The following is a 115,079-nucleotide window of genomic DNA, read 5'->3' on the forward strand; positions in this document are numbered from 1 at the left end:
TTCAAGTGACAATCCTAAAAACATACATCATACAATAATAGAATCATAAAAAAAAGAAAAGAAATGGGATAAAAATAGGCAGATACTGTTTGCACTCGTGAAAATAACAATGTATTCATCATTGACAAGACATTGGGTTGCCTAATGCCAACTAATCAGTTTGTCTACATGATTTAATGCAATATAATGATAGCTAAATGTACTACACGGTTAAATAACATGACTGTTGATTTTAATTACACCAGAATTCACACATCATCAGGATTTTGAAGCATGTGGAGAGAAAAGTGTACAAAAAATATCAGATGCTTCACATCCTGTAGGTGGAGCATCCAAGTCAGAGACTAAATAACAAAAAGTCTCTATGAAATGGCTTAAATTATGACTAGATTCTGTATGTTGACATATTTCCTTCTGAAACAGTAAGTCGGTGTGATTTACTTAAAAGTCAACAGCACTCGAGATACAAATAAATAAATAAATAATAAAATAAAATAAATAAGTCTGAGAGTAGCTTAGCAAGCAGCCTAAATACAAACAACAGCAGAGAGCCTAAGGAGAATGTTTCACTTATTATTACTGATGAAGTATCCCTGGCAGTGTGTTAGGATGAAATTGTATTCTTAATCAGTCTCAGGAAGTGACAAATTCCATCATTGTAGAGCACCAAAGCAAGATAGTTATAGATAGTTATATATTTTGGTTTTAGTGGCATATACCCAATAACCCGATATTACATACACTATGTTGCCAAAAGTTTTGGGACATCAGATTGTCCAAAATGTCTTGGTATGCTGAAGCATTAAGAGTTCCTTTCACTGGAACTAAAAGGCCAAACCCAATCCCTGAAAAAAAAACAACTGAATTCAATGATTTGGAGGGGTGTCCCAAAACATTTGGCAATATAGTGTATCTAACATTAGCAAGATTGATAGCAAACTTGGCTGCTGCTTTTAATTTAGCATAAAAACGTAGCTCTGTGTTAGCTGTCTTGTAGCTTTTCAGACTGAGGTGGATTTTTTTTTACAGAGATCTATTAAGTCAACTTGCATGCTAGTTAAATTTAGGTCCAGAGACTAGCTAAGCTATTGTTGCCAGACAATACTGTCCTTATGTGATTAGATTTAACTAAGCAAATGTGTGTATGTGCATTTGTGTTTAAGCAAATAACTTAAACCCTATTTTGCACATAACTGTACTGAGTGGGTATGTCATTCTTACCCGAGTGCAATAAATCTTAACTCTATTTTTTTCTTTACATTTTGAAGCGCTATGAAACCTTGAAACTGGTTGCTAAACAGATTCATTAGGCCTGGGTGTGGTTGTAGTTGCTACGCTCCAAAACACATCCACCTTCCTGAGAGCGCTGATCAAAGGTTATGCATCAGATGACACAAAGTGCACTTGCTGCCTTTTGCGCTGCTCTAATTAAAGCCTAAGGCCTGATCCTAGCACTGCTATTAAACAGCTTGCGGGTAATTAAGCCCACGGTTTCTTTCTCTCTCTCTCTCTCTCTCTCTCTCTCTCTCTCTCTGAGTGTTTATGTGGCATTCACCAGAGATGCCTGTGTCTCTTTTGTCTCTAGTTTCTGAATGTTTAACAGCTTCAGGTTTCATAATGATTAATGCTGACATCACACATTCTGTCTCACTTACCTCGACAAAAATATATTTTTAACACTGGATTAATGCCAGCTAGGGTTAATACACTATAGTCTAAGGTTAAAAAAAAAAATGTTTAGAGAAGAAGAAAATTCTATAATACAGGATTAAGATGCAGTAAAGGAAGTGTGACACCTTCATTTTGAAAATTATGAACAAGAGATGTGCGATGCTATGAAGAGGAAACTGGAGTCAGTGAGTAAATGTGGACTGATATGAACCTAGTTATCAGACACACTTACACACAAATCAGCTGTAGACTTTGGAAGACTTAGAGCTGAATACAAGAATTAAAAAAAATAATTTTATTTATATATGGCTCGAAAAAATATACATGGAAGCTGATAGTGTAAGCTAGCAAACTGTCAGTTTTATCTTTTTGGATTATTATTATTAGCATTGTTTAGTTGAACAATCCCTTAGAGATGATACTAATCTGTGGTTAAGCTTATAGGAACTAAGAGAACTGGTGCCACCTATCTCCAGTTACGTTCAGGGATATGTTACACAAAAACGATTAGGCCTACAGGTACTTAACTAGTACGACTAGCTCAAGAATTGAAGAAGTGTTGAGGATTGTCCAGAGGAAAAAGGTCATATGTGACCTACAGTGTTTTCCACCTAAAATACATCCTGACTCTGGAACCACACAGCATTACAGCTCTTGAACTAAAAGTCCAAATCAACACTATTGATCGCTATTTCCTGCCAGCGATGCATTAACTCAGCGGAAGTCTGTCCATCCCGCAACTGCTCCATTGTTCAGCTCGGTCAGGACTAATGGGAAAGAGACAGCATGCAGAATACTTCCCATGAACCATCAGCGTTCTCTTTTCTGTAATACAGTTACAGATGCACCAACGCCCCGAGACAGGGACCATGTTGATTCAAGAGCCTGGAGAGACAACAGAATAAACATAGCCAACCACAATGATGTCTTAGCAGCCAAGAAGTTCCTCCGAACTCCAAATCCTAATTTCTGTTTGTTGTTTTTGGCATCTTGAGGCCTTTAATAAACAAGAATTGTCAAAATAACTATCAACCCACTGTTGTACAGTTTTCAAAATAAAGGTGCCAGAAAAGGTTCTTTAGTGCAAAGCCATAGAATAACAACTTTTATGGTTTAAAAAGCGCCTTTTACTGCATGGGGTTGGTACCACAATGAACTGGGCAAACATTTCCCACCAGAAAAAAAACAACCTTCCATATGGTGTAAACACTTATGGTATGAAACAAGTCAACTATTCAATGTGAAACCATCAGTAATGGTTCTCTGTCAGTAAACTTTCTTCTACTAAATCAATTTTCAGGCACTTTTATTTTTAAGGGTGTAGGCTTAATACTTTTTTCACCACAATGCGCCCACAATCCCAGTACAATTTACTATAAGGCCAGTCTTTTTTGATTATTTTGATTATTAATAGCTTTTCGGAAACCATTATACATTCATTTCTTGTTCATATGTTTAATCTTTTATTGTTTTTAGACCATTTTCTTTCAAGGCTTTGTTATACTTTATTATCTATCACGAAGTCGCCCGCTGAGCTGGAAAAAGGTCATCTCGCTTTGATGTTAGCAACGTTTCATGATGATGAGGAACAAAACAAGGTTGCTGTGGTTGTGATCGTTGCAAATAACTCGGGCGATGTCTGTAGTGTAACAAGCCCAAGATGAAACGTAAGACAAAACTGCCACTGGAATGTAAAGTCAGGAAGATCATGGAAGGAAGAAATAGAAAAGCTTTCGCTTTTTCAGGATCTCTACCTCCATTTGTGTTCTATCTGAATAAAAGCAGCATGTTGATGACAGGACATATGATACTCCACTAATACCAAAACAAATGCATCCTAATCCAATGAGGAACTGTAACCGTGTACGTTATTCTTTGAGAAACTGAAAATATCCCCTTTGTAATCAGAGCCAGAGATCATTCTGGGGTACAGTTCTCCATCAGTAGCGTTTCCTGTTATAGCTGCGGCATGTGCAGGCACAGGAGTGGCTTCTCTGCTGAAACTCACTTCAGCAACAATGCTTTCTGCCCCGAGTCGCCATGGAAACAAGAGCTGGGCTGTCTGTTTACTTTGGCTAATTCAGTGTGCCATCATGATCAACAGATGGATTGATGTTCAGCAGAGGATGACAGGATTAATATTTTAGTCGAGACCAGTCAGCAGCTATTGGAATGATAATGAGAGTGAATTCATTTCTGAATGGATTTTTTCCAATATTTCAATTTGTACAGCGAATGCTTCGTAGGAATTATTAGTAATATAATATCGTCTCTTGATAAGAATAGCCATACTATACATAATATTCCACACGTTTCCAAATAGGCAATAGCTTATAAGTGGAATCAATCCAGTGATTAGTTTGCAGTATATACAATCACACTGTAATCACAGTCACAAAAGTAAACCACTACACCATGGAAGCTAGAAAGCATAATAAAGACATGGATGTTCTTGGCAGTTTGCACTAAAGCATTAGTCATGAAATGGCACTGAGCCAGAATCCTGTGTGCAATGGCTTGTGAAAAGCTAAATGGTCCCCCACTGGCTTTGCTTGAGACAGGGCAGAAAGATCAGTGGACAAATAACAGTTGAACTAGCTTTTAACTTCTATCCACTCTATATCTCAATCCTCATGGACCTCAGATTGGTCATTTACGGAGGTTTTTAGCTTAAATAAAACTCTCAGTTGTTTGAGATTAAGATGGAGGTCAGCAAGCAGCAAGACAGATACAATACACATTACTGACAATATTGCAACACACATTAATATCAGTGTAAATGTGAAATGATTGTTGCTCAATTATTAATCTGTGGAAAGCATACATTTATTTTAGAAGTGAATTTTTTTGCACCATTATAACACCACTATTGAATTCTCAAATCTGAAGATTTATTTATTACGACAGTTGCAGTTCCAGCTATAATAATCTATAGGTTTTATTATATGTTAATCACTTGTAAGGTGCATACTCCATATTAGTTATTGCTAATAATAAGAAAACATAGTATTTACCAAAGAAACATCTAATCGCTGATGTGATCTGGTGAAGATTTCTGTAAGGAGACACTTTACGACATTTTTTAGAACATTAAGGAAGGAGTCTCCAGTGTCAGCACTTTGTAACCTGAAAAATTATGAAAACATGGAAATTTTTTTTTCTTTTCTCAAAGACTGCTTTTTAGCTGGATTTTCTATCTTAATTATGTTTATTTACTTCAAGAGAAAGAAACAAAGAGAGTCTGATGAGGTACTATTGGTAGCTTCTATAATATAGATATGAACTGGTTTTCCATAACAATAAATTTAATCATAAACGGTTAAAAAGCATGAAGTATTGTTCATTAATGATCCTAAGAAATGCCATCATGTATTTGGCATCAGGTCGGATCACACTACTCCAGCTTGGATTATTTTATTAGGTTTATTAGGTATTTATTGTTATTATTTTATTAGAGTATTTTATTAGGCACGTATACCTCTGTTTTAGTAGGGTGCCAATTTGTATGGATTTTAAAAGAACTTTAGTGCACCAGGCGTGTTTAATAAGCGTAGCTTTTATTTTTATAAATTTAAGCAAAGTAAGTTTTGTTAATGGGGATTCCACCAAATGCATGAGGTCAAGTTGTACATTCCTGATTTCTAGTAGTAGTTTGTAAAGCTGTGAAAGGTTGTAAAGTTACATGTAGGCTCAGAGGGATTCTATACGTTCTGCTCGACCGTTTCTATAGCTTTTGCTACATTCCTAAGGCGTGTCTGGTTCTGTTTACCTTTGGGCTAGAAGCATCTTAACTACTTCTTGTCTGCATGTCCACAACACATCTGTGAAGGGTGTGTAATATACTATTATAGGTGATTTTTACATTCAAGAAACCCCCGCAGGCAAGGAATCTTTAATTAACATTCTTCTTCTTCTTTGTAAGGAGGAGGTGTGGAAAGTAGCAAGAGAGAAAACAGAGAGCTGCTGACTTGAAGAGGCGGAAGGTGTTTGTAAAGTTTTTAATTTTTTTGTTGTGAAGTCGCTGTTGTGTGTGAGGAATAAATACACGTTCAAGAACATTCGTCCATGCAGCACAGCTCCACTCGTGCAACAGATTAATACAGCATTTGGAGTAACTGACTTAAGACCAATCCACTTACACTGGCATATGAGATTATCTGTGTGCTAAGTGTGTCAGATTGTGTTACAGAGCAGAAAAAAAAGCTTATTACGTCATGGTCCAGTAAATTGAACAGACCACCAAGTAAAGTGCATGAATAAATTATTACTGGTCAATATGTAGACTCAGTTATAGACTTAGCTGAATTAGAAATCTGATGCTTTATAGTCAAAATTCACACATAGATCTAAATTACATTTTCTTTTCAGTAGTTGGATAACCCTAGGCAAGGAGGCCCTAGGCCTGTGGGGTTGATAGCACCTTAACATGGTGTGTGGAAGCTTTATTGTTCACTTACAAATTAGTCAATTAGTTGTACTAATTAGGTCATGTAGGGAAATGGTGCAAGCTGCTGGAAAGGGTGACTAAAAAAGACAAATTGAACCAGATTGAGTGCTACAGATATTTATCTCCATGCACAATGCTGTTCATAGTTTAGTCAGTTCAGTTGTTGTTCTTTCAGCTGATCCATAGGTGTGTAAGGGGTCACCACAGTGGACCAACTGGGCCGCACAACTACTTGGCAGAGGTTTTACACCGGATGCCCTTCCTGACGCAACCCTCCCATTTTTATCTGGGCTTGGGACCAGCACTGCATCCAGTGGCTGGGGTTTGGGCACCGGCAGGGACTCAAACCTGGGGCTTCCGCATGGTAGGTGAGAAACCTACCACTGAGCCACCAGTGCCCAGTTTAGTAATTAATCAAAACAAGTCATAAATTCTAGAAATAACATTGTGATATCAGCACTGGTCATTTCATTATCAAGCTAGACGAGTGCAGTACCAGTCCAGGCCTGCAATACGACACGACACAACATTCAACATGTCATGAATCAGCAATAAGGCTGAAGCTTGGAATAGAATTTAAATTGAATTAGGATGATGTGAACCTTCTCGTAGGCTATTTATTTCATAATGTAATTAGAGAACTCAGGTAATGCTATAGGGCTTTGCAGGTAAACACTAATCTTAGGTAAAGGAAGCAGGCTTTGAACCTCAGCATGAAGAGCAGAGTTGCACGCTAATTGGATGGTCCGAGTGCCAAGTCACCACCTGCGAGTCAGGAAGCCTCACTGCCAACTTCTCGGATTTGCGTTCACACACACGCAGGAGACACACTCCATAAATTTCCACTGAATTGACGCAAATTGATTTGAAGCTTTTGACATGAGTATATTAAGTACGAGGTTTCGGATAGCCTGTTCAGTTAGCAGATCACTTTTATATGCATGAACTTTAAATGCTGACTAGGACTAGTAGATTACACACGTGATGCAATATAAATTCCTGGAAAATACTCAAGTGAAAGTAAACAATGGGTCAGAAAACCATTTTGATAACAAAGGCTTTATTACAACACGTTCCTTGTTCCATTTGAGAATGGGTTTGTGGCAAATTAACATGGATCGCTGAATTTTACAAAAACCCAAGAGAAAAGTAAATTGTCAACACTTGAAAGCAACATGGAATTTCTCATTTTCCCCCAGAATTGACAGTTTCCATACAACAGGACAATCGAGATTGGGTGCAACACAAAAAAAAGCAACCCCAAAAAAACCCACACGTACAAAAAAGGGTACAATCAGTTTTAAAAAACCCTCTTGTGCCTTAGGAATGTCTCCCCATCTAGGTGGCTTCCATCATTTCCTCTTCCTCTTTTTTGTGTCAATCAAAAAAAGCATTTGCAGCTTGAAGCAGTGCTAACAAGAAGGTATTTAATCATTGATGACATACAAAAACCAAATTTTGTGCATTTTACTGTAAAACTCAATTTCATAATAAAAAGAAAGAAGGAAAGAAAAAGAAATGCAACGCCACAAATTGGTGAGCTGGTCACACGTTGACATAAAGCCATACCCCGATTGGTTAATGAAAATTTTGGGAATGTCCACATTCCGAAGCCACGCCCCCTTCGTCCTTTGCCCCTTCTTCTGTTTCTACACCAGTAGCCGAAGCCACGGAAGCCAGATGGATCCGAGCTTACATGCGCCAAGAGGGTTTGAAGCGCTCTTCTTCACCGCTAGTTTGGAAAAGGGGGGTGGGTGGATGGTTTTTCGTCTTCTGGCTGTTGGTGGAGGATGATTTCAGGTCCACCCAACGTCGATGGCAGCTTTAGGTTTTTCGTCTTAGCATTTTTTTCCTTTTGTTTTGTGTGGTTTTTTTTTTGACATTTTGGTTACAGAGTTATACAGCTAAAAGAAGTGAACAAAAAGAAGGCAATGTGTGGGAAAGGGGGTGTGCACAGTGCATGATGGCAGCTTGGGGTCTTCACGATGACGCCTGCTTCTCCTGTTCGATGGCTGCACAAGAAGGAGAGGAAAAAAAAAAAAAAAAAGGAACAATTAGATGCCATTGTGGCTTTTTAACCCACACCCCGTTTTGCTTTTCTCTTCTTAACAGGTTCTTGGTGCAACGTGCAACTTAAGGTCTTGCACAATAATGCTGGAAATCACTTCCTCTCTTTCAGAACCATCATTCAAGGCCCATTATAACCGTTTCAAAAAAAGAGGAAAAGGCAAAAAAAAAGAGAGACTTCCTTACTTTCTTTAGATGGGAGCGGGTTCTTCTCCTGAGTCTCGGTCTTCTTCAGCTTGCTCTTGTCGAAGCTGGTGACCTCATCGAGATTGGGTTTGTCAGACATGGTTGCTGAGTGTCTGTCAGGAGAAAAAAAAAATGACCAAAAAAAAAAAAAAATTTAAATTGATTTTATTTTTCCTTTTTGAGAAATCATTTAAACCTCCTACAAATGATCTTTCCATTAAGCCATCTTTGTGTGTAGTTCACATGGTGAGCTTTTGTCCAGTCAGAGTGACTGCACTGACCACACTAGAGAACAAAACCGCACCCTTTTTGAATGGCGTCTGAAAAACCCCCGGAAAAAAAAAAAAAAAAAATCCAGAACATTTACACACTACGCATAATAAGAGCAAGAAAGGGAATGCATGCAAAAAAACACACAAATACAACAAGTGAGGATTTTAACTTGCTATTTAGTTTTTTTTTTTTTTTTTTTTTTTTAAATGATCAGACATTTTTTGCGCACCCCCCACGTGCGGGCACAAAGATTTGCGAATTCAACGCTCGCGCACAGACAGCCTGGCAAGAACCACCGCCCATTTCAGCTTAATCTCTAAAATAGAAGAATCTAACGTTTTAGTCACACCCCAACCCTACTGTCTCATGCATACACATCCGTTATGTTATCTTATTCATGCATTTATAGGGATAAAGCGCCTGAGTGACTAATCAACGAGAATTAACAGCCTGCAGCACAAAGGCGCATGTGCAACAAAAGCAAAATTTGTCCGCGGATCCAATTTCCTCATTTTCACACACACACACACACACACACACACACACACACACACACACACCAACCATAAAAAAACACAACAAATCCGTCATTCTTCAATGATACAGTCTTGCACTCTTGGCATAGCATGCATCAGATGTCATGATGCGACAAATCGAACAAAATCCAATCACATCAATCTGCGGCACCATCAGCAACCATGAAGACAAGAATGAAGATTAAACAAAATAATAAATCAGAATGCATACCTATAAAGACCGGTAAGCGTTTGAGATCTCGAATAAGTCTGGGTTGCAGCAATGTGTCGCGCCACTGCGCAGGGTCCTATATATATGTGCAGAGGGCTATGCAAATGATCCTGTGACGTCACTCCCAAGCCCCGCCTTTTGTAACAGGATCAACCGACTTCATGTGATGACCGCTCAACACCACGAATCTCTTTCTTAATTTATCCACACACAAATATATATATACACACACACATTGACGCGAGTGTAAACGCACAGTTTGTGCATTAAGTATTACAAAATATCCGTCGGTTGTTTAGTGTCTTGATTTTGAACAGGCTTTTTTAAAAAAATAAATAAAAAGTTTCTCGGCGCCACCTGGTGGCCGATGTTGATATTACTGACAGCCATTTTAGACTTCCTATAAACTCATTTGCTATTTCCTGAGGTCCTGAGGTATTTTTTTATCATTATGCTGTGCACAACTCAAAAATTAGTCAGCTCTCATGTTTATCACTGATGACCCCAGCCAGATTTGGTTAGTCAGACTGAGTAATTGTCCCTGGGAAAGTGTAAAAGTCACCGTCATCTGCAGCAGCTGCTTTATCCTAGTCAGCTCAGGTTCATGGTGGATCTGGATTATATTTAAGGTTCACTGAGTGTAAGGGTGGCCTGTCTATCACCAGTCCTATCGCATGGCACCATATACACTCTTTGCACTTATTCACACCTACAGGCAATCGAGTTGTGTCTCCAGTCACATACTGGACACTCTTCCACACGGACACACAACAGAGAGTTACTTGGATACTGTGATTTCAGCTCCACCATACAACCACCTTACTGCACTGTATTGCCAAAAGTTTTGGGACACCCCTCCAAATCAGTTCACATTAATTCAGGTGTTGTTTTTCTTTCACAAGCATTAAGAGTGAAAGGAACTCTCAATGCTTAATGCTTTAGCATACCAACATATTTTGGACAATATCATGCTTCCAACTTTGTGGGAACAGTTTAGGGATGACCCCTTCCTGTTCCAACATGACTGCACACCAGTGCACAAAGCAAGGTCCATAAAGACATGGATGAGTGAGTTTGGTGTGGAGGAACATTACAGAGGCCTGACATCAAGCTGATAGAACACCTTTGGGATGAATTAGAGTGGAGGCTGTGAGCCAGGCCTTCTCATCCAACATCAGTGCCTGACCTCACAAATGCACAAGTGGTCAAAAATTCCCATAAACACACTCCTAATCCTTGTGGAAAGCATTCCCAGAAGAGTTTTGGCAATATAGTGTACCTAAACCTGTGCCTCACCACCTCTCTCCCTCTCTCTCTCTCCCTCTCTCCCTCTCTCCCTCTCTCTCTCTCTCTCTCTCTCTCTCTCTCTCTCTCCCCCCCCTCTCTGCATGTGTGTGGTTTCTGCACTGGTGTGAGTCATTGATTTGTAAAAGAAAAAAAGCCTTGGTATTAAATTACTTTTTTTTTAACATTACATTCTTTTAACATAACTCACGAATGCATCATTTCTGTACTTTCTTTCTCATACTTATTAACACAAAGAGAAAAGACATGATGTGTAACAATCTGAAGTCGATATAATGTATGCATTTTATCAAAATATTTATGAAAATAGTCTTTTCTTTCACTTCATATAAAGTGGCTACATATCCTACAGCATTACCGAGCTGAGACATTTACACCGGGACGCTTTATCATTCATTTTAATCTCCGACCCTTATTTTGTATTATAATGTCATTTTATTTTGTAAAAAATTTTGAAGTCTGACCCGGAAGTACTCCTCGACAACATACCCATACAGATACCCACGTGTTTCTGGTGGAAGGCTCCTGGCTCCTGTATACACCGGGCTTTCTGCTTTAAGTCCACAGATGAATGATGTAAATATTTGATCGCCGTTTGAGACCAAGATGAAGTTTGCATATAAGGTATGTTTGGACACATAACGTCTTTAACACTATGATAGTGAATCTTTTATTATCCAGGAGAGAAGAGAAGATAGGGAGAGCTAATTAAGCTAGCTAGCTAACATACGGTTAGTTGCAGTTTGGGGATGACCACTTCTTGTTCACAGAGTCCTAACCTCAACCCAATAGAACACCTTTGGGATGAATTAGAGCGGAGGAAGACCAAAACTGGGATGTCTGCCTTTACATGCACATGAATGCAATATGGAGTTGACCCAACTTTTGCAGCTATACCAGTTTCCACTAGGTTAAGGAGTGTGTTTATGGGGATTTTTGACCATTCCACTAGAAGATAATGGATGAGAAGGTCTGGCTCACAGTCTCCGCTCTAATTCATCCCAAATGTGTTCTATCAGGTCGAGGTCAGGACTTTGTACGGGCCAGTCAAGTTCCTCCAAACCAAATTCACTCATCCATGTCTTTATAGACCTTGCTTTGTGTACAGGTGTGCAGTCATGTTGGAACAGGAAGGGGTCATCCCCAAACTGTTCCCACAAAATTAGGAGAATGAAATTGTCCAAAATGTCTTGGTATTCTGAAGCATTAAGAGTTCCTTTCACTGGAACTAAGGGGTCAAGCCCAACCCCTGAAAAACAACACCTGAATTCAATGATTTGAAGGGGTGTTCCAAACCTTTTGCCAATACAGTGAATGTTTATACAAATTGAAGGAATTTGATTTGGTGACAGGAGCTCCAGTGCAGAAGTAGAGGCAAAGTCATTATGAAGTCTTTTCAGATGCTTCCAGAACAACCAGAATTGCAGGAAGTTATACAAAACAGATAATTATATAAAACCAACTGCTGTAAATCTCTTCAGCATATTTTAAATCTGTATCTAGAATACTGAGCTTAGGCTTTGGCTGATCTCAGCTCAGACCACATTGTACCACTGGTCATCTTTATTGGATCATTAAAATATAAGTTAAAAAAAAAAAAAGGGAAGAAAGTTTAATTTTTACAAGAAATCTGACTGTTTATTTACTTCCTGCTTGCAGTTTTCCAACTTACTGGGGGCTGTTTATCGCCAAGGGAATCTGACCTTCACCAAAGATGGCAATTCAGTCATCAGTCCAGTCGGAAATCGTGTCTCTGTGTTTGACCTGAAGAAGTGAGTGATACATTTAATGGTTTCTGACGTTCACATTGTGAAATGTCTCGGTTCAACACAGTCAGCTTTAATCAGAGGATATTTTAAAAGTAGAAGAAGAGAAATGAAATTCTGTCTTATTCCACATCGCCACAGGAAAAAAGAATTCTTGGTTTGTTTACTTTAAGATCATTTTCTGGCTAAAACCCAACTCAGCGATGTAGACAAGGATCTAAGCATTATTAAAAGTGTGTTGTTTTGAGCGTGCATATTTGATTATTATCCAAACTGTTAACACTACCAGTGTCCTTGTTGTTATAGTAACAAGTCCGAGACGTTACCAGTGAGCACCAATAAGAACATCACCTGTGTGGGGCTCTCACCTGACGGAAACACAGCCATACTTGTCGATGAAGGTATCGGTGCTTCTTGTTTGTCGTTTTCTGATTTTTGTGATGAATGAAGTGGTCACTTGTGCTCAATGATGCGTTGCAGACGGAGCAGCCGTATTAGTCAGCTTGTTGACTCGAGCTGTACTTCACCATCATCACTTTCACAAGCCAGTGAACAGCATCCACTTCTCTCCCGATGGCAAGTAAGTCGCTCTAAACACACACGCGTGCTAACCTCACACGTTTGGCAGGATGTACACCAATCAGCCATAACATTATGACCACTGACAGGTGAAGTGAATAACACTGATTATTCCATCTCCTCATCATGGCACCTGTTAGTGGGTGGGATATATTAGGCAGCAGGTGAACATTTTGTCCTCAAAGTTGATGTTAGAAGCAGGAAAAATGGGCAAGTGTAAGGATTTGAGCGAGTTTAATGAAGGGCCAAATTGTGATGGCTAGATGACTGGATCAGAGCATCTCCAAAACTGCAGCTCTTGTGGGGTGTTCCCGGTCTGCAGTGGTCAGTATCTATCAAAAGGAAGGAACAGTGGTGAACCGGCGACAGGGTCATGGGCGGCCAAGGCTCATTGATGCACGTGGGGAGCGAAGGCTGACCTGTGTGGTCCGATCCAACAGACGCGCTACTGTTGCTCAAATTGCTGAAGAAGTTAATGCTGGTTCTGATAGAAAGGTGTCAGGATACACAGTGCATGACAGGTCAGGGTTTTTTTGGTAGCAAAAGGGGGACCAACACAATATTAGGCAGGTGGTCATAATGTTATGCCAGATCGGTGCATAAGTGAACTCTACAGCCTTAAGTACCATTAATTGCATGTTGTTGTGTCTGCTTTTTCTAGAAAATTTGTGGTTACTAAAGAAAACGTCGCTCTGATGTATCATGCCCCTGGAAAGAACCGAGCCTTTAACGCGTTCGTTCTGGATAAGAGTTATTACGGACCTTTCGATGAGACGACCTGCATCGACTGGACCGATGACTCCAAGTACATCACTGCATACAAAACACCTCACTCCTCCTGTCTGATGATTTTAATAATTACGGTCATCAAAACGCACTGAGAAGTTGTATACAAAAGAAGTAATTAAGTAGCGTATGAACTTCAGCAGCATATGATATTGTCCTATAAAGCTCCAGAGAGCATGGCGTTAAAGATTAGGCAAATCAGTGCAGATGGTCCGCACCACCAAGTCTAGTTCTTCTTATTAATAATTTGTATTCCTTAAATATCATTAAAAATATACATCATACTGGCTCCTGAGTGACGCAGCAGGAAATAATATGGCGACTGCAGTCTGAATCCTGATGCTGCTACAGTCATCCATGCTTTATGAGTATGAGGGTATTCTGTCAAGCCTGCTCTCTCTCTCACACAGCGACTCGAGCCAGAAAAACAAAACTTAAATCTTGAATTCAATTTAGTTAAACGTAGTAGAGTGTAGTTTTGATGAAAGTGTGGAGACGAGTGCATTTAGATTTATAATGAATTCAGAAATGATACTGATGATTATATTTATAAGTTGCTCAGCAGCTCCAGGTTACACAATTTTACTTGACTATATACACTTGTAGAAAGGACATTATTTATATAAATTTGGTGACACACAAATAAGCCTGGTTCCTCTTCTTCCTCATATCATCTCAGGGAGTTGTTCCTCACCACCGTTGCCTCGCCTCTGGCTTTCTCATTATGGATAAATTTACATTTTGTAACTTTTATATTGCTGTAAAGCAGCTTTCATACAATTTCCTTTGTTAAAGCTATGCAAATGAAATTGAATTCAATTAGCCTCGTGACTAAAGAGAGTAAAGCCCCACTGGATGTCCTGTACACAGTGGAAACCGTACATTTATTAATTTTAACGTTTTCCTTTGAGCACACGATCACGTTAACCCTATTCAAATCACGTTCACTTTTATGAGGCGAGTTTGTGAACTGGTCTTTGTTGTCCCAGGTGCTTCGCAGTGGGGAGTAAAGACATGACCACGTGGATATTCGGTGCGGAACGATGGGCGAATCTGATCTATTACTCCATAGGCGGCCACAAGGACGTCATCGTGGGGTGCTTCTTCGAGAGGGACAGTCTGGACGTAAGTTTATTAGTGTCTCCTGTTTGCTCATCTGATTTTGGTAAACATCCTGCATCATTTCGTGTGTACTGTTAAGAAGTAAAAAAATATTCATTGATATTTTAGTAACTGTGGGTCAATGACCTTAATAAACATGAGAATAAATATGAGAAATTGTGATGTTTTTTGTTGTGATGCTTTAATCACTCTTTTTAGTGTATCGATGATGCTGATGAGATTTCAGCTCAGGCTTGTGTGTGTTGTTGTGCAGTTGTACACCGTGAGTCAGGACGGCGCTCTGTGTGTGTGGGAGAGCGACACCGAGCTCGACGGTTTACGCAAAGGACCCAAACACTCTGAGAGGAAGAAGATGAAGGTGGAAAGAAAGAGAAAGCAGGAGGAAGAATCCAAAGAGGATGAGGACGATGAGATCGAGGAACTGATGGGAGAAGACGGGCAGCCCCGGGGAGAGGTGATCAAAGGGAGCGTGGACCTGCCAAAAGAAGAGGAGGGCATCAAAAACGTCCGTTACAAGCAGAAAAGCAAGTACGTGCTGGGTGTTAGAGTTTGTGCTCTGTTGTTTTTTGGTTTTTAGAATATTTCAGGAGAGTGTTTTGTGTGCTGAGGTGTAAAATGTTAAGCTGTAGTGTTGATGTCTTGGTGCTTTGGTGTTTTCTTAACCTTGGATGATTTTTTTTATTTTTTTTATGATACCACAGACACTTTTTCAACAAAGAAGGTGACTATAACAACCTGACCGCAGCAGCTTTCCACAAGGACACACACATCCTGGTGACGGGTTTTGCCTCGGGAGCTTTCCACCTCCATGAGCTGCCTGACTTCGACCTCATTCACTCACTCAGGTTTGACCAAACACCATGATGGCAGACCTCCTAACCTCAGCAACCTATATTAGTGTGTGTGTGTGCTTGTCTATGTGTGTTTGCCAGTCCCTCTATGTGTGTGTGTGTGTGTGTGTTTGTCTGTGTGTGTGGATATTTCTGTCTGTGTGTGTCCTTGTGCGTGTGTTTTTCTTTCGCGGTCCCTGTGTGTGTGTGTGTCCCTGTGCGTGTGTGTGTCCCTGTGCATGTGTGTGTTTTTCTTTCGGTGTCCCTCTATGTGTGTTTGTGTCCCTCTTTGTGTGTTTGTGTCCCTCTTTGTGTGTTTGTGTCCCTCTTTGTGTGTGTGTGTCCCTCTTTGTGTGTGTGTCCCTCTGTGTGTGTGTGTGTCCCTCTGTGTGTGTGTGTCCCTCTGTGTGTGTGTGTCCCTCTGTGTGTGTGTCCCTCTGTGTGTGTGTGTGTCCCTCTGTGTGTGTGTGTGTCCCTCTGTGTGTGTCCCTCTGTGTGTGTGTGTGTGTTCCTCTGTGTGTGTGTGTGTGTGTCCCTCTGTGTGTGTGTGTGTGTCCCTCTGTGTGTGTGTGTGTGTGTCCCTCTGTATATGTGTGTGTGTATGTGTGTCTCTGTGTGCGTGTGTGTGTGTGTCCCTCTGTGTGTGTGTCCCTGTCCATATGTGCATGCTCTCTGCCACTATCAGGACTGTCTCATGTTCTATCATTGAATTAAAGTGCTAGTTTTAAACAGTGCGTGTTTGTATATATTGTGAAGAAATTTATTGGTTGTTTTTTTTCTTTTGCTTCAAACCATCAGTATTTCAGATCAGAGGATTTCTGCTATAGCCATGAACCCCACTGGAGACTGGATTAGCTTTGGCTGTTCAGGTACAGACTCTATGGCACTTAAAGTTACCTAACATTCAGGAATTTTTATTTGTCATGTACACACTGTGAATACAGGATACAACCTGCAGTGAAATGAAAACCTGGGCTCTCCTCTGAGTCTGTGTATATAAATAAACTATAATTTAGAAACTAAGTTTAAAAAAGAGATTGAATAGAAATAAGAAGAGGTAATAGAATATGATGTGTGATTATGTTATATGTAGTAACTGTATAAAATATGCAAGCGTTACAGGATGGACAGTAATAGATCATAGCAGTGTTTAATGTTATAGCTTAAGTTTTCAGTGTGCAGTGTTATTGTAAGTCTGAACAGTGATGCATGATTAGGACTAGATTTCAAGATCCGGCAAAGTCCCTCCAGCTAATCCAGCTAGAATAAAGCCATGCTCACATTAGGAATATTGGAGGGAAATGGTGTCCTGTGTGTGGAAATCTTTACCGTGTTTCCTGCTGGTTTTAAAGGTCTTGGGCAGCTGCTGGTTTGGGAGTGGCAGAGTGAATCCTACGTGTTTAAGCAGCAAGGTCACTTCAACAACATGGCCTCTCTGGCGTACTCTCCTGACGGACAGTATCTGGTCACCGGAGGAGATGATGGCAAGGCAAGTGTGTTTCCAGTACTGTAGATGTAAAATGACTGAGTAGATCAAGTGGGTTAAGGCTTTGGGTCGTTGATCAGGGTTCAAGCCCCAGCACCGCCAAGCTGCCACCATTGGGCTCTTGAGTAAGACCTTCAGCCTCACCCCCTGCTCCAGGGGCACTGCATCATGACTGACCCTGCGCTCTGACCCCAAATCTCCAAGGATATGTGAAAAAGAATTTCACTATGCTTTAATACATATGTGATAAATAAAGGCTATCTAATTTTTCCATCACTTTCAGGTGAAAGTCTGGAACACCACAAGTGGCCTATGTTTCGTCACGTTCACTGAGCACACCAGCAGCGTAACCAGCGTCATCTTTACATCCAGTGGCTTCGTGGTGGTTAGTGCCTCTCTGGATGGCACTGTTCGAGCTTTCGATCTGCACAGGTAACAAAAAAAATATCTTCCAAAGATCATGGCAGCGATGTTAGGAATATTGTTTGATATTTTGCATATGTAGTCTTCGATTCTAATACCTTTTTTCTCATCTTCTTTTCTCTTGACCATTTTGGTGTGAAGGTCTGGTGTGAACTTTATAAAAGTATACACCTAAAAGTCAACTTTTTGTCTCTTTTTAGGTACCGTAACTTCAGAACACTAACCTCTCCCCGACCAAAGCAGTTCTCGTCACTGGCGGTGGATGTGAGCGGGGAACTTGTGTGTGCTGGAGCTCAGGACTCCTTTGAAATCTTCCTGTGGTCCATGCAGACCGGACGTCTTCTGGAGGTCAGCCTTGAATCCATTTATCAACTGTCTAATCATGGCTAAAAGCTTCTGGGAGCTAGTTCATTAAGCCAGCACTTCATTTCTAGATTAAATATTAATGTAAAACTGTAACATGTAGAATGGTTGTATATAATTGTATTAAGATGGATTGTAACCCCATTTAAGTGTTAAAGGAGTGAAGTGTGTGTGTGTGACAGGTCCTGAGTGGTCATGAGGGGCCAGTGAGCAGCCTGTGTTTTAGTCCCGTACAGTCAGTGTTGGCCAGCGTGTCCTGGGACAAAACGGTTCGACTGTGGGACATGAGGGACAGCTGGCAAACCAGAGAAATCCTGCGGCTCACTTCTGATGGTAAACTATAGTAATAGGGCATGTCAGCATGTCTGTAGAACCTGATGTGTGAGTGCTCCATACAGACTGTACACTGGTCAGCTCTATGTTATGTATCTGTCCTGTAGCATATTATAATGGCTCTCTGCACTGCTTGAACTTGTTTGCACACTATGCACTTTACTTGGCTAGGATAACTTACTTTTATAGTCCTTAGCTCTGTGTTTTATGCAGCACAGTGGTCTTGGAGAAGCAGCGTTTCATTTCACTATGTACTGTGTCAGCTATATATAGTTCAAATAACAATAAAAGCTTTTTGACTTGACTTGAGCAGGCAGGAAGGATTATAGCAGAGCTCTGGGCTTGCATTTATTCACTCTGTGCTTCTAAGAGCACTTTCAAAAGCTCAAATCCATCACATATTAGTGGCTTTCACTCTGTGGCTGTGTGTGCGGTCAGGCCTTGCAAGCTCTGCCAGCTGTGCCACTCTGTCTCCTTCGCCAGTTCCAGAAGTTACTGGAAGCACAAAGAGACACAAATAAGTAAACTGGTGCTAATGATAATAATATACATGTAAGAATCTTATGTAACCTGCTGGTTCCACCCACCTCCTCTCTGTCCACACCATACTCCACCCCTGCTGCAGGAGTGTCTTAAATATTGCAGAATACCGACTTGCCAGAAGCACGGGTTTAAAAATTCCATAATTATTACTTGTATTGCATGAACTTTTAAAAGTAGAAGCTCAAAGAATGGTTAAATATTTTTACCCAATATCTCAACCATTTTTTTGTTCTGCCCAGGTCTGGCAGTGACGTATCGCCCGGACGGGCAGGAGTTGGCCGTGGCCTCTCTGGATGGTGAGGTTACGTTCTGGAATCCTCAGGCAGCGACTCAGACGGGCTCCATCGCCGGCCGCCACGACCTGCAGATGGGTCGCAAAGAGACGGACAAGATCACAGCAAAGCAATCGGCAAAGGGCAAGTGAGTATTTCAGAGGCTAAAATGAGCAGCAGGGCAGAGACCGGTTCCTTGCCAAGACACTAAAGGCCTTCATTAAAAAGATCACTGCCAGACATAAAGTCTGCAAGCCAGATGATTCCCAGGAGCATGACTGAACAGCCATACAGTAGATCAGGGGTGTAGAATTTCAGCTCTGGGGAACAGTTTAGTGATTACGTTGATCTGGTCTGGTTTGATCAGTGTTCTGTAATGAGCTGAAATTCTTCACTAGATCTGTAGTCCACAGTCTATAGTCATGGACGTCTTTATTCTCAGCAGTTGGCTTTTGCATTTTGCATTTTTCCTATTTCTGAATATTCAAAGTACAAAAACACATGGTATTATATTAAAGTACATTTTAATTATTGTCTTATGTAAGCATTATGGAACTCTATTGGCTCTTGTGTTTTATGATAATAATTAATATTATCATAATTATTTAATTGATTTAATTAATTACTGGTAATAATTAATTAATTGATTTTTGTCAGCCATTGATGTGCAAGTGTAAATAAATAGGAATTAATAAGAAATACGTCTTAAAATGTGTTTTTATTTGTGTTTGTTTTTAACCAGGGAGCCTCAGAAAGGCTGTGTTTATTTTAATAATGATTAGTAACCTGAATGTCTGAATGAAGCAACGCCTTATCTGTGCTTAGAGTGCCAAAAGTTTTCCCAAGATCTGTTAACATGAGAGCAAATTCGATTTACTTTAATTCCTTCAGGGCCTTCACTTCGCTGTGTTACTCAGCCGATGGCGAGTCCATGTTGGCCGGTGGTCACTCGAAGTTCGTTTGCATTTACAACATCAAGGAGCAGATCCTCATGAAGAAGTTCGAAATCTCCTGCAATATGTCTCTAGATGCCATGGAGGTACAGTCTCATCTGCTCCTAATGAATCCTATATGCTCTTATGTCCTGCAATTCTGACTGTTGTAAAGACTGCGAATCTCAGCTCTTTCTGATATTTTAACTCTCATGTCACTGTGCACTGTTAGGAGTTCCTGGACAGGCGTAAGATGACTGAGTTCGGTAGCTTGGCGCTAGTGGACGAAGGCACAGGGGATGGGGACGGAGTTCAGCTCAGCCTGCCTGGGGTCAGAAGAGGTGAGAGAATTTCTGCTGCCATGATATTGAGCTGTATAAAGAGCCATTCAGCGTGATGGTGATTTATTTTTGTGTGTGTTTAGGTCCTAATGTAGAACAGATTAGAATTAGAATAGAATGAATAGCTTTATTAATCCATGGAGGGAAATTAAGTTGTTATAGCAGCTCAGTGCAAATGTGTATGGAATAATTCTATTAAGATTTATACTGTATGTGTGTTATGTTTTTTAACCACAGAAATGTCCTAAAATTCATAGAATCTGTGGCTAGAAAGTATTGATTACGTTCTATAGCAGCAGCTGACTTCATGGCATATCTCACGTTTCTATTGATATTCATTCACTGTTTCTGTAGTAAACCTAATGAGCAAGGACTTCTAGTGGACACTTATCATAATCTAAGACTAATAATAACCAGATAAATGTATAATGGTTGATGTGGTGAAGCTTTCTGTATTGAATATGTATGGAATGTCCACACAAGTCTTCAGGACAGAGGACTTTTTGTGTTTAACATGGACATACTTATGAATGATCTCAGGCCAGTTTATCAAAGAATGAAGCAATGTTATTAAAGGATGGTGTACAGGAATGGTGTAATGTGATGTAATACAAGATACAAAGACAATTATTCTACAGTAACCTGAACATTTTTATTAAAAAGGTGACATGAGCTCACGACACTTCAAACCAGAGATTCGGGTCACATCTCTCCGCTTTTCCCCCACTGGTAAGTAAAGGTTATATTCTTATATATTTACATATACATACAAAAACGTCTAACTTTGGAGGAAATATGACTGCTATCTATATTTGCAGTGTTTTATAGGAACTATGGTACTTAAAAAGGTATACATAATTCTTACAAGGGCATGATTTATATTGTATTAATATTGTAGCTGTTTTTCTTCATTTTAATGCTTTGAACCCTTTATTCAGTCTTTCTCACACGTGGCAAAAATGAATGGGAAATTTACCTCTGGAACGGAAGCCAACACATGGTCAGAGATCAGCTCCTAAAAGTGTCAGTTTTGTTTAGTCTGATCACCTCAGGAAAAAACAACACTAGCATTCATGACATTTCGGGTTCTTCAATCAGGACACAGCTTTGTTATATGAACACTCAAAAAAACAAAAATCATATCTTAAGGTCACTGTCTGTCCTTTAAACAGGACGCAGCTGGGCGGCAGCCTCCACGGAAGGGTTGCTTATTTACTCTCTCGACGCCTCGCTGGTTTTCGACCCCTATGACCTGGACATGGACGTCACACCGACCAGCATCCGACGTCAGCTGAGGAAGAAGGAATGGACGTCAGCAATCGTGCTCGCTTTCCGCCTGAACGAGACCCCTCTCATTAGAGAAGTGCTGGAAACTGTGCCTTATAACCAAAGTATGTACAGATGATGATCTTTATATATTTGATTTCATGTCTTAACATTTCCTGTTGAGCAGTCAGGAGATTGGAAGAATGTTTTTTAGAGAAGAATTGTGCGTTAAAATGACCTCTAATCTTTCTCTGCTGGATGGCAAACATACTTCACTTACTTCACAAATTAACAACCCCAGAGGTGTAATTTTCCCATGATTGATTGATAGATAGACGGACAGACAGACAGACTTTATTGATCCCATGAGGGAAATTCTTCCCCTAAGGTGTTTTATTTATCCTGTACCACAGCAGTTTACCAATCGTTATATTCATTTTACTAATTCATTAAGTAATGTTATACTTGAGGGGCACAGTGGCTCGGTGGTTAGCACATTTATGTCACACCTCCAGGGCTGGAGTTTGATTCCTGCCTCCAAAGATGTGAATTGTGGGCTAATTGCCATCTCTAAAGTAGTGTGTGAATAGGTGTGTGTGCTTGTGCCCCAAGTCTCCTGGGATAGACTCCAGGTTCCCCATAACCGAGTAGGATAAGTCATATAGAGGATGGATGGATGTTACCAGTTTATTAGTTACCTTTAATGGTGATGTTGAGGTCTGTGAGACCAGTTAACTCTCACTTGTGGTATAAAGTGTTTATTTCCTCACCAGTTAAAAAACTGCAGCTTGTCGTGTTATTGAGAAACTGTGAGAAACAGCTTCCTCTTTCCTGAAGACTTTTCTGTGCTGGATAACCAACTGAAGTTTACTTTGAACGTCTTAACCATATCAAACATGAGATTGTTAAGCCAAATTTTTTATCTGCACATTGCTAGTTCCTCTACATTACATGTTGCTATACAATTCACTAATGTATTAGAGACAGCACATTAAAATCATGTGATTCACAAGTAGAATGAAGTAAAGTGTCATGCAATCTTAACTTGGCCGTTGTCTTACTCATTTACACATCTGGTTGTGCCAGAGCCTCGTAGGAGCAGGAAGCAGGAGCAGTCCGATGATTGAGGGTCTTGCTCAAGAGCAGCTGTTAAAACAGGACAGGCTGAGTAAATTGATTTTGCATCTTTTAATTGTGTGTTTTTCTTTTGCTCATTAAGTTGAAGTGGTGTCCAGCTCCCTGCCAGATGTGTACGTGGAAAAGCTGCTGGACTTCGTGGCCTCGTCTCTGGAGAAGTCCCGGCACCTGCATTTCTACCTCACGTGGGTCCAGAACCTCCTCGTCTTACACGGGCAGAAGCTCAAAAACAGGTAAAGAGCACTGACGGATCATTTTTATGTAGTATTTGTTGGTTAGAAAAATCAGAGATTTCTTTTCCAAACACACAAGGTATACACTGGTCAGCCATAACATTATGAGCAGTGAGAGGTGAAGTGAATAACACTGATGATCTCCTCATCATGGCCCCTGTTAGTGGGTGGGATATATTAGGCAGCAAGTGAACATTTTGTCCTCAAAGTTGATGTGTTAGAAGCAGAAAAAAATGGACAAGCGTAAGGATTTCAGAAGGACCAAATTGTGATGGCTAGATGACTGGATCAGAGCATCTCCAAAACTGCAGCTCTTGTGGGGTGTTCCTGGTTTGCAGTGGTCAGTATCTATCAAAAGTGGTCCAAGGATGGAACAGTGGTGAACCAGTGACAGGGTCATGGGCGGGCAAGGCTCACTGATGCACGTGGGGAGTGAAGGCTGACCCGTGTGGTCCGATCCAACAGTCAAGCTACTGTTGCTGAAGAAGTTAATGCCGGTCCACCTTCAGGGATCTAGTGGAGTCCATGCATTGATGGGTCAGGGCTGTTTTGGAAGCAAAAGGGGGACCAATATTAGGTCATAATGTTATGCCTGATAGGAGTACAATTATTACTTGCCAAACTAGCCAGGGTTAGGGTTAGTGGATGGATTATTAACACTTTGATATGGAAAAACATCTGCCTTATTTTGGTCTTGTTTGATTGACAGGTCATCAGCAATACTGCCCACTATACAGCAGCTGATGAAGAGCAGCCAGAAACACCACACTGACCTCTCTAAACTGTGAGTCCAGACCCTCCACTGACACACAAACATATAATTTATACTGTACCTCTCTAAAATTAGAGTATCAAGGCTTTTAGCATTACTTGGAAAATAAAGTCCAGTATTTAACCTCTTTAACCACTGGCATTTTTCCCCCAGATGTGACTGGAACATTTACACTATTCGCTATGGCATGGCTCTGTCCAAACAGAGAGGGATGAAGAGGACGGCAACCGATTCGCTTCATGAGGAAGACGAGGCTTCTTCAGAAATCATGGGTTCAGAGGATGAAGAGGAGGATATGATGACTGAGTCACTCCTAGTGGAGAACTGACTGGAATAATAGACTCCTATTTGAAAATAATTTGAACCAAGAACTGTAAAAAGAACACGCATACACAGTCTGAATCTGTTTATTATCTTTTATACATGTTGATTACAGTTATTAAACACCGTCTGATTCACCATCAGGTATTTTATACAGTACATGTTTGTATGATTTTTTCTAAAAACAACAAATATCTTATTACCTGTATGTCTGATAGCATTTCCCTTGTTGTCTGTACAGTATTTTGGGTGTAGATTGGTTGGCTAGACCCCTTATTTTTAGTTTCTCATCAGCTGGGGGCAGAATTTGACTGATAGAAGAATCAGTCTGTCCTCCAAGGAGCTCTGAAATGTTCATACTATCAATATATACAAATCTGATTTCATATGTTCAGCTCTTTTTGAAGGTTTACAGGCTAAATTAGACAAAAATTGTAATGAGAGATGTATTTCTGGCACAATAGACAGCATTTTTTTCCTCACTATTTGGTATTTTTCCTCCATCTTGTTTTATATTTCATTTATAAAGCGCTTTAAACAACATACATTGGACCTTGTTTGTCAAATCGTGTGGAAATACTTTTGTAGGCCAAACCAAACTAAAGCATTCTCTCACATCTGTCATTATCATTATCGCTGTTGATTTTGTACTTATAAGCGCATGTTAATTAATCACCTGTAAAGTGCAAAGTGCATACATTTACTGACACCCACAAAAGTCTAAGCTGAAAGCTGAAAGTACAAAATGAGGACAAGAAAAGGCATGAATCAGAATAAAATTATTTTATTTGTGATTATGCCATTAACAATATTATTTTCTAGTGTATTGGCACTTTAAAGGTTAAAATCTGGAGACAAATTACAGAAAATATGCAGGTCTGAATTAAGTAAGGTGAAAAGAAAATGGTGTTATGTAGATGGTATGTCTATTCTCTGTGTTTTATTTAGTTTAAATATAAAAGTAGACCAATAAAAATCAATTAATAAGCAAAGACATTTCACTGGCCATGTACATGAAGATGAAACATACACTGATCAGGCATAACATTATGACTCAAGACTGTGTTGGTCCCCCTTTTGCTGCCTAAACAGCCCTGACCTGTTGAAGGATGGACTCCATTAGATCTCTGAAGGTTTGCTGTTTTATCTGACACCAAGGTGTTAGCAGCAAATCCTTTAAGTTGGCCCATGGAGGCCCTACCTCGCAAATTACAGGACTTAATGATACTTTCAACAGATACTGACCACTGCAGACCAGGAACACCCCACAAGAGCTGCAGTTTTGGAGATGCTTTTCTGTGTTTTGCAGCAAGCAGGTAAGCTGTATAAGATAGCAGTTAATCCACTAGGTGGCGATCTAACCCTAGTCTGCCCTGCTTTATATACTATATTGCCAAAAAATATAGGAACTCTTAACTCTCACAAAACTGTTCCCACAAAGTTGGGAGCATGAAATTGCCCAAAATGTCTTGGTATGCTGAAGCATTAAGAGTTCCTTTCACTGGAACTAAGAGGCCGAGCCCAACCCCTGAAAAACAACACCTGAATTTGATGATTTGGAGAGGGGTGTCCCAAAACTTTTGGCATCTCGTGTGTCTTTTTTTCTGGGCTAAAAGTGTTAAGCATCAACATATTAATTTCAATTCAGTTCAATTCAATTTATTTGTATAGAGCTTTTAACAATGGATATTGTCTCAAAGCAGCTTTACAGAGGAACAGAAACAAAGAAGGAAAACATTATTTAAAAAATTATGAAGTTTAATTACTATTTTAATTACGTTTTAAGTAAGTTAAATTACTATTTTATCCCTATTTTATACCTAATGAGCAAGCCTGAGATGACGGTGGTGAGGAAAAACTCCCTGAGATGATATGAGGAAGGAACCTTGAGAGTATCATTAATTTTAATGCACTTTTGGGATTTGCAATCTACTTTCAAAACAGCATATCACCAGTTAGCCTTTTGTCTTCAGAGCAACAAGAACGAAGAAAGCTTCAAAATCAGAAACTTTGTTCGTCTCCTGATCTTGTGCTGAAAAAATGTTGAATTCCTGCACAGTGAAGCCTAGCTTGCTGACAACATCTTCGATATTTTCTTTGCTCAGCCGGAGGCAGGAAAAGTGGATTTCATCAACACGGTAAAAGGTCTCTCCTAAAACCCCAACCATCACCAGAACTCCACCTGGACGAAGCAGCTTTGTAACTCCACAGAGCGCATCTGTGTACAATTGCATGTCTTTACATGCCGCCTCAAGACACAGAGACGTTATAACACAATCTGCAGGCTCAATGCTCTCCGGATGGAAAGGGTTTTCTAGGAGGACATTACATTTCAGCACTTGTTTTATCTTCTGTCTCAGTTTCACTTCCACATCAGATGAGCTGGAGGAACAGAGTAGAAATGGTTAAATCTGTGGCCAGCATAATCTTTCTCTTATTTTATTATTATTAGGATACACTCACAAAGCATTTTATTAGGAACACTTAGGTACTTATATTTATTCGCCTGCTTTCCGAATGTTGGTTTAATTTTTTGGGGGAAAAAGTCCTTAAAAATCTTGTGGTTTATAGAAGCTGATGAAGACCAAACAAATGTTATTTAGAGCCTTATAAATAAAATCCTAGACTTGAAGGAGGGTGTATTTCCTTTTACCCATGACATTAGGAGGGCCTTCCCAAAACTGTTGACCAATTGAACAGGATATCTCTTTATGCTGTAGCAATACAATTTCCCTTCACTGGAACTAAAAAGCCTGTTCCAGCACGACAGAGCCCCTGTGCGTGAAGACATTCATGAAAGTTTGGCAGGTCAGGAGTAGAAGATCTCGAGTAACCTGCACAGAGCCCTGTTCTCAACCTCACTGAACACATTTAGGATGAACTTGAACATGGATAGCTCCTCTTCACCTAACATTACTCTGTATCTGGAATGGGATGAGTGCATATGGAAGTGACCTTTGGTCATAGAGTGTAAAATAATGCCAGAAACTTATGTAAAACATTTGAACTAATATATGCACTGTGATATATAATCAGTGCATTATTACTTTTTGTTCATTTAGTTTCACGTTCATTTTTCTCACCTTTTCCCATCCAGTTCACACACATATTCAATGATGGGCTTCCAGTCAAAGCACCCTTCCTCGTTGTTTATCCATTTCTTGATTTCTTCTCGATTCCCGTCTACAAAATCCGACAGCACGAGCTCGTGGTAGTGCTGGCACGCGCTGATGACGGTGTGAATGGTCGGTCCGCTTCCCACTTCGATCAGCTTACGTCCTTTATACTCGCCTGAGCGATGTGTGCGCGAGACACAAGTCCAAGTGATAAAAACAGGAGAACTTGTGATATTAGATGTAATGCATGACGCGACTGATGACATGAGTCTCAAATGTAATAAAACTCTATGTGCAAATACTCTCTTAAATACTGTAAATATTTAATATGATATGTGTTATAATATTCTCTTGTTAAAAATCACAATATATTTTCTTTTTGGAAACGTTATGACTCATGGCTGCAGTTTCTCAACTTACTTACCAGTCGAAAAAATCCTGCTTAAGCAACCTAAAACAAAAGAAAGATAATTGTTCTCGTCTGAGTGTCCTTCTGGACGAGAATAAAAATTATTCATGTAGGCTCTCGAGTCAAAACACTTCTGATAATATTCCGCCTCGGTGAAATGAGAGCTCTCGGCCATCTTTATTTAGTAAATGTTCCGGTAAGTAGTAAAGGAGAAGAAAAAAATCGACGATGAATCGTTCGTTTTCAAATGACTCTTTAGAATGATTCAGATTCACTGAATCGCAAGCACGTGCGAAACTCGAGTGTTTCCCCTTTATATCTTTTTGATGTACATTGACTGTAGAGAGTGTATTGTGAATTGTACAAAAAGTGACCAAAATTAATTTATTAATAATACACATTATGACCACCTGCCTAATATTGTGTTGGTCCCCCTTTTGCTGCCAAAACAGCCCTGACCCATCATGCACTGTGTATTCTGACACCTTTCTATCAGAACCAGCATTAACTTCTTCAGCAATTTGAGCAAGAGTAGCTCGTCTGTTGGATCGGATCACACGGGCCAGCCTTCACTTCCTATGTGCATCAGTGAACCTTGACTGCCCATGACCCTGTCGCCCATTCAGCACTGTTCCTTCCTTGGACCACTTTTGATGGATACTGACCACTGCAGACCGGGAACACCCCACAAGAGCTGCAGTTTTGGAGATGCTCTGATCCAGTGGTCTAGCCATCACAATTTGGTCCTTGTCAAACTCGCTCAAATCCTTACACTTACACTTGCCCATTTTTCCTGCTTCTAACACATCAACTTTGAGGAAGAAATGTTCACTTGCTGCCTAATATATCCCACCCACTAACAGGTGCCATAGTGAAGAGATAATCAGTCTTATTCACTTCATATTATGTTATGCCTGATCAGTGTATCTATTATTATGTGGTTCTGATACCCAGTACTATACCACATTCCCCAGTTCAATCCTGAGGTTGTGTTACTGTCTGTGTTTGAGCTCCCTCCTGGTTTACTTCCACCTCCGATCAACATGTCAGCATCTTCACTTAAAAATCTGCAGGAGTTGTGTGATACCTTTATGTCAACATGGACCAGAATCTCAAAGAAATGTTTCTAATATCATGTGGAATCCATGCCTTTGAGCTGGTTGAAGCTGGTATAAGAGCTGGTTTAAGATGATCTATCTTTCAGGTTAAAAATAGAAATAATTAGCTAGTAAGTTATTTGCTGTTAATCAGATTGTGTCTAAAGTTAGCTAGCTAAATTTACCAGAAATCTCGATATTTGATCTAACATTAAAGCTAAAACACAATTAAGGGGTTCATTTTGCCAAATGATTTTATTTACAGTCTCCATGTTGACAATACAGTATATTATAACCAGCTAGCTTTTTGTCACATCTCTAAATTGTCGTTAGACGTTAGACTTCAGAGCAACAAGAATGAAGAAAGCATCATAATTGGAAACTTTGTTCTCCTGCTCTTCTGCCGGAGAGATGGCGAGTTCCTGCACAGTGAAGCCTAGCTTGCTGACAACATCTTCAATATTTTCTTCGCTCAAATTGAGGCAGGAAAAGTGGATTTCATCAACGAAGTAGAAGGACTCTCCTAAAACCCCAATCATCACCAGAACTCCACCTGGACGAAGCAGCTTTGTAACTCCACAGAGCGCATCTGTGTACGATTGCATGTCTTTACACGCCGCCTCAAGACACAGAGACGTTATAACACAATCTGCAGGCTCAATGCTCTTCAGATGGAAAGGGTTTTCTAGGAGGACATTACATTTCAGCACTTGTTTTATCTTCTGTCTCAGTTTCACTTCCACATCAGATGAGCTGGAGGAACAGAGTAGAAATGGTTAAATCTGTGGCCAGCATAATCTTTCTCTTATTTTATTATTATTAAGCATTTTATTAGGAACACATTATTATGTACTTATATTTATTCTCTTGCTTTTTTTTGGGGGGGGGGCAACATATAACACATATGTTGTGGTTTATAGAAGCGGATGAAGACCACACAATTGTAATTTAGGCCCTGATAAATTAAAACCTAGAATTGAAGGAGGTTCTACTTCCTTTTACTGATGACGTTAGGAGGGCCTTCCTTTAACTGTTGACACAATATAGCGATACAATTTCCCTTCACTGGAACTAAAAAGCCTGTTCCAGCACGACAGAGCCCCTATGCGTGAAGACATTCATGAAAGTTTGGCAGGTCAGGAGTAGAAGATCTCGAGTAACCTGCACAGAGCCCTGTTCTCAACCTCACTGAACACATTTAGGATGAACTTGAACATGGATAGCTCCTCTTCACCTAACATTACTCTGTATCTGGAATGGGATGAGTGCATATGGAGATGACCTTTTGTCAAAGAGTGTAAAATCATCTATGATCTTGGCACACCAATACAATTGTGACCTTTTTTTCAAGTAATACATTTTGAATGATATGTTCCTGTGCTTTTGAGAAACATTTGAACTAATATATGCACTGTGATATATAATCAGTGCATTATTACTTTTTGTTCATTTAGTTTCACGTTCATTTTTCTCACCTTTTCCCATCCAGTTCACACACATATTCAATGATGGGCTTCCAGTCAAAGCACCCTTCCTCGTTGTTTATCCATTTCTTCTCGATTCCCGTCTACAAAATCCGACAGCACGAGCTCGTCGTAATGCTGGCACGCGCTGATGACGGTGTGAACGGTCGGTCCGCTTCCCACTTCGATCAGCTTACGTCCTTTATACTCGCCTTAAAGGACGTACAGGAAAACTTGTAAATACTAGACGTAAACATGACACCAGTCACTAATGCAATGAAACTCTATGTCTAAATACTCTTTTAAATATTGTGCATGTTATTAATATTCTCTTGTTTAGAAATACTCAAAATAGTTTAGTGACTCATGGCTGCAGTTTCTCAACTTACTTACCAGTCGAAAAAGTCTTGCTTAAGCATCCTAAAACAAAAGTAAGATAGTCCTTCTCATCTGAGTGTCCTTCTGGACAAGAATAAAAATCATTCATGTAGGCTTAATGTTCCGCCTCGGTGAAAAGACAGCTCTCCACCATCTTTATTTAGTAAAAGTGCCGGTAACTAGTAATAAAGGAGAAGAAATAAATCGTTGGTTCAGATTGACCGATCCGCAAGCACGTGCGATACCCAAGTGTTTCCCCTTTGATATCTTTATGATGTACAGTGACCGGACAGTGCCGGGGATGAAACGACGCGTCAAAGTAATCGATTACGTCCGTTACGTAAATACGTCGACGGGGCGTGGTGTGCGTAGGTGCGTCGCGTTTGTTGACTTTCATCACCGATTATTTAATAGCGGCGCGTGCGGAAAACAATGCTGTGTTCCCAAAATCATCTAAAGTGTTTTTTCTTTTTAAAACAGAGACCTAATGGTTCTGTGCACAAAAAGTGAAAGAAACATCTTAATAGAAAGCACAAGACAGTGTACAAAAGAATAGGATGTTGATGTGAGGCTGGTGCTGATTTCGGTGTAGCCCAGACTGGAGATTCATGCATACTAGTCATGTGACAGTTCTGTCATGTGATTATATTACACCTGCATTTGGGGAGATATTTTTCAGCATGCCTGACTCCAAATGCTCCTCCAAAGCACATGCAAAGGCAGTCCACCAGGGTAATGAATGTGAACAAGGTTTATTTTCTCTTTCATCCGTTTTTGCCATTGGAGTATAAAGTTAAAGTTAAACAGAATAAACACACACTGCTCAGTCAAAGTACAAAGTTCAAAAAGGACAGATGACAGATCTGTAGTTTGCTTTTGTTTTTTTGTCACTGACTTACTATTTAACGTGTTCGGTATTCAGTTGAATTTTAGGATGAAGCCAGTGCAGCTCCATACAGTATCAAGGCATTAGAAATCATGAATGCAGCTTCATTATATTACCAAAAAAACGTTTTGGGACACCCCTCCAAATCATTGAACTCAGATGTTGTTTTTCAGGGGTTGGGCTTGGCCCATTAGTTCCAGTGAAAGGAACTCTTAATGCTTCAGCATACCAAGACATTTTGGACAATTTCATGCTCCCAACTTTGTGGGAACAGTTTGGGGACGACCCCTTCCTGTTCCAGCATGACTGTACACCAGTGCACAAAGCAAGGTCCATAAAGACATGGATGAGTGAGTTTGGTGTGGAGGAACTTGACTGGCCTGCACAGAGTCCTGACCTCAACCTGATAGAACATCTTTGGAATGAATTAGAGCAGAGACTGTGAGCCAGACCTTCTTATCCAACATCAACTCACAAATGCACTTCTAGAGGAATGGTCAAAAATTCCCAAAAACACACTCCTAAATCTTGTGGAAAGCCTTCCCAGAAGAGTTGAAGCTGTTATAGCGGCAAAGGACAGGCCAACTCTATATTATATTCATGTGCATGTAAAGGCAGATATACCAAAACGTTTGGCAACATAATGTATGTCTGTCTTTAAATGTGTGTGTGTGTGTGTGTAATAGTTTGTCCCACATCATTCTTATTATACCATCATTGAGACCCTTTGATATAAAATGTTGTTCAAACCTCATTGTCAGGTTTCATAGTCTATGTATTGATAGATTTTAAGCATCTGATATATTCAATCTAAGCTTGGCTTTTTGGCATGTGTGCATAAAGTGCCCTGTGTTGGCATTGTGTGTTCACACCTCATGCCCTGGATCTGTCACAACCCTGACAAGGATAAAGTGGTTACTAAAAATGAATGAATTAACTGATGATATCTTTTTTCAGTCATTGTCAACAAAGCTACAAGTTAAAATGTTTGCTTGCACAAGTAATCACTAAGCAGCAATTTCAACAAAACCTGCATGTGAAACACCATAACATCATTAAGTATCATTACTTTTAATGCACTTTTGGGATTTGCAATCTACTTTCAATATAGCATATCACCAGTTAGCCTTTTGTCTTCAAAGCAACAAGAACGAAGAAAGCTTCAGAATCAGAAACTTTCTTCGTCTCCTGATCTTGTGCTGAAAAAATGTTGAATTCCTGCACAGTGAAGCCTAGCTTGCTGACAACATCTTTGATATTTTCTTTGCTCAGCCGGAGGCAGGAAAAGCGGATTTCATCAACACAGTAAAAGGTCTCTCCTAAAACCCCAACCATCACCAGAACTCCACCTGGACGAAGCAGCTTTGTAACTCCACAGAGCGCATCTGTGTACAATTGCATGTCTTTACACGCCACCTCAAGACAGAGAGACGTTATAACACAATCTGCAGGCTCCATGCTCTCCGGATGGAAAGGGTTTTCTAGGAGGACATTACATTTCAGCACTTGTTTTATCCTCTGTCTCAGTTTCACTTCCACATCAGATGAGCTGGAGGAACAGAGTAGAAGTGGTTAAATCTGTGGCCAGCATAATCTTTCTCTTATTTTATTATTATTAGAATACACTCACAAAGCATTTTATTGTTATTTAGGGCCTTATAAATAAAATCCTAGACTTGATCCTTTTACCCATGACATTAGGAGGGCCTTCCCAAAACTGTTGACCTACAATTGAATAGGATATCTCTGTATGCTGTAGCAATACAATTTCCCATCACTGGAACTAAAAAGCCTGTTCCAGCATGACAGAACCCCTGTGCATGAAGACATTCATGAAGTCTTTGAATCTCGAGTAACCTGCACAGAGCCCTGTCCTCAAACTCACTGAACACCTTTGGGATGAAAGGCTTCATGCTTCTTCACCTAACATTACTCTGTATCTGGAATGGGATGAGTGCATATGGAGGTGACCTTTGGTCATAGAGTGTAAAATAATCTAAGATCTTGGCACACCAATGCCAAAAACTCATGTAAAACATCTGAACTAATATATGCACTGTGATATATAATCATTAATCATCATTATTACTTCTTTGTTCATTTAGTTTCATTTTTCTCACCTTTTCCCATCCAGTTCACACACATATTCAATGATGGGCTTCCAGTCAAAGCACCCTTCCTCGTTGTTTATCCATTTCTTGATTTCTTCTCGATTCCCGTCTACAAAATCCGACAGCACGAGCTCGTGGTAGTGCTGGCACGCGCTGATGACGGTGTGAATGGCCGGTCCGCTTCCCACTTCGATCAGCTTACGTCCTTTATACTCGCCTGAGCGATGTGTGCGCGAGACACAAGTCCAAGTGATAAAAACAGGAGAACTTGTGATATTAGATGTAATGCATGACGCGACTGATGACATCTCAAATGTAATAAAACTCTATGTGCAAATACTCTCTTAAATACTGTAAATATTTAATATGATATGTGTTATAATATTCTCTTGTTAAAAATCACAATATATTTTCTTTTTGGAAACGTTATGACTCATGGCTGCAGTTTCTCAACTTACTTACCAGTCGAAAAAATCCTGCTTAAGCAACCTAAAATAAAAGAAACATAATTGTTCTCGTCTGAGTGTCCTTCTGGACGAGAATAAAAATTCTCTCGAGAGAATAAATTGGCTCTCGAGTCAAAACTCTTCTGATAATATTCCGCCTCGGTGAAATGAGAGCTCTCGGCCATCTTTATTTAGTAAATGTTCCGGTAAGTAGTAAAGGAGAAGAAATAAATCGAGGATGAATCGTTCGTTTTCAAATGACTCTTTAGAATGATTCAGATTCACTGAATCGCAAGCACGTGCGGAACCCCTTTGATATCTTTATGATATATGATGTGGGAGGTAGACCTCATTTAACCCGATCACTCCCTAGAGCTTGTGATAACAGCTGGTCTGGTAACGCCCAGTTTTAGTTCAGTTAATTTATATATCATAATAAAACAACAACTGACCACTGTGCTGTACAAAAATGATAAGATGAAATTAATAAAACACTTTTATTTTTATTTTTACTTTAACATTTGCAGCTGTAAGGCATAACCCGGTGAAGTGCACATGTACATAATAACACGATAAGAAAATAAATATGACCACGTAGCCTACTACCTCTTGTTGTTGTTTTTTTCTGTAAAGGACACTTTTAACGGCAATTTTTAAAAAAAAAATCGCATTGAACATAGAAAATCTATTTATTTTATACTAAGTCTTGGACTTAGCTGCTACTACTAGCATCAACTAGAGCTAAATGCGGAAGTGATATCTCCATGGTTACGTTGCCACGTGACTGTCATTTAACTACTCAGGTTCCTCCGTCTTAATCAGCAGCACCTTACAAATTAGCAAGCACTTAAATAACTTCACGAGGTTCTCTGTTTAAAGATGTGCTGTTATTGGTCGAGAGACTGACCTCAGTGACAACCTGCAAATATAAAGTGATTGGAAAGCAGTGGCTATTGTGAGAAGAGTGTTTTAATCGTCTGTTTGGTTTGCACCTGAGCTAGGAATCTCAGGTTTGTTTACTGTGGGTTAGAATCGGTTTAGTGATATATTGCCTGCTATATGCTCTACTCTTTTGTCTTTAAAGGTCTAATTAAAACAAAGTGGCTTCTTGACTTGGTATTTGTACAGATTTTTATTTTGGGAAAATGAGCTCCAGTGGCCATGCTCCAATCTCTAGCCAGGGGAACATCTCTGCTCAGGGAAGGGTGGATGGTCCTCGCCTAAAGCCTGGCCAAAGAGTTGTGTTGGGTGTTTTGACAGAAAATGATCACCATAGCAGAAGTAACCAGGTAAAAAACAGCTCTGCTTTTCCTCATCCATACCTTTTTAATGTTCTGGAATAAGTGGGTTTAGTTCTGTCCTGTTCCTCTTAAGGGCATTCCAGCTAAACATGGATCAGCACTGCCCAATGTGCCTGCCCATGAAAATGATGCCGTGTCTCACTGGTCCTCTTCTGCCTTTGGTGCCTGGATGGAACACCCAGATGTGGGGCAAGCTGCTAAACCCACTGGAAACCAGATGGGTGTTTCTCTTCATCCTTCAGAGATTCAGGTTTTGTCTGCTGTTAATGACTTTACATCAGGTAAGTTCTGGTTTCTCTGCAAAAATGAGGCAGATTCAATGTAGAGCATGCACATTCAACTGCATGTCTATTGCAGGATCAAGTTTGGATTCATCTATGCAGTCTCTGCCAGAGGAAGAACCTGTCACCTCTGAGGAGATCTCGTCTGTTGCCGAGTATGCAGATGACATCCATCAACACCTGAGAGAGAGTGAGGTCAGTAACTCCTGTTCATATTTGCTATTAAGCTCTAGAGGTTTTCTCCTCTCTGCTTTCTTGACTTGGAAAGTTTTTCAGTTGAGATATAGGCCAAAGCCTGGTTACATGAACAAGCAGCCAGACATCACCAACAGCATGAGGGTCATCCTTGTTGACTGGTTGGTTGATGTTTCTGAGGAATACAGGCTATGTTCAGAAACTGTCTATCTTGCTGTGAATTACCTGGACCGCTTCCTCTCCTGCATGTCCGTTCTCAGAGGGAAACTGCAACTTGTTGGGACCGCTGCAATTCTTTTGGCTGCGTAAGTAGCAGTGTGGGAGTTGTGGAAAGGAATTTATTTCAAATAATAAAGCATGAAATGTTAAATTTGTTTCTGTTCTGTAGGAAATATGAAGAGCTCGATCCTCCAGATGTGGATGAATTTATCTACGTCACTGATGACACCTATACTAAAAAGCAGCTCCTGCGTATGGAGCACCTTATGCTCAGAGTGCTGTCCTTTGACATGACTGCACCAACAAGTCACCAGTTTTTGACGCTGTATATTTTGGAGGAAGCCATCTGTGCTAAAACTGCAAATCTTGCTTTGGTAAAACCATTAAAGTACCTTTTTAGTAACACGTTAAGTTTAGCCCTTGGTTCGTTCCTCACCTCCTTCTGGTTTAGTTTGTTTCAGAACTGAGCTTACTTGAAGTGGACCCCTTTCTGCATTATCTTCCGTCAATGATTGCTGCTTCAGCTTACTGTTTGGCAAACTACACAGTTAACAGAACCCTATGGGTGAGGTTTTGTTCCCACTTGTCTTTCTATTCTTAACTGCAATTGCTGATAAATTGCTGTCTGGGTTACTGCAGAGATTGATTTATGAAGCCTAAACTGATGTGTTGTGGGGGATTGTCTCATGGATCTGTGCCCTTGTCTGATTTATTCCCTAATATTGCTTCTCTGGCAGCCTGATTCTCTGTATGCCTTTACTGGCTACACTCTAGCAGAGATCACACCGTGTCTGATTCAGTTCCATCAGCTCCACTTGACTGCAAACAGTCGGCTCCAACAGGCCATCTGTGAGAAGTACAGGAGCACGAAGTGAGTAAAGACTGTCCTTAAGCAACTCTGACTAATTTCGTCATGATGCAAATCTCGCCTTGTTCTGATGCTTGTTTTGCACCTGTGATGAATCTTTTTACCTGGAGCATTCTAGCAATATGAAGTATGCCTTTTTAATCTTCAGGTACTGCAGCGTATCCCTGATTGAACCAGTTGAGACTTTGCCACTGCACTGATGTCCGGTGAAGACCATGAAACTGCAGCGCTTATTTATCCACTTGTACATACTTCATGAGCTGTTAAGCTTCTTTTTAAACTTATTGATTTTAATGTTTTTTTTTTTTGTTTTGTTTTTTTATCACAGTCCATAAAGTGACTTAAGTCAGTAATTAAATGCTGCAACTTGTTGCCTCTAGTTAAGGTGTGTAGCTGGTCATGGGCCTAGATTCCTGGATTTGGGTATTATTTGTCTGTATCCTTTACCACTGGTCATGCAGAATCACAGGCTGCTTTTTTTTTATTCAATAAATGAAACAAGTTGCCATACCTGTGTTTTTATAGATCTCTTTTTTTTTTTTTTTTTTTTTTTTTTGGTTGCACTTGAGGGTTTTAGTCTAATTCTATAAATGACTTGTATGAATTCCTAATGGGATGAGAGGTGATGAATGTGACTTCTATTTAAGAAGGCTTGGTTGGGCTTTGACACAATACACTAAGTCGGTCTTGTTCAGTTGCTTGCTTGCTTTAAACCTGATACTTGCATGCTAAGTGGCTATTATTTGACCTTTTAAGCCATTGATGTCGGGTAACCCAAGTCATTTTGTGTGTGTGTGTGTGACAGCGTGACAGCGTGACAGCTTTAACTCTTCTGGGAAGGCTTTCCACAAGGTTTAGGAGTGTGTTCTATGGGGAATTTTTGACCATTCCTCTAGAAGTGCATTTGTGAGGTCAGGCACTGATGTTGGATGAGAAGGTCTGGCTCTCAGTCTCTGCTCTTATTCATTCTAAAGATGTTCTATCGGGTTGAGGTGCAGGCCAGTCAAGTTCATCCACACCAAACTCACTCATCCATGTCTTTATGGAGGGTATATTCAAATATATCAATGCCCCTTTAGGTCCTAATGGGATCTGTGTACAGGTCCCATATACTAAAAAGCATAAAAGACAGTCTCACTGCTCACTGGGCCATCCCACAGCCCCAACTTCACTCAACAGTCACCCTTAAGGCCGTGCATGCCTGTGGGCCAGAGGGTGGTCCTGTCCTATTTGTGTATATAAAAATGTGAGATGAGGCCTCCTAAGGGCTGCTTGATTGCAGAGTTTTCTCCTTTCTCTGAAGAACCTGGTTAAGGTTAGGAGTGATGATTTTTACTAGTACAGGATGACCTGGGAGAAAAACAGTAGTCAGCTGCTCTATGAGTAGAGGGAGAGAGGCAGAGACATTATCATGCATAATGTTCAATTTTTCAGTTAGTGCTTGAGTGTAACATGTCATTCTACTATACCTGAATGTTAGCTCTAGCACAAATCTAACACGCATTAGGTAGCAATTTGGCATTTTTAGTGCTATTTAGAAAACAAAATTGTATGTTGATATTCATCAACCCTCGCACAAGATATGGCAAAAACAGAGCAGGGGAGTGTATTGCAGCCTTAAGGACAGCGAATCAGTCCGTCCTTGTCTGAAGGTAAACAGGGTAAGATCAAAACAAAAAACTTCCTGTTTCAAAGCCTGTGTTTAGGGAAAATGTATATCCAGTGGAGTTAAAATGTGTGTAAACAGAAAATACTGTGGTTGTTTTGTGCACAAAAGGTGAGGACATGCCCTCTTTGGCTGCCCATTTTGCTACTTCATCAGCTGGAGAGTTAGCTAATAGCTACTACCTGATATTTATACAGACTACATCTCCTTGCTAAAGCAAGAAGCTTGAGCTGAGAAAAAAGAAATAGAGTGAGCTTCACATTAGGCAAAGAACAAACTGAGTATCCACATAAGGTGGTATTATCATATTATAAACACGAAACATCTACAAATATGTGTGCCCCACCCTCCAACAGATCTATGTGCAGAGGAGATGATTCTGAAATCTGTGTCAGACAATTGTGCTCCAAACAGCCATCAGGTAATAGGATAGCTGGGCTATTTTGGGCCAGGTTCGACAGTGAAATTTTGTGTGGCATAGAGGATGTTTCATCGCCTAGACGATGCTGTGCAGTCATGTATTGTGTCTAAATGTCATCAGCAATAGCGACTACCTGATGAGGTGCATGTAGTGTAAGTGGGTGTCAAAGGAGAACTCTTTCAGCATCTGAGACCAGTAGAGCAGGGATAGCAGCTAAATGCAAACATGCAGGCATACCTTGGACCAGGACTGAGACATTTAGACAGATATGCTACAGGACCATAAACACCACCATGCTCTTGGGCCAAGACTCCCACAGCCGTGCCCTTGTCCTCGGTGGCATAGAGATGAAATGGAGTGTTGTAGTCAGGTTTCAGTTTCATTGAAACAACATTATTTGGTCATAATAAAAAAAACATCCTAACAGTGAAGGATGCTGGTGGAAATGTGAAATGTGCTTTTCTGCCTCCGGGCCCGGATGACTCCATATTATCCAGAGAAACTTGAATTCTCAGGTCTATCAACAAATTTTTGATGAGCCATCAGTCAGGCAGCAGAAGCTGGGCTGAAAATGGGCGATTCAACAAGACAAGGGACCCAAAGCATTCCAGCAAACCCTCCAAGAAATGGCTTTAAAAAAAAAGATTTGTACTCTAGTCAAAGTCAAAGTCTGGACCTCAATCCAATCGAAATGTTGTGGCTTGACCTGAAGTGGGCGGTACATGCCAGATGTCCCTCTAATCTCTGTCTACTGGCTGAGTTCTGCAAGAAGGAGTGGGCAAAAATCCCCAAAGGAAGATGCGAGACTGGTCAGTGGTTTCAGAAGAAGTCTGGGTGAAGTAATGGCAACAAAAGGAGGTGCCACCAGCTACTAAATAAAAAGGTTCACATACTTCTACACAAGTCAAACTTTCAGTTTTTGTTGAATAAATAATGACAACATCTTTTATATCTCTTATGTTTGTTTGCATCCATCAAGTCTGCTTACACAAAAACAATGACCATGTCTAGGGTTAGGGCTCACAAACTTTCAAGCAGCACTGTATATACACATGAGCAAATACTATGTATGTCTATTTATTTCCTACCCCCTCACAACATACTCCATATAAAATCTGCCTATGAAATAACACCATTCCTAAACAACTGCTACTAAATAATGGTATTTCTCCTGGAATATAAAAGCTGGAAATAAAGACTCCAAAACACCTGAATATTAACCAAGTCTACCGTTTTAATGTGCAGCAAAAGCTAATGCTTACATTTGAGGGAATTTCAAGCAAAATGTACAAAATGTACATTTGTACCAACATGAACAATATAATTCTTGAAAAAAAAGAAGAAAAAAAAAAAAATCAATAAACCCACAAAAACAAACAAAAGAAATCCTTAAAAAGTCTCTCAAATCCTGCACTATGCACTTCTACGTAGCACATTTTTGAAAGCTAACATCATACTATCACTATCATTATTTCTAACCCTCTTTTCTTTTGCATTTTATTCTGTGGTGTTGTATTATTCTCGCTCAGTGGATCATTAATTGAAAGATTTCTAAACTGCCTTACCTCCATCCACTGTGTAAAACAGGGTGTAAAAGCCAGTACATCAAGTATTAATAGTACACTTTTACAGTTTAATATCAGAGGGCTTGCTCTAGAAGCGTGCAAAGTGCATGATTTGAGGCAAAACACATCAGTAACACTGGCTACCAGTATGTGCTATAACAGTATATGGGTCAAGTACATTAAAAAAAACAAAGAATAAATAAAAATTCACATGAATATATTAGAAATTCTTTTTAAACACACAAATGTCTAAAAAGTCCCTTTTACAAAGCTACAAAAAAAAAAAAAAAATAGAAAAATTTACATGACACTATGGTGACACTAACTAATAGGTTCTGTATAAAACATGTGCAAAGCAATAAAGTTCATTGGCTTTTGACCTCGGAAAAAACAAATAATTCTTCAAGGACCTTCATCGTCAGAATAAATAACTAGGAGTGATCCCGAAAAAAATAGATTTAATGGCACGATCGATACCATCGCCATAATTACTAAAACACATACACAAAAGAAAAAAACCCAAAATGATGTTAACACTACTTAAGAACAGTTCTCAAAGAATTAAATGACACCTACTGTATATAAGCACTTTATGACAACTGACAAACCATATTTATTGAAAAAAACCTGCTTTTATCAATTTGACACAACAAACTCGCACAAAAAACAGATTGAAAAAAGATGGTGTTATTTCACTGTTTCTGGACACAGTAGTTTCTCTCCCAATCATACACCAGCTACCAGAAAGAGAGGATGAAGGTGCTTTCTCTGAGATGAGTGATGGCAGCAATCCTTTTTAAACTGCTGCTCATGTCGCTATACACACTCGGAGAAAAATGCCGTCTAGCTCTTTCCGCATACATGACTTCAGACACACACACACGATTTCCTAGTGCTGCTGTGATTGACAGATGACAGAGCATCATCTCTTCCCTTCTTCACATAGTGCATCCTGGTGCCAGGTCTTCCCCCGGTAAGTTACGTACACACACACACACACAGCTGTTCACATGATGTAAAAAAAAAAAAAAGAGATTCATCAGACCTGGCCAGCTTCTTCCAGTGCTCCATGGTCCAGTTCTGATGCTCACATGACCATTCAGTGGTCAGGAGTCAACATGGCTACTCTGACCAGTCTGCAGCTACACTGCCTCATACACAGCAAGCAGAGATGCACTTTTCAGCAATTTGTGCTACAGTAGCTCTTCTGTGGGATCGGACAAGATGGGCTACTCTTTGTTCCTCACACCCATAAGCCTTGAACGTGTTGCTGGATCACCGCTTGTCCATTCTTGGGTCACTTTAGTTTGACACTAATCACTGTTTACCAGGAACACCCCCACAAGACCTGCTGTTTCGGAGAAGGTCGTCTAACCATCACAATCTGGCTTGTCATAGTCACTCAGATCATTACACTTGCCCATTTTTCCTGCTTCCAACACATCAACTTCAATCTGTTCACTTGCTGCCTAATATATCCCACCATTTTAGAGGTCCCACTGTAACTAGCTAATCAAATGTCAATCAAAATTGCCAATCCGTTACACTATTCTGTTACTTTTAGCAAAAACATGTCAAAATCCAATGTCATGTGAGATCATGAGAGAAAACTAACGAGCGCTGCCTTTACACCAGGATCCTTTATAAAAGTCAATGTAGGTTTCTATCAGTTTTCACAAAGCGCTTATGTAATCTTATGAACATAGATAACTGAATTTAGCAGAGGCACAAATGGCATCAGTTTTGGAAGGAGCTTGACACATACCTCATCACAAAGAAGATAACATCATGGTTTATTTATTCTATGGAAGCCTAGTTCATAGTAAGCCAACGATAATTGGTTATTTAAAAAAAAGAGTTAGCCAGGAACAAAAACCTGACCTCTAACTATATGGTTCAGATGACATAACTAACGTTTTATCATCATTATTTTAATACACATCGACTCGAATGTTATTTCATGCTGTTTCGAGGACTAAAAAGTGATGTATGTGCACAGTGCATTCTGGGAAAGCACAGTCTCTAGGTCAGAGACATCACTGTTTAACAAAAAAAATGTAAATACTGTATAAGACTATCAGGAAGTGTTTTTTTTTTCCTTCCCTGTATTTCTGTATTATAGTGTTTTTGACGTCAGAGCAGGAACTTGAAAAGATATGTTTGGATCGAGTCTCAGTTCCCCCCCCCCAACCTCCAGATTGTATTTTGGGTTTCACAGTAACAGAAAAGTAATGCACAGTTTTGTTCAAAAACCAACAGGAACCCCATGACGGTAAAATCGTCTGATACAGTAACTACTGATACAGTGCGTGTCTTAATTTGTACCCAAGTGCTCTCATATCTTGCACCGTTTCTCAGAGATATTACAGAAAACAACTATTGGCACCTTCTAAAGCGTGTGATATGATTAAATATGGACTGAACCCAAGTTGATAAATACGACATGGAGCGATTAAAAGTTGTTCGAATTTACAACACATTCCAACAAACGCACATGGAGGTACACGTGGTAAATGTAATCATCTCCGTAAAGAAGATCAACGAGCTATAAGCCAACCGCTCTGGTCAGATGAAGGTGTTTTCTCGGCCAGCTTTACAGCTTCAGAAAAGTTTTCTTCGTAGAAATTGTTTCAGGTCACCAATTTTGCGACTCACCAGCTACAGCAACCGGGTACCAAAAGTTAAAAACAAATCTTCCTTCATTGTTTTTCGAGGTCAGGTAGAGATTAAATCAGTTGTCTGACATTCCCTGGAGAGTGAAGTTGTAAGCTTAGCAGCTACAGCCGGAATGTCCAGTTTGGAACAGCATGAGAGTGACTGGACACTTTACCTTGAATCCTACTTTTCTTCTCTCGTTATTGAACATCGAAGAGGAGTCGTGAAGTCTACTTGAATCCTGTTAATAATGAAAAAATATTATTTGTTCCAAAAGTGAATATAAGACAATTTGTATGCAGGATTTTTAAATAAGAACAATAATAGCTTTCCAAGAGGAAGCCAAACAGTCAGGTCGAAGAATGAGACAGCAGTGCTTTAGAGGAACAATGTGCAATGTAAAGCAGTCAAGAGGTGAAGGGGAAAAAAAAAGCAGGATTTATATTTTTAACCAAATATTGGGAGAATTTTCATGCTTGTGTATTTTTATATATAAGAGCAGTACTATGTAGGATTCAAGGCCACAGAGTGACAGATTTTCCAACTCGAGGCATAGATAATGTCGTTAATACAGTTGTTTTATTGGACCATGGTGACAAATCCAGTGGATTTGGGATTCTGAAATACAATTGGTAAAAGATTTTGCATCAAAACATTTCCATAAGAATGGGGTTCATAAGGGCTACACGACATTTACGCCGTTCATGACAGCTGAAAATATAAAGCATGGCTTCTGTAGCAGATCCTCTGTTCTGGTTAAATCGATCACATGCACAAGTAAATTATTTAGGTGAATGTAGCTCATCAGAACAGAGACTCAGCTACAGGGCTAAAGAAATGAGAAAGAGGACTTTTCCCCAGATTTTTTTGCATCACTACATACCAGATATCTGACACATTAGGTGCAAACACTTAGAAGGTCTAATATGCAGTGAGTAAAAATTTAATAAAAGGTATGTACGACAGATTATAAATTGACATAAGCGAGGCTTTTTCCGATAGCAGACGCCTTTAGAAATAAGCCGCTCTGCCAGCACTCATGAAGGGCTTGAGTCGTTCTCATGTAGCCTTATGCAGTTCATGCCAGAGTTTGTTACACAAAGGTTTGTAACAGTAAACCTCTGTCCGAATTGTAAATTCTGTCCTCTGAAACTGATCCAACATTTAACATAGTACACATATTAATGCTGCGTTGACTCAAGTCGGAAGTGGGACATCAGAACTCAGAATTACGTCATTATCCAACCTCCGTCTGCTCGAGATACGTAGTGAATTACTGATGTGTCAGTGTTCATCTCTGATTATCGACAAGCTAGCTAGCTAGCTTACAGCGTTATGTGAACACATCAGCCATAACATTAAAACCACCAGCCTAATAACAGCTCAGACCTGAACTCCACAAGACCTCAGATGGTATGCTGTGGTGTCTAGCAACAAGAATTTGTCAGTCCTGTATGTCCTGAGGTGGAGACTCCATGTATTGGGTTTGTTTGTCCAGCACATCCAACAGATGATTGATTGGACTGAGATGTGGGGAAGTTGGAGGCCGGGTCAACTCTTCATTATCTTGCTGAAAGATGTCTCTGCCTTTAGGGAATACTATTAGCATGAAGGAAGACACTAGGAAAGGGTCTGCAACAATGCTGAGGTAGGTGTCAACCACTGCATACAGGCACCATCCCACGTTTTAGAGATGCTCTGATGCTCAGTCGTCTAGTCCTCACTGTACTGGGTCCTTGTCACTCAGATCCTTACACTTGCCCATTTTTCCTGCTCCCAACACATCAACTTCGAGAAAGCGATTGTTCAATTCCTACATTAGATACTCTACCACTTGACAGGTGGCTATGCTGGTGGTTTTAATGTTACGGCTGTAAATTGCTGCATATACACAAACTCATTTAAAATACTGTTGTGTTGACACCATGTGATAAAAATCAGAATTAAGGAGACCTTCCTGACTTTTGGTGCATCGTTCCTAGTCGTTTGAGGTTTGGGAATTCCGAGTTACGGCTCCAGTCAAGCGCAGCGTAAGCACACACACATGCATGCACAAAGGATCGTTCACTCTCAGTGTCAAACACACACTGACCTGTGATGTATTTTGCTCCAACTAACATAAACATACTACCCAGAATGTAAAAGCCCAGGGGAACACAACTGAAGATACTAGATTCCTCTGGAGATTGTCCAAACCCCAGGTCCATTTCATGCAATATCAGAGAGAGAGAGAGAGAGAGAGAGAGAAAGGAGACATGTGAGCAGCTACTGATTTGATCGGACCAGGCAACATCCACGATGTTCCTGCACGCCAGGGTCTGGCTGGAATTTTCTAAAGGATGTTCAATGATTCAAAAATTGAAATTTCTCCGAAACTCGGGTGGTGTTTCGAAAATATAGGGTTGAACTACTCAAGATAATAATAAATGTTTAATAGTAAATTGATATGTTTTACCGGAAACTTTTTACCAGGTTACTTGATTATTAGAATTAATTAAAATGACAGACACATGACTTTAATGGATTGTAACTTCTCATGCAGGTTATCTAAAGTCAGTCCCTCCAGGATTTAGTGATTTTCCAAACGCAAAAATGAAGCAAAATGAGGAAAACTCTGTGATATTCGGAGGAGCTTGCAATTTTTCCAAAATGACTGCAGATTTGGGACGAGACACATCGTGTGATATCACAACACACAGCTATTATAGAAAGATAAAGAAGTTATTATATTAAAGAAATTATAGGAGTTTAAAAGAAGATTCCTGTGCTTACAATTCAATCAATTCATGTAGTTTTCCCTTAAAAAAAAAGAAAATGCAAATTGTCTCACAAATTTTGGAAAATAAAAGAAAGAAAAAGAAAATCAGGCTGAATCTACCACAAATAAACCTTGGAGAAATCCTGGAGAGACTGTATAGTGTGTGTTACTGTTTAGTTTACCCCATAACATTTTTTTTTTTACACCATGATTTGCTGGATTTTTAATAAAATGGAGCACAAACCGTTTCCGTTGTTGATTGGCTCTGTCGTCTCCCAGTTCATGGCTCTCTGGACGGCTTTCTTCCAGCGAGCATAACGGAACTCGCTCTCTATGTAGAAAAAGAGGGGGAAAAAAATCCACAGACTTTTAATCTTTCTCCGTTTCAAAGGTTTTTTTTTTTTGATTACGGAAAGACATTATTACACTTTAACAGTCCTTAATAAACACTAAAGCTACTAGTTATAACTAACTGTAGGAATACTCAAAGATCTAATGCAAAAAGTGGATTTGTTCAGATCCAGGAAAGCCAAAGAATACTAAATAATTCCTTGATTGAAGGCTTTCGACTGATCGAATGATCAAATATTCTTGTGCTGTTATCATGGCTGAAGCGGTTTTACCCTCTGGATTGATCTGGGGTTCGAATTTCTCAGAAGTGACATCAGTGAGATCCTCGGGATTCAAACTCCACACACTGACGCCCTCTGCTGCTCCTGCTGCCATGGCTGCTCCGAGTGCGGTCGTCTCCGGCATGGACGGCTTCACTGAGAGCACACGAACAGATAGAAAGTTCGATTAAATCTCTATACATGAAGGGGAAATGATCATGGATTATGTGACTTGTCTTTTTAAATACCAAAATATCACACAAAGGCAACAGATGATGAGTCAATGGGATGGCCATTGCTTAAAAAAGGGGATATATATATATTGATCAGGCATAACATTATGACCACCTGCCTAATATTGTGTTGGTCCCCCTTTTGTTCCCGAAACAGCCCTGACACGTCGAGGCATGGACTACACTAGATCTCTGAAGGTGTGCTGTGATATCTGGCACCAAGATGTTAGCAGCAGATCCTTTAAAGTTGCAAGGTGGGGCCTACATGGGTTACTGACCACTGCAGACCGGGAACACCCCACATGAGCTGCAGTTTTGGAGATGCTCTGATCCAGTGGTCTAGCCATCACAATTTGGTCCTTGTCAAACTCACTCAAATCCTTACACTTGCCCATTTTTCCTGCTTCTAACACATCAACTTTGAGGGAAAATGTTCATTTGCTGCCAAATATATCCTACCCACTAACAGGTGCCATGATGAGGAGATAATCAGTGTTATTCACTTCACCTCTCAGTGGTCATAATGTTATGGGTGATCGACGTATATTACTCATTTAACAATGAATAAGTGATGTAGAAAAGATTTTCTTACAGGAACAATAGTTCACATTATGAAGTGACCTCAATGATGTTCAAATGGCAAATTTAATATGAGACACAGACTAACTAAAAAACTTCACAGGCTGCAATTTGATAAAAAGGATAAATATATCAGGGAAAATTCCAGTCAATGTTTTATAATATGCAGCAGGGATCATTTTTCATGAAATCAGCATAAAAAAGGTAGCTTATCTCTCACTATTTAGACCGGTTTAGGCCTTTCACTATTATTAAGGCTTAGTAATAATCACACTCATCTGGAATTTCCCCCCCTGACAAAGAGGATTTTATACGGCCTCAAAGCCGACCCTGAAACACAAATCACGAAGGAGGCTTCGGTTACACGACTTACCTACTGGAATGCAGAGAATATCAGCCTGGAGCTGCATGAGGAGTCTGTTCGAGGTCATGCCTCCGTCCACCTGCAGCTGAGTCAGAGGAATCCCACTGTCCTGATTCATCGCATCCAGGATCTGAATCACGGATATGAATCACGAGTCATTTTAGTGATTCGTATCGCAGCGTTTCTCTGATTAGCGTTATTTGTGACTGAATGGCTCATGACTACAAAGACAAAAGGATGTTTTTGTATACTGATGGACGATACCTCTCGTGTCTGAAAGCAGACTGCTTCAAGAGCAGCGAAGGCCAAGTGACTCTTGTTGGTGAACTGAGTTAAACCGCAGATGATTCTGTTTGGAGAAAGAAAACAGTCAGCATTTATTTTAATATAAATTAAACAAGCTCTAATGTTGTTTCATGCTTAAAACGTCCAGGTTTATCTATATTATTTAGTATTATTTTTGATATGATTAGCACATAATTCTGTGTTAAAGACTCTTTAAAACCACAAAAAATAAAAAAACAGCTCGAACTTGCCCTCTGGCGCTGGGTTCCCAGTAGGGGGCGTAAAGACCCGAAAACGCAGGGACAAAGTAGCAGCCGTACGAGGTGCCGACCCCAGCGGCCAGGTTCTCTGTGGAGAAGGGAACATTGTTTTGTCATGGACAACAGTACTAGGTATAAACCTGTGCACAAATCTTTTATAAGGTGTATATTGTGTTTAACTCTGGATGGATTTTGTGCCTTTTTTGGTGTGTAAATATTCAGTACTGAATTTCTTTGTCATGTCACACTCCACAGTAGTGGTTAATGCTTCAAATGAAAGTGTGACACCTGAGGATTTAAGGATTTGCAGTTGTTCATAAGTACGTCTGTTTTTCTCTAGCTCTACTAAGGGTAATATATTCATAAAGAAGTTCCCAAAAAAACCAAACTTGATCTTCATCCACTAAAATCCAACAGAGGGAACACACCACACACAGAGTCCTGACTCATTTTTAATCAGACTTGCGGTGAGAAAATAATTCATCTGTTTAATACTGATTGAAAATATCTTATAAGCCGAAATCCATTTCTCCGGCAGACTGGAACACCAGTGTACTGGTAAAAATTGTGAATAAACTTTACTGGACATTTTCTATCCATCTATTATGCTTTCACCTGTTGATGGACTCACCGAGCTCTGTGGAACTCTCGATAATCCCGAGGTTATCTTTCAACCAGCGCACCACCGCCCCTGCTATAGCCACTGAACCCTGAGGAGAAATGAATGATTACATTTATCTCATTTTTTATACAACTGAGGAATTGAGAGTTAGAGGCCTTGCTCAAACCCAACAGCACCATAACCACTGAGTTACCACTTCCACACAGTTCAGCAATCATGTAATGAATACTGGATGGATACTGTTTCATTCACCCACTCAAAGTGTTTTTTTTTTTTTTAGAGCAAAGATGCATTAAAAATGAAATAAGAGACGTGCATCAATAAAAAAAAAAAAAAAAAGAATGTTACCTCTAATGCATAGCAGGCTGGCTTGTCTCGCCCCAGTTTATACGCTACTGTTGTTAAGAGGCCGTGATCGGACATCACCGGCTGCAGAAAAAAGTAAGAAAGAGCTTAGACAGAAAAACAAAAACAGATTAATCATCTACAGATAGCAATGAATGAGGAATACCTTTGTTCCCGTGTTTCTGAGTAGGAAGCAGCCAGTCCCGTAACTGAAAGAAAAGAGAGATATGAGTCAGGGGTGGAGGATAAATATGATAAAGCAAAATGTTACTGTTGGTCTTAGGCTCACGATAATTTGTTGTATCCCTCCATGGTTTGGGAAAAATACACATTCATGACAGGCTCTTAGAAATCAAGCAATGAAAAATAAGTACAAAGTTTAGTTCTCATTTTATCCCTAATTTAGTCTTTTTGTCCATTTCAGCTACCAACTGTGGAGGGTGAAAACTGACACGTGCTTCCTCAAAAAGACAGTCACTGCATGTATTCAAACTGCTGCTCATGCTGTGGTGTAACACAGTTGGAAGAAACACCATCTCCCCTTTTCCACATATATAATCACGCTGTGATTGACGGGAGAGATTAGGACATTCGTTCCACTCAGAGAGCAAGGACAAGTTTGGCCTCTTGGCTCCTGGCCACAGCTTGCTTTTGCATCGGCGACATTCAAACTCTTTGTGCTCTTTATGTTGCACCAATCAGGAGCCAGAGCCCTATACTTGCCTCATGGATGTTCCACAGGATTAAAAGTAACTGTAAATGAAAATGGCTGTGGTATAAGAGAAAGAAAACGCACTAGGACCTGCTGTTTTAAGAAAATAATAAATTCTGGGGTTGTACTAAGATAACTCCACCCCCTTGTTGAACATTTCCCTATAACAGCATGTGCTGAAGATATACTCAGGTTTCCTAAACCTCCTATCAGCACCTATGATGCACTTAGAAAGCACATGATTTGATAATGTCTCCTGATTGTCACACAGTCTACCGCTAATACGAGGGACTATGCTCTGGACCATTTATGGTTTTTTTTTACATTTATGCCATTTCGACTGCCATTTCGAGCACCATACATTTCATCTCATTTATACATCTGAGCAGTTGATAATTAAGGGTTTAACCTTAACCACAGAGCTACCACTTCCTCAATCAGCAATGTGTTAAAGATAAATAATAACGTACGTGTTTTTGGCCTGGCCGTCCTGAAAGCACATCTGTCCCACAAGAGCGGCAGATTGGTCCCCTAAACACTTCAGTGAGAGGAAACAAGCACTTCAGTAATGTAAAAGCACTACAGTAATATCTACAGTATACAGTTATTCATATAAAATATACAATATTGTATTATAAGCATTATAATTAAAAAAAAAATGCAAGTTACCCCTGATATTGGAATACCAGTCAGTGGACCAGATTTCTGTGAAAGCAAAATAAATAAATAAATAAATAAATAAATAAGACAATAGACAGACTTTCCCACTCATCTCAGAGTGATTCGACTGTCAATCATTTATTAAAAGCCTCCACCAACAGTAAACATCTGTGAAGAACTAGGTGAGTACTCAGTGATTAAAGCATGCCTTATCAACCAGCTCCTTATCCACTTTCTAACATAATTTTTTCTGTAAATGAAGGGAGCATGCAAAAACATGAAGGAGAGATCCACAGCACGGCCACCGGGTCAGAAAGTGCCCTTGAAGAAGCAACACAAAATCCTCAAGTGCTGTTTGGAAAGACGGCTCTCGATCTAGTGGCTAACAGCAGGTGAAGTCAGCTCATGGCATTCAGCCAATGTGCCGTGTAACGAAGAAATTTCAACCCAGTACATTTCCAACAACCGGTCAATAGAGAAAAATTACCTGAGCCTACCAATTGAACTGGTACAGTTTTTGTACACCTTGCAGAATCTGCAAAATCTTAATATTTGAAGAAATTTTGAAAAGGATTTTATTCAAGAACTTATTTTCTCATAAATACTGACTTTCAGAAGACACTGAAATGTTTTCCTAGAAGTTACACCAAATATCCTGTGCCTCAAATACCCCCCCATAATTGAAAGGGGTCAATTATGTAGGTTTTTCTGTAATATGAAGGATTTTTCCGAAGAACAGTGGTCAGGACAAACATGAAGAATGATCACAAAACACTAAAACAGTCAATCATCCAGGTAACAACACACTATAATAATAATAATAATAATAATAATAATAATAATAATAATAATATCATCATCATCGTCGTGTCTTGTGGACAAGATGTAATCATCTGGTATGTCAAATAGTTCAATTCAGGACAAAACTAAATAAATAAAAAACAAAATGCATTATTATTTCATTAATTATTATTTATTATTAATTTATTTATTAATTATTATTATTATCATTTTGCGCATTCTGCAAGGTGTATGTAAACTTATCATCTCAAGAGAATACATACAGTTCTGGTCAATATTACTGTCCGGTAGATCATAAAATATGTTAAATTCTTTGGGTCAGAATCTTCTAATAGGATGTTACATTAAATAAACAGCCTTCAAAATATTTTGTATTGATCAGCTTGGTTGAAGGAGGTTTTGATTAGTTTTCTGTAACTGAACCTCAAGTACTAATTCTTTTATAAAAAGCAGAACATTTTCCTTGAAGGATGGACACAGTAAATTTGGATTTGAAGACTTGCTTGGTCAATTTTCTCATGCTCCTTTCTCTGCCTCCTCAGGTCAGCTCCATAAATGCAATGAGATGAGGGGATGCCTTAGAAGATTTTATTATTGTTTGTATTTGACATTACAGGAAATGGAATAAAAGTGACTTTTGGAAGCTTTAAGACCATTATGTTATGTCACATATGGAAATTTCTTACAGGTTAGCAATTTCATGGCAACTGGGAAAAGATCTGTTCATCACTGATGTGAATTTTTTATTATTATTTTTTGTAATCATACAAAATAAATGTACACAGGTCCAAACATTTAGGTAGTTTTCAGAAAATATTTCAGCATCTTGACCAGAACTGTACCAGTACAACTAAGTGCTGTGTTTAAAACACTCTCAGATTACTAGGACCCTCCTGCAGCAGAGTTTTGCTCAGAGACTAATGTTGGAAATGCACCACTAGATGGAATGGGATAAAAAGGGAAGTCAAAGCGAACCAGGGGAAGGGAAAAGAGACTCGTTTTCCCCAGAAACGACAATGTCAATAATATCAGTCAAGACCTACTCACCAGACTAGAACTGATTTTCTATCAGAAAGCCCAAAGAAATGATAAGACACAAAGGTTGACAAATTGTGATAAAAAAAAAAGGATCTTTCACAAGGCTTGCAAATCCAATCAGGGACAAAAATGAATAATTAAAGCCCCTTTTTCCAGATTTCTCCTTAATTACAATTTTTAATGTTAAATAATTATATACAGTTGGATGAGTATTCACCCTCGTTGATCTACAACCTCAAATGAAATGGACTTAACTGGGATTTGAGGTCATGAATCTACTCCCCAGAACTAATTCAGAGCTTTCACAGGAGTGAGGGTGAATACGTACGAAATGATTTCACATAAAACATCACCAAGCTGTCTCACTGAGCTTACCATTAAACCGTAGATCTCTGAAGAACTCCTGACTTTTGGCAGAATTTCCATCGGTATGCCAAAATAGCTGGAACAAAAGACATTCCAGTTTAATGAACAATTCAGCTGTGCAAATACTTCACATTGTTTTGTGGCATCTAAACACAATAGTGCCTGTGAGAAGCAGAACTACAAGCTGTGTTTGATTTTCTGTGTGTGTGTGTCTTACGTGCAGAGGTCAGGATCCCAGTCCATAGTGTGTATATTGAAGAGCATGGTCCTGCTTGCATTGGTCACGTCTGTAACATGGACACCTCCCTTCTTTCCACCAGTTAGGCACTGAAACATAGCGAGCGTGTGTACTGTGATGGACACCTTTCCGATATAATGAAAGTCTACTAACAAACATTACAGACCCGAAGGTATGCATTAGTCATGTTTTTGGCATCTGTTTTTCTGTTTGTTTATAATGTGAGTGACATTTAAGTGAGAATCACAAAACAGACTTATGCTTCATATGTTCACACTGCACAATTTTAGCCTTGATTTTCACTGAAATCGCCAACAAATGCCCAAAATCGATTGGCGCTCGTTCACGAGTGACATTATCAAAGACACGATCTGAGAGAATCGCCAATGCATCGCTGATGCCTGTGAAATATTTGGCATGCTAAATAATCTGGACCTGTCAGCGACTTAAAATCCCGCAGTGTGAAATGAGTTGTGACTGAAAAATACATCGGTAATGAGAGAGCAAGATACAGGGCAGCGGGAAGTTCGGGAAGGAGTTATGCGTTTGGTTGTGAAACGCAGTTTGCGGACCAGACCGAATGTCTTCCTACTGTGAAGTCATCCTGTGTAACCTCCTGTCACTTAGCCATCATGAATTGTGAACACAGCAATTCCCAAACTGTGCCGCAATTCCCGTGAATGTGAACGCAACTCATACTTGGGTCTGCAATTTTTCAGGAAGTAAAGTGACCTACACTTGCATTTCAGCCAATGATAATCATTAGTTTCCATAACACACATGAAGCATGAGTGGAACATTAAGGGATACAGAAGAGGTGAGATGCAAAATAGCAGCAAAATAAAAAAAACAACAAAAATAAATACATACTAATGTATTTATACTATATACTATATTATATTAAAGTTATCTGGGGTTCTTCATGTGCATTTATGATGATAAACACAGATGGACTGGGGTTCGACAGAATCAAGGCAGTCTGAATTCAGGGCATTCCAGCAAACGAGCCCAGTGTGAAAACCACCCCAGAACTAAAAAGCCTGAAATCTTTAAATGTAATTAAAGCATGCTAGAATTTTAAGACAATGTTAATTGGTTTTAGTAACCTTCAACGTCTAGAGGACTCACCCATATGAGCCAGGAGTCAACGGTCCCGAACATGGCTGTGTGTGAAAGCACGGCCTTGCGCACCTCCTCTACGTTGTCCATTAACCAGCGTAGCTTCACCGCACTGAAGTAGGTGCTGATGGGAAGACCAGTCTTGTGCTGGAGAAGAGTGAAGATGAGGTGCACTTTTCTGTGCTTCAGCTATGAGTTATAGTGTACGGTACTGTGCAAAAGTCTTAGGCACGTGTAAAGTAATTGCTGGAAAAACAATGATACTTCAAAAATAATCAGGTGTAGATATTACTAATAAAATAATCTACTAGAAGAAGCAGGAAATTTAAACATGGGGAAAAAACAGTGTCTTTTTAAGATTTAAGTAAATCTTTATGACACAATGGTACTTTCATGTGACTGAGAAACTCGAACGTGAAAATGTGAGAGTCTTTCCACGTTAGAAAACTCCTAAACACTGGAGACTCCTTCCATTCAAAATGAGATATTAATGTATATAATAAAACCAGTGCATTACTGTAAACCTGTAAACCTGCGATGTGTGAAATTAAACGTCAACCTGACCAGAATCGAGAATATGCAAGTATATAATACATAAAGAAGAAAAAATGTAAAAACTAATTAAACCTGTTGGATGCCGAACTTGTATTTGTGTATTCAGGTGTGATCCTTCCAGCTTAACTGGTCACATAGTTGTTAACAACAGACGATGTCTCTTATTAAACCCGTAGTTTAAGAAAATGCTATTTCAGTGTATTCCTAGTCTTTCCCTTTATGCTTATATGTATTACATAGTTTATTAAATAGTTTATTGAGATCCTGTATTTTCATTTCTCTAAATGAGCCAGTTTTGATTTCCTGCTTGCATTTAACTCATTCGAGATCAGACGAATGGTTTGTTTGGTACACGCTGAAAAGTTAAGCAAAGAAACCACACCCGTTTAACACATTCCACAAAGCGTGACAAAACAGAAAGGCCAAAAAAAAAATATTACTGCTATTTCGTTAAATTTCATTCTGCTAGTCTTGAACTGCGTCTAAAGGGCTGCTACAGAATCAGTCAGCAGAGTCACATGATGACAAATAAATAAATAAATAAATAAATAAATAACAGTAATTTTTGGCGCTTCCTCAAAGATTTCACTGATTTTATCTTTATAAGACAAGATAAACTTTTATTCGTCCCACATTGGGGAAATTTCCAAAGGGTTTCCTAGATTAGACGGTCTGATCCAGCAGTGTGCAGATGTGCAGCTGAGTAAAATCAACAGCATCTAATAGAAATTATCCTTGCAAGTTTATTAGAGCAAACATCCCACCTGAACGACTTGTGTATCAATGTTCATAATTATTATTCAGTTTTCTGATTTAAACTAATTTCAGTAACATTCTGGTCTATTTTACCAAGTACTACATTACCCACAATGCCTAACTGCTGATAGTGAGAGTTCTTGAGAGACTTCATCTCTACTTAAAAGAACAGTGCTTTAATCCTTACATCTGTCTAATCTATAAACTCAGCCCAAAGTGACGAGGGTCCGGGTGTCACACTGACCTCTCCGTCACCCTTGAGCTGTTCTTACCTTCAGGTGATTTTTGTTCCTTCCTGGCGTGTTTTTGATGAGTCTCTCCACAGTGGACTGTGTGCGCAGATCCAGCCACACTACACAAATACAACATCGGGATTTAATCAGTGCACACTGTACAGCTCCAAATCAGATACTGATATATGGTTTAAGCGCACTTACCGATCGCATTGTAAAGTGGCTCGCCTGTTTCTTTATCCCAGACCAGTGTGGTTTCTCGCTGATTGGTTACACCGACAGCTAAAGGAAGGAAAAATGATAAAAGATTGTTAATGAATTGAAATAAGAACAAGAGGATAAGAAGAGAGGGGAACAATCTGGACGGTTGGAACAGAGTGGTATAAAAAGTGGTATCAAGTAACACTGTTACAGAAGACTTAACTAACTAGCTGGTCACTAATACAGCAATACCTCGCAGATCGGCGTCTCACGATTCGCGGCTTCACTGATCTGCAAATTTTTCATTGGAACCTAACTAATTTGCATCTGCGGATTTTTTGCAGACCCTCAAAATCCTGCAAAAGTGTTTCCGGCTAATTTCGTGGCCGTTTATACATTTTCACGCTTTTTAATGCGAAATTATTAAGAGAAATATAGTTTATTAATTTAGTAATATAAACATAAAAGTAAAATGGACAAAATATCAATATAAATAAAATCTAAATGTTATTTTAATGATATCGAACGTTGCCGATATCACGTACGTACAGTACAGCCATTATGACACGCTATTGGCTGGAAGGGTTGGAAGTAGCAAATCACAGAGCATTAACAGTTTTACCTAGCTGCTGATTGGCTGGTAGCTACGATGTGCGTATATTTCGTGAATAAGTGCTCTCAGTGATTTTTCCCCTTGGTTTTTATACAGGCGATACTGTAGTCCAGTGGTTTTCAACCTGTGGGCCACAACGGTGTTGCAGGGGGGCCGCTATTATCAATAGAAATAATATTGCTAACATATGAAAAATGTGTAGTGTGTAAAGAAACTGGACATTTGGGCGGGCGAATTTGCAAATCAAAATCCGAATCGTTTGAGAATTTGTCACATTTTTTGTCAGAAGAAGCCACGAGCCTGCCCACCTCATTTAAAAAGCTGATTGAAGAGCATCTCCAAGGACTGAAGAGCCAGCTGCATGACTACTTTCCATCTCCAGATGTTCAGGTTACCTGGATTGAAAATCCTTTTGCAAACTTGTGTGAGGGAGCCGTCACAAGTTTAAGTGCAAAAGACCACGACAGCCTCATTGACTTATCTCGTGACAGTGCTTTAAAATTTACGTTTTCTCACAAAACTTTGACGGATTTTTGGATTGATATTCTCTCAGAGTATCCAGATCTTTCTGACAAAGCTCTGAGGTTTTGATGCAATTTCCAACAACATATTTATGCAAAACAGGATTTTCTGTATTGGTGGCACTCAAGACAAAATACCGGAATAAGCTTAACGTCGAGCTTGATCTTCGCTTGCAACTTTCTTCACTTCAGCCCGACATACAGCGCTTAGTCAATGCTAAACAGCACCAACCTTCGCATTAGGTGAGTGACAGATTGTTGTTTATCGTTTATGATGTCTAATTGTCATGTGAACAAGTGAAGAAGTTTTTTTTTTTTTTTGCACGTTATCCGTTTTATTAAATTTGTACTTTAACACATTTAAAAATAAAAGCGTCAGGAAACGGGTTTGATCGCGGTCTCAGCTTCCCTTGTGTCTTTGTTTTTCTCTTTAACGTGCCAGCTGCACGCAGCTCAGCCGCTCTGTGGTTTCTCTCTCTTAAATTGTTCAATCTATATATGCTCTCGATTTGCGCTTCTCACTCGAGCCTGACTCTAGTCTTGCTTTGTCCAGTGTTGGAGTTCTCTGCCTGAATGGATTTGTTTTCCCGTTTACTTAAGAATTGTCAACCTGGGTGTCTCGGGGCTTGGTGACCTGTTATGTACATTTTCTGTTTATTCAACATTACCAGTTTATTCAATAAAGACAGTTAACAGTCTTGCTTCTGAGTACTCAGTTACTAACCCGACACAAATAGCGGGTTCATTTAAATTTTTTGCAGTGGGCCGCGGAAACATGTGTGTTTGGTTGTGTGGGCCGCGAGTTAAAAAAGGTTGGGAACCACTGCTGTAGTCTATTTTTATGTCAAACATTTATTTCTTTTTTAAGGGTAATGTATTAAGCTAACTTTTAAATGAAATTCAAGTGTTTAGGGAGCATGATTGGGGTTTAAACAGTATTAGCATTTTTAGTAACTCCACCGAACATTCGCGAAACCTCGTCATTCGCGATGGGTCCTGGAACGTAACCTCGCGGATGTGTGAGGTATTACTGTAATAATAATACCATGTTACTGAGAATCTTATTCACAGCATGAGAATCTTATCAAGTGCTTGTTTTGACCAAATTTTTAAAAATTCTAGCCAACACAGGACACACTATTTCTTATTGTCTTCTTGTTAACTGACCAAAAGGCTACAATAGGTCAAAGAATCACTGTTTACAACTGTGCTGAGCAGAACAGCATCTCAGACCACACAAAACCTCAGACTTTCAACTGGACCCAAGCCCCAAGAGCAGGTCAACTAAATGTAAAGCTCAAGACTTAAGAAATAAAAGCTCAGGACATTATAAATAAAATCCGACTGAAAATGAATTACAAAAAAAAAACAAAAGAAAAACAATCCTATGATGGAACTGGGTAGAACCACACATCTGTCACACAGCTGGATAACCTGATAGAATAGGATGCTTTTTATTTGCGCTTTCTGTTGCGTCACTGTAGAAATAGGTACGTTTTAAATCAATATCGTACAAAGAACGTAACTATTTCTAATTTTCTAATAAACGTATATCGACATCAGTGACTACTGTATTGTTTTCTTATGCTGTATTTCTTTAAATGTTGTCTATTTATTTCTAATTGTTGTTTTAAAATTCCTGTTTTGACTCTGTTCTTATATTCACTCTACTTTCTATCATAAACAGTATTTTGTACTGTATATTTGTACTGTGTTTGATTGTGTATGTGACCAACAGAATAGGGAACAACTAATCATACACATCCACAGAGGATCCACATTCAGACAATTGTGGTTACAGCAACCAGACGGACTGTAATACCTTTGATGTTGGAGATATCGATGTTAAGGTGCGTCAGTTTCTCGCAGGTTCGGTCCATGCACTCGTACACAGACTGCAGAATCTCTTTGGGGTCCTCTTCCACCCAGCTGCAGAGAGGAAATCAATGTGTGCGTTATTGAACAAGCATTTTTACTGATGTAACTGAGGCTTCTGTGATGAACTGTGATTTCTTTCAAACAGCAGTGGATTATTCATTTAAAAATACAATATTAATAGCCCAGGAGGAGGAGGAGCAGAAGGAGCAGGAGGAAGAGGAGGAGGAGGACGAGAAGGAGGAGAAGAAGAAAGAGGAGAAGGAGGAGAAGGTGGAGGAGAAAGAAGAGGAGGAGGAGAAAGAGGAGAAGGAGGAGGAGAATAAAGAAGAGGTGTAGGTGAAGGAAGAGGAGGAAAAGAAGGAAGAGGAGGAGAAAGAGGAGCAGGGGAGGAGAAGGAGGAGGAGGACAAAGAAGAGGAGGAGGAGGACAAAGAAGAGGAGGAGAAGGACAAAGAAGAGGAGGAGGAGGACAAAGAAGAGGAGGAGGAGGACAAAGAAGAGGAGGAGGAGGACAAAGAAGAGGAGGAGGAGGACAAAGAAGAGGAGGAGGAGGACAAAGAAGAGGAGAAGGACAAAGAAGAGGAGGAGGAGAAAGAAGAGGAGGAGGAGAAGGACAAAGAAGAGGAGGAGGAGAAAGAAGAGGAGGGAAAGAAGGAGGAGGAGGAGAAAGAAGAGGAGGAGGAGAAAGAAGAGGAGGAGGAGAAAGAAGAGGAGGAGGAGAAGGACAAAGAAGAGGAGGAGGAGAAAGAAGAGGAGGAAAAGAAGGAGGAGGAGGAGAAAGAGGAGAAGGAGGAGGAGAATAAAGAAGAGGTGTAGGTGAAGGAAGAGGAGGAAAAGAAGGAAGAGGAGGAGAAAGAGGAGCAGGGGAGGAGAAGGAGGAGGAGGACAAAGAAGAGGAGGAGGAGGACAAAGAAGAGGAGAAGGACAAAGAAGAGGAGGACAAAGAAGAGGAGGAGGAGGACAAAGAAGAGGAGGAGGAGGACAAAGAAGAGGAGGAGGAGGACAAAGAAGAGGAGAAGGACAAAGAAGAGGAGGGAAAGAAGGAGGAGGAGGAGAAAGAAGAGGAGGAGGAGAAAGAAGAGGAGGAGGAGAAGGACAAAGAAGAGGAGGAGGAGAAAGAAGAGGAGGAGGAGAAGGACAAAGAAGAGGAGGAGGAGAAAGAAGAGGAGGAAAAGAAGGAGGAGGAGGAGAAAGAGGAGGAGGAGAAAGAGGAGAAGGAGGAGGAGAATAAAGAAGAGGAGTAGGTGAAGGAGGAGGAGGAAAAGAAGGAAGAGGAGGAGAAAGAGGAGGAGGAAGAGAAGGAAGAGGAGGAGAATGAGGAGCAGGGGGAAAGGGGGAGGAGGACAAAGAAGAGGAGGAGGAGAAGGACAAAGAAGAGGAGGAGGACAAAAAAGAAGAGGAGGAGGAGGAGAAAGATAAGAAGGAGGAGGAGCTGGCATCAATAGGCAGGATTAGATCTGCATGGTGATAAATACATTATTAGCTGTATCTGTAGCTGATAGATTTCCTGTATCAGGTTATTTCCAGCTGTGTTTTCCAGCTGCTGTGGCTGTCTTCGCAGTGAGCGTATGTGTGTGAGTACTCACCCCTCTTTAGGGAAACTTTGCTGAATCTCGACTTGATGGTGACTAAGCAGCTCTGCAGTTTTTGCGTTAAACACCTGCATTAAAAATAAAAGAGAAGTCAGTTTTACTTCATGTCTTCATGCAAAATAAACAATGCAGATTCTAAATAAAAAAATACATACACCATACACAAGTTTCACTTTCATAGCATGTCTATAAAAAAACACTTTATCCAAATGGGTTGTTTTGTAGCCAATGAGATGGAACACTATAAATATTAAGGCAGAAGTGTCTGGTTCATCTGACATGGAATCACCCAGCAACATTTCATGCAAAATCTGCCCTCAGAATTCGACATTTATAATATTATATTTGTAAAATAGACGAACGAAACCTAAGAGGAGATTGTGGCTTTCTCTGAAGACCTCATTTGTTAATCATGCTAACCCACATGGGGTCACGACCTCTAGTTGGGAGTTTCTGCTTTACATATGGCTAAGAGAGACGAAAGTTTATATAACGGACGGTGTGAAAACTTCTCACCATGTAAATGGTTTTCCCAGCAAATATTTTTTTGCACATATTACAGTGCTTTTAGAAATATTTTCACACATCATGTGTCTATACATGTACACACAGATCTGCCATAACATTATGACCACCTGTCTTAAATTTAACAGTAAATGCTAGGACAAAAAGGTTTCCCAGCAGAATCCTGTCCAGAGCATCACACTACCTCTAACAGCTTGCCTACTTTACATAGTGTACCCTGGTGCCATCTGTTCTCTAGGTAAGCAACACACACACTTATAATGTATTAAAAAATGTGATTCATCAACCCAGGCCACCTTCTTCCATGGTCCAGTTCTGATGCTCAAATGTTCATTGTAGGCGTTTTCAAATGGCGTACAAGGGTCAGCATGGTTACTCTGACTGGTCTTCGGCTACGCGGCTCCACACACAGCAGGCTGTGATGACCTGACACCTTTCTAGCAAAGCCAGAATGAGCTTTTTCAGCAGTTTGTGCTACAGTAGCTCTTCAGTGGGATCAGACCAGGAGGGATAGCCTTCACTTCCACACTCGCACCTTGTCGCCGGGTCACCGCTTGTCCTTCTTTGGGTCACTTTTGGTAGTTACTTAACCACTGTATACTAGGAACACACCACTGCTGTTTTGGAGACGCTCCGACTCTAACCATCACAGTTTGGCTCTCAGATCTTTACTCTTGCCCGTTTTTCCCCTGCTTCCAACACATCGATGTTCACTTGCTGCCTAATTATCTCACAGGTGCCATTTGTGACAGTGTTAATCAGTGACTTTAATATAGGGACAGTCTCTCCATCACCCTAACTTTAACTGCCCTTGTGTACTATTTATACAACAACACAGACCACTTTTCCAGTCCTAAAGCTGCAGACATGGTGAGGAAGCTCAGACTTGGCAGTGTGTGAGGTGTTTAAAGGAGCTCAGGAGCAGTGGGAGGGTGCGAGTGCTCTGTTCAGTATGAATGCCCTCATTGACATGTAAAGCGCGTCCTGATGCCCATGTGTCATTGCGTAACTGAATATATTCACCATATTTACATGCACAGCACTAGCTCACAGACAGAAACGCATTTGTGCTGCTGTGTATAACATTTTAAAACAATCTTCTTATAATATCTCACTATATTATAACCTGAGAAAGGGTCTGTGCTGGGCAATAAAAAAAAAATCAGCACTTTGTGTGCGTCCTAATCAGCACACAAAGTGCACTTAAGAGTGTCAATGGATCAAGTCTAACCCTAAACAGGAAAAATACAAATTAATAAATAAATGAATGAAAAAAGGTTAGTATGGAGAGCTGGTCATACATTAATATCTGTACACTATTTGGCTGCATAATGTACTTACTTTACTCTTGAGCAGATATACTCTATATGGTTTGAGACGTAGAGCCAATATGACGTTAATCGCGTTATAAGGGATTATAAATGCCTGTGTGAGATCATGAGATCTTGAATTATCTAGTCTCTTATCTAGTTTATTTCCGAGCCACAATTACACACACATGGGCTGTGTGACACTCTGAGCTGGACTTGAGCTAACACTCGGTATCTGAACAGATCCTGTATGCTAACAAGGACACGCAGGACTCTCGGTTCAAAAGAGAAAACAGAGCTTCATTCCAACAAGCCACAACGATATCGGATTGTAACTTACCAAGAACCGAGTAGAGCTAGTGCCCTGGTCGATTGCTGCTACAAGAGGGCCGAGCATGATCCGGTTAGATGAAGCGGCCATCGCGCCATTCATTGGCGAATGCTGGCAGGGAACACGCGCTTCAGATCCGGCACGGGGGTTGACAGGCAGAGCTGCGCATGCGTGGCAGGCATCCGCGGCCTGGATGACGCAAGTGGGGCGGAAAAAAATGGGGGAGGCGCTATGCAAATAAGCTGGGGCCGTTTTCGCTATATGAACGCAGCGCTGTGGAATTCTCGAATGTGATTGGTCAGATGGTGTCGCCTCCAGATGGCAGCTGTAAAAGGTAAAGGACGGGTATATGGCCAAAAGTTTTGGGACACCCCTCTCCAAATCATTGAGTTCAGGTGTTGGACTCGGTCCCTTAGTTCCAGTGAAAGGAACTCTTAATGCTTCAGCATACCAAGACATTTTGGACAATTTCATGCTCCCGACTTGGTGGGAACAGTTTGGGGATGACCCCTTCCTGTTCCAACATGACAAAGCAAGGTCCATTAAGACATGGATGAGTGAGTTTGGTGTGGAGGAACTTCATAGGGTCCTGACCTCAACCTGATAGAACACCTTCCCCACAGGGAAGTGGTGGCTCACACAGTTAAGGCTCTGGGTTATCCTTTGGAAGGTTGGGGGTTTGAGCCCCAGCACTGCCAAGCTACCGCTCTTGGGTCCTGGAGGAAGGCCCTTAACCGTCCCTGCTACAGGGACACTGTATCATGTCTGACCTCCAAGGATGGGATGTGCGAAGAAAGAATTTCACTGTGCTGTAATGTATATGTGACAAATAAAGGCTATGAATTAGAGCAGAGGCTGCTCCTTGCACTGGAATGAAACCTAACACCTGAATCCAATGAGTTGGAGGGGTGTCCCAAAACTTTTGGCAATATAGTGTAATATTAAGGCACTTGTTTCTTAATCAGTAAATACTTTTCTAAATTGTCCATATGGTGAAACTTTGTGTTAAAGCTGATGTAAAGCTTATTCTTTTAAAATTTTCACCAGGGTTGTTTGTCAAAATGTTAACAGAAAGTGAGATGATGATGTGGTAACGTGTTGCACAAACATTCCACAAAACTACTATAAACCATTAAGATGTATTGTTCTTTAATAAATATCTATTTTAAATCCAGCATTGTGGAAGCATTAAAAGGAATAAATCACTTCAGGATGTGATTTTACAGAAAAACCACCAGCTTTGATGTGAAGATTTCTGCTTCACATCATCACAAAGATACCCTCCTGTCATTGATTATTTTCCTGTAATAGTTTGCCCCATCTTGTCTATGTAACTACATCATTTTTCTTTAGATTCAAATGTACCAAATATTATGCTAAAAATAATAGAATTAATTTCAATATTGTGATGTAGAGAATGTGTGTAAATCGCAAAATAATGCAAGTTTAAAATCTTATTTATAAACCTGTGAAATACAAATCAGGCATAACATTATGAGACAAGTGAAGTGAATAAGACTGATCATCTCCTCATCATGTCACCTGTTAGTTGGTGGGATATATTAGGATATATTTTGTCCTCAAAGTTGATGTGTTAGAAGCAGGAAAAATGGAGAAGCGTAAGGATTTGAGCGAGTTTGACAAGGGCCAAATTGTGATGACTAGACGACTGGATCAGAGCATCTCCAAAACTGCAGCTCTTGTGGGGTGTTCCCGGTCTGCAGTGGTCAGTATCTATCAAAGGTGGTCCAAGGAAGGAACAGTGGTGAACTGGTGACAGGGTCATGGGCGGCCAAGGCTCATTGACTCACATGGGGAGTGAAGGCTGGCCCGTGTGATCCGATCCAAAAGATGAGCTACTGTTGCTCAAATTGCTGAAGAAGTTAATGCTGGTTCTGATAGAAAGGTGTCAGAATACACAGTGCATGATGGGTCAGGGCTGTTTTGGCAGCAAAAAGGGGGACCAACACAATATTAGGCAGGTGGTCATAATATTATCCCTGATCTGTGTATGTCTGTAAAATGAAACGCATAAACCCATGCAAGACTGAATTTGTCCTCGTGGTGGTGCTGTAAGTCTGTGTTTGTATTTATCCACATGTTGAACTTGGAGCCTCAGCTGCTGTCACATCTTGTTTCCAGAAGGGACCGAGGCATGTGACGAGCTCGCAGCACCATATTACACACAGACACACACACTCTCTACTATGACAATCATTGAGTTTCGAGCTTCTCTGGTCTACTTGTTAACAAATCCGAGTCAAACAATTAAAAACGTCAGATGTAGTCCAACAACTCTTTGATTACGGTCATTTTTTAGATTCTCACAGGCTTTTTGAGTCTCATGCCCCAAAGTCACCCCAGAAAACTTAAAACTATATATTTTACAATGATGAGAAGATAAAGATTCACTTGGTTTACAGAGCAACAATCTGAACAGTGTGGAATTCAACACATGACGGTGAAAGTAAACTGTAACTCCTGTTCAAAATATTCAGCACATGATGCGTTATGTGGTTTGTTTGTCTGTGAACAACCGGTATAGCTTTAAGCTGAAATTCTGTAAATATATCTCCCATCAGATAAGCCAGTGCTCTTCAATTGTAAGTATATTGTTATCTATAATCAGATCTGTTAAGACTCCTCAGTCAATTCTTCGTTCCTTGGTTGACTAAGGAGCTCTTCGATCCGCTGAAGGTCACCTTCTGTGTCTTGGTCCCGGCCATTAAATTCACCAATTATCTGGTCAGTAAGCTGCAGACGTGCATTCCTACAAAAAAACAAGGCTTGCAGTTATGTTTTGATATAATAAAAAAATAAATAAGTAACGTTTTTGATACAACAGTATTAGAACATACCATTCAGCCACCCTGAGCTCATACAGTTCTCTTCGTTCCCGTCGTCGTTTTTCCCGCATGGTCTCTCCTCCCAGCTTCTGTAGCCCAACAATTAACGCCCCAGCAGGCACACTGCAATAACACGAGTCTATCTGCTTAAACTCCGTCAAATCAGCGTTAGAACAATGGATTGTTTAATATCTTTAATGAACTGTCATTTTTCACCGTCACTATGCTTCATATAAAAGTGTAGTGATTCAGTAACTAGCTAGTTTATGTTTGGCGTACTTTTTCTTGTTGCCTAGCAACAGTGTCCTCGAGAATTTTAAATGATCGGTGTATCATGTTTCATTTATAAATCACAGGAATATCATAAAATTTTGAGTGTATATACCAGTGTACTGATATAAAGAATAAGTTCACAACTTCAGGCTATTCGGAAACAAGTCTATTATATGGCTATGGTGTATCTGAGTGTAGATGTCTTAAGTAAGCTGAGAAGCTTTAAGAAAACAGGAAGTGATTTAAGTCAGGTTTTTTCTGCAAAATGCAGGTTGATGAAATGATACAAATTTTTCTAATACGATATTGTTGCAAACCATGTCATAAAATTTTGGAATATCATGATATAAATATGAAGCCATACTAATTCCGTAGTCACATGTCGAACCATCTTAACTATCACTTGTTCAGGTCCACCCCCCCTTATATCTCCTAGCTTGGTGCTATTTAGAGCGTGATGTGCCGATTTGATTAGCTGCCTGGTTTGATTTTGAGCCCCGCCTCGCTGCACCTTGCCGGGCACTGGGGATGTTTACATACACAGCGAGCGGCGCTCCAGGTGCCAGTCAGCACGCCAAAGTCAGCTCTGCCAGCATACTGAGTGAGAGAGAGAGAGAGAGAGAGAGAGAGAGAGAGAGAGAGGCGAGTGCCGTCTGAGGTGCTAATCCTGATAGTGCTGCTGGATGGAAAGGACGACTGGAAAGGTCTCAGCACAAAATATGAAAAACAGAGCCAAATGAACGGGAGGATGATGGAGCTTGTCCTCAGGACCAACCCAGAGATGAGATGGACGGTGCCAGAAGGAGGAGATGTGGAGATCAAGGGATGGATGGGATTGGAATACAAAGCTGACAGGGAAATTTAAAAAAAGCAGTGCAGCTGTTGGATTAGGCACTCAAGCCGTTCTGCCCTAAAGATCTGGGCCTTCTGCATGGCACATGGGTTCCTCTGGCAGTGTGTGTGTGTGTGTCTGTGTGTGAGAGAGTGAGAGTTGCTAGGAGGGAGCAGCTGGCCAACAGAAACCCCAAAGAAAGGGGGGTGAGGGGAGGACGTGTCACTGTGTCAAGAGTGTGAGAGAGAGAGAGAGAGAGAGAGAGAGAGATGAAGAAGAAACATCCTTATAGAATGATTGGCAACTCTCACCAATCACTATTTCAGTCCTGAGAAGTCGAAACTATTTGTTCTTATACGGCTCCTTGGACAGACCAGATCAGATCCTACAACTGGAACTACGAGATGTTCAGACATGAGTTATTAGCCTCCAGAAGGACAAAAAGTCCTCGTCTCCGGAAGAGAGATAAAGGCTCTGGCTTGCTCGAGACAGCACGGAGATAGTCATGAAGGATGAAGCCCCCTGGTGTGAGATCAACCAGGTGGAATAGAGTGTTCAGGGAGACGTCGGCGCGTGTCGGTCCGCTCGGACAACATCGTGACAGATGTATCAATCATCACGAGGGCACGAGGTTAGAGCTGCCAAGGTCAGGTGGGCCCAGCCATGGTTTGCCTCTCCGAGAGCCAATCTACAGGAGCCGTACAATGGTACGAAGGACAAGCTGTCAAAACAGTGTGTACGTCAGGGAAAGTGGCACGATATGATACAGTTAGACCCTTTTCTTAGTTGATGCCAAGAAAACAAACCACTGATTGTACAGCTCATTGGTGGAGCCAGAAAGCCTGCTGGGACACGATGCACTGGTGACTGCCATGACTGGCTGCACCACCCACTACACACCTTTCTACACCTTTCTACCACTGATTGTTCCCATAAATCACTAAGAATATGATGACAGAAATCAGTTGGATACCAAATGTGGCTTGTTTACTGGCGAAGTCCACTTTGCTAAATTAGTATTATTTAGGTATTGCACAATGCTGCTATTTTTAACCCTTTTTACCAGTACACTGGTGTTCTATTACTCCACTATTTTCAATCAGTAAAAACAAATGGAAAAAATCTATGAAAATCTTGACCCTAGTAGGCTAGGTAAAAAACAGAAATACTTATAAAGAACTAAAAGTTCTAACATCTGTGAGTGTCAACTTTCAAATGCGTCATTAAACACCACTGTGGAATGTGACATGACAAAGAAATTCGATGCTGAACATGAGCACAACAAAACAGGTACAAATTCCACTGTTTGGCCTCGGTAGATAAGGCATAGCTGTAGAGACTAAAAGCTAAAACAGAAGCAGATTTGAAAATGTACGTTATTATCTCCTTACCTCAAACATTCATTTAGCCAAAACATGTCTAAAGTTTCCTTTTCCATTATATATATTAGGCAAGTAATCCTAAATATGAAACTCTTCTACTCGTCTCCTTAAGAAAGAATTATAATAGAATTCTTCACAATAGGAAGTTCTTGAAAAACGCAGACACCACAACACTGCCTTCCTCAGCTTGTTAGATTTGACATCAGATTTGTAGATTTTGTGCATAACAAAAGAAGCCACTTTTAGACACAGAACACAATTTGGCTGATCGACTCTATTAATCCCGAGCGTTCGGGATAGTTTCTATTCGACTCACCCTAATGCAGCGCCAATAGCCGATCCTGCCACCAATCCCCTGAGGCCCAGATTCATCCGGAACACACCTCCGGTCACAGCTACACACAGAACAGGGCTACACATCAACAAAATTTCTAACACAGTGTTTCTTTAATATGGGGATATACACTAATCAGCCATAACATTATGAGCAGTGACAGGTGAAGTGAATAAGACTGATTATCATCATGGCACCTGTTCGTGGTACAAAAATGAGTTTGAGGTGTTGACTTGTCCTTCAAATTCCCCAGATCTCAATCCAATTGAGCATCTGTGGGATGTGCTGGACAAACAAGTGCTATCCTTGGAGGCCCCACCTTGCAACTTACAGGACTTAAAGGATCTGCTGCTAACATCTTGGTGCCAGATACCACAGCACACTTTTGGCAGCAAAAGAGGGACCAACACAGGTGGTCATAATGTTATGGCTGATCGGTGTATGTGCCCCTTGGGTAACTTGCAAGTACTACACAGGATAAAATATAGAATCAGCCACAAACAACAACAAGCCAAATTTAGAAAATCAACCTAAATCTGTAGTAGTAAATAATCTACATTTGTCTGACAAAAGTAATGCATGGACCCTAACCCTTGAAAAGAAAAGTAGAAGAACCACAGATGTTTCATTGTGCCTGATGTTAGGGATATGTTACTTACCCCCCGCCACAGCAAAATGGCTCAAGGCGTTACTGTCTTTGTACACAGAAATGCCTGTACTGACAGTGCTGTTAGAAACACACACACACACACACAGACAGCAGGTCAGGTTTGCTTCATAACTGTAAAGCTACCAGCTCTACATTTTCTTCTTGTGTGTGTTTACTTAAAGGACTTACTTAAAAAGGGTCACAAAAGCGCCGACTCTCCAGCTCCACCTCCAGCCATATCTCACAAAGCCTCGGATAGCTGCATTATGAGCCGAACGCTAAAAACACACAACAAGAAAAGGTTCTCGGTTTCTAAAGGAGCTCCGTTACCAGATTTGGTTTAGGGGCAGATTTATAATTGTATACATTTTCTTAACTTGTATTACTGAAATGATTTTCCCCAGCTCCATATCTGATCACATGCATGCAACTGTGCCTCACATGGTGGGAAAACTAAATATTCAATATTTCTAAGAGCTAAATACTTCTTAGTGAGTGCTTTCGGATAGAAATTTTTTTGCCCTACGTCCATTTTTCCTCATTTTGTTCAGATCAGAGATGCGCCACAGAGATCACATCCTTCACCAAGCGTATCTACTTTTTATATATACACATGCAAGGGTGGTGCCACTTTTACTGCAGGTTAAAATAGTATGCTAATCAATATGAATTATGTTCAATATTTATCTTACCACTGCCTCAACTCTGCTACGGTAGATCTCAGCTTGGCTCAGCTGGATGAATCTCTCACGGGCATGTCGGGCTCCAGGCAGGCCTCCGTACAACAGTCCCACCAAGGCGGCCGTCAGAGCACTCTTACCCACGTTCCTCACCTCTTCTGAGTACGTCTGTCCGTCTCTAGAGGGAAAATGGAGATATATATCATATTAGGACAAAGTTTTTCTAAATTGTAGGCGATAAAATAACTATAAAAGAATTTCTACGGCTTCCTCTGTAGGGTTTTATAATCATGATTCACATACATATTTCATATATAAATGTAAAAAACTCATTTCAAAGTGTTCAATATTATTTGTGCTGGAAATTTCCATCAACAGAACACATTAGCTCTAAGTTGGTATTTATTCTGAAGGTTCAGAAAAAAATAATCAGCCAAACAGGCTAATATCTATATTAAATCTGTACTTTCAGACACTCTTGCAATGCTTCACAGACCCCACATTAAGAACCAATGCCTGATGACATCACGTGGTAGCTTAGTGGTGAAAATGCTGGACTAATGATTGGAAGGTTGTGAGTTTTGAATCACAAGTCCACCAAAGCTGCCACTTGAGCAAGGCCCTTAATCCTCAATTGCTCAGTTGTATAAAATGAGATCAGTTGTAAGTCACTCTGGATAAGGGCGTCTGCCAAATGCCCAGAAATGTAAATGTGTTTATTTGTTTTCACTGCATAGCAAGCTAGTGCTGTTAAGTAATATTAGCTAGTAAATTTATCCCTGGTGAAGTGGTAAGCTATGAATATGGCTAAAGTAATTGAGTAATAAGTTGAAACCTGGACATATGCTGCCTAAAATCCACTGTCCTGGGAGCACAGGGGGTGAGGTGGCAATACACCCCTATGCTAATGCCTCAGATTTCCCTTTATACACTCCAAGCCCAAGAAATATACATCAAACCAAAGAGAAACAAACCGTCGCTCGAATAGGTCTTTAATGCGATCCCATCCTGTGTCTGGGAACTCCGGCTTGCCCACATGTTTCGGTAAAGAATGAAGACTGGCCTCTGGATCGACGATGTCAGCTGCATGCACTCGAGGAAGGGCGAACATATAAACTGCCCTCAGCAGTCCTGTATGCCAGGCTCCGGGGCTGTCTGTATCTGCGTCTTTCTCTCCACACGTGAATGTGTGTGTACACAGACCCACAGGGCACATCACGCATCAGCAAGCTGTTCGATTACTGCGGGGAAACACATGGCCAGGAGTTAGGACATGTTTCATGCACAGCCTTTAGGGATGAGATAATATGGAAAATGCTAAATACAACAGTAACTGTTTATACTTATTAAGCTCATAAGTAAAATGAAGGACGTTCAGCATTCTTGGTCCCACTCACAGGCTTTCTTTTGCCGGTCATTAATTTTACACATTATTGCCCTTTATCTAATGCCTGTCGAAGGTTTTTTCTGGTTTCCTTCATGACCGTAGGAAACAAGGAGAGTTTATATGCACACAATTCATATTTATTTATACCTCAGGAAAGCAGGACAGGGTTAAAGGAAACTCTTAATGACTCAAAAGAAAAGGAAAAGTAGTGAATTATTTATTTATTGTTGATATTATTATGATCATTATGATTATTCTCAATGAGTTCTTATAGGATTTCCATCAGAAAAACAAAGTTAAATAGATCCTAGTGCTGGAAAGGAAATTTGGATTAGTTTTTAATGTTAAGTATAATATAAAGGCTGCACAGATTTCTGAAAGGACCTTGGTTTTGCTGTAGGTATGATTGTTTAATTAATTTACATGAGAATTAATCTTAGAAACACATTTATTACAGATGCAGTGCTTCAGTGGTGAGTCTCTAAGGTCAGCCCTGCAGTAGTTTTGTGCGCGTGCTCTCTCAGCCCTCACGCGCTCTCTCACTACAACGGTTTCGAAACTCTAAACACCGTGTTTACATCACGGGAAAGATCTCAAAGCCTTCATGTTCATGTAACGCTGGATATTAAACGACATGCTTTGCTTACCTGCTGTTTGAGATTCCTCCTGTAGCCGGTTCAATGTCAGCGCGTTTATTTACTAAAGCACAAACATCACGAGGACACCTAGCGTCCGGATGACCTCGAGCTTTTTCTACTAGTACAGTCCAGTGCTCAGGACTCGAGTCACACCTGCTTCATCAGGACTCGATATAATCCGAGAAGACTTTATTCGACTTCAACACCAATAATTTCCTTTGTCTATATACTATTGTTTTTCCTAAAATACAGTTCATTTGCAGCAAATCAGCATCAGTCTTCATTTCCCAGGCTAATGTTCATCCATTCATGCTCCCAAAGATTATAACCTATGCATAAAAAAGATTCAAAACATGTATTTGCATTCATATTCTACTGATTTTATAGTCCTAGTTATGCTCCTTTCAAATACTCATACACTGACTAACATTATGACCACCTGCCTAATATTGTGTTGGTTCCCCTATTGCTGCCCAAACAGCCCTGACCCATCATGCACTGTGTATTCTGACACCTTTCTATCAGAACCAGCATTAACTTCTTCAGCAATTTGAGCAACAGTAGCTCGTCTGTTGGATTGGATCACACGGGTCAGCCTTCGCTCCCCACGTGCATCAATGAGCCTTGACCACCCATGACCCTGTCGCCGGTTCACCACTGTTCCTTCCTTGGACTGCTTTTGATAGATACTGACCACTGCAGACCGGGAACACCCCACAAGAGCTGCAGTTTTGGAGATGCTCTGATCCAGTCATCTAGCCATCACAATTTGGCCCTTCATCAAACTCGCTCAAATCCTTACGCTTGTTCATTTTTCCTGCTTCTAACACATCAACTTTGAGGACAAAATGTTCACTTGCTGCCTAATATATCCCACCCACTAACAGGTGCCATGATGAGATCATCAGTGTTATTCACTTCACCTGTCCCTGCTCATAATGTTATGCCTGCTCGATGTACATTTCCATTAAGTTTAGTGGTTAGAACATTTGCCCCGCCTCTGCATTGTGCACCTGGAGTTTGTATTTTCTCCCTGTGCTTTGGGGTTTCTTCTGGACTCTCCCCTATCCTCACTCAGTCCAATGACTTCTGTGGTTATATTCTTTCAAAGAATAAACACACCTCTTGAAAAATATCATTTATTTGGTCTCATAATCAAACAAATGAACATTCAGATGAATGAATGTAAAACATTAGACTGTAAAAAAAAAAAAAAAAAAACCCTCTTTGAATTACGAGGTAACTACGTATCCTGTGTCATGTCATCGTTTACAGTCAAGTCAGATACAGAACAAACTGGAACACAACCTAAACCCTACATATTGCTGATGTACTTGGAGAATACTAGAACATATTCAACACTGTAGTGCCAATGTGGCTCTAGATCATACCATCTAAATGAAAGAATGTAGATATGAATTTTCAGATGTCATGAATGGCAAAATGATGTTCCCATTTACATAATAGTGGCACTTTCATGTTGATTGTAGATATTTATATGTCCCAGGTGATTAATACACTATATTGCCAAAAGTTTTGGGACACCCCTATAAAGGCATTGAATTCAGGTGTTATTGTGGGTTTTTTTTGTTTTGTTTTTTTCAGGGGTTGGACTCGGCCCCTTAGTTCAAGTGAAAGGAAGTCTTAATGCTTCAGCATACCAAGACATTTTGGACAATTTCATACTCCCAACTTGATGAATTAGAGCGGAGACTGTGAGCCAGGCTTTCTCATCCAACATCAGTGCCTGACCTCACAAATGCACTTCTAGGGGAATGGTCAAAAATTCCCATAAACACACTCCAACTCTTCTGGGAAGGCTTTCCACAAGCTGTTATAGCTGCAAATGGCGGGCCAACTCCATATTACATTTGTGTGTATGTAAAGGAAGACGTCCCAGTTTTGCCCTGGCTCGCTGTCTCCGCTCTAATTCATCCCAAAGATGTTCTATCAGGTTGAGGTCAGGACTCTGTGAAGTTCCTCCACACCAAACTCGTTCATCCATGTCTATATGGACCTTGCTTTGTGCACTGGTGTACAGTCATGTTGGAACAGGAAGGGGCCATCCCCAAACTGTTCCCACAATGTTGGGAGCATGAAATTGTCCAAAGTTTCTTGTTATGATGAAGCATTAAGAGTTCCTTTCACTGGAACTAAGGGGCCGAGCCCAACCCCTGAATTAAATGATTTGGAGGGGTGTTCCAAAACCTTTGGCAATATAGTGTACCTATGGCAGCTCTACTACCTGCATGACACATATAATGAGAAGTAATCCATTTTGGCTAAGATGAGATGGTTAAGATGAAGTTTTGTATGGTTCCTGCTCTATAACAACTAAACCTGATGAGCCAGGTGTGTTTAAGCTGTGAGAGAAGTACAAAGAGAATTAACAGTCAGTGCATGTGTGAGTGTTGGTTCATCACCCAGAAGGGGGCAGTATGTGTCTTCAGTGGGGGAGGAAAGTAAAAAAATCGAATTGCAGTCATGAACACCTGATCTGTTTCAAATCAGAAGCTGAGCAACTCATTTTCTCGGACATTCCTGTCACATGCCAGTGCAGGTCAGAGTTCAGACCGGTCGGGTTTGCGGGTGATCTGGTTGTAGCTGGATTTGCGTTTGGGTTTGTACTTGAGCAGCTTGCTGTAATCAGTGAGGAGTTTCTCCCAGTAGCAGGACACGTCCTCCATACGGAGGTGATCCTCGATAAACTTCTGGCCCCTGAAGACACACAGTGCAGTGACAGTGTTCATGATAAACAGAAGACTTTAATTGATCTGGGGTTAACAGGAATAATGAATACCTTAGCGCAATGGCCTCTGCGGTTTTGTCGTTTTCCTGCACAAACTGCAGCAGCTCCCTGTAGAAATATCAACGATCTGTAACATTCACTAACAAAATTTCATGCAATTTCCAGCCAAAAAAAATCACCTACCATTTCACATCACCGGTAGACCACACAATAATTCTTTCTGAACTGCATGCATTTAAAGCGATTGATTGTTTTCTTATAACCACCTGGGATTTCCCTTACAGCCATAACAACTCCTGATAGCTACTGTTATAGAAACAGAGCTGCTGTTGTAGAAAATGAATCAATACCTTTTGACGAATCAAATTTGAAGATTCAACAAAGCTGTGGTGTAAAATCAAATGAATCACTGCATGTGGTTTTCCCACCTTGCCTCCCCATATCCCCTCTATAATAGCAGCTATAATTGCAAATCGTTCCACATTTAAAAGTCCTATTGATTTGTTTTTGTTTCACACTGCTAATCAGTGTGCAGGAAGTTTATGGGACTGAAGGGTTCACCTGAGGTCAGAGAGGTCCTGTTTCACCGGGATGTAGTGAACCCAGGGCTTGAGCTGAGGATAGAAAAACTCGAGCCACTCCTCTCCTACATGGAAGACCAGAGAGCCACAGAGAAACAGGTGCTTGAGGCGAAAGCTGGCCGCCACGCCTCGGAAATTAAAGAGGTACCTATCGTGGAGAAAGAGATGGAGGAAAACTACACACTTATAACTTATAAAGTTATAAGTGTGTAGTTACTATTTCAGCCTTCTTCCATATGTAGTAAACGCTTCTCTAGGCTCTTACTTATATTCGCAGTGATCAACCAGGGGAATTTCCGTAGCTGGGGGTCTACCCAGAGTGTCCTGAAGCAGGAAATAAAAATTAGAAGAGTGAAAATTAGATTTCAACATCTGTGAACACCGTATATTAAACAGACCTTTTCAGATTTCCACGCCTGATTCTTAGTGTATTCGGCATCCACCAGACTCGGATCCTCTCTGGAGAGCAGAATTAACGGGTCTCTCTCTGGACTGGTCCTGCAGAAGAAGCACAAAAATAAAATGTACTTATAAAAACATCTCCATACACCGGTGAGGAGCTTCCTTCAGCCCTGGCAGGACTTTGCCTGTCTCACCTAGAGCCTCTGAAGAAACCTTTGGAGCTTTTCTTTTTCCATGGCCATCGAGCTGCTGATCTGCAAGAGAAAGAGAGGAAAAAAGAGAAAGAGAATTTTGAATAAAATGGGATTACTAATTAATGCTTTAGTGTAACAAAACTACATTAACTTCTTGTTTTTTTTTCCCTTCAAATTATTGTGAGCAGCTGCCATTTTCATGGTTTTATTATCCATATACCCATCCATCCATCTTTATTCTTATCCATTCAACTCTATGCCCATTTACAATTATGCTTGCCAATCCATCTCTCTATCCATCCACAACTATTCCTGCAAATCCATCCATCCATCCACCCATCCATCCACAACTGTGCCTGGCAATCCATCCATCTATTTACATCTATGCCTGCCAATCCATTCATCCATCCATCTACAACTATCCCTCCCAATCCATCCATCCATCCATCCATCTGCAACTATCCCTGCCAATCCATCCATCTATCCATCTCCAACTATCAGTGCCAATCCATCCATCCACATTTATGCCCATTTATTCATACGTCCAAATGTATGTCCATCCATCCATCCACTATGTGACCATCTTTCTCCATATCTTTCCTCACCCAACTGCCATACTTGCTTTTATCCATGCATTCATCTACCCACATTAGTTCCTCCTTACTAATCCTCACTAATCCATATCTATGCATATTCATCTGTTCACCATGCATCATCATCTCCCTATCAGCCATATCTATCATCATCCCCCTATATCCACCTCCATTTATTTATATCGGTCTCCATCAACCTGCCTTTGGGTGGTGTAAGTTTCCTGTCATACTCCAAATCAACTTACTTTTTCAGATCTTCTCTCATCAGGTCCCAGCGACCCAGTCCAGTCGGGTAAATGGGCCAAACTGCAGGTCCACCTTCCCAAAACGTCCAGGCAGGATACATGATGTCCTGATAATCCGGAGTCTGAAATTGTACAACGATATGTTTAAACACATTTCATTTATTTCACTGTAATGTTGTCTGTTCAGTGATGGTTGACTCTGGAGTCTGTTCTAGGGAGGAAGGAGGTCACTGATGGACTTTAGATAATTTCTAGCTTTTTCCCCATTGTCAAATATTGTATCTGTGCTTACTATATGCCCTTAAAAAGCATCCTCTTATAGGTAAAAGAAATCACAATATAAATATATTAATCTGTATACAAGTGATTCAGAAAAGCTATGCAACATGACGTACCTTGCTAAAGGAGAGAACAGGAAGTATGGCCTGAACCCATGATGGCACCTGAGGATAGTCACGCACATTGATTATCATCTCCATATCTGGCAACCTGTCAATCACTTCCAGGATAAAATGCTCGACTCCACTGCACCTGCATACAAAAGACCAGGACTCTAGGCATTTTTTTAAGAACAACATACAAAATGAAAAAGAAAAATGTATTTGTACTTTCTTAATCACATTTAAAAAACATAAATAAAAATAGATGCACACATGCAGTCCATCTTCATCATCATCATCACCATGGCTGAAGGCAAGCACTATTCCACTGACCTTGCTGGAAACATGCACTCCGGTTCCCTGTATAGTTTGTGTTTGATGATCTGGTAATGTGTGCCCACGCCACGCCGCACTGTGTCCATCATGAGCTCCTTGGTGATGCCGCTGCTGAACGGCTTCAGGTCCTTCTTCAGGACGCTGGAACATAGCAGAAGAAATGTGAAGTCTAGGCACATCTATACTTAATTCAATTCAAAGTTATTTGTATAGCAGATTTAGAAATAGATTTAGGTCTTTAATGAGGAAGCCAGACGAGGCCAAGTGTCAAGAAAAAACTACCCGAGACATCATCCTCTTTAAGGTGGCACCTGATAGTGGGATTATAAATCATAAATCATCAGAATAAGGTATATAAGAGTCCTGGAATGAGCACAGGACCGTTTTTATGATTATACCAACAGGTCTTAGCTACAAAGTTACTGTAAGGGTGGTGGTAGCTCAAGTGGTTAAGGCTCTGCTCCGAAGATCAGGGATTCAAGTCCCATCACCTCCAAGCTGCCACAGTTGGGTCCTCTGCTCCAGAGGCACTGGATCATGGCTGACCCTAACCCTCCAAGGATGGTATATGCGAAGAAAGAACTTCCCTGTGCAGTAATGTATATGTGACAACTTAAGTTAACTTAACCAGGTGTAATTATCCATTGAGAAATGATGAGACAGTTAAGGCTAACTGTTTTTTAAAGTGTGAATCTTCAGCATAAGTGTAGAAGTACAGAATCAGGATGGATCCGGAAGATGCACATAGCGAGATGAGCCTCAGCAAAAGAAGTGTGTCTGGATCATGTGACAGATGCACACTGTGAATATTCATGTAATAACTTAACTTTTACCACAGTTCAGGATACCGCTACATGATGTGGTCAAAAGTATACGGACACCTAACCTTCACAACCAGATGTGGTTCTTCCCCAACCTGTTGCCACAAATTTTGAAGCAGAGAACGGTCTAGGAAATCTTTGTATGCTGAAGTGTTACAGGTCCAAACCCTGCTCCAGCACGACAATGCCACAGTGCACAAAGCTACATCCATGAAGACATAGTGTGCCACAGTTTTGAGCAGAAGAACTCGAGTGTCCTGCACACTTCTCTGACCTCAACCCCACTGAACATCTTTGGGATGAACTGGAACACTGATTGCACCTCAGATGTCCTCACCCAACATCTAATGGAAAGCATTTCCCTGAAGAGTGGGGCATATTATAACAGCAAAAGGGAACTACACCTGGCTTGGCTGTTGAACATTCGGGCATGTAGTGTATGTTACTAAAAATAAATTCTTTATTCCGAAAGACTGTCATGAACCTTTAGTACAGTGAGCAGAATTATAGGATTGCTTTTACTAAGGATGGATAGGAGTGCAGCACATTATCTGAGTACTACTCACAACTTGTCTGGGGGAAAAAGTGTACACTTTCAGGTACTTAGTCAAAGTTATCCAACACTCTGATGCAAGAATTATACACTATATTGGTTTTGGGACACCCCTCCAAATCATTGAATTCAGGTGGTTGTTTTTCAGGGGTTGGGCTTGGTCCCTTAGTTCCAGTGAAACGAATTCTTAATACTTTTCAACAATTTCATGCTCCCAACTTTGTGGGAACAGTTTGGGGATGACCCCTTCCTGTTCGAACATGACTGCACACCAGTGCACAAAGCAAGGTCCATGGATGAGTGAGTTTGGTGTGAAGGAACTTCATAGAGTCCTGACCTCAACCCAATAGAACACCTTTGGGATGAATTAGAGTAGAGACTGTGAGCCAGACCTTCTCATCCAACATCAGTGCCTGACATCACAAATACGCTTCTAGAGGAATGGTCATAAACACTCTTTTAAACCTTGTGGAAAGCCTTCTCAGAAGAATTGAAGCTGTTATAGCTGCAAAAGGTGGGCCAACTCCATATTACATTCATGTGCATGTAAAGACAGACGTCCCAGTTTTGGTCTGGCTCGCAGTCTCCACTCTAATTCATCCCAAAGGTGTTCTATCAGGTTGAGGGTCAGGACAGTCAAGTTCCTCCACACCAGACTCACTCATCCATGCCTTTATGGACCTTGCTTTGTGCACTGGTGTGCAATCATGTTGGAACAGGAAGGGGTCATCCCAAAACTGTTCCCACAAAGTTGGGAGCATGAAATTGTCCAAAATGCCTTGGCATGCTGAAGCATTAAAAGTTCCTTTCACTAGAACTAAGAGGCCAATCCCAATCCCTGAAAAACAACACCTGAATTCAATGATTTGTAGGAGTGTCCCAAAACATTTCCGAATATAGTGTATCAGAGCAGAACATGGATCTCTGCGTCAACTGGCATTAAGAAAAAGAAGACAAAAATCTGAAAAGGAAGCCAGGGTGTTATTGTACCTGATGTGGCAACTGCACTTGTCCTGACTGCATGGCTGGTAGTGTTTGGTGTCCTCAGAAATCTGGGTGAGATATTTCTGCCATCGTGCTCCTGTGAGAAAGGTTGTTATCTCTTTGCACCTTTGTAACAGCACAGACTTCATTCAGTGTAAATCACATCAGGGTCTGCTACTGTTTATATATAATACAGTGTTTGTATATATATAACTACAACTCTTAACTAATGCTCCTGTTCACACGCTCATTAATTATTCACACAAACAAATTAGCACAGTTCACAGGACAAAAAGTCCTATTGTTAGCTAATCATTGAAGAAGAAAAAAAAAGACTACAGAGACTGAATCCCAAACATCATCTTATTCCACACAGAGTGTACTACAGGACATGTAGAAGACCTTATTATTATACTCCATCTAGGTCATTTACATAGGAAGCATAAGGACATTTGCTATTCCACCCGTTTACAGCCTATGAATGGATACTTGGCTTTAAATAGCAGATCGGTTTGAAATTTCCACCCTAAATGATATCTATAAAAGTTACGAGATATTAAAAAATGTTTACCTTTATCAGCCAGGCTAGTCTCGGCTTCATTCAAGAGGAAAAGAAAAAGCGGTATGTACAAACAGAGAAGCTCCATGTTTTTTGTATAGATTAGTTGTGACTGAGAAACTTGATCGCGCGCTCGGTGATCTGCTAGTCTGGTCTGACCGCGTTTAAAGCGTAATGGTTGGTATTAAAGTCATACACTACTGTACCAAATATCTGTACTAAATATCTGTACTAAATATCACATACTACTGTAATAAACACTACATACTACTGTTCTAAATATCTGTACTAAATATCTGTACTAAATATCTGTACTAAATATCTGTACTTAATATCTGTACTAAATATCTGTACTAAATATTACAATACTAAACTTTAAATACTACTGTTCTAAATATCTGTACAAAATATCTGTACTAATATCTCTACTAATTATCTGTACTAAATATCTGTACTTAATATCTGTACTAAATATTACAATACTAAACTTTAAATACTACTGTTCTAAATATCTGTACAAAATATCTGTACTAAATATCTCTACTAATTATCTGTACTAAATATCTGTACTTAATATCTGTACTAAATATCACATACTACTGTAATAAACACTACATACTACTGTTCTAAATATCTGTACTAAATATCTGTACTAAATATCACATACTACTGTAATAAACACTACATACTACTGTTCTAAATATCTGTACTAAATATCTGTACTAAATATCTGTACTAAATATCTGTACTAAATATCTGTACTTAATATCTGTACTAAATATCACATACTACTGTAATAAACACTACATACTACTGTTCTAAATATCTGTACTAAATATCTGTACTAAATATCACATACTACTGTAATAAACACTACATACTACTGTTCTAAATATCTGTACAAAATATCTGTACAAAATATCTGTACTAAATATCTGTACTAAATATCTGTACTTAATATCTGTACTAAATATCTGTACTAAATATTACAATACTAAACTTTAAATACTACTGTTCTAAATATCTGTACAAAATATCTGTACTAAATATCTCTACTAATTATCTGTACTAAATATCTGTACTTAATATCTGTACTAAATATCTGTACTAAATATTACAATACTAAACTTTAAATACTACTGTTCTAAATATCACTTAATATTTTATAAATAAACATAAATCATAATTCTAGTAAGCTACTGACTAGTTTTATTTTTAATAAAATATATTTCATTTTATTATTTTTTTAAAAAATGTTATTAAAGTTGTTTATGTGTTGTTTATATGATCATGTGAAACATGATCCTTTACCTACATTAAAAAGGCATTTTTCAGACATATTTGGAAATATAGAACACTAATGGGCCAGCAATCCTGGAATGACACATGACCTATATAATTCTGCAGATAAGAAATAAAAAGGCGCCTTAAGACAAAGACTGCATTATTCAAAAGGAAAAAGTGACAATATGTTCCAAATTTATTGCCTAATTGTTAGTGATGCGTTTCAAACTAAAATATCAATTCAACATTACTGTTTCTATTTATCACAAACTTTGCTGCTTGACTATGAGGTCGATTTTGCACTAATTTATTATTATCTATTCTTCTAGGTATATTAATTGTAGTTAAATCATAATCACAATTCTAAAAAATAAATAAATAAAAATAATTCTACATACACTGTATTACCAAAGGTTTGGGGACACCTCTCCTATCCTCATTGAATTCAGGTGTTGTTTTTCAGAGGTTTGGGCTTGGCCCCTTAGTTCCAGTGAAAATTCCAGTGCAGACTCCTGTCCTCAACCCGATAGAACATCTTTGGGATGAATTGGAGTGGAGACTGTGAGGCAGGCCAAAACTGGGATGTCTGCTTTTACATGCACATGAATGTAATATAGAGTTGGATTGCCCTTTGCAGCTGTAACAGCTTCAACTCTTCTTGGAAGGCTTTCCACAAGGTTTACACAGAGTGTGTTTATGGGAATTTTTTGACCATTCCACTTGAAGTGCATTTGTGAGGTCAGGCACTGATGTTGGACGAGAAGGTCTGGCTAATAGCTTCCGCTCTAATTCATCCCAAAGGTGTTCTATCAGGTTGAGGTCAGGACTCTGTGCAGGCCAGTCAATTTCCTCATCCATGTCTTTATGCTTTATGCTTTGTGCACTGGTGTGCAGTCATGTTGGAACAGGAAGGGGCCATCCCCTTTCACTGGAACTAAGGGACCAAGCCCAGCCTCTGAAAAACAACACCTGAATTCAATGAGTTGGAGGGGTGTCCAAAAACTTCTGGCAATGTAGTGTATTAGTGTATAGTGTAAAAAATCGTATGAATTATAAACAAGATAAATAAAGCTACACTAGACAAGGACGATAATGTTAAACCTATGTTATGCAAACCTGACCATTCAATTTTATTTGACTTTAGGATTTGTTATATTTGGTGGTTGCCACAATATAAGCAACTGCCTTGTGTAAGTAAAAAGCCATGATAAACTCTGTATGAGATCCAAGTTTCGGATAAGTGGAACTATTCATGGGACAACCAGAGCCTGACCGCTCCACCAAAGGAAAAATGGCGAGCCAAATGAAATCCTATTTGTGTCCGATTTGTTGACACTCGAACTCAGAAACTCAGGAATAAATATGGCTACTCTGGTCGAATGAGACATAACTGGCCCCTGCACAAAGCCCTGCACTGTCCATAAACATTGAAGCATGGTGGTGGAAGCATTATTTTGAGTGTTAATCCTTAGCCTCTTGGTTGCTTCTCTGTCTAACATCCCACTTACAAACAAACAACACAAAAACTGGTCTTTTAAATTTCCAATGCAATGTATTTAAATTGCATCAGGATATCAGAGCAGCTGCAGGTTCTAATATCCTGTGTGTTAATGCTAATGAAGAGCACCTGACTCCTGCTCTCCAATTCTTGCTTTAAGCTTTAATTTCTTCTCATATCTGAAGTGTCAGTGATTCCCAGCGGTGCTCCCAACTGTCCTCATTTTCATCAGCACATCATCTATATTTATCCTTGAAACAAGGGGCTGGCTAAAATGGCTTTGAATCCCAGGAGAATGTGTAGGATCTGTCTAGTTATCTGTTAAAGTGGAGACATCTCCAGATTCTTATTTTACTCTAGGTGAAAGTTTAGATCAGATTCAATGTTAATGCTTCCCCACAGCTGTTTGTGTCTGTTTAATCTCTCTCTTTTTTTTCCATTAGGTTAAGGATTTGACCTCTCTCAGCCTTAACTGTCCCTCAAGGATTTGCGAATCTAATTCCATTCCTTCTTCTTCTCCTCCTGAGTGGACCCTCTGTTTTTTGGATCATGTTGTCTCTCTGGCTTCTTCTACTCTCCTGCTTATCTCTTCTCTCCAGAATTTCTACAGAAGAAGGCCTGGAATTCCCGAGCTTCGATGGAAAGGACCGAGTGTTGAACATCAACGAGAGGAACTACAAGAAGGCGCTGAAGAAGTTCGACATGCTGTGCCTGCTTTACCATGAACCACTGCCTTCGGACAGGGAGCTGCAGCAGCAGTTCCATATGAGGGAAATGGTGCTGGAGGTAAGAAGTGATGGCGTGATCGAGAAAGACACAGGAAAGATGAATGTGGGAGGAGATTTGGGTGAATTAGGTTGTTGCATCACAATTTGTTGGTTTTGCTTCTATTTTTTTTTAAATAATATACTGAGATTTCTTTCTTTATGGGATACTGCATTATATGAAAATTGGTATGTTATAGTGCTGGAATGAACACCCAAACTGACCAGAGATCAGCATAATATTAGCCTCTTCTCTATCTATACAGCTTCTCTGAATATTCTTGTTCTTCTGTAACAGTTGGACTAAAAATGCGAACACACAGCATCCTTCTAGGTCTTGGCTAATTGGTGTGTAACTTTGAGGTACTGACCTGATTCTGAGGCTGAAAAAGAAAAGAGTCAAAACCTCTCTAAGGGTCTGATTTTGGTCTCCTCTCATATCATATCTAAGCCACATAATTCAGTAAAGCATCACTGATCCGGTAAGTGATTCCACTTGGAGTCAATCTGGTGATATGACACAGGACTGACACTCTACTAATCCCGAGGCTTATAAATAACCTTCTGTTGGCTATAACATATGGCGTGTGTTTCCAAGTGTAGTACTTTGCATAGTGTAAAGGTTTCCTGTTTGCCATCTCTCTTGTTGCCTCGGGTTATAGCTGGCTGCCCAAATCTTGGAAGACCGAGACATAGGGTTCGGATTGGTAGATTCTCATAAGGATGCCAAAGTGGCCAAGAAGCTTGGTAAGTTGGAATCCTTTGACTCATATGTTAGGATTAAAACATTTTCTGTATACAGTACATGTCTTTTGTTCTTCTTGATAGGACTGGAGGAAGAGGGCAGCGTTTACGTCTTTAAGGATGAACGTGTGATTGAGTTCGATGGAGAGCTCTCTGCAGACACACTAGTCGAGTTCCTGTTAGATGTGAGTATAACAAATGCAATAAGCTTGTTTATATCATGGCTTCACCATTAGGGGGTGGAAGTAGACACAGTTTCATCAGACGGTATCAGTGATTCATTAGTGCCCAGTATATTTTAGATACTCTTAAACATAGAGCAGCAGTGAAGCATGAATTTTAGAATTAGATCTGCAGTAAAATGGATTTCTGAACCAACAGATCTAAAACTATAACTTAGTGGACTTACACTGACCATGCATAACATCATGACCACCTGCCTAATATTGTGTTGGTTCTCCTTTTGCTGACAAAACAGCCCTGACCCGTCATGCACTGTGTATTCTTACACCTTTCTATCAGAACCAGTATTGACTTCTTCAGCAATTTGAGTAACAGTAGCTCGTCTGTTGGATAGGACCACAAGGGCCAGCCTTCGCTCCCCACGTGCATCAATGAGCCTTGGACGCCCATGACCCTGTCGCCGGTTCACCACTGTTCCTTCCTTGGTCCACTTTTGATAGCTACTGACCACTGCAGACCGGGAACACCCCACAAGAGCTGCAGTTTTGGAGATGCTCTGATCCAGTGGTCTAGCCATCACAATTTGGCCCTTCGTCAAACTCACTCAAATCCTTACACTTGTCCATTTTTCCTGCTTCTAACACATCAACTTTGAGGACAAAATGTTCCCTTGCTGCCTAATATATCCCACCCACTAACAGGTGCCATGATGAGGAGATAATCAGTGTTATTCACGTCACCTCTCACTGGTCATAATGTTATGGCTGATCGGTGTAAGTCATAATTTAATTGATCATGAAATGCAAAAGTATTTTAAAATACCTGACAATATCTGTCACTAGTTAATTATTTTTTGCCATTGAATATTTCTGGAGATGTCTAACTCATGTATTCATTTTTGGCCACAGCTTATTTAAAAATATGCGACTGCTGGGGCTCTCTAAAAACACATGTCCTTATAATGGACAATTGCAAACTGCTGAGTCAGATTTTCTACTGTTTGAATCTCAGTGCCATGTTCTCTAAACAGATAAAATTTTGTGAAAAACAATGCCAGCTCACGTTTAAGCTTCTCACAGATGTTTTACTAAGTAAGTAGTTCCTCCCAGTTGTATTCAAAATTTGATTGGGTGATTATACGAGTCCTGAAATCCTAGAAAGCAAGAACATTAGAGGTTAGAGGACCGAGCTGTTGGCTGTATCTACATAGACTCTGAATTTCTGAATTCATCTGAATTTCTTATTTATGTTAAAAGATTTTCTGAAGGCTGTAACGTGCAAACAAACTATGTCCAGGCCTGAGATAAACCAAATCTCTCTCTCTCTCTCTATCTAATCTATGTGTTTGTATGCGTGTGTGTGTGAACTTTAGCTTCTGGAGGATGCAGTGGAGCTCATCAGTAACCCTATGGAGCAGAGGGCTTTTGAGAGGATGGACGAAGAAATCCGTCTCATTGGCTACTTCAAGGGCAAAGATTCAGAACGTGAGCCTTAGAAATCCTACTCGCTCTTATTAGTGTGTGTAATAAAGACTACTCTAAAAATCACCCATTTGAAGAGGCAGTCAGTTTGTCTTGTACCATACAGCACACAATATACAGTATTTTTCCTATTGGTTTGATTGTAGTTACTAAATAGTTGCTTATTACGGAGTAAAATGCTTAATGGTTTTAGAACAGTAATAACCCCAGGGTGTTTAAAGGGTTATTCATTATGAATTCATGTACAAATCACCAGATTAACAGTTAAATATTAATACATCTAGACAAGCAGTGATAACTACAGCTCACTGCAGTGTGTGTTATGAAAAATGGGTTAATGGAATAATGGGAAGAACACTGGAGGCTTTGTCTTCATTTTTCTTGGAACATGGAGCCACAGAAGTGCAGGCATTCTGTTAATCCTATTGTTACGGCCATTCTAGCTATTCATTTTGGTTCGAATGGCTTGAGATTAGAAAAGGGTGACAGGCAGGGAACAAGAAAAGCCGAGTTCAGAAGCTGTCAGTAAAATATCTGCTGAGGGAAAAAAACTGCTTTCAGTGACACCCCAGGCTCTGTAAATGGGAGAAAAAACAAAGAGGATCACAACCTGCCTGTCTTTCTCTCTGTCTCTGCCTGTCCATCTATCTATCTATCTATCTATCTATCTATCTATCTATCTATCTATCTATCTATCTATCTATCTATCTGTCTGTCTGTCTGTCTGTCTGTCTGTCTGTCATCTATCTATCTATCTATCTATCTATCTATCTATCTATCTATCTATCTATCTATCTATCTATCTATCTATCTGTCTGTCTGTCTGTCTGTCTGTCTGTCTGTCTGTCTATCTATCTGTCTGTCTGTCTGTCTGTCTGTCTGTCTGTTATCTATCTATCTATCTATCTATCTATCTATCTATCTATCTATCTATCTATCTATCTATCTATCTGTCTGTCATCTATCTATCTATCTATCTATCTGTCTGTCTGTCTGTCTGCCTGTCATCTATCTATCTATCTATCTATCTATCTATCTATCTATCTATCTATCTATCTATCTGTCTGTCTGTCTGTCTGTCTGTCTGTCTATCTATCTATCTGTCTGTCTGTCTGTCTGTCTATCTATCTATCTGTCTGTCTGTCTGTCTGTCTGTCTGTCTGTCTGTCTATCTATCTATCTGTCTGTCTGTCTGTCTGTCTGTCTGTCATCTATCTGTCTATCTGTCTGTCTGTCATCTATCTATCTATCTATCTATCTATCTATCTATCTATCTATCTATCTATCTATCTATCTATCTGTCTGTCTGTCTGTCTGTCTGTCTGTCTGTCTGTCTGTCTGTCTGTCATCTATCTATCTATCTATCTATCTATCTATCTATCTATCTATCTATCTATCTATCTATCTATCTGTCTGTCTGTCATCTATCTATCTATCTATCTATCTATCTATCTATCTATCTATCTATCTATCTGTCTGTCTGTCTGTCTGTCTGTCTGTCTGTCTGTCTGTCTGTCTGTCTGTCTGTCATCTATCTATCTATCTATCTATCTATCTATCTATCTATCTATCTATCTATCTATCTATCTATCTGTCTGTCATCTATCTATCTATCTATCTATCTATCTATCTATCTATCTATCTATCTATCTATCTATCTATCTATCTGTCTGTCTGTCTGTCTGTCTGTCTGTCTGTCTGTCATCTATCTATCTATCTATCTATCTATCTATCTATCTATCTATCTATCTATCTATCTATCTATCTATCTGTCTGTCTGTCTGTCTGTCTGTCATCTATCTATCTATCTATCTATCTATCTATCTATCTATCTATCTATCTATCTGTCTGTCTGTCTGTCTGTCTGTCTGTCTGTCTGTCATCTATCTATCTATCTATCTATCTATCTATCTATCTATCTATCTATCTATCTATCTATCTATCTATCTATCTATCTATCTATCTATCGGTCTGTCTCACTTTCACTTCACCATATAGTTTAGGAGCAATTACAGGGCTTTCCCGCTATAAGGCGTGAGGGGAAAGTAATCTTCTCGTACTGTATATGACTGCTCCCCAGCCTTTATTAAAAATCCCATTTCAAGAGGAGGAGATTGAAGAGGCCTCTGCTGTGACCTTCAGCTGTATTGTTATGGCAGTCTTACACACGTGGACTTGTGGTGCCATTTTACTGCTCACAATTTTCCACATTATCACTTTCTGATGGATTGGAAAATGAGGGTGCATTGACCTCTCTTGTTCGCCAGCTGTCACGTTTTTTTTTTTTTCCCCTGCCTTTCTCATTCAAAGCTTCCTTCTTTTTTCAGACTACAAGGCTTTTCAGGGGGCTGCGGAACGGTTTCAGCCTTATGTGAAGTTTTTCGCCACGTTTGACAAAGGGGTGAGTGCCACCTCTTTCTGAAGCGCTAATAAAACAGATGGATATTCATTTTCTCCAAGGCAAGATCTCTTTTTGTGTGTGTCCTGAAATCAAGCCCATACAACTCATGAGGTGAGCTCATCTCCAGAATTGAATTGAACTGATTCATTTGAAGAGAATTGACTCGGACCCTGCCGAGAGCACTTCATTAAGGATAAAGGCTGCAGTGTGTGTGGAAGTGCTGAGTGATGATCTTCTGCTACAGGTGGCCAAGCAGCTGACTCTTAAGATAAATGAAGTGGATTTCTATGAGCCGTTCATGGACGAACCAGTCACCATCCCGGGAAAACCCAACTCGGAGAACGAGATAGTGGATTTCGTCAATCGACACAGGAGGTGGGAATCTTTTTGGAACATTTTTAATATAATATAACAGATTATAACAGATATTGTTTTCTTCACTTTGGGCTCAGACCGACTCTAAGGAAGCTTCGTGCAGAGGATATGTTTGAAACCTGGGTGAGAAGAATATTAATATTAACATTGTTGTCTTAAAGGTCTCATTGCAAATTCATATCACTGTTAAAATGACTTTGTAAAGGTTCACATTCCACCTGACTGTTTTACAGGAGGATGATATGGATGGGATTCACATTGTGGCTTTTGCTGAGGAAGAGGATCCAGGTTTGTTTTCACTGGTTCCATGTTTATCTTCATTGAATATTATATCTAATCACAGAGGTAATAAACAATATCATTAGATAAATCAGACAAACTACAATTCATATTCTATCAGGAAATGATTTTTTTTAACCCTATGATTTAGTATTTGTGGTAAAACCTGAACTATAATCAATCATTAAAGTTTGGCTGTCAGTGTATCTGAAAATGTTTAAATATTCCTTTATTTCAGATGGGTATGAATTCTTGGAGATACTGAAAGAGGTGGCCAGAGACAACACCAAGAACCCAGAACTGAGCATCCTGTGGATTGACCCTGATGACTTCCCCCTGGTGAGATGTCTAAAAGTGTTGGCATTTATCAGATCCAGAAGCAGTCCAAGTTCTTTTGTGTTCAGAGTTTTACTGCTTCCTTTCTTCACACAGCTGACCGCCTACTGGGAAAAGACCTTTAAAGTGGACCTGTTCAGACCTCAGATCGGTGTGGTCAACGTGACAGATGTGAGTTGGCTTCAGAACTGCTTACACATCGCTTATCAGGATCAGAACACAAATGTGGCTGATGTTCCTCAAGAAGGAGGAGCTTTTCCACAGGAAATCATGGCTACCATCCACCTGAACATCTAATCAGTTCATCCTTTAGACCTCCCTAGATACACCAAGAGCTGGACTTGGGTGTCTTAGTGACTTTTTGATTGGTAATATGTTGTAGTACCTGCTATTAAATAGTAGAGTCATTACTAATTCTGTCCACAAGCCATGATATTCATCCCTGTTCATCAAATATCACAGAAATCCACAGAAATATATGAACATTCTCAACTATTCAGTATTCAATTCAGCTTATTTACCACAAAAATATAGTTTTAGCACGTATCCCTGGACATAAAAGATCAGAAAACCTAAAAGACTTGTAGTGGAAGTCTATGGAAAGTTAAAGTCTGTTGATGAATATTTCAAATATGTGACAGATGTTTCATGGTATTAAAGCTTCCAATGCTAGAGGAGTATCCATCCATCCATCCATCCCTCCATTTTCTTCCACTGGGTCATGGAGAACCTCGAGTCTATCCCAGGGGACTCAGGACACATGGCAGGGGACATCTTGGACAGGGTCCAATGCATCACACACACCCAATCACACACTATAGACAATTCTGAGATGCTACAAAACATAGATAAAATGCAGATAAAATTCAACAGAGAAATACACTGATCAGCCATAACATTATGACCAGTGAGAGGTGAAGTGAATAAGACTGATGATCTCCTCATCATGGCACCTGTTAGTGGGTGGGATATATTAGGCAGCAAGTGAACATTTTGTCCTCAAGGTTGATGTGTTAGAAGCAGGAAAAATGGGCAAGCGTAAGGATTTGAGCGAGCTTGACAAAGGGACAAAATTGTGATGGCTAGATGACTGGACAATCTCCAAAACTGTAGCTTTTGTGGGGTGTTCCCAGTCTGCAGTGGTCACTATCTATGAAAAGTATCTTAAAGGATCTGCTGCTAGGTGTGTGCCAGATACCACAGCACACCTTTAGGGATCTAGTGGAGTCCATTCCTCTATGGGTCAGGGCTGTTTTGGCAGCAAAAAGGGGAACCAATCCAATATTAGGCATGTGGTCATAATGTTATGCCTGATTACGATTAACCCACGATTGTCCCATTGGTCCAGGTCTTGTAGTAGCACAAGATATAAATATGATATTATTTTAAATTACCCATTATGTGTATGTGTGTGTGTGTGTGTGTGGTTGTGACGTTGGACAGGCAGACAGTGTGTGGCTGACGATAACCAACGATGAGGCTCTGCCCACAGCCGAGGAGCTGGAGGACTGGATCGAGGACGTCCTCTCAGGGAAGGTCAACACAGAAGATGATGACCTCGATGAGGACGATTTGGATGATGACGACGACAACGAGATCCATGGCGATGACTTCAGCGACGATGACGATGACGACGACGATGATGATGATGATGATGATGATTGATTGACGGATATGTCACTAATGATTACTCCATTTTATACGTCTGCTGTAGTGTTTATAGAATCCAAGTAGAATAAAATTACCGGTTGAAGGCAATAATAATAATAATAATAATAATAATAATAATAATAATAATAATAATAATAATAATACAGTTCCACTGGTGCTGATAGGAGTTATGAAGAGAAAATCAGTATTTGTAGATGGGTTTCTAAGATTAATAAGTTCATAAACGTGTTATGTAAGGCATGTAGTATGTTTCAGTAGAACTGCACAGATTTCTGTATGAAACTGTTCACTTAGACTCTAAAGAGCAAGATACATCAAATCTACTTCTTCTTAAAAAATGCTTCATACAATCAGGAATTAAACTCAATTATGTGGTGAAAAAAGATCTTTTTTTGTTAGTTCCTGTGAAGAACTTCCATTGCCACATTTCACTTTACATTCCTATTTATTTATTTATTTATTTATTTATTTATTTATTAATTTATTATTATTATTATTATTATTATTATTATTATTATTATTATTATTATTATTATTATTATTAATAATAATCATTTATTCATTCATTTTATTTTATTTTATTTTATTTTATTTTATTTTATTTACTTACTTACTTACTTACTTACTTACTTACTTACTTATTTATTTATTTATTTATTTATTTATTTATTTATTTATTTATTTAAAATGGGCAGCAGCCGAAAGATCCTTGTGAGGACATTGGTTATAAAAACATATTCTCTCTCTCTCTTTCTCTCTCTCTCTCTCTCTCTCTCTCTCTCTCTCTCTCACACGCAAGCACGCACGCACGCACACACACACACACACACACACACACACACACACACACACACACACACACACACACTTCCAGTAAGTCTCAGAAACTGGAAATAGAAGAGACCTGATGACCCAATAAGCACCATAGTCTAATATACAGTGTGTGTAGTGTGTTTGTGTTTGTGTGTGTATGTGTATGTGTATGTGTGTATGTGTGTGTGTGTTCTTGCCTTTTAACATTTCTACAAGGCATTTAAGCATAATTAGGTATCTGTTAGTGATTAGATGCTTCACACACTCTCCTCTAAAGCCTCATGCTAATATGATATTAAAGCAGTGAGCTGAACGCTGATCTCTGTAATGAGAAGCACATCACATCCTCCAAAGCTACTTCAGTGGAAACCTTTAAACTGTGGCTAAGTAAAAGGGGGATAAAGATGATTCATACAAGTTTGTACTGGATTATTCACCATTACCTCCTCATAAAAATCCTCCCATCTCTAATTTATGGCATGGAGGTTGAAAGCCAAACATGTGACTAATCAGAAGTCATCATGTTTGGTGAGTGCTGATCCCACGCTAAGGCTAAAGCGTTAATCTTGTTAGTGTGTTGTCTTCAAAAAGAGTATCAAAAAGAGTGCTGTATCTAAGACCTAATGCTATCGTTATCTTCCATGTAGCTGAATTTTTTAAAAAGGTATTAAAGGAACTGTCATTTCGGTAAGAAATAAAGCATTCACAATCGCCAACACGATCGTCATGATATCGAGAAACTCCTGAGAAAGTCCTCTGTCATGAACACTTACTGACTGTTAAAAAGCGTTAGCTCATGAGACCCCTTCTGTAAATGTTATATAGACATCTACCTTACACAAAGCTTTATATCAGAAACTAGAAACATGTTATTAAATCAATAAATCTCAGATGCTGCAGTGTAACTTGTGCTTGCTATGTGAACACAACTCAGAAACAACAAAGCAAGCTAGCATGCTAATGTTAGCTAAAAAATGAATGAGAAAGGCTTGCTAGTTAGCCAGCTAAAGTTTATTCCTGATCCTACCATCTCTCAGGGTACAAGGCTCTGCTTTGGCACTCAGGTTGTGGAATAAACGTCCTCTAGACTTCCTTCCAGCTGACAGTCTTTAAACAATATACTTCGTCCTGAAATATATAAACTAGCACAAAAACTTATATAGCCATATAAGCCTCCTAACAGATTTTTAGACTGATAATATTCTTATTCCCTGACCTGGTGAACCAGTATCGATGTATTTATTGATAGAGACTTCAAGAAGTCACTCTGGATAAAGACATCTTGGCAAACGCCATAAATGTAAATGTAAAACTCATGATTCCTGAGTGTGTCTGCTTCAGGAATTTTCTCACCTTTGGTCTGCATTTCAGCTAAATAAATAGCAGTTAGCTGCTCAGGCTTCTTGTAAGGGTGTAAAACCTCAGGCTTCCACATGCTATAATGTGATTTTGAGTCATAAGGAATCAATTTGATCATCACATTACTGTAAGAGTGATGTAAGAGTTTTTAAAGCTTAGTGTTAATTTGCAAAAGATGATGATTATGATTCTGACTATTTTAAGAATAGGACTTTTAAGTAATTTAATCATGAGATACAGGTACTTACCTGAAAAATATGAATTATTATTTATTACCAGTTGTCTGTCATTTTTTCATAAATAATCCATTTATTATTGAGTGTAATTGCTAATATGTTGTACACTGTATTGACAAAAGTTTTGGGACATCTGCCTTTACATGCACATGAATGTAATATGGAGTTGACCTGCCCTTTATAACAGCTATAACAGCTTCAACTCTTCTGGGAAGGCTTTCCACAAGGTTTAGGAGTGTGTTTATGGGAATTTTTGACCATTCCACTAGAGGCACTGATGCTGGACGAGAAGGCCTGGCTCACACCAAACTCATGGACCTTGCTTTGTGCACTGGTGTACAGTCATGTTGGAAAAGGTAGGGGTCATCCCCAAACTGTTTCCACTAAGTTGGGAGCATAACATTGTCCAAAATGTCTTGGTATCCTGAAGCATTAAGAGTTCCTTTCACTGGAATTGAGGGGCCGAGACCAACCCCTGAAAAACAACACCTGAATTCATTGATTTGTGAATGAGAGGTGTCCCAAAACCTTTGGCAATATAGTGTAGAAACCCAGGTCCACCAAGCTGCCACTGCTGGGCCCTTGAGAAAAGCTCTTAACCCTCACTTGCTCAGTTGTATAAATGTGATAAATGTTAGTTGCTCGGGGTAAGGGAGTCTGCCAAATGCCAGAAATGTAAATGAAATTTTATGATCATTGCCTCAATTCATTTGTATCACTGCCTGTTAAATTGTCACGTCTATGTAAATCATAAAGGCTGAACAGCGATGACGAATGTATGGTTCCACAGATTCCACATCTCCAGTTGTGTTCTGCTTCATAAAGATTTCGGACCTTCAGTGAGAAGAAGCTAACCCTGTGAGTATCCTGAGGCATTCAGAGATGGACCATCTCCAGTTGTGTACTGCTTCATGAAGATTTCAGACATTCGAAGAGAAGATGCCAACTCCATGTGGACTTTGAGGACAACAACCTCCTAATCAATACACGAAATAACATTCTAGAAATGCTGTATCTCCATCACACAACTCCAACTGGCTGTTTATGACTGGGACATTATTCCTAATCACACTCTCCGGTGTTTATAATAATTTATAATCACACTCTCTGGTGTCACCTAAATGAGGATGAGGTTCCTTTTTGGAGTCTGGTTCCTCTCAAGGTTTCTTCCTCTTACCATCTAAGGGAGTTTTCCCTTGCCACAGTCGCCTCAGGCTTGATCACTAGGGATGATTCTGTCTAACATTAATCTTGGACTTTTGTACTATGTTTCTTATGTCCTGTAAAGCTGCTTCGAGACAATGTCCATTGTTAAAAGCGCTACACAATTGTATCTCTGACTGCAAGTAGATATTACAGAATCACCAGAACGTGCTGAGAAAGAAAAAATACTAAAGCCCCACTGTTCATACAAATGTTTATTTCATACAAATGCGTGTTGTGAGCTTGGAAACATTTATTACAACATAGCATCAGGTATATAAATGTTGGCTTTTTCAGAGCAACAGGTGAAGAGAGTCAGGTGTAACTGCAGTGTTTTGGAGTAGGAATGAATTCATTATGCACATATACAGTATAAATACAAGCACACTGTGTAAAAACAGAGGCACAGTCACATTGTGAGAGAGGATCAAAGTACAAGGTACACCAGTGATCACTGATATCATTATATACATATATATATATTATATATGTGTATGTGTATATATATATATATATATATATATATATATATATATATATAAGCCTGTTTTGTTACAAGGAGGATCTTCTGCAGCTCAGGAGAAGTACAAAAATAACATTTGGACAGTTTCTTGTAGTGGCAGAAAAATACTATACAAAACTTAAGTGGAACGAGAGACAAATCAATATCATATTAGAAGATATAATTAATAATTAAGCAGGCCAGCTGGAGGCTGATGCTTTTAGTGATCTTTCCTAAGGAGTGGTCTGAAAGTGTCGGTCCGTTTCTCATTATTTGAAGGCAGATTATGAAATAAATGATGCTTCAAGGCTCCATGGGGGTAAAAGTGCATGCATAAGAATCCCAAAACATTATTCCTATAAGTTTTCTATCAAACTTGAGTGTTGTTTTCATGCTTCTTCCTCGGTTGTCATCGAAAGGAAATCTACAACATACAAAGATATTCTAGGCAACTGTATGCTTCCAGATTTGTGGCAACAGTTTAAGAAGTCTGAGGAAGAGGAAGATGTGGATGTATTTGGTATCAGGTGTCCACAAACCTGTGTGGTTCAGTTAATGTTCACATCCAACATGATGTTGAGGAAAATTATGTGATCTGTGACTGTCAGATGGGCTGGTTTGACTGTTTGATGAGTAACTGCTGATAATTTCTTTACACAGAAATGATACAAGGCTGCTGGGAGATACATTTACAGCATTTGGCAGACTTATCCAGAGCAGCTTACATTTTTATGCCATTCTTTACAACTGAGCAATTGGGGATTAAGGGTCTTGCTCAGGGGCAACTTGGTGGACCTGGGACTCAAACTAACAACTTTCCAATCAGAAGTCCAACACCTTAACCACTAAGCTACCACATCCCAGCTGGTCCAAGCTGACAGGAAGTCTATAGTAACTCAAATACCCACTTTTTACAGTCACATGAGAAGAAAAGCATCTCGGAACACACAACGGTGGATGAGCTACAAGAGTGGAAGATCACATCAGCTTCCACTCCTGTCAGGAAAGAACAGAAATCTGAGGTAATCATGGGTCATCCAAACTGAAAAGGAGAGATGAAGATTTGGAAAAGAGCAGGTTGGGTGAGTCTTCGCCCATGATAGAATCAGATTCCTGTTCTTGGCTTGCTGTTGTAGCCCATCCACCTAAAGGTTTGGTGTTCTGTGCATGATGAGATGCTTTTCAGCTCACCGTGGCTGTAAAGAGTGATTATATGACTTACAGCATCCCTATTGGCAGCAATTTTCCTCTGATCTCTGTTATCAACAAGGCATTTTCACCTCAGAACCATCTCTCACTCAATGTTTTTTGGTTTTGCACCATTCTGTGTAAAATCTAGAGACTGCTGTGTGTGAAAATCCCAGGAGATCCACAGTTCCGGAAATACTCCAACCAGCCCAACATTCATACCATGACTAAAGTCATTCATGATCAGTCTGATGTTTGATGTAAACATTACCTGAAGCTCTTGTCCTGTATCTACATGATTTAATGCATTGTGCATCTGCCACACGACGGGCTGCTTAGAACATGCAGGCGTGCTGGATCTCGTTCCTCATAAAGTGAACGGTCAGTGTATATGACATGACGTGTGCAGTGCGTCATTAGACTACACAGTGCTCCAATTACAGTACAGAAAACCTGCTAACAATCTGTTAAAGCATCCTTGCCAGTAATCAGATCATCAGTTTACAGTAAGGTTCCTTAATAACCCAGTAACACCTGCAGGAGCAAGTCATTAACTCCTACAGCAATTATTAAAATATACAAAATGGGTTAGGCTTCATTAATAACTAACGATGGATAGTTTACCACATTATGTACACGTGCTGAAGCTTCATTAGTCAGCCCCTTTTCCCCCAGGATAATTGCTCATGTATTCTGTGTGAAGTGAAGGACCGAGACTCATACATCTTCAGATTAAATCCACAAGACTAAATCATTTCCACCCAGGAGCCCTTTGAGTATTTGCCAGATGTTTTCAGCGTTAGTGTTTGTCCGGTTTTTATTACAGGCTGCATTCACGTAGCTCTTCCTGCTTCCTAATTGCTCTATCAGTTCAATTCATAAATTTGCTTCATCTGATATTATACCCCAGCACTGGTAAATTCTTCTATCTGCACAGTCTACACGGTTCTATAACAGCTCTGACCACAGCTTTATATTAATGTACTCGTCCTAATACGATATTGTTTCCATAGTAACAACAGTATAGTGGAGGCTCGACATTGCCCGATTACAAAATGTCTATTTTTTTGCAAGAGGAAACAAAAGCCCTTATTATTTGTCACATATACATCACAGTGAAATTGTTTTTCTTTACATATCCCAGCTTGTTAGGAAGTTGTGGTCAGAGCACAGGGTCAGTCATGATACAGCACCCAGGAGCAGAGAGGGTTAAGGGCTCTCCTCATGAGCCTGACAGAGCCAGTGCTAGGGCTTAAACCCTGACCTTTTGATATACAATCAAAAGGTTTGAGCCACCATTTCTTTTTGTCTCCAGTGTCAGAGCCTGATAACAGTCAGTGGTATCACTATACATTTTTAAGCACAGATGATTTTCTGGTGTCATGACAATCTGTAGTATCTATGGCTGTGGAACAATTGTATTCATATACAATATTTTTAAAAATATTTTTTAAATATATTTCCCCTCTTTTTCTACCTTTATAGTTAAATTAAATATTTTAGTAATTCTATTTTAGTCAATTTTGATTTCACTGTGTATGGTTGTGTATATGACCAATATCCTAGCATTTGTCCCACGCAATGGCAGGGTCCGCTGTTTGTAGCGAATCATTTAACCCACATGATTTGGCACAGGTTTTACGCCAGATGCCCTTCCTGTCGCAACCCCCCCCCATTTTTATCTGGGCTTGGGGGACCGGCACTGAGAGTTAACTGGGGTGGCGCCCTGCCTGGGAATCGAACCCGGGCTACTGCAATGACAGCATGGGATCCTGCTGCTGGACCACCAGGAGGCCTGTGTATATGACCAATATAATGACCAAAATTTGACTGTTTATAACCGATATGATAAAGTTATAATAGGAACAATGCTGTTTCATGGCCACTGTAACAAATATATATATAAACTGATTACAAATACAGTTCAAACATTTATAATTGCTGGCAAATCACCGTGGTATAAGAGGAATAAAATAGGGATGTTTATCTGTTTATCAAATGCTATAACATAAGCTACTGGGTTACAAAGGAACCGTATTGTAGACAGTGCTTTATGATTATTATTATCATCTAATTCATTTTGCATATTGTTCCACTCTGAAATGTGACCTATTAAGAAATTCAAGATTTTGCATCACAAAAAAAATCTTCTACCTATTTTGTATTCAATTCCATTCTCAACATTTCCCCCAATGTATAACTGACCAGCTGATCATGGTGATTACTGATTAGTCCGAATCTCTACAATCATTTTAAGTGCTGTCCATAACCAATAACCATATGATACTTTTTTTTTTTATTAAACACCATATAGAGAATCAGTTAATGTCTATCTTTGGCCATATTTTTAACAACAACAAGTAAAGAGTTAAGAGAGCAGGACACGGTCATATCTGCTGCTAAAATGTACCTCAGGTCAGTCAGAATGACCCCCAAAAGTCCGTGCTTCGGACTGTTAGTGGTATAGTTCTACCAAAAAAAAAAGGCAAATAAAAGCAACATTAAAACTGAGTAGCATAACTACTAGCATGACATGCTAGTTTCATTAGCCACATTAGTGTTTTTGGTCAAACTATTCTCTTAGTTAATAAATATGTTTGTTCTTTAAATCGGAACTCTTTATTAATGCTGAAAGACACTAATATGATTAAATCAGTGTCTAAACAAATGGTCCATAATCTGACAAGGAGTCGAACCCGCTCATTTATCAGCTCCTTACTCAAACATTTACAAGAACTGACCGTTTTAGCGCAACGTCGTTGGAAATTGGAAATTTGCAGCTTTGACCTTTTTTAGTGACTTGTTTTTTGGCCTTTGGATTAAATTCAGTGACTCTAAATGCTAAAAGAACAAAACCACCACTTTCATCACATGACCTTTCATCGTATTTTGCGACCAGCTGAACACGAAACTTGTCTCCAATAGATACACACCAACACCTCACACCTCTGTACATTGTGCATATGTGGATAAAATAATAAAGAAAGAGTGGAATAGATGATCGGGATCATGGTGTGTATCATCAGCAGAAATACAAATGTACGAATGTGTTTTAAAGAGCACCAAGAGTTAGTTTGCACTTACAGTAGAAAAAAAAAAAAAAAAAAGGTTTGCTATATGAACCTCCAAAAATCTGCACCAGAAAGTGGAGCATTCTGGGAGTTCTGTTATGCCCACACCTGGATATCCGGAGGGATCCGGTCCGGAGGAGTTTGCTCTGATTTACAGTGATGTGCCTGAATAGGTCCGTCAGAGCTACAGAGTAACAGCAGAAAGGACGCTTTGTACTGGGGCCGTCCACCGTCATGACCGGTCCACTGAGTTTATTTCTCCTTCTTCTTTTTTTCTGTATTCTCTCTCTCTTTTTTTTTTTATAGAAAAAGAATGTTGACTCTTGTGTCATGTTATCCCTCATCAACATGTCCATTTATGTCACCAATCAACAAAGCAAAGAAAAAAAAAAGGAAATATATTCAAATATGTGGTATACAGATTTATATGTATATATTATATATATAAAAAAATGACAACATAATACAACTGCAAACCCCCCCCAAATAACAGAATAATTTTGAAGGAAAAAAAAAGGGTTGTGTGTAAATAAGGACGATACCACAAGCTGCTGGTCTACACCGAGGTCTCCGACTGTAGCCGCAGGACGAACTTGTGTGATTTGGGGTCGATGAACTCCTCAGACAGCCTGATGTAGGGGATCTTTTTGGCAGTGACCACCAGGCTAAAGTCTACAGACTTGAGCAGGAAGACTGTGCCGTCCTTGAGGCCGCTGTTTACAGATGCCTCGCTGATGAGCGTCCACTGACGGCCGAACCAGCGCTCGCGTCCGTACTGCAGCGTCGGGCCTGGGGTCAGGTAGCTCTCCAAAAAAGCCTGAACAGAATAAATAAATAAATAGAATAAAACAGAATAGAATAAAAATGTATTCTGTGCTGTTCAATAAATAGCTGAAAATGTTTTGTATACATTTTGAAATGTACTTAATATATATTTTTTCGTTGTTTGTACCGCTTATCCGATCTATCATCTCAGGCGTCATTAGACATCAAGGCAGGATACACCCTAGATGGAGTGCCCACCCATCGCAGGGCACACACACACATTCAATCACACACTACGGGCAAATCAGCCTTGAAGCATGTTTTTCGACTGTGGGAGGAAACCGGAGCACCCGGAGGAAACCCACCAAGCACGGGGAGAACATGCAAACTCCACACACAGTGAGCAGGAGCAAGACTCTGACCCAGGACCCGGACAAATTCCTTATTATTTAAAGCTCTGTGAACTGATAAGCTTTGCTCTGATAACCTTGAAGATTATACTGCAGTTTCTTCTATGGTGTAGGATTTTACAAATGTCAGTTTCAGTAATAAACCCATCAAATGTTCCTAGGAATTTGTGTCATTTCGCTGTGTGTTCCGAGTGCTGACGGAACGAGTCCTAAAACCCAAAAATGCGTTCGCATTTTCGCTTTGTTGCTTCCATCTTCCAGAATTCAATGGGTTTTGATTAAATATCTTTTTCATGTCCTGAAAAAGACTGTTGCTAATAAGTGGATAAAAAGGGACTTTAGAGGTTTTCAGGGAAGTTAAACTTCATCACGGCAAACAGGAAAACTCATCTACTTCAGCCTTGTGGTGTTTTGGATAGTAAGCGTGTTTATAGCCTAACTTTAGTCTTTTACTTCTGCTCAATGTATTTAGACCACAAAACTTGAAAAATATGTAATATAAATTATAAACAATTTGTTGGTCAAACAGCTTATTTTCGTCAACAATCCAAAAACCAATAAAAAAGGGAGGGAATCAGAGTGATGATCACTTCTGGGTCAGCCGACAAACCTCATCCCTGCGGTTCTCTATAGACCCCTTTTGTATTAGTAGAAAATTGTGACGTTTTTATGTGGGCGGAGTTTAGGTGGAGGCAGAAAGATTTCCCTGACCGCTTTATAAGCGGTAGTTATAAACAATGACTGGTCATAATCCGAATTTATCTGACTATATTAGGTCACTCACTGTCCAGGAGTGCAAATGTTATTTGAAAATCGTGATTACTGTGACGTCTATATTTAACTTAATCTCTGACCAACCAAAATATGCAAGGTTCATTTAGCAATTTTTCTTCATTTTGAAGGTTTCTAACCCGATTATAATCTGCACTAAACAACTAACTAAGTTAACAAAGCTTCAACACTAAGGTTTCATTCATTCAACATTAGGAACCACTTCATCCTGGTCCGGGTCACATCACAGACACAATACTCCGTGGATGAGAAACTCCAGACCTTCACAGGACATCATGCTCACATTAGTCACTAACTAATGTGCTAGCTAAAGAATTCAGATATGCTCTACAATGTAAAGCTCAGTAAGGAGCTTGCCAAGTTTTAATCATTTCAAGAAGATTTTCTGAACAGAACATAATGGCTGCTTTATTCAACACTTTATAATGTAGCGCTCGACGTGGAAAAACAATCCTCACTGTCAAGAATTTCAGTCTCCATGTGAAAGTGTTGTATCACTATGTCATATAACTTTACATGCAGCTGTATCAGCTTTTACTATATACACTATATGAGAGTGTGTGTGTGTGTGGGTACCTTCGGTGTCATGTTGTGTGTGATACAGAAGGCCAGGTGCTGCTGGATGCTCTCCATGCTGTGGCAGTGCTGCTGCCGTGTTGTACGCAGGTATTTCTGCAGCGCTCTGGCCATGGATGGGAAGATTGCCTGTGCTGCTTCGCGAGGGTCCATCACGTCTCCTGGAGACTTCTTCTGTTCCTCTTCCTGCACACGCCGGATGTGTGTGAACGCCTCTTCCACGGCCACCACCAGTCTGGAGGAGGAAAAACGAGCAGTGTGTTTGTAAATGTCTAGTCTGATGCTGAAATTATAGTACGATAATAATTTGGAATTAAGGTAAGCAGAGAGGATTTGTTTCTGTGTATCATGTGCTAATACAGGAAAGCATCAAGATCTGCCCTGTCATTGATTATTCCTCTGTTACATCCTTCTATCCATCCATCCATCCATCCATCCATTTTCTGTAGTGTTATCCTACACAGGGTCTCAAGGAGCCTGGAGTCTATCCCAGGGGACTAGTGGGACAAGGTGAACAGGGTGCCAACCCATTACAGGGCACAATCCTTCACACACCCATTTATTCACATTACAGATGATTTACAGATGCCAATCAGCCTACAATGTATGTCTTTGGATTAGGGAATAAACCGGAGTTCTCAGAGGAAACCCCAAAAGCACAGGGGGAACATGTAGAGTCAGATAATCTAACCCCAAAACCGAAGAACTGAAGGTGTGCAGCAAACATACTAATCACTTCCCCCACATAATATCCAACAACATCTAATTTCTTAGTTTTGGCCACAAACATAGCAGCTGATTAATTAATTGAGGAAAGAAAATATTATGATCATGAGTTTGGATTTCTCACCTGGCCTTGCGTTTACGGACACGCCTCTCGTGCTCGGCCTCCTCATAGTACAGCTCGTTGTGGCTGGAGTCTCGCCTGCGGGCGGCAGCAGCGATCATGGCACGAGACTGGGACTGAGAGATTCCAGCAGCGGCGGCGTTGTTGCCTCCTGGACCTGAACACACAGTGTTAGTGTTAGTGTTAGTAACAAGCCACAGCTCAAGAACTTGTGACCTGGGCTGAGACTGAGTGAATGATCTTGTTTAAATGTTTGTGACTGTGAGGTTTTATTCAACGGAATAAATTATAAAATGGATCAAATAATAATACATTAAATGGACTTTAGAGAGCCATTACACTGGCTTTGTCATTATTTAAAGAAACAAAATAAAAGCTTCTTGTCAGGTGGGAAGTGGTGGTTCAAGTGGTTAAGACTCTGGGTTGTTGATCAAAAGGTTGGGGTTCAAGCCCTAGCACCACCAAGCTCCACTGTTGGGCAATTGAGCAAGGCCCAGGGGTGCTGTATCATAGCTGACCCTGTGCTCTGACCCCAACTTCCTCAGCTATGCAAAGAAAGGAATTCCACTCTGCTGTAATGTATGTTTGGTGATAATAAAGGCTTCTTGCCATCAGTTCTTGTTTTATCTGAAATTTGCGCATAACAAAATGCTGGATATTGGGATAAAACCTTAAAGTATAGAGAAATAAAAGAAGAACCTCTCAACCTCTCAAAAAAATGGTAGTGGCAGGACAGACTCTTTATCTAAACAGTGGACTGAAAGTGTGTTATCAGCTTCTAGTCTCTGACATAATGAACCAGATCTACTGAAAAACCAAAAAAAACAAAAAAGGGCTGAAGCGTCCAGCAACACAGCAACTTTTTCCATGAAGGAGAACCGTGCTCACGTTCCATAAACTCAAACCTCTATGATGAATCAGCCTCCTAATCTAAAAGTCTAATCTACATTCCCCAAATTCTGTTTCTGCACCCAGGGTTCATTAATATTCAGTTATTCTGCTTTTCCATGCTACTCCGTGTCTCAGGGTGGTGCTGAATGTCCGTCTTCATAAACTTCTTCCCCAACATCAAAGATACTGTTGGGCGAATGCTAATTAAAGCACTGTTACAGCAACAGGGAATGGGGCTTCCTGGTGATAATGTTAATGTAGGTTAAAAGAGGGTGGGGTGTGATGAATAAGTGATGGCAGGGATGACTCGGGATGTGTTTTATTACTCGACTGGAGGAGACATCCTGGCTGGGTGAAAACAGAATGTGCAAATGGTGACTAATAAGTAATGTGGGATTAATACGGTTCAGATTTAACGTTCTTCACGATTAGGTTTGTTGTGTTGGAGCAGGGAAAAGGAGCAGGAGGTTTTCGGCATTGAACTAGAAACCAGCAGAAGCAGTAGATACTGATGGTTTCAGTGGTGATCAATCTGATACTTTGGGATTTTGAGAATATGAGACATAAGATGAGATTTATAAATTTATATTAAAGTTGACTTTTTGAGACAGTGAGACAGTGCATGATATACAAAAATTAATATAATTTAATCAAAAGTTCCTTCTTTCTTATCTAATATTAGTCCAAACTACCGTTAATGCTAATTAAGCTAAGCATTGATTAAGCTGGTCATTTGAATGCAGAATATTCAGGTAATGAATATTTTTTATTCCAAGATTTTTTTTACTCTCAGCCCTCAGATTTTGCACGTGCTGCTAGAATAACAAGTCGGAGCAGCGAGTGCTTGAGAAAAGGAGGAAAAAAAAGGGAGGGAGGGATGGATGGAGAGATTGAGAGAGTCAGAGCACGACACACTTCCTCAGGCAGCAGCGAGTAGTTCAGGGATTTCGACTTCCCCAGAGCCTGGAGCTGAGGCATATGAGAAGTATTGATTCAACACAACTGCGGTCTTGCTCAAACAGAAAGAAGAGGAAAGACAGAAAGAAGGAGAGATTCAGAAAGATTAAAAAAGGAAAGGAAAGACAGTTAAAAAAAAAATGTCAGGTGGAGCATCAAAGAAGCGGGGGAAAGCTTGTCCAATTTGGCATTCTGCTTCTGTTCCAAAATCTGTCAGGAATCAGTGATGTTTATTTTTTCCTCAGCGGGCCATTTTACAAGATGAGGAATGCAACGCATAAGGTCAATGACTTGTTTAAACATAGAAAGCAGCGAAAATTAAAGGGTTCTCGAAATGTTTTTAGAGACAGAATTCCTCCAGGGAGTCGCTGAAACAGCATGAGAAGCAACATGATCTCAGCACAGATCACAGCACGAGGCGCTGAAACCCGTGTAGGACTCGAAGGCTAAATTATGTAGTGCAAATATTTGATTGCTGTACAAGCCCCAACTCACACATGCAGTGGGGTTGCTAGAAGATGTTACGTTTCATTTACTTACGTCTCAGAAAATTAACTAAGTCCAAACCTTCATTATACCATAAAAAATTAAGTAAATAAAAACAACTAAATAAAGCCAAATAACATGAATACAGACGCCAGCAACATTAGCTCATGATTAAATATTAAAAATGGCTTAGTGTAATAAGACTATCTGCTTTCAGGTGACCTTAATGCTGTCCATTAGAAAGAAAAAGATACGTTCACGTCTATTCTGTGTCTTAGAAGGGTTCCCTTTCCTAGGAAAGGAATTCATGCAAGTTGTGGACATATCAGGACGGTGAACATTTTGCAAAAAAGCAAGCACGGGACGATCTTCAACAGAACGGTCAGGTTTCCCAAAAACGATTATTATTAGCATATAGTTTACTCAAAGTTGTGAGAGCGTGAGCCTTGTATAGCTGAACAACAGATCAGAACAATAGCTTTTGGGAAATCCAGCCAGTCACATGGCATGCTTAAACAGCACTTTGAATCGATCATGCACTTGTGCTAGGTGGTGGGTGTGTCGGTCCTGACAGACTCACAAAGAGCAATGTGTTTGGTGCGCATAAATGTGCCGACTTAGTTTAAAGTTTCACTTACTATCCAAAAGGTACGCTTTCAGCTTAGATTTAAAGCTCTCTTTTTGACACAGGGGCACAGTAAAACCAGAGAAGAGTGTGTAAGCAGTATGAATAGCAGCATTGAGTGACTATGTACTGGAAAAAAACACTATACATGTACATCAAGTTGTCAAACATCTGCTTCCAGTTGTAAGCCTTGTGCGTTATGATATGGGTTGCCGGCAGAGAGACCTCAGTGAGCCAGGGAGGGTTACCAATATGTGAGTACCTGCCAAATCTAATTTAGGAAAATAGGTAACTAGCACAAAATTTAGCCACGTGAGCTCCCATATTCGGTTCTATTCAGTACATCTTAACGACTAACAGTATTTAGATCTGCAATTACATGTGAGCACATCACTGAGGAATCTAGCAGTCGGATCTTGTATAAATAATACACAATGACTTGATTATATAATTACGTATAATATACATAAAAGGCTTACTGATGTAATTTTAAGATCCACAAGCTCTATATGAATTTTAAGGAGAAGGTCTCTGCCCAGAAAACATCTTAAAAAGGGCCTCTTTGGATAAATTAGTTAGCCACGAGAAAGGCTATAAACTCACCGTCCACGTTGTAGACCTTGAGGCCAGCCAGGTGTTTGGCAGCACGTGATTTGGAGGCTGTGAGCAGTGCTGGGTTATGTACAGGGAAATCTCTGTAATAGTTCTCCAAGACAGCCACAGCTGCTCTTTGGATGCTGGAATGAGAATAGGACAATAAATAAAGAGTAGGATTAAAAAAGAATAGCTCGCCTTACCAAAGCTAATACAGATAATGATGAGCGAACACAAGTAAGGATAATGCTAACTGGCTCTTATGGGAAATGTTCGCAATTCAGGTTCAGGTTTTTCTTGATGTGTGTTGTGTGTGTGGGAAGCAGAGGCAGTGGTACAATTATAAAGACCTGACATTAGAAGTAAAGCCAAGAGCAAGGAGAAAAATTATAAATGCTAAACTGGCAAAACTGTATGCAATGCTTTATGCTCTACTGAAGATATGCAAAATCTGCACAGTGATTTTTGCCCTCAGAGTAACTTATTAACAATTATTCAGCATTTCCTGATTAAAGTACTGGCCTTGGTCTAGTTTCCTGCAGTCATGCTCCTATTTGCTAGCAGTTTCATGGTTTCAGTTCTTATTTTACTTTATTTATGCTTAGAACATCCTTGTCCAACCAAAATGGGGCTATTTTGCTCACTTGATGCACTGGGGATGATTGTGAGAGAGCGGAGACAATGAAATGGTTTGGACTTCTACTGTAAACTCAGTATGACCTGGTTTACTGTCTACAGTCAGTAAACATGCCCCTGACCTTCTCCTGCACCACTGTCAGGCTCGGGCAATATTCCAGTACTCCTGACCCAAAGTGAGGCTAGAGCCATTATCTTGCACCAGTGTCAGTCTTGTGTGTATCCAATGTCCTACACCAATTTAGAGCTTGAGCCATGCTTCTGCCCCATTGTCAGACTCAAGTCAAGCTTCTGTTCCAGTGTGAGGTACGAACCATGCTCCTTACAGGGTCTCAGGTTTGAGTCATGCTCCCACAACAGTGTCAAGACTGTGTTCTGTCCCAATGTGAGAGTCCAGTCCTAATTCAAGTGTTATATTCAAGCAATGCTCCTGCCCCAGTGTAAGGCTAGAGACATGCTCCTGTCCCAGTGTCAGCCTATAGACATGCTCCTGCCCCAGTTTCAGCCCTGGAGACACACTTCTGCCCCAGTGTCAGTCTAGAGACATGCTTCTGCTCCAGTGTCAGTCTAGAGATACTCTCCTGCCCCAGTGTCAGCCTAGAGACATGCTCCTACCAAAATGTCAGTCCAGAGACATGCTCCCGTCCCAGTTTCATTCTAAAGACACACTCCTGCCCCAGTGTCAGGCTAGAAACACACTTCTGCCCCAGTGTCGGCCTAGAGACACACTCTTGTCCCAGTTTCATTCTAGAAACACACTCCTGCCCCGGTGTCAGCCTAGAGACATACTCCTGTCCCAGTGTCAGCCTACAGACATGCTCCTGTCCCATTGTTAGCCTAGAGACACGCTCCTGTCCCAGTGTCAGTCCAGAGACATGCTCCTGTCCCAGTTTCATTCTAAAGACACACTCCTGCCCCAGTGTCAGGCTAGAAACACACTTCTGCCCCAGTGTCGGCCTAGAGACATGCTTCTGCCGCAGTGTCAGCCTAGAGATACTCTCCTGCCCTAGTTTCAGCCTAGAGACACGCTTCTGCCCCAGTGTCAGCCTAGAGATACTCTCCTGCCCCATTGTCAGCCTAGAGACACACTCCTGCCCCATTGTCAGTCTAGAGACATGCTCCTGCTCCACTGTCAGCCTTGAGCCATGTCTCTGTCTCTGATAGTTATTTTCTTCCTCTAGTTCAGTCCCTGTTTTAGGCAGTGCGCTGGATTCCAGCTAATTCACTTCTTCCAATTCTTCTGCATACATGGACTAAGTGCCAGTGAAAGCACAACCTGGAGTTCCAGACAGTCCAGAACAATCACTTGTGCTTACACTTCCTGATTGTTTCCTGTTTTGCATGCTTTCGACAGATAAAGACACTCTAAAGGGATAGGCGGGTTGTTTCCTGGGAGGACTGGCCAGTATAATGTGCCTGGAGAGATATCATGCTGTCTTAAACTTTATCTTTGTTGATAAAATATAAGCGGTTCAGAGTTAAGCCTCACATCGCCAGATGCACTGCCATGTCACACTGAGGCAGCACACTATAAATTTGCTCATCAGCAGTGGGTCAGCTTCAGTAAAGAGACATCTCCATACATTATGCTGTACTTGGCTTATATGTGTTACTGCTAGCTTTCAGTCAATTGCCTTAAATTCGTCCTGCCAGAATATCCTGTGGCAATAACTATTTATAACGTAACAGCTAGAACATCTAACAGCTTAAAAGGATATGTGCTGAAAATAATTATGCAATCATGAAAGCTAAACTGGCTAAATCTTGTGTCCAGTATTAAAAAAAACTATTGGCCAGTTATCAGGATGCCTGGCTTTACACCAGTTGAGTGGTCTGCTGAGAATATTTTCATCATGTATAGTCTGTTATATCTCTCCGTGTCTTGTTGTGATTGAGGGTGATTTGCAGTGTTTAGTCCATCTAAATTAAACCCTGCTGTGTTTTCGGCAGGGGTTTACACACTAACCAACACAAATAGCAAACAACCCAAAAGCATCAGTTTTTCTCTCTGCCTGTACATTCGGCGAATAGCTGTGAAACCAAGTGAAACGATCCCTTTTGCTGTATATAAGACTGTATTGCTATGTGCTTGTAAATCTGTCTGCTCTGCTTTAGTGGCTTCAGCATGGAGCCGCCAGTAGCTCGGGTCATGCTTTAAGGGACGCTAATTTAATTCTTACAAACACGGCATGCGCATGAAGCATGCGCTTGCTATTTTTTACAAACCCACACATACTCAGGGCCTTAAACAGCGTTTAAGAAAGGAATCTTTGACAGAAAAAACAAATTCTGATCTGCAAGCTTATCAGCTGAAAGGCAAAATTTGTTTCCTGTTCGATCTGCACAACCTTCACTCCTCTGATCAATTATTCATGTTGCTAAGAGAGAGCAAGACAAGCAAACAAAGCCTAATTACTATTGAGCTGCAGTGCTGTCTGCTGTGTTTGCTCTCTTCTATTGTTCCTCTGTATGTAGCTCTGTGTCATGAATCTGTAGAGTGGCCAAACTGTGTGCCTTTTTTTCTCCTAAAATGATTTTTTAAGTCACTGATTTATGGTTTTTATTTTGATGAATTCTTGTCTAGCATGTCTGGTGCAAAAGTTGCTTTAAGGTTAATATATCAGGGGAAGGGAGGCAGGGCTCAGATCATCGAACACAAGAAGAGGGAAGGGTGAAGGCTGAGGGTCCGGAGAAATGCTTAAAGATAACGCAACAGTAGGCTAATGATGAAAGGGTGCAATTCATCCCTGTCTCTGTGTATATGCATGTGTGTAGATTCATGAATCCATCACCAATCATGTGTGAAGGTCTTGACCATTTGTGTAGCAAGAACTCATTTTACACCGATCAGGCATAACATTATAACCACCTGCCTAATATTGTGTTGGACCCACTTTAGCTGCCAAAACAACCCTGACCCGTCATGCACTGTGTATTCTGACACCTTTCTATCAGAACCAGCATTAACTTCCTCAGCAATTTGAGTAACAGTAGCTCGTCTGTTGGATCGGATCACACGGGCCAGCCTTCGCTCCACCCATGACCCTGTCGCAGGTTCACCACTGTTCCTTCCTTTTGATAGATACTGATCACTGCAGACCGGGAACACCCCACAAGAGCTGCAGTTTTGGAGATGCTCTGATCCAGTCGTCTAGCCATCACAAATTGGTCCTGGTCAAACTCGCTCAAATCCTTACACTTGTCCATTTTTCCTGCTTCTAACATCAACTTTGAGGACAAAATGTTCACTTGCTGCCTAATATATCCCACCCACTAACAGGTGCCATGATGAGGAGATAATCAGTGTTATTCACTTCACCGCTCAGTGATTATAATGTTATGCCTGATCGGTGTATAAGTAGTATGCATTTTTACCTTTTCATCTTCTCAGCTCAGTGTTGATCCTGCATACAAATATCACTCACCTGAGCTGTCCCAGGTTGTAATGTCGTATCTCTCCGTCTGTAGAGCGTGTGACACAGAGCGAGAAACAGGCCTGAAGCTGCCTCAGCTCCAGCAGCACTATCGCCAAATAATGGATGAACAGCAGTGCGTCCACCAGAGACACGGCATACTGCACGATGCCCTGATAATCCTCATCCTGGAACAACGAGGGGTTAAGAAACAGCGTATATTAAACTCCAGTACTGCAGAAAAACATTTGTCGCTTTCAATAATGATATTATTATTAGCCTGAGCTTAATATTAAAATACACTGATATTACAGGGTTCAGTGTGGAGGAAAAAAAATGCAGCGGAAAGCTTAAACTGTGCCTGTTTTAAAACCAGAGTGCCAGAGTGGTTTGTAATGGCAGACCACTCTGTAAAACAGCTTGTGTAGTAATATCGGAGCAATAATTGTCCAATATGAAGTGCATTATATCTAGAGGCGGTCATAAACCTGCAAATATGGATACACATGATGCCACATGACGCATCTCGGACCAAATCTGGAGAAGATTAGCGGTCATTTTGAAAAATTGCAGGTTGCAGAGGATATTGAGGACTTGATTTTGCATCTGCACCTGGAATATACTTACTATACATATTACACATTTCAGTCATTTCATTCATTGTAATATACTGAAGCATATTGCTAACACGTGCATGTAATTGTTTTTATAATGCCTATGCAAGGATTATTAAGTCACCCGGAGAAAATTCACTTTTTTGTGCAATTTATTCCCTGGTGGTCCAGGAGCAGGATCCTGTACTCTCACTGCAGCAGCCCGAATTCAATTCCCAGGCAGGGATCCAATACAGCTACTAAGGGGTTAACTCTCAGTGCTGATCCTAAGCCTGGATAAAATAGGAGGGCTGCATTGGGAAGGGCATCCTGCGTAAAACCTGTGCCAAAATCAAATATGTGGAATGGATGATCTGCTGTGGCGACCCTGTACAGGGAGCAGCTGAAGGACAAGAACAAGGTTTGCATAGCGCAATTTGACAGGATAGGGAAAAATCCAACTATTTACGATTAATAACTGATATATTGACAAGCCCCATTTTAAACCTCATGATTTAAGGATTAAAGATCAAAAGGTTGAGTTCAAATCCCTGTATAGCCAAGCTGCCAGTGCTGGACCCTTGAGCAACGTCCATAAACGTCCTAAACAGGAGCACAATATCATGACTAAACCCTATGCTCTGAGCCTGGCTTCCTAACAAACGGTGCATATGTTTATATGTGACACTGAAAGGATGCATTTTTGTCTCTCTAACCCATATCTGTGCCTGATGCACTTGAGACACACATTTCCTCGTAAATCCTAGTAAATCTGTCTCCTTGTACACTGATCTCTTCCTGACCTTTTGCGGCTTCTTCCGCTGTGTGTTCAATATTGACATTTTTCGGACTCCTCACCTGTGTGTCTAAAATGCGCACTCCGTAGAACAGCCAGTAGGACAGCACGAGCAGGAAGGCCAGCATGACCAGCAATGACCGGAAAATGAAGATGCGTGGCATGCTGGCCTTGGATGGCCGGAAAAACAGCGCCCACATGGCTAGCAACAAAATAAGCAGCTTGAACGCTACAGAGATGAAGAGGCCCTCGCAGGCCGTGCCGCACGGACGCAGCCTCTCGGGCCACAGCAGTCGCGGCAGGATGAGGAACGCCAACGGCGTCAGGAGCACCAGCAGAGTCAAGATAATAGAGAAGGAGACGACTACATAGCGTTTACAGTCCAGACCCACGCTGTCGTCCAGGTCTTTGCTAATGCGCACAATGTCCTCCTGTGAGAGCGAGTGCTCTGAAGTGCCTGTGATGGCAGTGGTCGTTTCGCCCCAGTTGTCATCCTGCAAAGAGAGGGTTAGAGATAAAGTCCACATAGCAGAAAGTATTCTTTAGTTATTACACCTGAATCTGATCCATTGTACAAGAATCGTTCTCCACTTCAAGAATACTTCTCCACTTGACCTCGTTTATATCAACAGATTTATAATGCAACCATAGACAAGGCTTTTTTTTTCCACAAAAACATAATATTAGCTGCGATTTATAGGTTTTATATGGAAATCTAGAACAATTTATGATTGAAAAGCACGGATTTGGAATAGATCCAGGTGTAGTGCATAGAGAGAAATGAGAGAGATAGTTAGAAATGTCCGAAACAGGATCTAATTTTCTTTGCAATCAAAACCAGGTACCAGAGGTCTAGATAATATACACTGTTACATAAACACTGACTCTCAATTCACTACACAAACTCTAGCACAGTCTTCCAAGAGACACACAGAAACACACACACACACACACACACACACACACACATATATATATATATATATATATATAGACAGATAGCTAGATAGACACACACACACACACACACACACACACATATATATATATATGTGTGTGTGTGTGTCTATCTATCTATCTATCTATCTATCTATCTATCTATCTATCTATCTATCTATCTATCTATCTATCTATCTATCTATCTATCTATCTATCTATCTATCTATCTATCTATCTATCTAGTAGTGGTTTAAAGTTATTACAGGAGTCCATTACATATTACTTGGAAACAAGAAACAAACTCAAAGAGAAATCGAAACGTAAACGAACTTAATTAGTGGCAATGTATCCTAATTGTCTACACATGTACCATTTATGATCTTTGTTTACTTTTCCTTCCTCACTGAGTGCAAAATAAACAACATCTGAGGTCACACCACCACAGCAACCTCTGAAAAAGGCGGGAAAATGGCAGTCACTTAAGCGGTTAGCGCTTCAGGCTAACACTCCAGTTCTGAGGGTAAACAATACAACTCATTATCTTGTTTACAGAGACAGCAATTTCACATGACATCACACAAATAATCTAATGTGTTTGTGTAGGCCTGGTTTTATATCTTGGAGAGGACCAAATACAACGACTAAAACTTCTGTCCCTTTTGACACTCGTGGCCAAACAGAAAGTTTATTTTTTAATGAAAAAAAAAAAAGCTATAGCATTTGTTTAGTGTTATGAAATGTCTGCTTTTGGTTACTAAGATTAAAGTTAGGATTAATACAAGGTCCTCACAAGGACAACAAAACAAGGGTGTGTGTGTGTGTGTGTGTGTGTGTATAAACTATTAAATTAGCACTAAAGCTAACTCAGCCCATTAGCAAATGGTTTACACAATCCGTTAATACTTTTAACTAGAATGATGTAGCAGTGAAAAATCAATCGGAATACAGCAACACAACCTGATATCATGGGGCTTTGGTAGTTATTAATTTATTAAAAATTAGCTTTGGTAAAAATGAGTAAACAATGTGCTTGAGGTACATTTTGTTCAGAATTTTAGCAGTAGTAATAATTGTGACATGGATATTTTAAACAAAATCTTTATTTCTTCATAGATAAATAAGATATATATATATATATATATTAGAATAAATAAAAAATAAATATATATTTATTCATTCTAAAAAATACAATTTTTGTTATATTTATTTATTTTTACAAATATTTTATATATATATTTTTAAATTTATTATTACGTTAGTTTTCACTTAATTTAAAATAAAGTGGACGAAAAAAAACTCGAAATATAAACCTGAAAATAAAAAATGCTGGTTTTAAGAACCCCCCCAAATCCCCCCAACAAAAACTAAAGAAAGTGTGCTAGAACAATACAGATAATGCATCCAAAATAGCAGTGATAAGAGCACACTCACACTGGGCTTCCTCTTGTCACTGTGTGTGTGTGTGTGTGTGCGTGGTCCTAAAACAACACCCCTGTACAGAGGAGAGAGGAGACTGGTGTTGGTGTGTGAGTGTGTGTGAGATGATGTAAGGAGAGTGAGAGGATGCTATAATGCACCGAGCTGCCCGAGTGCTTTGGTAAGCCGGAGGGCAGCAGAGTAACAATAGAAGGAAAGAATCAATGATAAAAAGACAGAATTAAAAGAATAGAGGAACGACGGAATGGAGGGACGAGGGGTTTTTTTTTGTTGTGACATCATCTCAGCTTACCTAACTCCTACAGTGTTATACCTGATAAAAAAAAACATAAGACATACTTTCCACATATCAAGGCAAAGTTTATTTGGTAATTAGATCCTCCAGGATTTAGCAATTTTGTGATCTGGAGAAAATCTGGAGAAGCTTTGGTCAAGATTCGGGTTAAGACATGGCATGTGACATCACAAATTCAGCTGAAGCTCTCTTTAGGGCTTTTCACGCTTGAAATTGTTAACCCTGTTTGTCATCCTAAACCCCGGATAAATGGAATTCTGGGTTATCTGTCATCACGTTTCACACTGCTCATACGATACCCAGGGTTAACCGTTAATCCTGGGTATTCGTTAACAGATGTTTCACACTGTACATTCCAAAAACCCCGGCTTAACAATCTTACTTGCATATTTTCGGCGTCACTGTCACTGACTGGACGAACAGCAGGCAACCTGTTTA

General features: G+C 40.0%; 10 protein-coding genes and 1 pseudogene across 12 annotated transcripts in view; 3 read left to right on the plus strand and 8 right to left on the minus strand.

Moving 5' to 3' along the window:
- Nucleotides 1–7,161: 7,161 nt before the first annotated feature.
- Nucleotides 7,162–9,545, minus strand: LOC131346979 (thymosin beta-11). Its single transcript, XM_058380793.1, has 3 exons — nucleotides 9,392–9,545; nucleotides 8,372–8,484; nucleotides 7,162–8,130 (listed from the first exon to the last, which is right to left on the minus strand). The coding sequence occupies exons 2-3, from the start codon at nucleotides 8,469–8,471 to the stop codon at nucleotides 8,099–8,101; spliced, it is 132 nt and encodes a 43-aa protein (XP_058236776.1). The 5' UTR covers nucleotides 8,472–8,484; nucleotides 9,392–9,545; the 3' UTR covers nucleotides 7,162–8,098.
- Nucleotides 9,546–11,180: 1,635 nt separating this feature from the next.
- pwp2h (PWP2 small subunit processome component) lies at nucleotides 11,181–24,360 on the plus strand. Its single transcript, XM_058380871.1, has 21 exons — nucleotides 11,181–11,320; nucleotides 12,356–12,468; nucleotides 12,769–12,863; nucleotides 12,943–13,042; nucleotides 13,703–13,846; nucleotides 14,817–14,952; nucleotides 15,203–15,477; nucleotides 15,651–15,794; nucleotides 16,578–16,648; nucleotides 17,132–17,268; nucleotides 17,549–17,697; nucleotides 17,889–18,036; nucleotides 18,234–18,384; nucleotides 19,167–19,347; nucleotides 20,091–20,238; nucleotides 20,364–20,472; nucleotides 21,136–21,201; nucleotides 21,645–21,863; nucleotides 22,958–23,108; nucleotides 23,818–23,892; nucleotides 24,034–24,360. The coding sequence occupies exons 1-21, from the start codon at nucleotides 11,303–11,305 to the stop codon at nucleotides 24,206–24,208; spliced, it is 2,805 nt and encodes a 934-aa protein (XP_058236854.1). The 5' UTR covers nucleotides 11,181–11,302; the 3' UTR covers nucleotides 24,209–24,360.
- A 539-nt stretch (nucleotides 24,361–24,899) lies between these two features.
- On the minus strand, nucleotides 24,900–27,969 carry LOC131347034 (nicotinamide N-methyltransferase-like). The gene is made up of 3 exons (XM_058380872.1): nucleotides 27,742–27,969; nucleotides 27,285–27,492; nucleotides 24,900–26,583 (listed from the first exon to the last, which is right to left on the minus strand). Exons 1-3 carry the CDS (start codon nucleotides 27,899–27,901, stop codon nucleotides 26,157–26,159), a joined length of 795 nt encoding a protein of 264 aa, XP_058236855.1. The 5' UTR covers nucleotides 27,902–27,969; the 3' UTR covers nucleotides 24,900–26,156.
- Nucleotides 27,970–29,073: 1,104 nt separating this feature from the next.
- LOC131346421 (nicotinamide N-methyltransferase-like) lies at nucleotides 29,074–31,061 on the minus strand (annotated as a pseudogene).
- LOC131346514 (nicotinamide N-methyltransferase-like) lies at nucleotides 30,358–34,471 on the minus strand. The gene is made up of 4 exons (XM_058379971.1): nucleotides 34,124–34,471; nucleotides 33,671–33,878; nucleotides 30,680–33,099; nucleotides 30,358–30,498 (listed from the first exon to the last, which is right to left on the minus strand). Exons 1-3 carry the CDS (start codon nucleotides 34,290–34,292, stop codon nucleotides 32,673–32,675), a joined length of 804 nt encoding a protein of 267 aa, XP_058235954.1. The 5' UTR covers nucleotides 34,293–34,471; the 3' UTR covers nucleotides 30,358–30,498; nucleotides 30,680–32,672.
- A 531-nt stretch (nucleotides 34,472–35,002) lies between these two features.
- LOC131347036 (cyclin-A1-like) lies at nucleotides 35,003–37,434 on the plus strand. Its single transcript, XM_058380873.1, has 9 exons — nucleotides 35,003–35,117; nucleotides 35,236–35,396; nucleotides 35,482–35,689; nucleotides 35,766–35,884; nucleotides 35,966–36,189; nucleotides 36,273–36,477; nucleotides 36,555–36,668; nucleotides 36,841–36,974; nucleotides 37,120–37,434. Exons 2-9 carry the CDS (start codon nucleotides 35,253–35,255, stop codon nucleotides 37,169–37,171), a joined length of 1,200 nt encoding a protein of 399 aa, XP_058236856.1. The 5' UTR covers nucleotides 35,003–35,117; nucleotides 35,236–35,252; the 3' UTR covers nucleotides 37,172–37,434.
- Nucleotides 37,435–40,274: 2,840 nt separating this feature from the next.
- On the minus strand, nucleotides 40,275–62,997 carry gk (glycerol kinase). Of its 3 annotated transcripts, XM_058380538.1 has the most exons (21): nucleotides 62,793–62,951; nucleotides 60,612–60,685; nucleotides 58,971–59,077; nucleotides 56,018–56,095; nucleotides 55,853–55,932; nucleotides 54,279–54,416; nucleotides 53,130–53,239; nucleotides 52,922–52,988; nucleotides 52,556–52,573; nucleotides 50,717–50,752; nucleotides 50,518–50,585; nucleotides 49,502–49,544; nucleotides 49,339–49,419; nucleotides 49,000–49,078; nucleotides 48,360–48,456; nucleotides 48,088–48,172; nucleotides 47,833–47,953; nucleotides 46,660–46,803; nucleotides 46,281–46,367; nucleotides 45,371–45,457; nucleotides 40,275–43,519 (listed from the first exon to the last, which is right to left on the minus strand). In XM_058380538.1, exons 1-21 carry the CDS (start codon nucleotides 62,883–62,885, stop codon nucleotides 43,509–43,511), a joined length of 1,704 nt encoding a protein of 567 aa, XP_058236521.1. In that variant the 5' UTR covers nucleotides 62,886–62,951; the 3' UTR covers nucleotides 40,275–43,508. The 3 variants fall into 3 exon arrangements, with proteins under 3 accessions (XP_058236521.1, XP_058236523.1, XP_058236522.1); XM_058380540.1 differs by lacking the exon at nucleotides 45,371–45,457 and having other exon boundaries at nucleotides 62,793–62,997; XM_058380539.1 differs by lacking the exon at nucleotides 52,556–52,573.
- Nucleotides 62,998–63,917: 920 nt separating this feature from the next.
- timmdc1 (translocase of inner mitochondrial membrane domain containing 1) lies at nucleotides 63,918–71,882 on the minus strand. Its single transcript, XM_058381223.1, has 8 exons — nucleotides 71,814–71,882; nucleotides 70,754–71,020; nucleotides 69,792–69,957; nucleotides 69,289–69,377; nucleotides 69,110–69,177; nucleotides 68,433–68,511; nucleotides 65,642–65,752; nucleotides 63,918–65,553 (listed from the first exon to the last, which is right to left on the minus strand). The coding sequence occupies exons 2-8, from the start codon at nucleotides 70,993–70,995 to the stop codon at nucleotides 65,418–65,420; spliced, it is 891 nt and encodes a 296-aa protein (XP_058237206.1). The 5' UTR covers nucleotides 70,996–71,020; nucleotides 71,814–71,882; the 3' UTR covers nucleotides 63,918–65,417.
- A 1,406-nt stretch (nucleotides 71,883–73,288) lies between these two features.
- Nucleotides 73,289–80,366, minus strand: poglut1 (protein O-glucosyltransferase 1). The gene is made up of 11 exons (XM_058379839.1): nucleotides 80,214–80,366; nucleotides 79,649–79,739; nucleotides 77,282–77,425; nucleotides 76,964–77,099; nucleotides 76,569–76,690; nucleotides 75,731–75,790; nucleotides 75,533–75,632; nucleotides 75,400–75,458; nucleotides 75,115–75,282; nucleotides 74,605–74,661; nucleotides 73,289–74,522 (listed from the first exon to the last, which is right to left on the minus strand). The coding sequence occupies exons 1-11, from the start codon at nucleotides 80,287–80,289 to the stop codon at nucleotides 74,366–74,368; spliced, it is 1,170 nt and encodes a 389-aa protein (XP_058235822.1). The 5' UTR covers nucleotides 80,290–80,366; the 3' UTR covers nucleotides 73,289–74,365.
- A 2,928-nt stretch (nucleotides 80,367–83,294) lies between these two features.
- On the plus strand, nucleotides 83,295–91,585 carry LOC131346569 (calsequestrin-2-like). Its single transcript, XM_058380057.1, has 11 exons — nucleotides 83,295–83,769; nucleotides 84,410–84,494; nucleotides 84,576–84,676; nucleotides 86,047–86,158; nucleotides 88,483–88,556; nucleotides 88,801–88,931; nucleotides 89,009–89,054; nucleotides 89,165–89,219; nucleotides 89,449–89,549; nucleotides 89,643–89,717; nucleotides 90,990–91,585. Exons 1-11 carry the CDS (start codon nucleotides 83,533–83,535, stop codon nucleotides 91,209–91,211), a joined length of 1,239 nt encoding a protein of 412 aa, XP_058236040.1. The 5' UTR covers nucleotides 83,295–83,532; the 3' UTR covers nucleotides 91,212–91,585.
- A 7,154-nt stretch (nucleotides 91,586–98,739) lies between these two features.
- LOC131346743 (vang-like protein 1) overlaps nucleotides 98,740–115,079 on the minus strand; it is a 69,504-nt gene continuing 53,164 nt past the window's right edge. The window contains exons 4-9 of the mRNA XM_058380342.1: nucleotides 112,033–112,464; nucleotides 110,594–110,769; nucleotides 106,542–106,675; nucleotides 102,983–103,136; nucleotides 102,133–102,367; nucleotides 98,740–100,406 (exon numbers count right to left, since the gene is read on the minus strand). Coding sequence (XP_058236325.1) covers nucleotides 100,146–100,406; nucleotides 102,133–102,367; nucleotides 102,983–103,136; nucleotides 106,542–106,675; nucleotides 110,594–110,769; nucleotides 112,033–112,464 — 1,392 coding nt within the window. The 3' untranslated portion in view covers nucleotides 98,740–100,145. The remainder of the gene's footprint in view (nucleotides 100,407–102,132; nucleotides 102,368–102,982; nucleotides 103,137–106,541; nucleotides 106,676–110,593; nucleotides 110,770–112,032; nucleotides 112,465–115,079) is intronic.

The sequence above is a fragment of the Hemibagrus wyckioides genome, linkage group LG26, assembly GCF_019097595.1.
Source record: "Hemibagrus wyckioides isolate EC202008001 linkage group LG26, SWU_Hwy_1.0, whole genome shotgun sequence".
Lineage (NCBI taxonomy): Eukaryota > Metazoa > Chordata > Actinopteri > Siluriformes > Bagridae > Hemibagrus > Hemibagrus wyckioides.

What these genes read in the sequence shown, in the direction of transcription:
- gk (XM_058380538.1), bottom strand. Translation starts at nt 62,885, where the DNA reads ATGAATGGCGCGATGGCCGCTTCATCTAACCGGATCATGCTCGGCCCT. An exon ending in TGGGATCCTGACCTCTGCAC is followed by an intron (nt 52,989 to 53,129) that starts GTAAGACACACA and finishes CTTTTGTTCCAG; the next exon opens with CTATTTTGGCATACCGATGG. An exon ending in CGAGAGTTCCACAGAGCTCG is followed by an intron (nt 48,457 to 48,999) that starts GTGAGTCCATCA and finishes CCTTCTCCACAG; the next exon opens with AGAACCTGGCCGCTGGGGTC.
- timmdc1 (XM_058381223.1), bottom strand. Translation starts at nt 70,995, where the DNA reads ATGTGCCCTGTGGGTCTGTGTACACACACATTCACGTGTGGAGAGAAA. An exon ending in AAAGACCTATTCGAGCGACG is followed by an intron (nt 69,958 to 70,753) that starts GTTTGTTTCTCT and finishes TTTTCCCTCTAG; the next exon opens with AGACGGACAGACGTACTCAG. An exon ending in GTAGCAGAGTTGAGGCAGTG is followed by an intron (nt 69,378 to 69,791) that starts GTAAGATAAATA and finishes GTGTGTTTTTAG; the next exon opens with CGTTCGGCTCATAATGCAGC.
- LOC131347034 (XM_058380872.1), bottom strand. Translation starts at nt 27,901, where the DNA reads ATGGCCGAGAGCTCTCATTTCACCGAGGCGGAATATTATCAGAAGTGT. An exon ending in AAGCAGGATTTTTTCGACTG is followed by an intron (nt 27,493 to 27,741) that starts GTAAGTAAGTTG and finishes CACATCGCTCAG; the next exon opens with GCGAGTATAAAGGACGTAAG. An exon ending in TGTGAACTGGATGGGAAAAG is followed by an intron (nt 26,584 to 27,284) that starts GTGAGAAAAATG and finishes CTGTTCCTCCAG; the next exon opens with CTCATCTGATGTGGAAGTGA.
- LOC131347036 (XM_058380873.1), top strand. Translation starts at nt 35,253, where the DNA reads ATGAGCTCCAGTGGCCATGCTCCAATCTCTAGCCAGGGGAACATCTCT. An exon ending in AACACCTGAGAGAGAGTGAG is followed by an intron (nt 35,885 to 35,965) that starts GTCAGTAACTCC and finishes AAAGTTTTTCAG; the next exon opens with TTGAGATATAGGCCAAAGCC. An exon ending in GCTGCAATTCTTTTGGCTGC is followed by an intron (nt 36,190 to 36,272) that starts GTAAGTAGCAGT and finishes TCTGTTCTGTAG; the next exon opens with GAAATATGAAGAGCTCGATC.
- pwp2h (XM_058380871.1), top strand. An exon ending in AGCCATACTTGTCGATGAAG is followed by an intron (nt 12,864 to 12,942) that starts GTATCGGTGCTT and finishes GATGCGTTGCAG; the next exon opens with ACGGAGCAGCCGTATTAGTC. An exon ending in CCTGCGGCTCACTTCTGATG is followed by an intron (nt 18,385 to 19,166) that starts GTAAACTATAGT and finishes TGTTCTGCCCAG; the next exon opens with GTCTGGCAGTGACGTATCGC.
- LOC131346514 (XM_058379971.1), bottom strand. Translation starts at nt 34,292, where the DNA reads ATGGCCGAGAGCTCTCATTTCACCGAGGCGGAATATTATCAGAAGAGT. An exon ending in AAGCAGGATTTTTTCGACTG is followed by an intron (nt 33,879 to 34,123) that starts GTAAGTAAGTTG and finishes CACATCGCTCAG; the next exon opens with GCGAGTATAAAGGACGTAAG. An exon ending in TGTGAACTGGATGGGAAAAG is followed by an intron (nt 33,100 to 33,670) that starts GTGAGAAAAATG and finishes CTGTTCCTCCAG; the next exon opens with CTCATCTGATGTGGAAGTGA.
- LOC131346569 (XM_058380057.1), top strand. Translation starts at nt 83,533, where the DNA reads ATGTTGTCTCTCTGGCTTCTTCTACTCTCCTGCTTATCTCTTCTCTCC. An exon ending in CAAGGGCAAAGATTCAGAAC is followed by an intron (nt 86,159 to 88,482) that starts GTGAGCCTTAGA and finishes TTCTTTTTTCAG; the next exon opens with ACTACAAGGCTTTTCAGGGG. An exon ending in TTCGTCAATCGACACAGGAG is followed by an intron (nt 88,932 to 89,008) that starts GTGGGAATCTTT and finishes CTTTGGGCTCAG; the next exon opens with ACCGACTCTAAGGAAGCTTC.
- poglut1 (XM_058379839.1), bottom strand. Translation starts at nt 80,289, where the DNA reads ATGGAGCTTCTCTGTTTGTACATACCGCTTTTTCTTTTCCTCTTGAAT. An exon ending in AAGTGCAGTTGCCACATCAG is followed by an intron (nt 77,426 to 79,648) that starts GTACAATAACAC and finishes GCTATGTTCCAG; the next exon opens with CGTCCTGAAGAAGGACCTGA. An exon ending in CTGTTCTCTCCTTTAGCAAG is followed by an intron (nt 76,691 to 76,963) that starts GTACGTCATGTT and finishes GTACAATTTCAG; the next exon opens with ACTCCGGATTATCAGGACAT.
- LOC131346979 (XM_058380793.1), bottom strand. Translation starts at nt 8,471, where the DNA reads ATGTCTGACAAACCCAATCTCGATGAGGTCACCAGCTTCGACAAGAGC. An exon ending in CCCGCTCCCATCTAAAGAAA is followed by an intron (nt 8,131 to 8,371) that starts GTAAGGAAGTCT and finishes CTTCTTGTGCAG; the next exon opens with CCATCGAACAGGAGAAGCAG.